The following is a 144,179-nucleotide window of genomic DNA, read 5'->3' as shown; positions in this document are numbered from 1 at the left end:
TGAACATCAAAAATGGCTTGATAGAGATAATCATTCTGATAGATGGTTCAGTAATAAAATGCCCTACACTGCAAAAGAGAGACGAATTTTGATTACACATTGTGCAGGGGAAGCATGGAAAGCTTTAAACACTTCGAAGTATGACAATTAAATGAACAAATGTTGGAAAATAACTGGATGTTTAATGACTTCTGTAAGCTAGAAAGATACTACAACATTAATTCAGCCACATAAAAACCAAAGCAAATATACAGCATAAGTCAACTTTTTTTTTTTTTATACCCATCAAACTTCAGTAACGCGCACACTTTTAGAAAGTATTGAAATATTTTATTAGAAATATGCTTAAGCTTAAGCATATTTTTGAGCCTTTTTTAACATTTTGCTTAAGCATACCCAAGCCTGTTTCAAAAATTTCATATGCTTATAAAAAAAAAACACATGTATTTTTGTGGATTTTTTATATCTATAATCAAGAGCTAGAGTTACGTAACAAAAAAATTGCGGAAGTGTTAAACTTTAACATTAAAAATTCATTTGAATGTTCATTCACATGAACATTCATTAAAATCAATGTTCATTCACATGAACATTCATTAAAATATATGCAATAAAATTATGATGAAAACTCTATTTTACAAGGAATTTTTCGGGTTTAATTGGCTACATGTACTAACTTCAAAACTATATTGGTAACCAATATAGTTTAAAATTCAGTATATATGGCTAACTAAATATGAATTAATTCCAAACTAACCGACTATCAGTTTAGTTTAAAAATAAGTTGTTAAGGCTGTTGGCTAACTGAAACCAAACTTAGATTTGATTTGATCTAAAAAACGCTTTTTGCTTTTGAGCCGTAAAAACAACTTTAGCGAAATCCAAATTTAAAAAGTTTTCAGGAACTATTGCATTTTGTTCACGTTCTTCCAAAAAAGCAATTCAATCTCTTTCCTCGTTCCGTTATTTTAAAAGGAACCAGTTCGTAGCTTCGTTCCTCAAAAAAAGAACTAGTTCCAGGAATCCGTTCCTTTTGGAAAGCGTATTTCTAAACACTTATATATATATATATATATATATATATATATATATATATATATATATATATATATATATATATATATATATATATATATATATATATATATATATATATATATATATATATATATGCACATATACACATAAATAAATAAATAAATATATATATATATATATTTATATATATATATATATATATTTATATATATATATATATTTATATATATATATATATTTATATATATATATATATTTATATATATATATTAGGGTGACACAAAATGTGTAAAAAAACAAAAACAACCGCAGTACATATTCCGGTTCAAACTTAGACACTCTACAAAAAAAATTTTAGATTCCTAAGTGATCAGAAAAAACTCTGTAAATTTGAAAACTTCCAAGAATTTTTAATTCTTCTCTTTATTTTATTATCTTCAGAAAGTTTTGAAAACATGTGTCAAAAACTTAAGATGTTTCTAAAACATTTGTGGTTATTTACAATTATTTAAAAAAAAAGTTTAATTGCAGCATAAATTGTGTGGTTTGCATTTTAATCACTTGGCAACTTTTGATTTATTAATTACCTTGCTCTAAACTTTAATTTATATACTATTTACATATCCGTACAAAATGTTGAAAATAAAAGAGAGAAATTAGAGATAAATATTACTTGGGATTTTAATGCAATTTCAAAGGAAACATCTAAAGCCCCTGCAAATAAGTTGCTAAAGGATTTTCAGCAGAAATGGATAACAGAGTTTTATCCAAAAGTTTCAGCCAGTGGTGCTGTAGAAAAGTTCAAAAAATTTTCTGAGCAAGACCTTATTGCTGGCAGTGACCTCTGCAAACTCTATTTCAAGGCTAAAAAGTTTGTAACTAAAGCACTAGAACATGAAATTTCCCCCAGATACAATAATTTTAAATGTAATAGTTTTTCGTGTATACACTTTTATTTAAAGGATATTAAATATAAATAACAATGTTTTAGGAATGATTATAAGCATCTTGTTGAATATTTGGCGTATTACATGAACATTAAATCTGAGAAATTAAATAATTTTCACATCTATCAGCCTGGCGCCTGTCACAATGCAAGGTTTATGGCCTATGCAATATACTTTTTAATGCTTGATATGACATCCACAGTCGTTGAATATCTGACTCCTGAAAAGAAACATATAGTTGCAAGGGTAGCATTTATTGTTGCTATTTATTATGAACCTGCCTTTCTTAAATCAGGCAAAGCAGAGCATGCCGTTCTAAATGATTTTAATGCATTTAAAATTGCTGAAACAATTAAAACAGAATGGGATTATGAAGTTGGAAACTCACTTCATAAAAGCATGAGTAACCATACATGGTATTTGTCTCCTAAAGTTGTAGTACTATCGCTAGGTGATCCTCATATGAAAGCAGATGCTAAGCGTTTATTTATTGAGAAGATTTTAAAATTTCCAGTTCCTAAGATATCAGAGATTTCTGTAGAAGCTCCATTGGCTGTTATTGTTACCAGTGAGAGTAGATAAGAGGAATTAATTACGAAGGAGAGATGGCTTTTTTTTATACTCATAGGTCACACCGAATCTGTTCGAGAGTGGCATACTTCAAGCGATTTCTTAGCGCTAGATTCATTCAAACATTTCACTCAGTTAGTTCGCAATCTCAGTGTCATTAACGACTGCGCAGAAGAAATATTAGCTTAATTGAAAATTTTGTTCACACTTCCCACAATGAGGATCAGAGACAGAACATTCTTTTTTTAGTAAGGGAACATAGAAAACTAATTACAAAAGATATGTCGCTTAAGGAACTGGTAAACCTGAAACCTAGAGTTGAAAAATTAATGTAAAATAATATCTATAAACATACTATAAATAGTGTTTTATTTTTTCTTAGATTATACAAAACTATAGTTATAAACATATTTTAACCTCAATTTCTTATAAAAAATTGTCATCTTCTTAAAAAAAAAAGTCTTCATTTTAAAAGTGGGATGTGGGGGCGTGTGCCCCCCCTAAAATTATTAAATCACATGGCCGACGAAACGCTGTGTTGCCGGCCCTGAGAGTTGGAAAATTAATGTAAAATAATAGTTAATTGTAAGATACTACAAACAGTGTTTTTTTTTCTTCTTAGATCAAAGATCAAACAAGAATTTAGTTATAAAAACATTTTAACCCGTAAAAATAACATAAAGTTCAGCCAATCCTCAATATTTGAAAAATTACATGTAGCACTTCCAACGAAGAAAAATAAATAAAATTTTGTATTTCTAATGTTGTAGAACAGGTTAAACAACTGCGGTTTTTGATTTTCTAAAAATTTCATTTTTCGACCCTAATTTGTGTCACCCTAATATATATATATATATATATATATATATATATATATATATATATATATATATATATATATATACATATTTATATATATATATTATATGTTTATATTATATACATTATTAAATAATTATGATAATGATAATAATAATAGTATTATTATTTTTATTATTTTTGTTAATATTATTACTATTATTATTATTGTTATTATTAGTATTACTACTGTCGTTGTTATATTCACATTTAAAATTATAATTTTTTTTATGTCATTTTTTGATTGTTAGGTTTGGTTTTAACTGTTATTAATTGTCCTCTAAATAATATCCATTGAAATAATGAATTGTAAATTTAACAAATTAGTTGTCCATCTTGACCTTTTTTAATTAGAGATTGATTTAATGACACCTTTGTTATATATATATATATATATATATATATATATATATATATATATATATATATATATATTATATATATATATATATATATATATATATATATATATATATATATATATAAGAAATATGTTCTTTTGTATTTAGGAAAAGTATATTGATCGGTGGAGAAAAATAACAGCAGAGGTTAACCATTTTGCATCATATACAAGCAGTTCTAATAGTTGTAACAGTCAGGAAGATAGACTGTTTTTATCTGATACGCGTCTTGAAAAAGAGGACAATGAAGACTCTGTATCTATCACATCATCCAGAAGTGGTTCACTAAGATTGTATTTTAGTTCTTCAGAATCAATTTCTGACATTCATGAAGTAAATAGTAGTATATATAAAATATATTCATACATAACTTCATTAAAGTAACAAATTTTTTTGGACCGAAAAAATTGGTGTGCTTTAGAGTATTCAGATAACGAACCTCTCTAATAAGTTTCTTTTAATCCACATCGTTCACATAGATTTACACCAAAATTTTGTATTTCTCCTCCAGTCTATGTGATTCAACTTTTTCACTCAATCTACTATCAGATTCTAAGAGCCATATGAACAAAAATGAGTTTGTCGACTTTTCTGCAGCTTAAAACCTGTCTCTTATTTATTGAATAAGAGTATCGAGAGCGCTATTAAATACGTTCACCTCAAACTGCATCTCTTCATTTTTATAGAAATGAATTTCGTTCTTAACTTTTTTGTGAATGTTCCTTCTCTTTTTTGTCCTCTTTTGAACCAAAGTCTGATTGAAAACCACAACTTGGTTGACAGGAGGCAATCAAATGTGCATTAATGAATTTGGCCTAAAAGACCGAGATCCTCGATAAAAGTCTTTATAAACTTTATCTCATCATCTAAGGAAATATTTTTTGAGTGAGACACTTACATGTTTATTATAGGGATTTGAACCAAAAGGTTGTCATATGAACTAAAATGACTGAACTCATTTTTCTAGAGATTTTACTTCATTCAATAGTTCATCAGTTAGATCAAGGTCACGGAGCTTCTGCAAAGATATAAGGACATATATAGGTTGCTTAAGCAATGGTTTCATTTCCTAAATGTGTGCGCTCCATTGGATTTGCGAGGTCTGATGAAGAGACATACCAGTACACCGCAAGGTTATGAGCACTGCATGACATAAAAAGAGCTTGAAGATTCTTCTGAAGTATAATTGTTTCTACTCTTTTGCACACATCAGACAAGGTGGCTCTATTGTCATACGCATGACTCCCGCAGTTTTTTAAATTGATGTCACTTTGATCCAAGACGTCCATTATTACCTTGCTTCGAGATTTTTCACCCTGAGAAAATTTTCCATAACTATCCATCTTTTGACATATGAAATACTAACATATAGTAAAAAACAACTTTTGATAAAAGAAGTCTATCATTTATGTAAAATCATTTAAGTGACATTTAATTAACATTGGCCATTTTTTGTATTTCCGAGAAATATTGCCGTCGAAAGAGAGGAAGGAGGGGGGGGAGGGGGTAAAGAGACAGTTTTTCCCGGGTGGCAGATATTTGAGGGGCGCCAAATGACCTTTAAAAAAACAAGAAAAAGCTCCTTTATCTATAATATAGAGAAAATTTAATAAATAAGGGCACCAATCAGGTTTGCTGTCCCAGGCGGCGTGACGGCTCTCGGCGGCCCTGCCGAGAAAATCAAGTTTTAAAATTTCGGCGACTAGTTTTTTAAATACTCTCAAAATTTGTATTATTCTTGTGACTAGATTTATTGAGCACACAGTCAATTGATTGTTGAATATTTATTGATAACAAACAGAAAAAACACAAAATGTGGACATATAGCCTCTTGGTTTTCTCAGCTGACGAATTGTTAAAGCGTTTTAAAATTATTATTTACAACAATGCTGCCGTCACAAACAGTGTTATATAATATATACATAATCATAACATAATCAGTTTTACATATAATGTAACACTGATTATGTTTATGACGGCAGAATTGTGCAACATATTAATAATGTAAAATACGTTAATAATACGTTTTTTGAAAAAAATAAAATCATTTTTAATGCTCAAAATTTTATTGAAATTTTGAGCATTATAAATTGTGCATATATATATTTTTATATATATAAATTGTGTATGTCTATAATATTATTATATATATATATATATATATATATATATACACAATTTGTAATGCTCAAAATTTCAATAAAGTTTTTATCATTTTTCAATCATTTTTATCATTTTAAATGCTCAAAATTTTAATAAAGTTTTGAGCATTAAAAATGATTTTGTTTTTTTTTAAAAAACGTTTCCAATCTTTCATAAATTGGGCTGCAATTAGGTATATCAAAATTATAGGCATAAATAGCTTATATGTAGATTTCTTTCACCTTCGATACCAACAGATTGAGTGATTTATTTTTGTTTTAATAATCCTTCTTTCATCTAAGATCATTATTATTTGAGAGTAATACTATCTTGGGTTGACCATAAAAATGATACAAAGACAAAAAAAAAAAAAAAAGAATTAAAAATTGTCAGGCATCCTAATCCCTACCCTGTAAATTTAAATATTTGATAGATGAATTTTTAGCCTCAAATGTATTTAAATTTTTTTTTTTGGATACTCTTAGAAACAAAAAATCTTACTTGTTTTGTCAATACAATTAAGATATTTCGTCACCAAAAGTATCCGATACTATTAGATCCACTTTATTTTTATATGATTTGATAAGTTAGATAGAATCATTAATAATGATTAATGATTTTAAATGTTTTTTAAGTATTTTATCACAGTAGCTTTTATATATATTTTTTTATCATCTATTATTTTTTCGCCCAGACATCCTACTAACTCACCCAAAATAAAAACCTGCATGCGTCTTTTATGTATCCTGTTTAAGACTTTCCTTTGATATCAAGTTTTATAAATTTTGATAAGAATGACAAAGTTGTGACATTTAAGAAAAACTCTAAATTTGGTCACCGTTTGTGGTCTTTAACAAATCTATATATCGAAATTCTACACTTAAAATGCTATAACTTTTGGTAGAATTGTTCGATTTTAATAATTTTTTTCGCCATTAAAATACTGTAATGAAGCTCTTTCTAATGATATATAAGTGTAGTATTTGATTAGTTTAAAAATTTCATGTCATATACCTACTATTAGTATTATACACTATTATTACATTAGTATTATATTATTACATTGGTATTATATAGTATATATACACGTTTGATATATTTTATATGGTTCTGACGACAAGATCTTTTGGATCTTCTTTCAGATACCAAGTTTATGTATTGCTATATTGTTATATTACGATTAATAATTGTAAACTAAAAAAAAAAAAAAAAAAAAAGTATTATCGTAATATTGTGATTATGTAGTTTTTTGTAACTTTTTTTCTTTGAGTATATTTATTTATGTTTGATATATCAGGGCTCGAATTAAGCGTATCGCGATCGCGAATCGCGATTACTTTTCGCACCTTCGCGATTAGTTTTTTCTTAAAATTTGTTTTTTCGCGATCTTTCTTTTTTTCGTGATTATTCTTTTTTTATTTTAGAAGATTGATACTCTATTCGCGAATATTTGTGTTCTTTTACAGTATAAAACTGCAGAGTCTTCTGTAACGATAATTTTTTTTTTTAAGCGGAGCATAAAGTAAAAGAAAGAAAAGTAAAAGATTTAGAAAATCAATTAGCAAAAATGTTCAAATGTAGGAAAAAGACCGATTGTTTAAGGAAGGAAAAATTTATAAAAAACAAACGATTAAATACCCATTCGAATCAAGAAATAAAAGATTTTGATTGAAAAATGAAATAAAAGTTAATTGATTGAAAAGTCTTTCTTAACTCGAATTCTCAAGGGCTTTAATTCCGATTTAGCTCATTCATTATGAACAAATTTAATGATATTTTTATAAGTTTATTTTGCGAAGAATAGTGGAAGGCAATATAGACTCTAAACAGTTATTAAAAAAAAACTTTAAAGTTTGTTAGTACACTTGCAAATTTTAAATTAATGGCAATAAATGGATGCAAATAAGGACCACAGATGCAGATTATCTACAGTTAAAAAGTGGGAAAAACATTTTAATTGCGAGTTAGAATACGATTTAAATGGAAATGAAGTTATAAGATTAAGATGCAGTTTATGTAAACAATTTGAAAAGGGGATAAGTCAAAAAAAATTGTTTTCCATGACCTGGATCAAACCAGGAACAATATCAATAAAAAAAGATTCACTGGCATCGCACTTAAGCAGTGCGCAACATAAAGAGGCCACGCGAATTCATCAACAAACAACATTAGGTTCAGTTTCATTATCTAACCATGTTATTCATAATACTCCAATCGGGGTTTACGTAAAATGGCCGTAAAAGACGCTGACTCGTTACGGAAAAAGTTTAGTATTACTTGGCAAAACGAGAGCGTCCATTCACAGATTATCCTTATTTGATTGCATTAGAAAAGAAGAATAAGGTTACAAGTTTAGGAAATTCTTATGGCACTGACCGTGCAGCTGCAATATTTACAGATTACATTGGCACCGTAATTAAAATGCGAATGATGGAACTTTTGGCGATAAAGCTATCGGTGAAGTTGTTGAACATTTTTCTGAATTTTTAATTGGTGTAGGATGTGATTTGAATAATATACTTCATGAGTGGATCATTTTAAAAGCATACATGTTTCCCATCATAAGTAACAATCAAAATAAGTATTATTTGAAAATTTGGGAAATTGTTTTTTCCAAATCAAATTTGGTCAAAGAATGCCGAAATATTCTTGATATTTTTGAACTATTTTTAATTTGTCCTTTTACTAATGCGAAAGTAGAACAAATGTTTTCATGTATGAATTTGGAAGAAAGTGAAAGCGAGAAAGAAAATTGTGACAACTTTTAATTTTATTTTAGCGCATTGTAACCCCTTAAAATTAAAATATTTAATAATAACTTGTAATGGCGTATGATTTTTTCCTTAGTAAAAATAATTTTTTGTTAGTAAAAATCCTAAAAAATTCTAAGCATTAAACTAGTGAAACGATTACAAAACGATCAAAATATTTACGATTACGATCTAATACTTTTCTATTAGCAATCAAAAAAAGTATTAGATCGTAAAAGATTCTATTATTTAGACACATTTTTTTCTTTCGCTTTATTTTATTGAATGAAAAAAGTGAACGCTAACTTTTATTAAAAAATACATTGAATGAAAAAGCAATAGATAGAAATATCTTGGGAATTTGAAAAAAAAGCTTACTAAGATAAGAAAACTTACTTAATACGAATTTAATTATCATTCTTGTTTGTGATTGTGCGGGTTTTCGTGAAAATGTTAAATTTTAACATTTTATCACGATAATGTTTTCGTCATTTTTAATAGTTTTTTATAACTGTTTCAAATTTATAGATTGTTTTGTTAGAGTTTTAAATAATTTTTTTTACTGTTAAAAATTTATAGAAAATTAAATATTCTAGTTGTTTTAAACAGTTTAAAATATGTAAATAAAATAGAAAATGAAATAATTAATTAAAAGAAGATTATATCAAGTTCATTGATTTTACAAAAATACAGCCGTTAGATTTAATACAACATAATAATAGTAATAATGTAAATTATAACTAAAGCTACTTTACAACCGCTGAACGTAAATGTTATGACATCTTATGCAAAAATGAGACTTATTATATGTTATTATTAAAAAGTTAAAATAAATAATGCCCCCTCCCCTCCGGCGGGAGTGGAGGAGGGGTTATGAGCAACAAAAAAATCGGGATTAGATTTTTATATATATATATGTATATATATATGTATATATATATATCTATATATATATATATATATATATATATATATATATATATATATATATATATATATATATATATATATATATATATATATATATATATATATATATATATATATATATATATAGATATATATATATACATATATATATACATATATATATATATATATATATATTGATAGATAGATTTAATTTATTTTACTATTGTTAAACAAATATACATATTGCATGATGTCACGAAGGCAAACAAGAGGAGGATTAGGATTGTTGCTCTTGGGATCTCAAGTCTTGCAAATTGGTGTGGATCATATTCCTCCTATTACTTTAGCAACTTTAGTACTTAATGTTGCTGTATTTCTTCAACTTTTCCCATTTATGTCAACTGTTGAAAAAGCATGTACAAGCAATTTCAATGTTTTTCATAAGGGAGAATGGCAACGATTGATTTATTCTTCTTTCTATCACTTAGATGATATGCATTTATACTTTAACATGGTGTCATTTATATGGAAAGGAAGAAATTTAGAAAGACATATGAAAAGAAGCCAATACTTAGTTTTGTTAGCATTGTTTTCAGTTTTAACACAGGTTGTTATGCTGTTATTAAATTCAATATTATCATTTATTTTTACTAACGATGTTTACTTACATAGTTGTGCTGCAGGATTCTCAGCTGTTATATTTGCCCTGAAAGTTTTAACAACTCATAACTCTATTGATAATGAGACAGTTATGGGAATTGTGGTTCCTTCTAGATATGCATGTTGGGCAGAATTAGTTTTGATTCAAATAATGGTGCCTAATGTTTCATTTACAGGTCACTTGGCTGGTATTTTGGTTGGCCTTATGTATATTTTTGGCCCTCTCAAATGGATTGTGAAATCATTAACTAAGTTTTTAGAAGGTATTTTACTTATACTATCTTTATATATATATATATATATATATATATATATATATATATATATATATATATATATATATATATATATATATATATATATATATATATATAAGTCAACTTAGCTGAAAGCAAAAAACCAAATGAAATATTTGAGAAAATTAGTTAAATTTAAACATTTTTAAAAATCTTTAAATTTAGCTAAAACCGCAAAATGTAACATTTTAAAAAAACCTGCAAAAGTATAATATTGGTTTGAAAGTTTTTATTACTTAATTAATAATATATATATTTTCTTTTACTGTTTATATTATTTTACTTTATTTTTGCAGCCCTGTAAGATAAGCTACCCTGTAAGCTATAAGTTGTGTTTATGTAAACAAACACAGCTTCCTGTAACTTTTTTGTTGTACTTTTATATAAACCATTTTAGGTCATTTGATTAGTAAATATAAACAGGTAAGACAATTGTATTAGGACCGATACATGAAAAGGTAGGTCTTGAAACAACAACACTAAGCGGAATATATTATTACGGTTGAAATTGATTTTACAATTTTATTATAAAATCATGATGCAATATCAGTTAATTTAATGAAAAAAGTTTTTTCAATTAACAAAAACTGCTTTTCTCTAAATCTTTTTTTTATTGAGATTTTTGATTGTTCAACAACAACATTCAAACTGTAAATGTATAACATAGGTTGCTTGTGACCCAAGCATTACTTTTTTTCTTTGTTGATAATTTTTTATTTCATAGTCAAATATGGACAAAAAATGAAGCTGGATGTTTAAAAAAATTGCTTAAAATTTCACTTTTAAATTTTTAGTATCAAAGTTTATAGTCTAACAAAATATATTTATTACACACACACACACACACACACACACACACACACACACACACACACACACACACACACACACACACACACACACACACACACACACACACACACACACACACACACACACATCTATGTATGTGTGTGTGTGTGTGTGTGTGTGTGTGTGTGTATATATATATATATATATATATATATATATATATATATATATATATTTATATATATATATATATATATATATATATATTTATTTATTTATTTATTTATATATATATATATATATAGTCTTTCAGCTCTTATTTCAGATTTAAATGGTAAATTTGTTATTACTGTTGACTTTAATTGTGATCCAAGATTTCAGTTTCCATGTAGTAGTCTCCTAGTTGATTTTTGTACAGATGAACATCTTGTTACAGCTGATATTGTCTTCCACATGATTCCTTTACCTTTGTTAGTGTAGCATGGAGCACCTCTTCTTGGATTGATCACTGCCTTGTCTCCCAAATCTATGCAATGTTAATAACTTCAAAATAATTCAGTCAACTAGTTCATCTGATCATTTACCTTTAGCGTTTGATATCTCGTTTAAAATTAATATATCTTCTTCCTGTACTGCTCACCCTACTTCAACAAGATCTCCTTAAATAAATTTTAATGCTTTGTCGACCATTATGATAAAAGAGTATACTTCCACTGTGTTTAACTTAGTGTCTTCAATTAACATGGGTCAGTTTGAAGTAATTAACTGTAGTAATGTACATTGTAACTCACATGAGCATGTTAAACAGATTAACCACCTGTACAATCTCCTGAATGAGTGTCTTACTCAATGTGTCTTAATTATTCTAAATCAAGTTTAAATAGAAAACAACCTATGACAGGTTGGACAGATTATGTAAAAGATGCTCATAAGGCTGCTAAAGATGCATTCTGTTTATGGCGTAGCTATAATAAACCAAAATTTGGTCTAATCTTCAATCTTTTTAAAAATTTAAGAACCTTATATAAATATGCCATTTGTTTATGCAAAAAAAAAGAAGATACTATAAAAACAGAAAAGCTGGCAAACAGTTTAGCAAATAAGAACTATACCAGTTTCTGGTCTATCGTGACTTGTATTTGCAACGATAAATGTAGTCTTTAACCTTCTATTGACTCTGCCTCAGGTCCTGATAATGTATGCCACATGTGGTATAATAACTATTCCATCCTGTTCAACTCAGTCAAGCCAACATGCAATATAAATGATAACTTTATAGAAAACACTGTAATCTTCTTAAAGATGAAGCCTATCTTGTCACTCCTGATGAAGTCCAATCTATCATAAATCATATGTCCTGTGGAAAAGCAGCTGACCATTTTGGACTTCAGTTGGAGCATTATCTCTTTGCTAGCCCAAATTACTTTAATATTTTGTTTTTGTATTTTTCCTCCATACTTTGCCATGGATACATCAGCAATTATTGTCCAATTGCTTTGGTGACAATTTTCTCCAAGATTTGGAACATATTTTTGTCTCACGCATTAATGGAAGTTTCACTGGGACTCCCAACCAATTCAGATTTAAGAAAAACCATAGCACTTTTATGCCAGTTCTTATTTTAAAAGATATTTTAAATTTTTGCCTATCACATGGCTCAAATATGCATGTGGCATTTATTGACATTAGTAAAGCCTTTGATAGAGTTTGCTTTGATACGTTATTTACAAAAAATCTAAAATTATCTCTGGTGTAACTTTACGCTTACTCATTGTCTGGTATGTTGGTCAAACAGCTCAGATCCTTTGGGGTGGAATATTATCCAAAACATTTAATATCAGTAATGGAGTGCGACAAGGAGGTGTACTGTCTCCTCTTCTATTTAATATATATATATATATACGATCTTAGTGTTTTACTCAATAAAACTACCATAGGCTGTTGGTTGGGTCCTTCTCTTGTTAACCATCTTCTTGATGCTGATGATATTGTCCTGTGTGCACCCTCAGCCAAAGGTCTCCAGATCTTACTTGACTTATGCTCCAGTTATGTTGTGAAACATGATATAGTTTATAACAATATTAAGTCTCAAATAATGTTTTTTGAAATTTATAAACCCCTTATAAATAGCTCTTGTTTCACATTATCTGGCATGGTTCTCATATACACTAGTCAATATAAATACCTGGGTCACTTGATCTCAAACGATATGTAGGATGACAAAGATATTTTAAAACACGTGTGTTCTATGTATGCTAAAGCTAACCTCATCCGTAGAAAGTTCAGCTCTACACAAATACAAACAAAGATCATGTTGGTTAATGCCTTTTGCACCCCAATCTATAGATGTCAGTTGTGATATCTTTGGAGAAAAGACTCATTCCATTGCCAATGTGTTGCATATAATAATGCACTTCACTTGATATTAAACAAGCCACCATGGAATAGTGCTAGTGAATTATTAGTGAAACATGATGCCCATTCACTTAATGTTGTTATTCGCAAGCAACAATACTCCTCACTCTTACTGCTGCAGAATAATGAGAACCTCGTTTAAAGATATTTAAATGGAGAGCTGAGTTATATTTATAACACTTTAATTTCTTATCTTTATTATTATTATTATTATTATTATTATTATTTATTATTTTTTTCTTGGGTTTTGTTTTATTCTAATTCACTTTATTTTACCCATTGTATATTTATTATATTGGGCCCTGAGCCTGTCAATAAATTTGATATATATATATATATATATATATATATATATATATATATATATATATATATATATATATACACACACACATATATATGCATATATACACAAAAATATTTGTTACATATAGTTGGATTTTTTGTTGCTTTAATAATTTTATGGGATTGTCTTTGCAATTAGAATTAGAAATCTTTTACTAAACAAGCCTTAACATAGTTCCCAGAAAGTTAGCGAAGTTGTATATCTTGCCTTTCCATGGATAAAATATTTTGTTTTGATAACTTGGTCATATGTAGTTGGATGTTTTGACATATTAAGTTTGGTGCATGTTTTGACATTAAGATATAAATGTTTTGACATTTTGATATTTTCAGAAAAGGCTTAGCAAGACTACAGAAAAAAATAAATAATAAGGAAAATAAATCTTAACAAACGAGAACTTTAAAAGAAAGTCAACTAGAAGAATTTTAGAGTTAATAAATTAGCCTAATATGAAGACTTTGCAGAAAATCAAGGTTTTAAAATCATCAGATTTGATACAAGTCAAGAAAAACAACAACAGATTATTAGTCATAAAAATTAAATAAAAATAAAAAGACTTCTTAATTGTGTATTAAGAAGTCTTTTTTGTTTTATTTCGATGCAATATATTTAAAGGTAGAAAATATAACTTCTAAAATTCAAAAAGAAATGTTGTTATTTGAAAGTGGTGGCATAAGACATGACAAGACTTTAAAAAAACATATATACTATCTATATGGCCAACATGGAGTCCAAATGAGCATTCTTGGCTGCTGGATTTTTATATTCAAAAATTTTATCCTTCAGCTAATGTTGTTGTTTAAATTTGTTGAATGTTCGGTGATTTTAATGTTCATCACGCTGAATGGCTTGGCTCTAGTGTCAGTGACTCAGCAGGTGTTAAGGCCCACAACTTTTGCCTTTCTCAATCTCTAACACAAACAGTCAACTTTCTAACTTGCTTTCCAGACAATCCGGATTATTTACCCTCTCTGCTCAGTTAATGTCTTTTTTCTGATCCTAGTCAGTGCTCAGTTTCTCCACATTTGCCATTAGGTACTTCTGATTATGGTTTGATCTCTTTAAAACTATTATCTCATCCTTCTTCATCATCAGAATCCTCCTATCATTGTACCTCTTACAACTGCCTTAAAGCTAACGGGACTCTTTCTGTGATTTTTTTCATGCTGCAATTTTTAATCATAAGCACTTCCATATCTATCTTTAAAAACATCTGTTTACTATTGCTATAAACCATTGTAAAAAGGTTTTTTCTAATGTCAAAGCCTGCTCTCTCAGTTCATGAAATCTTGTATTTCATATCAAAAATTAAGCCCCAAGACATCTGGAGAATCTTTAACACGGTCCATAGTACGAGCAAATCTTTTATTCTCTTCTCTTGCATGGTTCAGATTTGGTTACCTCACCGAAAGACATTGCTGAATTATTTGCGAAGAACTTTTCATCATTCTCATCTCTTGATTTTACTAATCACATCCTACCTGATATAGCTGACAAACAGGTTGACCCATTTGCTTGACATTTGTATTTGACTGGTACAAGTGCAAACTAGCATAAGTGCCCCAAAAGAATTTGCAAACAATAAGTGCGAGTTGGCATAAGTGCGAAGTAGTTGCAAAAACTGGAATAAGTGCGAATTGGCATATGTGTGCCAAATAAATTTGCAAACATTGGCATATGTGCGAAATGTCATTTCGCTCTTATACCTATGTTTGCAAATTCTTTTGGCACACTTATGCCAGTTCACACTTATCCTGATTTGCACTTATTCCATTTTTTGCAACTGATTTGCACTTATGCTAATCTTTGCAAATTCTTTTGGTGCACTTATGCCACTTTGCACATATGCCAGTTTGCACCTATGCCAGTTTTTGCAACGCTTTGCACTTATGCCAGTTTGCAATTATGTAATTCACACTTATTCAGCCGCCTACGGTGGTCTTCTCCATGAGCTCTCTTCTTACAGTGTATCAGGTAATATCTTGAAGATTATTGAATCCTTCTTAACCAATCATAATATAAAAATTGTCATCGAGGGGCAGCACTCTTCTTTATTTCCTGTAATTTCATGGGTTTTTCAAGATTTTATCCTTGGTCCTATACTTTTTTAAATTTGCATTAACCATCTCCCAGAAATTCTCACATCTAAGGTGGCATTGTTCGCTGATGATACTACCATTTATCTTTGTCTTGATAAGAAGCCAACACTCTCTGATTGCTTTCTGATTCTGAAGGGCATTTGAAAAGAATCTCGCTTTTGCTGCAGCATGCGGCTCTCAGTGGCTGGTGAACTTTAACTCAGATATAAAAAATTTTTCAGCTAATTGATATCACAATAATCTACATCTTCTTATATTTATGAATGGTAATGTACTCGATGAGTCATCTACCCTTCGTCTTCCAGAATTAACTCTTACTTCCGATAAAAAATAAAAAATATATATAAATATAAAAAAAAAGAAAAAAAAGAAATAAAAATGGTTATTCATTAAAGTTGTAATTTTTGTGGTTTTTTAAAAAGTGATAAAATTTAATATACTTGCGTCATTAATGTTATGGTTTCAATGTGTAGGTTTAATGTAATTTAAGCTAATTTTAGTGGAAATACTATTTTCACAGTAATCTGAAGGATACTTTAAGAGTTTAATTAAATAGAATTGACAGATGCCATGTTGATGCCAGATTCTAGGAGGTAGGAAGGCAAGATTTATATAAATTTATTATAAAATAAATTTTTTTGATTTTACAATCAAATATTAAATTGTTATAAAGTGCTGAAAATATTTTCTTTTGTTTAAATAGATAAACAAATGATTGTTTCTGTTTAAGTATATCTCAGTACATATTTAGTCTAACATATATGATTGCTTTATTATTATAGGGAAATATTTTACCCAGAGTTCACCTCAGTATGAATACAGAAGTACTTCTACAAGAACAAGTTTGTTTATTTTTTTAATGTGTTATTTATTTTATGTTAAAAATACAGCAGCCTAATAAATCTTTTTGTTTTAGTTTTTATTGATTTTAAATGTTTTTTTAGTTTTGTCTATTGTTCTAATTGTTTTTCGTTATTAATTATCTGTTGTTCACCCATTAATATTATGTACCTTTATGCTGATTTCCATGGAATTTGATTATTGAGATCCTAAATTTTTGTTTTGTTCTTCTGGTGAAATTCCATTCCATGTTACCAATCCCAAATACCAATACATTAAGAATACAGTGTATAAAATAGGTAATATATATGACAGGATATTGGTAAAAAAAATAAATGGCATGATGTTTTTAGAAAGTTCAGTATGAAGATCTCAGAGTAGATCTTTAATTTAAGTTATTTTTGTGTAAAGGCCTGTAATTAACTTTTTTTATTGACAAAAAGATTTGACAATAGCCTTTTTTTGGCTGCGTATACCTTTGCTTTCAATTTTTATTTTAACAAGTATGTTACTCTCGAGTCCCTAATAAAAAAAAAAGGGGGGGGGTTATTAATGTTTGGAAAAATTTCCCACCCACCATAAGCTTATTAAGTCCCCCCCCCCCATCCCACCGCTAGATTTAAATAGTTTTATGCGTGTTTTGTAAAAAATATTATTTAGCCCTCAAATATTAAACACAGAAATATCTTTACTGTGTTTAATATTTGAGGGCTAAAAAGTAATTCTTACACAATACCTCTAGATTTAGATTTAAAAGCCAATAAAAAAAACAAACAAAAGGAAAGTTAAGTTAACATACCTCATTTCAACACCATAATCAAAATTTGAAAATAAAATTAGATAAACAAGGCATTTTTTCTACTCCAATATAAAATGTTGTGATGATAACTAATAGTAATTTAATAAACGCCAAAATTTGAGTTAACAATGATATTTGGAATCCATTTGAATTTTTGCTCAAGAAGTTCCAAAATTATACAGGTTAATCACAAAAAATTATTGATTTTTTGAGCTAAACTGAAATCAATAAAATAAAATGTCGGAAAAGTTTTTGACGGAATTAGTTTATCTCTATTTTGTCTTAAGTAAAAACTTCATGCTTTGTTTTTTTAACCATAATAGGAAGAAATTACATGTTTTTATCATTTTTTAAACGTAGTTTTCTAAAGCGTTGAAGTGTAATGCACCAATAAAAAACAAATAAAAACTGTTCAGCTTTACAATGCATCATAAAAACTAATCTTGAATTTAGGATAGGACTTTTTTAAACTTGTAATTCATCAAGATAGAGAAGTTTTTTTTAGTACTGTTGTAACATTTTGATAAATATTTGTTATATGATTTTTATTATAACCACATAATCATCTCATTTATAAAAAAAATTTTCTGGCGTTCACAAAAAAATATCTTTCTGAGTTTTTGTCTTGTATATATATTTTGAATATATATTTTCATTGAAAAAGTTTATAAAACATTGAAAGCTTTAATAATCTTTTATAAAACATTGAAAACTTTAATAATCTTTTATAAAACATTGAAATCTTTTTCAGTTTTGTGTGAGCTTCTACAATAACTGTAATAATTTATTTACTTCTCCATGTAAATTGCACACCTTTTACATAAAAGGTGTGATGCTATTTCATTGCAGTTATGGATAGGATGATACTTGCTCATAGCAATCATGTGTCACATAATTGCTTATTTTATACACAAGTAGTACGCTATGAATGGCGTGATGTTCGCTCGTTTAACCTTTAAATAAATACAAATTAATTTTGAGTTGTTTTTAAGTTCTTTTAAATCTTTTAGACACGGCAAACTATGAAAACATTCAAAATACAATACGAAACGATGAAGATGAAGACCTTCAAAGAGCTATACAAAATAGTTTGAAAGATTTCAACTTTCAAAGTCCTCAACCTCCATCTAGTTATCAAAATCCACCTTCATATGGATGGAATGTACAGAGCTCATCAAATATACAGCCAACCGCCCCATTCTTTGAAACATTTGATAATAGTAATAGAGACTTGCCCTACCCATCTGATGAGTATAATTTTTCTTCAACAAATTTGACTTCACATGATATGCCGCCTGACTCGATTGCCACTAATAAAAGTTCTTTAAACATTAATGTTAGAGAAGCAAGATTAAGAAAGTTTGAGAAGCAAAAAAATAAATAATTATTTTAATAACGTTTCTTATTTTATAAAATTGCTAATGCAAATAAATTTATTTCATAAAAAATTTGAGAAAAAGCTATAAATTGTCCAGGATTCCAGTTGTTTTTTTTTAATAAAAGTTTTATGCTGTACTCTCTGGTGCTTAATACAAGGAGGAGGGGGATGCGAAGTTTCAGTCCAAATCTAATAAACGGGTAGTGGTGTCTTAATAAAATGGTGGGTTAGAATTTTTTTACAGAACACGAATAAACAATTTAATTAAAGTAACTTGAATAATAACTTAAATTAATAATTTGACTTGCGGTCAAATGCGCATCTTTAAACAGCTGTTTCAATATAATTAACTAGAATTTAATATGCTTACATGACTTATATATCGCTGTGAGAAGCAGACGAAAACTTTAATTTTGAGTAATCGACATTTTTTTTCTTTACCGCGTATTTTAAATGATCTAACTTAGAGTAAATAACTCCAAGTTAGATCATTTTATTAATTTGTAAGTTTGTCCTATCCGTCCGTCTAGGACAATTACTCCTATTGAGTTGAATTCAATTTTTCCTTAACTGTTGGTGAATGATTAATAAAGTAAACTTAAATTCATGGAAGTTTACTAAATTAAAATCATATTTCAACAGTAGGCAAACTAAAATAAAAAAATGACAAAGTTAAAACCAATGAAATAAAGGAATAAAAAAGAATCATTTTTTTAAATATAATTATTTTATAATAAAAACAAATCAAAAGCTTCAAGTCTTTGAAACCTTATAACAAAAAACTCCAAGCATAAATAAAAAAAATAAAAAAATCCAAATAAAGCTCCAGCATAAATAAAATTATAGACAAATATAAGATAAATATAAAGAAAAAGAACAATAACGCTTTAAACTAATACTACTCTTTAAGCTTGTACTACTTTTAAAGCTAATGCTACATTTTAAACTAATACTACTCTTTAAGCTAATACTACTATTTAACCTAAATTTCTAGCTTATTTATCATAAACTAACTACAACTTGTAAAATCAAACAATTATCTCACTTGTAGTGCAATGAAAATGATTACTTGATTTTTAATCTGATATAAAACTTTTTTTTTTTTTAATTCAATTTTTTTGTTCTTTAATCCTTACAAATTCGTAAAATATAATAGAATCTTTACAGAGTAAGTAAAATTAAAAAAATAATAATAATAATAATTACAAAGTTACGTTATACAAAAAAATATGTAATGTAAAACTGTAAAGTATTAGAAATTACTTCAAAGAACGCGAAAAACTTGCAGAAGACCGACGGTCTTGTCATCAAGAAACCGCTTGCGTTACTAATATTTATGGATGCTTTTATTTAAAATAAGTTTATACATATATTTTTTTTAAAAAAACAAAAAAATGTTATCGGTTTTCGGCAGAATGAGAATAAAAATCCAAAATGCAAAAAACAAAGAAAGCATACAAAAAGTAGTTTTTAATTTTTTAATTTTATTTCAATACACATTAATAAAAGTAGGTACACGATTTGCTAAATAGGTAATACATAGTCGTTCAAGTGTTGATAAATAAGCCTATTATTTGCTTTTGTGTTTTGTTATTGCTGTTGCTTTTGAGTTATTTAGAGTTTTTTGAGTTATTTAGAGTTTTTTGGGTTAATAAAAATTCATAAAGTTGTTAGTGTTTAAAATGAGATCTTTTAATAACGTTTTTAGAGTATTTAAGTTATTCGATTTTTCCAGTTGAGCATTTTTTGATATTAATTTGTTATATAGATAAGGACCACGGTACGAAATGGAAAAGTGCGAGAGATTAGTTTTTTTAAAAGGTACGTTGAATTTCCCGTTCCTCTGGTATGGTATCTAATTTTGCTATTTTGGAAAAAATTCTTTGAAAAGTAAGAAGGAACAAGTCCAAGTTTATATTTGAGCATAAATAACAAATTTTGGAATATATTGATTTTATATACATTTAATGCTTTCAAATTTTTTAAAAGTGGCTCAGCATGCGAGAGTCTATCCTTATTAAAAACTATTCTTGCAGCATGTTTTTGTTTTCGATATAGTGTGGTTAGTTTGGATCTATGAGTGCTCCATTAGCGTATATGTAGTAGCTTTGTATAAACGAGAAGTATAGAAACTTTAAATTATCAGGAGACAGTATAGAACTAGCTTTGTAGAGGATATCAATGTTTTTGATATTTTGGTATTTAATATATCTATATGTGATTTCCATGAGATGTTCTCATCAATAAGTATCCCAAGAAATTTAGTTGCTTGGGTTCTCTCTATTTCTTTAGTATCTATATTTAGCGAAGGTAAATCATCGGGTGGTATTTTTTTAAGGTTAGAATGAAAAAGAATGTATTTGGTTTTTTCTGTGTTTAGCGATAATTTGTTAGATTTTAACCAACTGTTTATTTTTTCAAGTTCAGCATTTGTAGTTTCATAAAGTTATGTAATTGATGAGGATGCATAAAATAAATTGGTGTCGTCCGCGAACATTATGAAATCCAATTTACTTGAGGCTTTAGGAAGATTGTTTATGCATATTAAAAACAAAAGAGGTGCAAGAATGGAACCTTGGGGGACACCGCATTTTATTTTGAGTAATTTTGAAATTTTTTTTCCATGAGCAATAACGCATTGTTTTCTGTCTAGTAAAAAATTTTTGAACCAGCTTAGTGCAACACCTTTTATCCCATATTTTTCCATTTTCCTAATTAAGATAGCGCAATCTACCGTGTCAAATGCCTTAGATAAACTAACAAAGACTCCAAGGACGTATTTTTTGTTTTCAAAGGAGTCATTTATATTATTTATAAGATCAAGAATTGCGTGTTCGGTTGAATGTTGCTTCTGGAAGCCAAACTGTTTTTCATTTAGGATTCTGTCATTTGTTAGATATTTATACAGTTTATTGTATATTACTCTCTCCAAAAGTTTTGAAAATACAGGTAGCACTGAGATAGGTCTGTAGTTATTTAGTGTAAATGCATCACCGGTTTTTAATATTGGTATTACCTTAGCTATTTTTAATTTATTCGGTACCGATCCTGTAATTATTGAAGATTTAAATATTTCATAGATTGGTTGTTTTATTTCCGGAAACACATTTACAACTATATAGCGACAAATGTCGTCTATCCCAGGGGCCTTATTCGTCTTAAGCGAGTTTTTTGCAATTTCTAGTTCTTCATGGTTTAGTCCAGAGAAAATATTTAAACAGAAATGTTGGTTTGTGATATAGGTTTCATAGGAGATATCAGGGCATTGAATTTTTGATGCCATATTAGGGCCTATGTTTGCAAAAAAGCTATTGATGTTTTCAGCGATAGAAGTTTTGTCGATATATTCAGTTTCGTTAACGCTAATTTTATCGGGTAAATTATTTGATTTAGTATAGTTTTTTCCTATTATTTCTTTCAATATGTTCCAGGTTTTTTTAATATCACTTTTGCTTTTTTGAAGTTGTTTTGAATAATATACTTTTTTTGAATTTTTTCTAATTTTTTCAAATAGATTTTTGTATTCCTTGTATGTAGTTAAGTTAGTTTCGTTTCTGTTTTTTAAATACTTGATATAGAGTTTTTGCTTTGTTTTTGATGATTTTCTAATTCCCTTAGTTATCCATGGGCAGTTTAGATACTTTAGCTTTATTTCTTTCTCTTCAACAGGGAAATGTTTATTGTAGTGATCTAGAAAAACATTTATAAATAAATTATATGCGGAATTTGTGTGTCCAAGATTACATTCTTGATACACTTCATCCTAATTTACTACCAATATCGAGTCTTTAAAATTTTTAATAGAGAACTGATTGATTTTTCTTTTATATACTTTAGTTTTAGGATTGTTATAGGTTCTTAAATCTTGAGATAATGAAAAATAAATAGGAAAATGGTCTGATAAATCGGTTTTAATAATTCCTGCTTTTAAAGAAGTTTCAAGAAATGTATTTGTTAATATATTGTCTATTGCAGAGACGGAGGTTGGGGTTATCCGAGTAGGTTTGTTAATGATTGGAAGGATACATAATTGAAACAGAGTATCAAAAAAGAGTTTAGTAACCGCGTTTTCTTTGTAGTTTAGACTGTTAATATTTAAATCTCCTATAAAGAAAATATTTTTTCCCTTGTCATTTATTTTAAGAAAGATTTCATTTTAAAAATTTGAAAATTTAGTTATATCACCTTCTGGAGGTCTATAGCAAGTGGAAATTATAATATTTTTTGATTTATTACCCGTTATCTCAATAGTAAAGACTTCGCTATCAGTGTCTGAGATCGAGAGGTCTGGTCTTACTTTAAACACTTGATTATCTCGGATATACGTTGCGATCCCTACTCCCCTTTTGTTTGTTTTTCTTTCAAAAGATATTAGTTTATAATTTGGAATTTGAAAATTTGTGTTCGTTTGAAATGATTCATCAGAACACCACGTTTCAGTTATGCAAATCATACTGAATGAGTAGTTGCTATCTATTAGAAAGTGTTTTAGTTTATCAAAATTTTTGTTTATACTTCTTATATTTATGTGTATTGCAGTAAAATTATTTTTTAAAGTTTCGAGTTCAGTTTTAAAAGTTTCTATTTTAAAGTCTTTCGAATCAAAATTATTTCTGTGAAAAATTTGCGCATCAGAGTCGTAAAAATCATTTAGTAAAATATTATTAGCAGTTTCGAAGACGTTGCAACGCAGCGTTTTAAAATCTTTTGTTTTGTTTTTGTTTTCGTTAGTCATTGTGTAAAGTGCGGTAAATTAAAACGTCGAGCATAATAAAAAATGTACAGAACTATTTCACATATCTCGACTTAGTTAATAATTAAAATTATTTACGAAAATCTCTGACGAATATTTTATCATATTTGATAATAGCAAATTTACCTTCCTTTCGAAATCTTTTTACATCTTCCCAAAGCTTTTTTCTTATTTCCATCGTTTCGTTCGCATAGTCTTCATTACAGAGGGTGCTTAATAAAATAATAATAAATATAAATTAATGAATATTCCGGTTCCTTCGATTTTTTTTTGATAGCGTTAAGGTTTTATTTTTGTTATGAAAGTCTAGTAGTTTAATAATTATAGTTCTTGGAGATTTATCTTCATTAGTTTTCCCAATGCGGTGAGCTCTTTCTATGATTACGTCTTCAGAGATTCCCAGTTTGTTTCTAAATAGATCTTTAACTTTCTTTGCACAGTCATTCCAAGATTCCATGGGCAGCTCAGTTAAACCATCAATCCTTAGATTATTACGGCGTGAATGATTTTCAAGGTCAATATTTTTTTTTTTTAAATTGTTAATTTCAATGGCCATCAAATTGTTAGTTTTCGAAATTTTTTTTAAGAAGTTTTCTTCCTGAAAGTTGATACTTTCCTTTATTTCATTGATGTCTTTTTCAATTATTATAACCTTCGATTTGCTTTTATTGAACTCGTTTTCAAGTTTGTCGAGCCGATCTGTTATTATTTTTAGATTAGCACTTATGATATCGCTAAATATCTTTTCCTGTTTTTTTAAAAGGTTGATAGTTTCACTAAGAATGCTTTTTTTTTGTTCTTCCAGTTTGGTGATTATTAGTTTTTCAATATTTATCATTGTAACTTCCATATTGTAAATTTTTTTGATAAACACGTCTTGCTCTTACCATGCCGCAGATGTTCTCAACTTTATGACACTCACAACTAAAAATGTAACTCACACACATACATATAGATACAAAAATAAAAAAAAGAATAACATCATAATACTATTATGATATGACTCATGTCTTTATCAAAATACTATATTACAATTACTATTATTAGTAGTAACTATATATTAGAATTTTATGTAATTAAAATTAACAATAGATATTTTATTATAGAATTTATAGAAATGGCGCTGTAACTCATAAGAGTTGAAACTAAAATTACATTGAATTTCAGTTTATAACAGCCTAAAAAGTTAACAAGGATTAAAAACAATACATAAGATCTGAGATTTGAGGTTAAAATTTAAAGTATTTATAAATGTTGTTTTTAAATTGATTTAAGTTTGGAGACTCGATGAATTCTTGTGTTAGTACATTCCAGCTATTTACAACTCTATTAGTGAAAAATTTTTGTCTGATTGTGTTATTGACTCCTTATGCATTTTTAATTTATGACCTCTTGCTCGACAATTAGTATTAAAATATTCAATTTGGTTGAGCAAATTTATTTCCTCAATTTATTTTACTAATTTAAACATTTGGATTAATTCACCTTGCCTTATAAAATATATAATAAATTTTATAAACTATATATATATATATATATATATATATATATATATATATATATATATATATATATATATATATATATATATATATATATATATATATATATATATATATATATATATATATATATATAATTTTAACTTAAATTGCTAGTTAAGATGAGCACACTGACATCACACTGAAATAGCCTGCTGCCGGGGGCTTCAGTACATACATAGACTGAAAAATAGCCTGACTTGCAGCAGAGTGCTACTACATCAACTAAGAGTTTGGAATGGGGCAGCAGTCTTTTCTTTCATTATTTTTTGTTTTTTATTTCTTTTTTTGAAAATTCATATTTATGAACTATTAAAAATCTAAATATTCATAAATAATGTAACAAAAATACGGTAACAATTTGTTGCATACATATGCTATAGTATATAAATATATATATATATATATATATATATATATATATATATATATATATATATATATATATATATATATATATATATATATATATATATATATATATATATATATATATACACACACACACATATATATATATATATATATATATATATATATATATATATATATATATATATATATATATATATATATATATATATATATAAAATGTATATGTAAAAAAAATATATATGTAAAAAAAACTTAGTATATGAAATATATAATGATTATATATTTCATATACTAAGTTTTATCTTATTTTATTCTGATTCACTCCCAACAAGGCTGCAAGCAGCCACTACTAATTTAGGAGTTACTTGAAAAAAATAGAACTATAGAGCAAGGAAACGGTTGACTTATAAAAGTTGAAGGTTGTATGAGTCAGGAAAACAGGAAGATCGGAGAGAGTTACAAGGGGTTGAAGTGCGAAAAAAAACAACATATTCGCTTAATTACTAATTACTAGTATGTTTTATTTTAATGCAGTATATCACTGTTGAAAGGAGCTATCATCTCTAGTTCCATCTAAAACTAATAAAATTAGTTATTACAATATTATTATTATTGTAGTAAATATTAAATAATAATAATAACTAAATTTAGGAACTAATAATAATAACGCTCTTACGAATAAGAACTATGGTGACAGTATTTCTAAAAGTAACTTTAATTATACAGAATAAAACCTCTTTTTCTCTAAAAAATCTCTAAGTATTTTCTTAATTTGTTTTACTTCAAAACGTCCGCAATCTTATTTAAGCTATTTTGTCTGATAAAATTTCATATTATTCACAACCAATGACGTAAATAAATAACTAGATGTCTAACTTCGATTTATATTAGAGATGGGAAGCGAACCGAACCCAAACCGAACGAACCGAACTAGAACCTTATCTACGACAAAACCGAACCGAACCCGAACTTTAGTTGTTACTAAACCAAACCGAACCCGAACTTTAAAACTGATGTGAACGAACCGAATCAAACCAACTGTTCTTGCCCTAACCAAGCTAAATAGAGGCTTGAAAAAGTGAAAATTTTGCAATTCGCACATCACTACAATACATAACATGCTACATTACCTAATGTGTAACATACATAACATAATTCATTACCTAATGTATAACATACCACGAGTTTAGAATTATTTTGTTCTATCTCTCATATTAAGTGTTGGAAGAAAATGAGTTAGGAATTTTAGTAATTAATAATTACTTTTAAAATATATTTTAATTTTTAAATTTCTTTTAAATAATTTGTTTAAATCAAAATTATTTAAAGCATAAGTTATTATTTCTTTAAAAACTAGCTAAAATTTTAAGTAATTTTTACTTTTAGAAAAAAATGAAAAATTTTCTCCCAACGTTTAAAATGGGAAATAGAACAAAATAATTCTAACCTCGCGATAAGTCTACAATTCATAACATTACCAACCAAAATGGAAATGTTGTTTCTAAACATTTGCAATATTGAGGTGTTGTTAATGTTCTGAGTTTTTATTCATATCTTAGTAATTAATGATTGCAATAATTACATAATATTGTAGTAATAATGAGTAACAGTAAATTAACTCGTAAATGGACTAAAAAAGTGTTGGAGAAATTGATAACAGACGGAGCGGCTCGCTTAGTACCTGCATCATGGACAAAGAGTGAATGCTGGACACGCTTCCGTTGCGTTGAAGTTGGGGATGAGGTTTGTAGCTATACTTACTGCATATAAAATTATTTAGTTTTATAAATATTTCAATAAATCAATAATCACCTGCATCTCTCAGGCATTGCATATTGCACACAATGCCAAACTGAGCAGCATTCAGGTTTGATAATTAATTGAATATCAAATGCTAAATAGTGTCAATTGACCTTAGTTATAATACACTTTATTTGATTTTTGTATAACTGTGAGTAATCATGTTATGATCAACAGGTTGTCAAGGAGTTTGCCGTTTGTAAGCAGTGTGGATTATGGTTGTCAGTGCCAATTGGTCATACAACAACTTTACAAAGACATAATACATCACACATCAATAAGATCAGTTCAGAACCTGGACAATTAAAAATGACAAGCTTTTTACCTAAAAAGACAGAGGTTAATAAATATAGTTTGCGGATCTTGCTTTTTCCTATTTACTGTTTTAACTTTTCACTTGCTACCATTGATAGCAAAATATATTTGTTACAAGTTGTTAGCAATATTTTAGAAATACAATGTTTTTTGTAGTACAAAAAAAAAAGGCCATTATGTATTGCCTTTTTTTGTTTAATGTCTATTGTTTATTGCTTTATACTTTACAGGTTCCTAAACACATTTGTGAATAAGCTCAACGTGCAGCCCTTTACATGATTGCAAAAGACATTCAGCCATTCTCGTGTGTTCAGGATGATGGGTTCCGTCACTTTGCTCAAACAATGATTGATATTGGATCGAAGTATGAATCAGTGAAACTTGAGGATATTATGTGTGATCGAACAACGCTGTCTAAGACACTACTACCAAAGTTCTACAACGAATGTGTTCGAAAGCTGAAAGACGAACTTGCTGGGGTTACTCATATCGCAATAACAACTGATCACTGGACCGATGACATTCTAAAATACTCTTATCAAACTTTTACAGCACATTACATTAACAGCAGTTATTGCCTTATAAGTAAGTGTGTTGGATTGTTTGAGTTTAGTGAGTCTAAGACTGGCATTGCCGTAAAAACAAAGACAACTGAAATACTTAAAAAACTTTTCCCTCAGACTATAAAAAGTGACAATTTGGTATTTGTGACAGATAATGGGAGTAATATGAAGTCGGCTTATCGCAACGATGTTAGACTTAGTTGTGCAGGTCATAATCTTAATTTAGCTGTTGAAAAAGCTTTGAAATCCCCTGGTGCTAATTTAGTTCATGAAATGATCAAGACTTCAAAGGAAATGGTGGGCTACTTTAAACATAGTGGGAAAAACCAGGAACTAAATCACACTCTCAAACAGGATGTTGCGATTCGTTGGAACAGTTAATTTTTTCTTTTGCAATCACTGTCATGCCAGTTAGATCATGTCAAGTCAATTCTTGCTGATTCAAAGCAGTTTGACATACTTGAGCAATTAAAACATTAAAGCAATAACTTTCTGAACAGAAAGTTACTGCTTTAATGTTTTGTGCACTTTAACTGCAGCTATTAGCAACTGCATTGTTTTTTGAACTTTTGAAGTTGCAGTATGAAAGCATTGCAAATTATTATTATTCAAGTTATTTTCAATGCTTTAACTACTTAATATTACTTTAATTTAATTGTGTTTTATCATTGTGGATGTAAAGCTTTGTAACTAATAAAAAAACAGTTGTGTTGATACCGAACCGAACCGAACCCGAACTGTGCTTAAGACCGAACTGAACCGAACTCGAACATTAGATATAACCGAACCGAACCGGATCCGAACTTTAAAAAAAGGGTTCGATTCCCATCTCTAATTTATATAAAATAAAAGTGAAGCCGATTTATTTGTTTACTATTTTAATCAGCCATTATTATATCGGGCAGAAAACAGTAAATATCATATAATGTAGAGAGTAAATCCGTGACATTATTTCTTTTGCCTTTTCCAAATTTATTTATATAATTCATTTATTTTCATCACAAAATTGTAAATTCTTGTGCTGCATATGGATGTTCTAATAGATATATAAAAGGCGGCACGAAATCCATTCATAAATTTCCTCTTCAAAATTCTGCATTTTGTAAAAGATGGATTATTGCTTTGAAACGTGAAAATTTTCTTCCATCCAACACACCTGTATCTGCAGCGACAATTTATTAGAATCAGACTACAATTATTGTATCCCAGACAAAAAAAATCCAAGTCTTGATCATCATCAAAAGCCTATTTGAAAATGTAATGCTGTGCCATCAGTTTTTATATTTTCTACAAATATTCAAAAGACAAAAAGGAAACTACGAACATCAATACGAACATCAGTAAATTCTTTATCTAAATTTGATCCTTTATCGAAAAAAATAAAGTTTAATGTTTACCCTGCTATAGACAAACCCAGCAAAGAAATTAATTTTTACAAGAAATTATTATTTACATAATGATCAGCCAGAAAGCACTATTGAAAAAAAATGACTACACCAGTCAATCTCCAACACAATCTATAAGATCTTTATCAACAGCAAAAGAAAAATTAAAAAAAAAGTGAAGGCTTTACAACAAAAATTAAGAAGAAAAGAAAAGAAAATCTGTTCTTTATAAGACATAATTTCCCTTTTAAAATCTAAAAATTATTTGACTACTGATGTTGCCACTGTTTTAAGCAAAAAATTTTCTGGACTCTCATATGAAATCATTAAGAACCAATTTTCCAATCAAAATGTTAAACCAAAAGGTCACAGATACAACGATGAAGTGAAAAAATTTGCTTTAACTCTTCATTTTTATTCTCCACGTGCGTATAACTTTTTTCGGCCTATATTATGTCTTCCTGCTGCCAGTTCAATATCACATTGGACATCATCTGTAAATTGTGATCCTGGTTTATTCCTTGATGTTTTTTCATATCTTGGTCATAAACAGAAAACAGATATTAATTTTAAGCATTGTGCTTTTATTATTGATGCTATGGCAATCTAAAACAGTATAGCTTATGACAAAAGTTCAGGTCACTATATTGGTTTTTGTGATTTTGGTAAAGATATTTCTGTATGTGAACCTGATACTCCAGCTACAGAGGCATTAATTTTCATCTTAGTTGGTTTGTGAGGACATTGGAAAACACCCATTTGGTTATGTTTTATCAAATAAAGTTAAAGCAAGTGATTTAACATGTTTTATTAAAAATATTTTAGATGTGGCTTTGACATATGAACTTTGTATCAAAAGTATTACATTTGATGGTACTAGTACAAGTTTAAATTCCATTGTCCCATTTGGATGTAAGTTTGGCAAAGTCATAGACGATATAGTTAGTACTTTTTCATATAACAACCAATTTGCTTGCATTCGCGGAAAAAATGGTTACAACAACAATCCTGATGTAGTGCAGTTAAAGTCATCGTTAAAACAAATTCCTCTGCAAAACTCCATAGTTGGATCGAGTCATGCTAACTGCCTGATGTTTGAGCCATATTCTAATGGCTCTATTTTTTCTCTTAGTTGGAAAAAAAGGTTGTGTTCTGTTGATAATTTTGACCAAGACAAAAAAACTTCTTCAAAGTCAATATCCGACTTTGAAGAAGTCGGATATTGACTTTGAAGAAGTTTTGACTTTTGTACTGCAATGAACTTCAAATGTCTAGCTTCAAAGAAGCAATATTGGGATATATCTCTGGTTTTATAGTCAGAAAGTTAATAAATACTATTTCATGTAATGTTTGTGCTCAATCATTAACTGATATTTTATCATACGAACATTCCTATGTGAAATCTCATTTGTCATTAAATAATGTGAAAGATCGTGGTGGTTTGTTTTTGCCATCAAGGGATGTTGTTTCTGTTGTCGAGTCGTGTGAGAAAGTATTTAACTTCTTTATTAGTGGTAAAGATTTTAAAAATCCGAAAATAACCTCAGATAAAAATATAAAGCATAAGATGATCCATTGTGTTAACAAATTAATTATAAAAAAAAAGTCTCTAAAGGACTTGATAGTCCTAAAAAAGTCTCTAAAGGACTTAGAATTGTGGACTGAAAATAAAGATTTGCATTCCAGCCAGCTTGTTAGAAAAATATGTGAATATTACTTTAGAATTCGAATGTTCAAATATGCCCAGGATTATACCACTAAAGTTCTAAGAAAGTTGTCAATTGGTTTATAACAACAAACTAACAAATTAATATTGTTCAAGGGTTTATGAATATTTCATTTTATTGTATAAAACTTTTATTAAAATAATAAAATATATTATACGATGTTTTAGTTTGATGTTCTAAATGCAAATACGTTTTTAAATATATATTTTTGTGGCTATAAAAATAACAGTTTGTTTTAGTTTGTTATAACAAGCTAAACATGCTAACAATATCATGTCCAATCTTTGACCAAAAAATATGTATGTATTGACTGTATGCTCACTAAATTGATCGTCTGTGATTCTAATCATCTTTAATTCCAAGAATAAGGACGTTAAAATTGCCAATATCTTTTCATATGAATGTGATTGCTAAAAGCTTTTTGCCCGATATAATAATGGCTTCCTACGCATTAAATTGGCTTCACTAAAAACTGCGAAGTTAGATATCTAGTTATTTATTTATATCATTGCTAATTACTTTACAACAACCACAACTTTCTTTGGCTAATTTTCTGCCATCTTTTCTTTGGTTAAATAATAACTAAAATAATGGTAAATAAATATAAAAGAAATAAAATAAGGTATAGCAAGAAACGTAGACTCTTCAGAGGAAACCAACATAAATCATCAAACATTGTAGCTGAAGAAAATCTAGAAGAATTACAATTCAAATGAAGCTCTGCAAAAAAAATAAAGATATTGTCATCCTGTTGCAGTAGTAAATCTTCCGTCGATATTGTAAATAATGGTTTTGTAAATAAAAATAATTTTTCTGCTAATGATGATCAGTCAAATGACTGCCATATTTTTATGAACACTAACATTTTAGAAGAAATAATTACTGCCATAGGCTGCTGTCCAAAATGTTCTGTAAATGTTAATTTTAACCATGATGCTAAACTTAAAAAAGGTTTATCACATTGTATATTTATTTCATCCGCATCTTGCCAACGGGAACAAAAGTTTTATTGTAGTAAAACTATGAGCAAACCAGTAAAAGCCGGTCCGAAAACTTTTGATGTTAATCTAAGAATAATATTAGCTTTTCGAGAAATAGGTAAAGGATACTCTAGTATTAAAAAATTCTGTGGTTTAATGAATATGCCTGATCCTATGAACAAATCATTTTTTAACTCGTTAAATGAAGAATTGCCAACTCTTACAATTACATTGCCGAAGCGAGCATGAATGATGCAGCTAAAGAAGTACGAATAATAAGTTTGAAAAAAATTATGATGATCATATTGTAATCGACGACATTTCAGGGGACGGAGCTTGGCAAAAGAGAGGATACTCATCACTCAATGGATTAGTTACTATAAATAGCAAAACAAATGGAAAATGTATACTTTCTAATACTTTCGCATACTTTCTTAATCGCATACTTTCTAAGAAGTGCATATTAGGGTGGAGCGATTTTCATAGCAAAAAAAAAAGAGTTTAAAAACCAATATTACTGAGACACGAATCAATGTCTATTAATTATAAGATATAAGTAAAAAAATATTTTATGATTTTGATGAGTTCTTGAGGTTCCTCTTTGGATTCTAAATTTTTGATGGGTCCTAATATTGTTTAAATTTATTTTTTTTCTAAACCATATCAACCTTGGACTCAAAAAAAGCAGAAAAAAATGCTTGTTTCATAAACAATAATTTTATTAAAAAAATTTTTTAGTGAAAAAAATACTTGCAAAAATATACCTTAAAACCCCCGTTTTGTTGAGGACGGGGGTTTTTAATGAAAAAAACAACTCTACTTTTTTAATTTTATTTTTTTAATAAAAACAAATATTATTTTCAAAATCAGCATATTATTTTGCTTCTTTTAAGTATCAAGTTGATATAGTTTAGAAAAAAAAAATTTAAACAATATTAGGACCCATCAAAAATTTAGAATCCAAAGAGGAACCTCAAGAACTCATCTAAACTAAAAAAAAAAAGAGTAAGGTTCTTTTTTCACCAAAAGATATTGATTTGCTGCTCAGGCAAATCAAATTTCAAAAATTTTTAAAATCGCTCCACCCTAGTGCATATCTTATGAGTATTGGAATGCACACAAAGGTTCTTCAAAACATATGATGTTTAAAGACAATCATGTCTGCTCAATTAATCACAAAGGATCATCTGGATCAATGGAGGCAAAGGATATTGTTGAATATTTTCAGTCCTCTATTGAGGCAAGAAAATTAAGATATGTTCGATACATTGGTGACGGTGATTCTTCCTCGTATCCAGCCATACTTGCAGCTAATCCCTATCCAGGACAGACAGTTAAAAAAGGTGAATGTGTAGGTCATGTCCAAAAACGTATGGGCACTAGACTTCGAAACTTGAAAAAATGTACCAACAAAAATGATCTAGAATATAAAAAGTCACTTGGTGGCAAAGGTAGGCTGACCGAAAAGGAAATTTACAAAATTCAAAATTATTACGGTATTGCTATTCGCCAAAACATTGATAATCTTTATCAGATGCGTAAAAACATTCTAGCAGTTTTACATCACTCATGTGTAGCAGATTTATCTGATGCAAGGCATATTCTTTGTCCGAAAACTAAAGATTCATGGTGTAAGTACCAAAGATTAAAACTCCAAAATAAAGACTATAAAGAAAAACCAGGTTTACCTAATGCTATGAAAACATTTATAAAACCAATATTTAATGATTTAATGTCTGAAGATCTTATTTCAAAATGTCTACATGGATCAACACAAAATAATAACGAGGCTTTAAATGCTTTAGTTTGGAAACGTTGTCCAAAAGATGTTTTTGTTGGAATTGATGTAATAAATTTAGTGTGCTGTTCTGCAATCGTTAATTTTAATGATGGACTTAATGGTATCAATAAAGTTTTTGAAAAATTTTATTTAAAACCTTTTTTGAAAAATCTTATTTAAAACCAGATGCCAAAAAACTCTTCAAGTTTTTTGGCATCGTCTGATTTAAAAAGAGTTAGAAATATGGAATGTATGGAATATATGGAAAAAAAATGTAATGAAAAGGAAAAAAGCAGGCCAAAGCAGTTACGAAATATTCGTGAGGGATTTTCGGACAAAGATGAGGAAGAAGAGAGTTTATGGTGCAGGAGAATTTTAGTCAATATTTACTTTTTATTTATTTACTATAAACAAATATTTAATTAAGTTGATAAGAGTTAAAAGAGAAACTAAATCGCAAATCAAAAGAAAAACTTTTTTTTTAAAACTGAAATACTCCTTTAATAATAGTATTGTTTATTAATATTGTCACTTTTTTAAAACATATTTTATTTTAACTTTGCATTAGTTTAACTCCACAACACGTTTATAATAAGATAATATTTGTCAATAGGTTATTTTTTTGTGTTTTTATATTTTTATTTAAAGTGTTTAATGTTTTTTTTTGTTTATGTGTTTTTCTCAGTTCTTTAAAATTCACGACTTTGCGGTAATTATCTCTCGATTCTCTTAACCGATTTTCATAAAATTTTCAGGAGTTGTTCCTTTAGTTATTATGGATGTCCCCTACCACTTTTATTGCATTATGATAACTCGATAAAAAGATATTTAAGTCCAAATATGGTCAAAAATGCCCCTTTTTTGTTTTCGAAGTGTTTTTTTTTATTAAAAAAAAACTGTTTTAATGTTTTTCTTTTGTTTTGGTACTGGATCTTTTTCATTATATTAAAAGCAAGTCTGAAAAATTTCATGTTGATACCATACATAGTTTTTGAGAAATTCACCGCAACGAAATAACTCTATTTGGGGTTTTTGGGACCAAATTATTCAAGCCATTTAATAATAAAAAAAAAAATGTCATTAAAATGTAAATTTTAGTCAACAATTTTAATAAAAACAATTTCTAAAATGTAATTTTTGAATACACAAAAATGCTGAAATTATGAACCTAATATAGTAATTTTGGCCAAAATTACTATACTAGGTTCATAATTTCATAACCCATATATGGGTCAGAACATGCCAAATGCTAGCAAAACTGTTTGAAAAAAAAATCTTGTAGGATATTTTACACATCAAAATGAGAGATTTGGAGGCTTAACAATTTATTTTCGCGGTCAAATTCGGCAAAACCCATTATACGCTAGATTGGCGGAGAGCAAGATATTGGCATTTTGGATCACAGAACTATTTCTAATCAAAGAGGAAATCAAAATGGAAATATACTAAAACATTTCAACAAGAAAGCAGTATTTACATCAAATTAAGTAAACCGGGTTTGTTTCTAGAGTTTTTGAAGACCTTAAAAATTTTTAAATTTAGCCAACAGTCTTGCTGTACAAAGTTAAAGGTTTTAATGTGATAAAATAATAAAATTTATGATGCCGGTTATACTTTTTTTTAATATGCTAATTCAGGATTCTCGACAACTTAATAGTTTCTCGAAAAATCTAAACTCACTAGAAAACATAGTGTTTAGTTACATATGATTTATTATTATTTAATCTAAACTCACTTGAAAACATAGTAGTGTTACATATGATTTATTATCATTTAAACTAAACTCACTAGAAAACATAGTGTTTTGTTACATATGATTTATTTTGTAACATTCTACTTGCAAAAACCTCCAAGTTACCATTGTAAAAGTCGAAATAAAATAAAATTTAGGCATAAAAAATCTAATATTTCTATTTATGGCAAACGTGTGTAAAAAAACCAATACACAAAAATTATTTTGAGAGAAAATACAAAAAGTATGATAATATAAAATTCGTTATATCTAAACGCTATTTTAGATAATATTTAAACAGGTTTTAACGTTTAAGGTTAACATGTTTTAAAATTGCTATTATTTTATATACAAACTATCATATAACAAGATTTATTTCATCGAGAAAGTGGCTCATCGCCATCAATAGAAGTGAACATTTGATGCATTTTTTTAGAGAGTTCTGGTCCAACTTTTCTGTTAGTTTGAAGAACACCAGTACCACGACGAACCTTTTAAAAGTAATATAAAATTTAAAAAACAATTTGAACTTCACGGCAAATTACATGTTTTATCAACAATAAAAATAAAACAAATTCTATGAAACTAGTAGCAAATAGTATATTAGCACTACATAGCTATTATATGAGACTGTTGCGTTAATGTTACGCTTGTGTGTGTGTGTGTGTGTGTGTGTGTCTATATATATATATATATATATATATATATATATATATATATATATATATATATATATATATATATATATATATATATATATATATATATATATCGGTTAACAAAATATTATTAATTTAATAAATGCCACTGAAAACAAAAATTTATTATTTTTTGGTGAGAAAGATAAATTCTAATATTTCAAACAAATTTGTTTTAACAACCTAACTGTAAAGTTAAACTGAGTTTTATTGTAGGATATCCAAATAAAAGTTATCTTAAACTTATCGTTCCATGAACACGTGGTGGATTTCAAGTAAAAATAAAAGTCCAGCTAATGATAGATCAAATCGTATAACCTTATTAAAAGACTAAATGAAGTTTTTATAAAGACTTAATAATTTCATTTCATAGGATTATAGGTTGAAAATAAAGGTAAAATATGGTTAAAAATACGAAAAAACTAAAGAGCAAACCGAGTTACTTGGATTTACAGCAATTCATTCAAGTTCTAGAGAAAACCAAAAAAACCTATAGAACTCAAATCAAGTTTTGGATTAGAGAATTAAGTTTAGTGTCTTTGTTTTGATACCATAAACACAAGTAAAACAAAAGAAGCTTTAGCAGAATTGTTCTGCAAATCCAGCACCTTGTTGTTAAAGGCATGTCGACGCCATATTTTTGAGCATCATGTCACTTATTTTTAACGATTGGAATGATCTGAATCATGAATATCAAAATTTGAAAAAATTCTTAAGTCCAACTGATTCCTAGATTAATCAGCAAAGGCTGAGTACTATTTAATTTTACAAATACGTATTTAGCACATAAGTATTATAAAAAGGTAATCAAAGTTTTAAAAGTTAATACAAGCAAATCTAAATCTATTTCTAGAAAGCCTGTAGTGAACTTTGCTTTTTCCTTTCCTCAGTTATAACAATTTTTTATATTAATTTTACAATTGAGTTATCCAATTTTATCCGAATTATAATTTTATTAAAGTTATTTAAGTTCATAATAACTGTAAAAAATATCTTTTAATTATTTTCTCTCTATCCATTTTTTACAATGAATGGTTTCTTATAGCCGAACTAAGTTTAGTTGCTCAAATATACTTACTGATTGTTTAAAAAAATACAAGTACACTTACTGATTGTTTTAAAAAATACAAGTACACTTACTGATTGTTTTAAAAAATACAAGTGCACTTACTGATTGTTTTAAAAAATACAAGTGCACTTACTGATTGTTTAAAAAAATACAAGTACACTTACTGATTGTTTAAAAAAATACAAGTACACTTACTGATTGTTTTAAAAAATACAAGTGCACTTACTGATTGTTTTAAAAAATACAAGTGCACTTACTGATTGTTTAAAAAAATACAAGTACACTTACTGATTGTTTAAAAAAATACAAGTACACTTACTGATTGTTTTAAAAAATACAAGTACACTTACTGATTGTTTTAAAAAATACAAGTACACTTACTGATTGTTTTAAAAAAAATATACAAACTTGAATAAACACATATAAATGGAAATTTATTTATTTTTAAATTAAACATTCATACAAACCTTAACTATTAGTATATGAAAGCTGGGAGAGGAAAAAATTTAATATTTAAATTTGTTATATAAGTACAGATGTTTATAAAAATTAGAATTAAAGTGATGCTTTTAAAAACTCAATGTATACAACAATATGTTTCTATAAAAAATTTCTAGTTTTTTTAAGGAAAAGTTGCCAGACATTTACCTCAATATCAGCAAGCAAGTTGACTCCAATCTCTGGTGGAAAAGATTTGTATGCCTAAAATAGTTCAAATAAAAAGAATTTTTATAAGTAGTCTTACCTACATCCTAGCATAGGTGTAAATATGTTTTTTTGATGTTTGAAATTTTTAAATATGAAGTAAACTCAGAATTTAGATTTTTTATATTTATAAAAATTGAGAAAATTCGGAAAATATCGCACTAATAAGAGATTAGGAACACAAAATGTTTGTTCCCCTACCTCAAATATGAGAGCAACACGTTTAAACATTTTTTTTTATACAATCTATAAACTAAATTTAAATTCAATAAATTTTAATATTTATTAAATAATCTTTTGGTGTTCAGTTTTTATTATTTGGTGCTTTTATTTGCAGTCTCAAATTACTGTAAATTTTTGCAAAACATCAAAAATTAATTAAGATTTAATTCGCTGTCAGATATGTAGATACTAACATTATTGTAAAACTTTAAGTTCCAGTTGTATAAATAGATGAAACAAACATTGGGTGAAAATTTTAAGCAAATCAGGCAAAAAGGTAAGATAGGATGGCCAGAAAGTAAAACATGACATTTTGAGAAAAACGCATTTTAATATAATATTCAAAATTTTACCAAATATTTTCAGTTAAATTCTCCATTTAAAAACTTTTAATTATATGAACATGAACCAGAATCATAAATTTCTTTTTTGGTCCTTCTCTATATCATTTTTTTTGGATTTGCATTTGCAAACAAATTATGACTCCTTTTTAGATGTTATCTAGATTTTTTTGTTAACGGTTGAACAGCATTCAAGAGAGCCAAGGATCATGTTCATTCAAGTAAACCTGATTTCAATTCCAATATTAAAATTAAAAACAGCATCACAAACTTCTAACTCCAACTATGTTAGCAAACATACTTTGTTTTAGGTTTGTGTAACCAAATCATTAAAACTTTCATTTTGGTTTTGGATGATAGAAGATAAATGTCTAAGAGCTCATCTTGAGATAAATCAATGTAGATGACTCATATATTAGATGACTCATATAGTAGATTACTCTTTAGATGAATTATAACTGAGACTGGAAGACTCAGTTATAAATCATCAGATAACTTATTTGAAATTTATCAGATAACTTATTTCAAATAGTTTTCAAATTTATGTTCAGCAATAAATTTTGTACCAGAAACACATCTTTAATTTTTTTTTAAATTTTAAATATAATTAATTCTATTTTTCATAAGTGTAAATGTGATATGAAACATGATTTTAAAATGTTATATACTTTGTACACTAGTTAAAAAGTTCTTTATCTACTAAAATTGGTCATCACAAAGACCATGATGGCAAATAATATATTGTTATTTTTTGTTGTTGAGTAAAACACTAAAATAAATAAACTTGTGTCTTATAAATGTTTTTAAAATTTTTAAAATCATTTCACAAAATATTTTATAAGAAAATACTTTTAACAAATGTTTATAAATACTTCTAGTACTTCAATGTACTCTGAATTGTAATTGAATTGAAAGTATTATTTATATAAGTATATAAACATGTTATATTATACAGTATTATATATTCAAGTTTTATAAATAATATTTATTGCAAAAACAAAAAATATTTACTTTCATAAGTAGTAAAGGTGTTGGGTAAGCTTGTGTAATTGCAACAGAAGTGTCATAGCGAACACCATAAAATTGCTGCAGCTGTTGATTCCATAATTGAAGCACTCCTTGGCCATCATTAGATACCTTGGAAAATTATTTATATTATTTTAATATTCATATATCTTTAATATAAAGTTTGTTTGATATGTATTGTGCACTTAAGTACTCATAACACATTCAAATAATACACAAAAATTGATAAAAATTATATTTTATAAAAAATGTCAAAATATGTCAATTAATGAAATCTTAAGTATCAAAAAAACCTGGTGAAAGATGTTTATGAACTTTAATTAAATATTAAAAACCACCCCCAAAAATTTTTTCGAACTTTTTTTTTGGTTAATTAATGTACTTTATGACTTCTTTTTTTACAAAATTTTTTTTAAAATCAATATACTTGGCTAAAAATGTGTAAATAGACTCTTTATCAACAGAAAAGGGCAAATGTCAACAAATGATAAACTTTTTTTGCGTTTAAGTATTTAAGAGTCTGTCCATACAAGTTTTAGTATTTATACACTCTTTAAAATAAAAATGGAACAGAATATCAAATATATAAGAAATTGAATGGGTTAAAAAACAGTTAAAAAAATCAAATACAAGCATCAACAATTTTCCAGTAACAGAAGCACATCTTGGCGCTATTATTAGAAAATATATTAGCAATGATGAATATAGATCATGATGATGATCAGATTCCTCGTCCTATAACTACTGAGATTAATAATGCTTGTTGATTCTCCACACCAAGTAATACTATTGCAAATGATTGAACAAGATTATTACCTGAAAAAACTGAAGATATAATTTTCTTAAATGATGTATGGTTGAAACATTAAACTAGATTATAATTGTTAATATATGTTATTCATTATATGCATATTTATAAATAATAAGGGTAACAAATGCCTGGGGTCAAAACGACTGAAAAGACGCCTTTTTATAACTTCTATAACAATTTAATGTTTTTATATTAAAAATGACCTTTTTTGCTCCTAATATTTTTTTGGCACCCGGGGCTAAAAACCCTGTTAGCCACCCTTCGCTATGCTATTAGCTGCATGTATATAGGGTATGACTTTTAATACTTTATTAGAACTAATTAATCATATATATATAGATTTTAAAATCAGAAAATAATTTTTTAATTTATATTGTAGCAAGTCTCTGTTATAAGCTGATTAAGCTGATCAGCTGTAGCTTGAAACTGATTGTTGAAAATCAATCAGTCGCAATCTCTGCTTGTGTTTCGCTCAGTTTTATACTTTCAGATAATTAGAATTTCAAAATTCTATATCTATATTCATGGCCTACTATATTCACGGCCGTATGTCTTACATTTTCGAGGGGATAATTAAGAGGCCGGTTTTGAAAGTTTTGGAAACAAAATACGCTAAAATATTATTTTTGAAAATATTATTTTTTCTGAATTTACTAACTTTTAAAGAATTTATATTAAAAATGGTCAACCAATGTGCTGCACCAAAATGTACATCAGGATACTTAAGCAACAAACAAAAACAAATTGCATCTTTTCATTTTCCAACAGACCAAAACTTAAATCAACTTTAGATACAATTTGTTAATCGTTCAGATTGGACTCCAGCAAAACATTCTGTTTTATGTGAACTTCATTTCGAAGATTAATATATAATTAGAGGTAACAAATGTACAATGAATTAGCTTTTAAAACTTATTCCTTCTAAGTATTCTTGTGAACTTTTGCAAAAAAAATAATCTTTACCAGTTTTAAAAACTTCTAAAAGTCCTCCTAAATTGAGAATATTCCAAAAAGATCAGTTAAAAATATTTAAGAAAAATAATACAATTACAAATGTACATAATTTGAATGAAGTAGTAGCACCACCAGGGTTTCAATTTAAAAGATTTGAAAAAGGTGTTGTATTTTATAATACAGTATTTAATGAACAGACATATTTTCCAACTATATTAGAATCAATAACAGTTGATGTAGACCTAAATGTACGTTTGTAATACAAAGGAACACCACTTCTATTCCAAGGAGGAGAGTATGAGGAGGAGAGTATGATGGTGCTGACAAAAAAGGTAACTTATACAAAGGAATTGTCAAATAATAAGACTAAAAGAATCTATTCTATTATTGTTCAAGCAATTCCAGAAGTCACATTCTCTGGAAATTGGCAAAAAATAGCTGATAACCTTAAAAATGTAATAGGTACTGGGTTCACTGTGCATGGTATAGTGCCAGACAATCATTCCACTAATGTTAATGCATTCTCATCATTATTACAATGTTCAAGTCTAAATCAAAAAATTTTATTATCTACCCACAAAATCATGAAAAGAAAACATATTTGCTTTATAATATTGTGCATTTAGTCAAAAACCTTAGAAATAATTTATTAAATGGTAAAAAATTTGTTTTTCCAGACTTTAAATACCATAGTGCATATATCAATATTGATTTTCCATTATGATAGCTGGGATGATTTATTCAAGATTTACCATAATGATAATGATCTGAAAGGTAAACTTAGAAAAGCTTCAAAGCTTACATATGAGGTATTACATCCAGGAAATAATAAACAAAGTGTGGCACTTGCATTAGCAATTATACATAAAACTACAATTGCAGCTTGAAAAAGCTATTATCCAAATCGAAAAGATGTTTCAAATTTTTTAACTATTTTTAACACTTGGTGAACAATTGCTAATTCTAAACAAAGGTTTTCACCAAATATTATTGGCAATGCTATTGTATTAGGAGACAATAAAATCATATTTTACCAAGCTTTGGCTGATTGGATCAATCAGTGGTTTCTTTTACCTGCATTCACCCTCACAACTCAAACTGCCACTTGGCATTTGTAAATACCTTACGTGCCTTGGCATTTGTAAATACCTTACGTGCTCAAGCACTGCTTGTTGAAGAGCTCCTGAATGATGGATATGATATAAATCAAAATTGCTAACTAAAGCATCTAAAAACATCTAAAAAGAGGAAAAGAAAAAAGTGAAATCAAAATTATCAGTTGCATAGCATTTGTTTATATAGTTTAATAAAACTTATTATTTAATTTCTTTGAACTATTTCTTAACATTTTATTCAAAGCGTTAAAATATACATGAATATAGATATATAATATAGATAAATATAATATACATAGATAAAAATGTATATTAATTTGAATAATTTCTGTGACAACTTTCCAACAAATATTACACAAATGTCTTTAAACCTTTGATACCTATTTTATCTTAAAATATATATAATAAAAACCAACTGCCACTTTTGAAGACAACTGCCACATTGAAGAACTTTAAGTTAAAAATGAAGATTTGAGTTGCTTTTTAAAAATATAATATTCTACGCAGCCATTTTTTCAGTAAAAATCAGCCTCTTAATTTTCCCCTCAAAAATATAGTAGGCCATGCTATATTCAAAAATATATGGTTACTTTTAGATAACCAGAATTTAAAAAATTTATAACATTTGTTTCAGAAAATGCTATAGAATAATACAAAAATAATCAAAAATATCTTTTTTGTTAAGAAGCCCACTTTTTCTTAGGCAGAAAACATTTTATCAATTTATTTAAACCTGTTCAATGTTTTGGTAATTTTTTAAAAATTATTGCAAACATTCCATTGATTGTAGGGAATTTAGCTAGTTACTTGAACATTAATCTTATGATTAATACTTAATATTTTAAAAGTAGTAGAAAATAGATGAATTTTTTATCTCACCTTAACGCAGGCTTTATCAGTACTTGCAAAATGAAGAATCGTATCAGCACTAGTGTTTCTGAAAAACAAGAAGATTCAAAATCTTTATTATTGATTGTATTTTTTATGATTCTATAATACTTTGATTTTTATTTCTCATTTCAGTCATTATAAAATTCTTATTACTCTCATTAAAATACAATTTCAACAAAATATTACTTTTGTGAAGCACTAGCAAGAGCTTTTGTATATGAAGAAACTAATTCTGAGAAGTCTTTCATTTGTTCTGCAAATCTATACTTAACATCTGTAAATATTTGCTGTTTTGCTAATGCTTCTTCAATAAAATCTCTATTTAAAAAGGATGAAACAATCTTTTGTCGTTTTTTAACAGGATCCTTGTCAGTTAACACTTGCTTACGGTATAACTGATTTTTGCTTGTCTTGGCTTGTCTTACAAAGAAAAATATAAATTTTAATAAAGAATATGTTAATCATTCCATTTTACTTGCTCTATACATTTTTATCTACCATTCAATGTTAAACTATTTTTTATTAAATGTCAAATAAGATTTAATATACAAGTTGAGCAAAAAAAAATCTACCATTAGCAAAAAAAATCTACCATACACAAAATCACAAAATTTACACTTTTAAGTTCATAATCATAAACTTTTATAAAATATTCAAAAAATAAAACAATTAAGTTAACACAATTTCCAATAAAATGTTTATTATATGAAGGTTTATTGCATGTATGTTAAATATTTTATGTATGCTAAATATTGCATGTGTTAATTTTCTAAAGAAAAATTTAAAAATCAAAAACCAAACATTTTATTTCACAACATTTGAAACTCTTAATCATAATCAACAAACTTTTAAATTTGAGAGTTTTAATATTTAAATTAGATAAATTCAATACTTAATTTCAATTTCAATATAATGCGTGATTTAAAAAGAGTTATTTTTTAACAGAGTTATTTCATTTCATTTTCATTATTTCAATTATTTGTAGAACTTAATTTTAAACTTAATAATGTAAGCATTTATAAGTAAAAATTGATAAAAATATACATTTTTGAGTGGTTAAAATTTAAGAAAAATCAAACTTTTACTTTTATTTAAAAATTTTTATATCTTTTTTTATGTTGTTTTTTTTTGGCTTTATCTATGTTCTTTAATTTTAATGTTTTTTTGCTTAATTCTTTTGCTTTTTTAATGTATTTTTTATTTTTAAACATAAAAAGGTTTAGATATGGATTATAAACCATAAGTGAGATTTTGTAACATAATCAAAAAGTGTTGAAACAATTCATTTATTTTTCATAAACATTTTTTTTTCAAAACAAATAAATAATGAGAATTAAAGTATAAAAATAAAAAATAATGAGAAATAAAGAGAAAAAAGTATTAGAATTGAATTATTTGCATTATATTTAGTAAGTGTGACATTTCACACTATCACGTTTAATTTAGTAAGTTTCACACTATCAGGTTTTGTTCCAATCAAAAGTCAAGACAACAGAACTTTTTTTCCTAATATCAATCAGAAATTCAACATATATTTTTAAGTTTAAAAAACTGTATTTTTTTTTTATGTCCAAGTTTTTAGAACCAAACAGACTCAGAAACTGAAAAATTGGATTAAATGTAAACTATTTTAAATTGTAATCACAAGCAAGAAACTTACTGGTAATATTCATTTATACCAATAATTACGATACACAATGTTTTACCATGAAACATTTCTTTAACACAATTTATTATATTAATAAGACTTTCTTTATCACTGTCCTATAAAACAAAAAACAAGAAGCTTAAAACAGTTGACATGGTGTATATATGAACTTTTATATTAATGATGCATAACTAACTAAATCTTACATTTGCTTCGATACTTTTGGCTAGTTGTGCAGCAGACATCATAAACAAAGCATGTTTTTCTTCAATATACGAGCATGTTTTAGTGATCTATTAGATTTACAAAATAGCAAATATACAGTACTGTGAATAAGTTTTAGACCACTTGTATAATTAGACGTATTTACAATTTTTTTCCTATGTAATTTTTTTAAAGCGTACTTAAGTTTAATAATATATAAAAAAAATTGAAAGAATATATTAATTTGAATAAATAAACAAAATTGATGAGGAAACATGAGGGATTTGTTTGTTTATTTATTAAAACAATGTGTCATAACAACTACATCCAAAACAGGATATTCGAAAAATGCTGTTACAGAAATCAGAGAAACTGGCTCCCTTGAAGATAGAAAGAAAAGTGGTACACGTCCAAAACTAACAAAAGATGACAATAAATATTTAAAAACCCTATCTTTAGGAAATACAAAAAAAGCATCAACCGAGCTGGCAAAAGACATTAACACAGCAACTGGAAAAAATGTCAGCTCTTCTTTTATTCAACGGCACCTACTTAAATCGGGATTAAGAGGGTGTGATGCAATTCAAAAACCATTATTACGGTGTGGCAATAGAGCAAAATGACTTAAATATGCAAAACAACACAAAGATTGGACCCAGGAAATTTTTAATCGGGTTCTGTACACTGATGAGTCCAAATTTGAAATTTTTGGAACGAAAGGACGCCAATATGTTTGAAGAAGAATTGAAGAAGCCTATCAGCCCGAAATGCTGATGAATGTTTTGAAGTACTTCAAAGAGAATGGCACAACATACCCCAGGATTTTATAACTAACTTGTATGAATCTATTACCCGGTGAATATTGGCTGGGGATGAAGCAAAAGGAGGGCATAGTAAATATTAAGAGTTTCTTATGAAGTTTGACATAAAAAAGTTTGTAATTGTTCCATATTCTGTGTGAAATACATTTGTTTTAATAAGTTTATAATTTAGAACTACAAACTTAAATATTAGAGAAAAATTATCTGGATTTTTTGAAAAATGTAAGTGGTCTAAAACTTATTCACAGTACTGTACATGAAAAAGAAAAACATTATCTAAAAGATATAATATCTAAATATAAATACATAGGTATGTGTGTGTACCTCTCAAAACCTCTCAGTAGAACTGAAGGATGTTCCACTAAGTAATGTATACAACTATGACAAAACTAACTTGACTGATAATTCTGGTTTTAAAAAAGTTATAACTAAGTCAAGTACGGTTAAACCACATAAGTTAATAAAATATATGCTATGTAGGTACTTACACACAATATCTACAAACCAAAATTTTTTTTAAAGTATAAATACTATAAATCAAATTTATACATTAAAATACATTAATTTGTTAATTGTTCAACGTATCCCTATCATGGGGCAACATTTTTTTCAACTTCTTAAGAACATTTTTGAGAATTGCCTACATTGCCTACTTGTTTTTTAAATGCGGCAACAGATCAGGGTTAGGCAGTAAAAGCAGCAAAGTTTGTTTATATATAGAACATTAAATAATTATGTATTGATTGATTAATTGTATCAGTAATACTGATAGAAGATAAAGTTTACTCAAGGGAAATGCCTAATGGTTTTTTTTTAATTGAAAAATATGATTAAACACGGCTTATTTAAAAAAAAGAAGTTTAAACCAAAAAAACTATGGTTTTTTTGTTTGTTTTATTTTTTAAAAAAACCTTAGTTTTTAAAAAACACAGTGATTTTTTTTTTAAATCATGGTTTTTCGGATAAAAGATGACCATGCACTGGTGGGCACAAAAAAAACGCATTTTGTGTAAATTAATAAAAAATGTTATATTTAAATTTTTTTTATGTAGGCGTGTATTTTTTATGATAAATTTAAACATTTAAAAATATTTTTCCATGTCTTTCTAAAAATCTTTTAAACAAATATTTTTTAGATTTTTTTTTAAGTTAAGTTTTTAAGTTCTTTTAAATTATAAGTTCAAAACATTTTGTGACTAGTTGCTTAGAATGAGCGTAGGAATATTTTATATAAATTATACAAAAATATAAAATAACTTTATTTACATGCATGCATGCATGTATTTTGCTAATTAATGTGAAAGTTTTGAAGTATTTTTTATTGTATTAAGTATTTTAATTTTACGATTTTTTTAAACAAGTATTTAATTTTTTAAAAAGATTTTACTTCTCTACTTTCAATTACGGTAGGCATGAAGTTCCAATCTTTTATAATAATTTTTAAGTTCGTTATGTGAAATGCTTATTAATAAAGTAACATATTGCCTGTAACACTCAAATTAAAATTAAATCAAATTGCTTGTAAGCAGTACATTTTATTTAAATCACAGGCGCATTTTATCTAAATTATCAAAGAGTATTAATACCATATTAATATAACATTTTTTATGATCATTTTACAAAGATGACTTTAATCTAAGATTGCATCTTCAATAGGAACTATTTAGTTAATATATTCTGATACATAGTTATTTCTTGGGCGCAAAAAACATAAATACATAGTTATTTCTTGGGTGCAAAAAACATAAATACATAGTTATTTCTTGGGTGCAAAAAACATAAATACATAGTTATTTCTTGGGTGCAAAAAACATAAATACATAGTTATTTCTTGGGTGCAGAAAACATAAATAAAAAGGAACATAAATAAAAAATTCGTCCATGTTGAACTATAATCTTCATTATTTTAAAAAGACTACGTTATTTTTTTAACATTTTTTTTTTTGTTGCAACATTTTCGAAAAAATAAATGTTTAAACAATATTGTAATATAAAATATTATATATAACAATTTAAACGTTAACAAACGTTAACAAAAAGATTTGTTAACGTTGTCTTGAATTTAAAGTCAATATATTTTTCTATTATTGATTTGATTTTTAAAAGTTATAAGTCAAATGTGCAACCATCACTTCTTTGGAATTGCCCATCTTTATTATACTAACATAGTGGATTAGTACACTTTTCAATGTCTTATTTAATCTGTTCCTATAACTTTATGGTAGGGTTTTATGTTAATGGTTAGCTGAGCAATTATTAAGCAAAATTTTAATTAGTTTAGTATTTAAAACAAGTAAAACAAACTTGTTAAGAAAATGGCTAAATTAAGTAATTGTAAAAAAAAATGTTATGAATAGAGTTTTAATTAGTATAGAAGATGTTTATATGGGACAAGATAAAAAACAAAATATCACCTTTGAAAGTTTTCAAGCCAAAAGTTCAACTTGAGTTTATATGAATAAAACTTATTCCGGGGTATTTAATATTTATAAATGTCAAGAATTAAAAAATTGCAGTCAAAAATAAGATATATATATAATAAAAAAAATGAAAGTTTTTAAAAGTGTACCTCAGTTGTATTTGTAATTTCGTAATTAAAACTTTCTTTTAACCATGCTATAGTAGGAAAAGGCAATTCTTTAACTTCATATCTGGCACCAATAACCTGTAAAGACTTCAAAACATCTGCTCCATTAGGTTCCTGAAGGATTAGAGATCCAATAACTACTAACATGCGCTAAGATAAAAGGTGAAAAATTTACAATACCGTTTGCATATATGTGCTCAATTAAAAATGCTTTAGTCTGACTTTGGCTTACTGAGTTATGGTAAACTTATGAACTCATATTTTTTTGTCCCTTTTAGTTTGTAAATGTGTTTAAGTTCTGTGCAACTTTGACCATGGTTCTTCAAGTTATAAAATGTTATTAAAATAATAAAAACATAAAAGTTGATCTAAAAAATAACATTTTCTAAAAATAAGAACTAGAAACCAGTTTAAAGTTTTAATTATAGCAAAAAAAAAATTATAAAAAAAAACACACAGGCTGTTTGGATTTCTAATAGCAAAAAAAAATTATCAGTAACTTCTACAGCAATAAAAAAAAAAAAGTAACTTATTCAATTTAAATCACTAAAGTCATAAAATAATAAATTAAATTTTATACATATTTTAAATTTTTTGTGTTTTTATAATCAAAAGAAAAAGAACTGGTTTAATATTGTTTAGTTTCTTCAAAAATGAGATAATGGTTGAACCCTGATTAGCTAAAAGTACTAAGATTCAAATCTGAAACTTGAGAAAAAAAATGTTCAAACCTTTAGGAAACAAGTTGATGTTGATTTTACAAGATATCCAGAACTTGTTCTAAGAAAACCAGAGGCAACATGGTCAAATGTCAGCATTCAATAAATGTAATTAATTCTTTTGTAATAATCTGAGCAGTCTAAATAAATCCTTTAATTTCCTAATAATAAGTTTCCTACAAACTTAAAATGTTGATAAGACTACTCTTTGCTAGAACATGTTTTAGAAGAGATAAATGTCTGCCCAAAATGGTAACTTGGTAACTCATCCAGATTTACAGTCACTTAGCACTAACAGTAAATCTGGATGAGCAAATTATCAATTGAGGAGTGGTTGAATAAACCATTCAAATGTTATGAAATTGATAGTTGGTCACAATCTATGAACAGACAATTATGGAAAGACTTGGGCAAAAGCATCAATATCAATTAAAATCATTAATGATTTTTCAGAATCTGGCATTAATTCATTTTAACCAGATTGATGGTAGGATGAAAATCTTATTTTATCCCAAACAGACCCAATCCTGAGACACTCAAAATCAATCAGTAGAAAGTAGAACCTGTAGTGTTCAAAATCATTCCATTTTTATTAGAAATAAAAAGAAATTGTAAAGTTAACAAAAATGCAAGCATTTCCTAGGAAATCTAACTGATACTTCATTTAAAGAGGTTCTCTGAGCTTAACAACTTCATTGAACATTAAACAAAAGTAACCTTTATGAAAAATAGAAAAATTATAAAAACAAACGGAAAAACAAAAAATCTAAAAATCACTGACATTTTATAATAAGTTTGAAAATTTCTTAAAATTTCATAATGAAGCTAGCTAGTAATGTCAAGACAATGAACTATAGTACTGTTGCAGGTAGTGTACCAGCTAGGTACATAAAGTATGCATTAATAAAGATAATGCAAATTAATGTTTGTGATTATTAAAATTTGACTTTACCTGATTGAGACTTGATTAAATTTGTAATAATTATTAAACTTATTTCATTTTTGTATTTCATTTTGATTTTGATACTTAATTTTGTCAGAAAATTTTTTTAAACATGCTGTTTAGTTGTTTTTGAGGTTCTATTTATCACCTTTATAATGAATAGATTAAATCAAATAATGGTTTTAAGTTTTTTTAAATAAATTTTTTCAAGGATACTATGATTTAACATTAGAACATCAATACTTATTGCTGTGAATAAGTATATTCATAACATCAAATAAATTTACTGCTGGTCCATTCAGTACAAATTTGGTCCATTTAGTACAATCAACTAAAATTAATGGACCATGAAACATTTTTAAATCTTCTATTTGCTTAATCTTTTCCAGCTTTCAATAGCAATCTTGTTTTTTAAAATAATGTCTTTTTTCATTTATTAAAAATCTAATTGCATAAGGAAAATCTGGTTTGTGACATCATTTTTTTTTTTTTTAAACTAACTTTTTTAACCTATCATAATTTACTAAATTCCAAAATTACTATTTTAATCAAGAATTAACTCTGAGAGCTTAAAAAATATAAAAAATGTCATTATGTAATTTTGTGTATTGGTTAAAGCTTATTCAAATGAGTATTCAGTGTATTTAATAAGTTTGAAATTTTTAGTAGAGTTATAAATTGTGCTTGTTTATTTTTTTGTTTTTTTTGTTTTTGGTGCCCCAAGAAGACCTAATCTTGTCTTGTCACTGAGTACTGCAAATGAGCATTTAACTAAAGTTAAAGCTAACACCTCAAAATTTGGGCATATTTTGTGCCCGAGTTTGAAGCAAGCTCATGCACAAAATATGCCCAGAGCTTGCTTCAAACTCTGGATCTCTAGCTTTAAAGAAGTGTTCTAATCATTAAATCATCTAATGCATCACGACTGCTTAAACTTATCTTATGAATACAGACTTGCTGCAGAAGCTTGTTGTGAGATATCCGCTGCTTTTGGGGAAAGTAATGTAACTGAAAGGAAGTTGTTTATAAAATTTTTGGTATGTGATAAAAAATGGACTATGCTCTGTAACAATAAGCACTTATTTCATCGGCTATCCAGTAATGACCATTACCCTTGACTGCGAAACCAAGCATTCATCAACAATTTTGTTGTGTGTATGGTGGACTACAGCAGGTATTGTTCATGTTGAGTTTCCGTCAAGTGGACAAACAATTACTCTTGAATTCTACTCAGAATAGCTGCAACACACCACATTATAAACAAATGTCTCAAGATCTTTGATCTCTAATAAATTCCAAAACTTATTTTTTACTTATTCTTTTAAATACATTTCAACCTTAACCTAAAAATCATATATGATCCAAAAAGATTTTACACAATTTAATTTCCTATAATAAGATCCAATAGTATATTTTCAAAGTTTTATTTAAGTTGAAGTTAACTTTAAAATAAAAATAAAAACCTCAACAGCTTCTTCTTTTTTCTCAATTCTTTTGTTTAATGAATCAAGCTAAACAAAAATAAATATTTAATTTAATTTCTATAATTACAAGTTTAAAAAAAAAATAATTATAAAACTTATTTTTTTATCAAAAGAAAAACAAAAAAATCTTCTTCATCTTGAGTTTAAAAAAAAAATACCTTTTTAGATGCTTTTTGCCTTTCTTTCTCAAGTTCTTTTTGAATTTTTAGTTCTTCTTTTTTCTTTTGAACTTCAGCTTTTTCTTTAGCTTTTAATTCCTTCATTGCCTTTATATATAGTATGTTTGATTATATAAAATGATTATATACAAATATTTTTGTAAAAAATTGTGTTGAGCTTTTAACAACACTTTGTCTTTAAAAATCAAGGACAAACCATTGTAAAAACCATTAAATTTAATTAAGGAAACTAATTAAATTTTAGTTTTTTTGAAAAACTACAAAAACGCAACTTAATAGACTGGAATGTTTTTAATAAAAATAAAAACATTTTGAATGTTTTTATTTTTATTAAAAATTGTTAGATTGCCTGCCAAAACCCTCAGTCAATTCTTGCACGTTTTACCTATTTCCCAGTCAATGTAGCAGGACTCCTTGTATAGTCTAAAACCATTAGTCAATGTAGCAGCATTCCTCGCATGTTCTACTTGTTTGTCAGACGCTGTATGTAAGCAATGAAAACATCTATTAACTTGCGTTTTTGTGGCTTTTTTAAAAAACAATAAAATCTAACTTTTTAATTAAAAATTTAGATATTTCTTAATGTTTTTAAGGTGTACTTGATTTTATCTTTTTTAAAAAGAAAGAAAGAGAGAGAGGAAGTGCAGTATATTTGGAATATGCAGGTAATTTGGAATATAGAACTATACAAAATATGAACATTTGTGTTGAAACCATAATCTGTAGCATCATGTGAACCTATGACATCATCCTATGACAAATGATAAAACACAATGATAGTAGACAGTTTGTTGCAAGCGAGGTATGAAATATTTATTTTGAAAATTTTTATTGAAATTTGAGTCCTCTGCAATCATTAACCTGAAGGTATGTAAATTATGTCACATTTAAACTATTAAGTACATTTATAGCTTATATTGTACTTATTTTTTACATGGTTTAAAATTTAAGGTTAGGTTCACATGTTGCTAAATTGAAATAAAATCAGTGAATATAATTTGGAATAGTTCAAATTACATTCATGAAACTCATTTCATTTATTTTGCTTTTAGAAATCTCTGGTTCTAAAATAGATATTAACTTTAAATTTTCATTTTTTTTTTTTTTAATATATTTTAAATGTATATTTTGATAAGCAGTTTGATGCCATACTAAAATAGGTAGCTGCACGGGGTTTCAGTACATACATCAACTGATGAAATATGGGGTCATAAGGTTTGTACCTGGCGCTCTTCAGCAGTGAGTTTCTTTCGTTTCACAACTTTGGTTACAGGAACATAAAAATTATCAATTACTTTATCAGTATTGTTACTAAGTGATTCATAAATCTCATTGTGATGCTGATCATGTGAACTGTAATTTACACTTCTATTGCCATTAATTTGGACTAATAATGAATCTGCCAAACTGCTTTGCTTTGAACTTTGAACTTTTGTAAAAGCTAGAAATTTATTGAGAATAAAATTTAATTTTTTTTTAAATTTGTAACATTTAACGTAAATTTAAACCTTTTTATTTTTCTCAAATGATATTTTACTAGTATTTTATACAAAATCTTTCAAAAATATTTAGAACTCAAAAATATTGTATTCAAAAAAATCAAACTAAAGTAATCAATACAAATAAGACAAAACAAAATATATTAATAGATATCAAAATTCAGTACCTCGTGTCTATTTATTCAATTTAAATATTAAAAAAGATAACAACCAAGATTGGAAAAAAACCATTTTTTCGGAAAAAATCAAAATGGTTTTTTGGTTAAAATTCTCTTTTTAAAAAATAAGCTGTGTTTATTCAAATGTTTCAAATAAAAAAAAGGATTAGGCAATTCACTTGAGTAAATTATATCTTCTAACAGTATTACTGATATAATTCATCAATCAATACATACATGTTCAATGTTCTGAATATAAAAACAAGCTTTGCTTCTTTTAATACTCTTATCTTGTTTTATTTTATTTCTATTTATTTCCCAAAAGCCACAAAGCCCATTGCAGTCAAAGAGGCTACTTTAGTTGTGATTATAACCCTCTCTCAACTCTATAACTACGAAACACAAACCTTGACTAACAAGGCTGCTGCGCTGAGAAACAAGTTGAGCGCAGTAGCCTTGTTCGACAGTTGTTCTTGGTTTAGGAATAGTATTCATTTTTTGAGCCAAAAAAAGGCAGAAAAACAGGCATTTAAAAAAATATACCTATATATTTTAATCTAAAACTCAAAAACTAAGGGTCGCATTGCATTTCTGACTTTTAATTTCAAATCAATGGTCCACAGCAGTCCAGAAAAACAACAACTTTACATGGTTTTATCACAAACTATGCTTACATTTTTACTTTGAAAATCAGTTACACTATGACTTCCTGAGATTGCCGATTGATACAATTCCAAGTTAAAACCATTGATCAGCTCAAAAATGGTAAGAATAATGATTCTAATGATTTATATATAAATTAATCTATTTTTCTAACCTTAGAAAGTTAATTTAAACTTATGATTTGAAATCTAAAATGTAATTAACACTTCTTATCAATCTTGTTACAATAATTATGTTTAATTATATGTAAAAAGTACTAAAGAACATGTAATGAAGCTGGGTCATTCCATATCAAATCACCTAATCGTCCCCAGGGTACCACCTCAAATTTGCCTCAAATTTTGACCACTTACAGTATATATGAAAAAATACACACCTCAAAGTTTAAGCTTGATAGGCCAAACCATTCAAAAGTTATGATTGATTTAATATTGACAAAAATCAGAAAAATTTAGGTAGTTGGAGCTTACAGAAGATTTTTTTGATTTTTAACAAAGCATAACTTTGTAAATAAAATAGATGATCACCTGAAATTTTGTATGTTTATAGTTTTAACCCAAATAATCCAATTTTGTAGGTGTTTTTGACTAATTTCAAATTTTTGAGTTCTTGTACTTCAAAGTTGCTAAATAACACAATATTAAACAAAATTATGGAAACTTTAATGTGCTACAGTTCAATACAAACAGACAAGCTGTGCCAATTTTTTGTTACTTTTGTGTACTTAGAGTTACCATTTGTGGAAAAAATTAAAACTGTCACTTTAAAAAATTAAAAAATATCACTTTTTTAAAAAAATACAATAAATTACATTCACTTTGTCAGCATAGAAAGTAGAGAAGACATTTAAAATAAATTATGAATTGAGGTTCTATATATAGAAAATCACCAAAAAAGATTCAAAAACCTATACTCTATCTTATGACATAATTTTAGCATTTTGAGTGCAATGCTTTTTTAGTTTGAAAGAATACATAATAATGCAAGTTATATTATATTTAAAAAAAATAAAAATTAACAAGTTTGTAGTCACGAGCACTTCTACCCTTAATGGATGGAGCACTTATTTGAAATATTACTTTGTAAAATGGAACCCAACACTGACTTAATCGTGCATCATTAGTCCATTTTAAATTTAATTTGATTCTATGCATGAATTTTACATTAACATCTTGGTTTTCATTACAAATCTCAAGCCCAAGCCTTATGTACCGTTCATCATTGTTAAAAAAATGCGATGTATTTATACGATGTATTTGAAAGTTTTGAAGGATCTTTTTTTCAAAGACAGTATCGCTTGAGATTCTCCGTAAAAATTATTTGCCCCCCACCTGGTACAAAACTGTGATAGCTTCTTGTGCCTGGGACTATGCTCATCTCTTCATATCATTTCTTTAGGTTAAATATATATATTATATTGTGATCTTCAAGATAGTACATTAAGTTAAACAGACATTTGTAATTTTTGTGCTGTGACACAGCACCATCACTGAAGAATTTTACTTTATTGATTGTTAGTTGTTTGATTTTAATCATTGGGAGTAACTTTGTGAGAAAACAATGAATTGCTGTTTGGTCATGGCAAAGATGGTTAGAAATTGTACAATAGCATTCACATATAAAACATATTAAACTTTTTTTTTAAGAACTTTTACATTATTTATACACACAGAAACGTAAACATAGCCTTGTAAACTCTTCAGTTTCATAAATTTCAATAACTTTTTGTTTAACAATAATCTTCTAATGGCTGTCCTATTTTAGCCTCAGGTTTAGCAAGTATTCCTTTTTCAACTTTTGAGCTTTCTTAACGAGATGTTCTGAAACTGAAAAGGTTATGCAAGTTTTTTCAATTGACCAACTATCAGGAGTTAATGTAAGTAGTTGAACTTTTTCTTCCTTCAAACTTATTTTCATTTTATTTTTTATTGCATCTAATAGTTAGTATAAATCATTACAGTTTATACATTTTTGCTCTATTTCCGATTCTATATCTTTTGGGTCAATATCTAATGCTGACGCTACTAGGTTTGTCATACTTGTTGCAATTTTTTTAGCTTTTTGCATTCCATATCCTAATTTGTCACGCCTACTTACATTTTTGAGTGGAGATATTTCCAATAAAGACACTCTTATTAAGAACTGTCTTATCAAGATCTGAACAACTAAAATCTTTTTCAGCAGCTTTATCTTGGTTCGAAAGTGTACCCTATCCTTTGAATTAAAACTTCAATATCAGTATCTTTTAGTCTTATTCTTCCTACCATTCTACAATAAGACATTTTATCACAATCTTTATTTAAAACTCTTCCCACACAACATTTCTCTGACATTTTTTACTAATCTAAAAATATTAAAATCGAGGGTTAAACATGTAACAAAATCTAAGAAAACTTTTTCATATTTTTCCAGTAGGGCGATTTCACGTGAAAACATCCAATTTTTTTTGAAAATGCAACCAGAAGTCTCAGAATTTGCTGATTTTTGCACCACCCAAAGACTTTAATATGTTATGAACATCCCCAAAATTTTGTCATCTAATTCCAACCCGTTCCAAAGATATAGCTATTTTAACTTTGACATGAACCATTAAAAATCCTCAATTTTGTAAAATGGATTTAACAGTCTCTGTTAGCTGTGAGTTGGAAAGCTGAAAATTTGTACCTATACATATTTTGGGCCAAGGAATCTAATGAAACAACTTAAAATTTTTAAAAAGGAACATAACATCTAAAATTTAAACGATTATCACAATTGTACTGGGGCAAGTCCAATCACAAAAATGCCAATGTAGCTCGATTGTTTTTTTTTTTTTTTTAGAAGTTATCCTAAATAGTTAAGTTATAGTTATTACAAAGAATTGTAGAGTGGTCTTTTCTAAAACAGAAATAAAAACATGGTCAAATCTACTTAAATTTATTACTTAAAAGACAGTTATTTTGATAAACCAAAAGAGATAAAAAAAGGTGGTAACTTGACAGTTTTGTAACTGAAACAGTTTTGACTATATCCAACTGTTCATGTAGTTGTTGTTGACTTGTTGTTTCTGTTTCCTTTGTAATTTTTTAAAATCTGATCCTAAAAAATTAAAGTTTAAAAAAAGGGAGAATTATATTAATAAAGATGTATGTTGCAAATTATTTTTTTTTTTAAAGTTGTATTGAATAGTTTAGTTGGAGTTATTACGAAGTATCTGATTGTGGTCTTTACTAAAACAGAAATAAAAACATCGTCAAATATACTTAAATGTATTAATTATAAAACATTATTTTCATTTTTATCAAACAAAGACAAAAACTTGAAAAGAAATAAAAACTCTAAGACAAATAGAGCACTTGAAAAGAAGGTCAAGAAATAAAAGTAATATGAATATTTAATAACTAAAAACTAAAAAAATTAAAATTTATTAGTTATAGTGTTATAATCAATCACATCAATGTTATATGTTCGCCCTGATCTTGTTGTTGGGACATTGATTACTACAATTACTTGACAATGGTACACAACAGATATCATCTCTCTGTGGCCAAATGAAGCTTTGAGAAGGCCCGTGAGGGTGCATAAACTTTATTTGAATATCATTTGTTATAATATCTATCTCTGTAACCATGCCTACCCACCAAAAGGAATCGTACTTGCATGCAACAAAATCATTTAGATTTGGTACAATTACAGCATCAAACATTGCTGCTTTTGACAGTATAAATCTGTCTACACCTTGATGCTCGCTTGTTCGTTTAAAACTAATTTCAAAATTTGAAATGGGTATGTAATGGTGGTAACTTCTGGTCCCTAGAACAGTTTTGCCTGTTTCAAATCGCTCCTTTAGTTGCTGTCGCCTTGCTGATACTGTTTCTTTGGTAATTTTATAAAATATGATTGTGTTTATATTGGCGATGCAAAACTCAAGCATATCATCAACTGTCAATATTTGGTTCTCCAATGGTCTTTGTAAACTTGCTCTTGCTATTGTCCTTTTAATGGTACCACCTATGCCGTCACAAGGGGATTTTCCATGGCTGGTTGCAAAAAATACCCATTCAGCTGTAATCTGGAAATCTTCCTTATGGTGACATAGATTTATAAAGTTTTTATAATTTTTATAATGAGCAGAACATCCATCTGAAAAATAATAAATTTTATTAATATCCACTAAATATTCTTTAATGTACTCTACAATTTTCTTTTGAAATTCATACACAAAGCATGTATCATGGTCATTGTCATCACTTAAAAAACAGAACGACTTATGCTGAATATTTGGTTTAAAAATTTCCTTAAAATATATAACAACTGGATGTAATGTACATTGTTGTTTATTCCAATGGTAACTTTGTATTTCATCCTGTATTACAAATTGATAGTTCTCAGCAAAATCTGCCAGTATAATACATTCATTTTTACCTAAACTATTTTTAAGCTCTTTCAAATAGCGAGTTTGGCATTTAGCAATATATGAATGTGAAGTTAGTTGATTAATGTGAGAAACAACTAGTTCTTTATACTCAAATAAGCTAGCTGTCTGAGTAACTAATTGTGATCTATCAGTACTTTCCCATTGATTAAATTGAATTTCTTCTTCTTTGTCAGTTTCACTTAATTCCTTATCTAAAAATTCCTTTAAGTTATCAAAACCTGGACATTTGGCACATCTATGAATCATGCATTCATTATTGCTTGTGTCACATACTAATTTTGACATTAAATCTTTGTATGTAACATTCCATTGGATAGCATTTACAAGCAGTATTGAGTTTTGATGGTGAATACAAACACATACACAGTGTGTACCGCTTGGTCCCACACTAATACACCATTTTGGATGCAAACCATGAACTTTAATTGGTGAGACTCCAATTAATATTAAAGAGTTGTCTAAATGTTATTTATCATCGTTGACAAATGCTACATCACCATCAATTTCACACTCCATTGCATTATCAGAAACTTCATTACAATTTGAAAGAAGTTTAACACATGAGCGGCAAAATTTCCATCCTGGTATACAGTCTAGATTTTTAGATTTAAGATTACGAGCCAATTCAAGAGATATGGTTGTTTGACCTAAAATAAAATCATTAATTTTTAATAAACATTCTCTGCTTCTAAATGTAAATAATAGACTATATATATATATATATATATATATATATATATATATATATATATATATATATATATATATATATATATATATATATATATATATATATATGTATATATGTATATATGTATATATGTATATATGTATATATGTATATATGTATATATGTATATATGTATATATGTATATATGTATATATATATATATATATATATATATATATATAGATCTATAGTTTGTTGGCTTTGGGAAGAGCGGAAGGAAAAAAGTGATTCTTACGCCAACACATACGTCACTTTTAATTACTTTTGACTTTCGTCCAACATTTTCGTGTTGGACGAAAGTCAAAACCATTAATTTAATTACAAATTAATTGTTATATAAAAAAACCACAAAAACGCAAATTTAATTGACCGGAATGTTTTTAAAAACATTCTGAATGTTTTTAAAACATTCTGAATGTTTTTAACAATATAAACAATGTTTTTATTTTTATTTTTTCTAATAAAATGTTTTTATTTTTATTTTTTTTAATAAAATGTTTTTATTTTTATTTTTTTTACTGTAAATCATGCGCGGAGTGTTGCTACATCGACTATCTTATAGCCTGACTCGGAAGGGAGTGCTGCTACATCGACTGACAAATAGCCTGACTCGCAAGGGAGTGCTGCTACATCGACTGACAAATAGCCTGACTCGCAAGGGAGTGCTGCTACATCGACTGACAAATAGCCTGACCCGCAAGGGAGTGCTGCTACATCGACTGAGGGTTTGGTTTGGGCAAGCAGTCTATCATTATTAAAAAAAAAAAAATCCGGTCTTGCATTTAAATTTTTACTTTTTGTCAACAAAATATGGAAAAAACTTTCGGACAACATCTAAGGGTTCTATATATATATATATATATATATATATATATATATATATATATATATATATATATATATATATATATATATATATATATATATATATATATATACCTTTAACCTTCTTTTTGTGTCTTTTTAAAACATCGCAACACTTATCATTCTTTAATAGAAATATTGGGCCTAAAACCTGCTCATGATGATAACAAATAGTCTTTATCTTTTTGTATGATGTAGTCTCAAGCAAGCCAGACCTCCAAATATAAGTATCTTGAAAATCTTTTTCTAGATTACAAAAATCTTTTAAACCTTTTTTTCGTACAAAATATATTTTGTGGCAGTCATCATTTAAAGCTTTTCCGAATCCACAAGATTCCATTTTATCAATATTCTATTATTTATTATCCCTAAAAAAAAATTATAATTTATTCAATTCATGCATGCGGTCAAGGTTGTTCAGGATTAGAAAAGTTTACGTCATTAATGAACATTCATATTTATAAACATTCCTAAATTTAAATTCCTAAAAAATTATAAAACTACTAAGGAAACAGAAACAACAAGTCAAAAATAACTACATGAACAGTTGGATATAACCAAAATTGTTTCAGTTACAAAACTGTCAAGTTACCACCTTTTTTTATCTCTTGATTTATCAAAACAACTGTCTTTAAAGTAATAAATTTAAGTAGATTTGACCATGTTTTTATTTCTGTTTTAGAAAAGACCACTCTACAATTCTTTGTAATAACTATAACTTAACTATTCAGGATAACTTCTAAAAAAAAAAAAAAAAAAAAAAAGGAGCTACATCGGCATTTTTGTGATTGGACTCGCCCCAGTGCAATTGTGATAAACGTTTAAATTTTAGGTGTTATGTTCTTTTTTAAATATTTTAAGTTATTTCATTGGATTCCTTGGCCCAAAATATGCATTTTCAGCTTTCCAACTCACATCTAACAGAGACTATGTCCAAAACCATTTTACAAAATGGCGGATTTTTGATGGTTCATGTCAAAGTTAAAATAGCTATATCTTTGGAACGGGTTGGAATTAGATGATAAAATTTTGGGGATGTTCATAACTTATTAAAATCTTTGAGTGGTGCAAAAATCAGCAAATTCTGAGACTTAGGGTTGCATGCCCTGGATGTTTTCACGTGGAATTGCCCAGTAATAAAATCAGTAAAAATGAAATCTCAAGTATAAATGTGATTAAAACTGTCTAAAATGCAACCAATAAACTATTTCTACTTATAACTATTTTTGCATACACCAAATTTTTTAGTTTTTGGCTCTTGCAATAAAAACTTAGATAATAAAATCCAGAAAATACTGTGCAGATTTAGATTTTAATACAAACTCTTGAAGCAATATCAATAATTATATTATATTCATAAAATTAAACAAATACACATTATAAAATCATATCAAATAAATTAAGTTAAGACACTGATAATGTTATTTAAACTGATTATATTTATTCAGGGAAAAATTAAAATTATACACTAAAGTCATAGGGCTATAATCACGTCATAAGATAGAGTATAGATTTTGAAATTTTTTTTAGTGATTGTCTATATATAGAACCTTGCCAGTAAAAAGTTTCATAATTTATTTTAACTGTCTACGCTACTTTCTATGCCGACAAAGTGAATGCAATTTATTGTATTCTTTTAAAAAAGTGATATTTTAACAGGCTGCTGCAAGTGTTAAAATAACTTTAAACACATAATTTTAATTTTTTCTGCAAATGGTTACCCTAAGTACACAAAAGTAACAAAAAATTGGCTGTTGGTATTGAACTGTAGCACATTAAAGTTTCCAAAATTTTGTCTAATATTGCGTTATTTAGCAACTTTGAGGTACAAGAATTCAAAAATTGTTTGAAATCAGTCAAAAACACCTGCAAAAATAGATAATTTGGGTCAAAAACTATTACCATGAAAAATTTCAGGTGATCATCTATTTTATTTAAAAAGTTATGCTCTGTTAAAAATCAAAAAAATCTATTGTAAGCTCTAGATACTCAAATTTTAACGATTTTGGTCATCATTGATTCAATTATAACTTTTGAATGGTTTGGTCAATCAAGCTGAAATTTTCGGGATTGTGTTTTTTTTACGTGGGTGGTCAAAATTTGAAGTAAATCGGAGGTGGTACCCTGGGGCACTTTTGAAAAACTAGGTGATTTCATATGGAATAACCTAGCTATATTTAATTAAGGTATAACACTATAAAACTTTTTATATTTTTCCAGTAATAAAATCAGTAAAAATGAAATCTCAAGTATAAATGTGATTAAAACTGTCTAAAATGCAACCAATAAACTATTTCTACTTATAACTATTTCTGCATACACCAAATTTTTTTGTTTTTGGTTCTTGCAATAAAAACAAAATCCAGAAAATACTGTGCAGATTTAGATTTTAATACAAACTCTTGAAGCAATATCAATAATTATATTATATTCATAAAATTATAACTCTATAAATTTTTTTTATGTTTTTCATTTCAATGCTCTATTTTCATATTCTTAGTGTCAATATATTTTCAAAGCAACAAGATACTTTGTAGGTTTCCTTAAACATTTACTCATAGTTTTGCTAAAACTATGACAATAAATTTTTTCAAAATGTGAAAAAAATAAAAGTGCTAAAAGTATTTTTATAAATTTTAATTATTCTATCTAAATATGGGATGTTAAAAAATTGAACTTTATTACCTACAAATATGTTTCTGTCTGTTTTCTTTCTTTCAAAAACTGCCTGTTTATTGAAAAAGGTGTTATGGAAAACATTTCTTGAAAAAGGTGTTATGCAAAACATTTCTTAAAAAAAAAAGACTAACACTGCATAAATTTTAATATAGGTGTCAATCTATGTAAGATATGTAAATATTACTTATAGAGTAGTTAAACCTAAAAAATTGAGCGGAGTCTAAATGTTAAAAAGATGTAATGAAAATTTAAACTTGTTTTTAGTTAAATTTTTTTTTATTAATAACAAAACAGTAAAAATGTGAGGTAGAGTTTTAATAACAAGATATGTTATCATACAAGATCATTAGTTATCATATAATGGCATGACTTAGTTCAGCAACCTCAAACAATAGCAAATGTGTGTAAGATTAAAACTTTACAACAAAAGCTAAACTTACTGTGTTATAGCTGTTACAAATTATTTTATCATAAAAGTAAATGATATGCATGGTATTTTTGAAGTAAATAGAGTATATTACTTGACATAAAAATAAGTGAGAAGTTTGAAAATAGTATCATAAAGTGTTATTGAGATTAGTTTGAATAAAAAAATTCTCTGTCAGCATGTATACAAATTTCCTTACACATTTCAGTAAATATGAAAAACGAAAATACTGGTACTGAAAAATCTAAACAGTGACCAAGAGTTTTCTTGTAAATACCAAAGGATAGCTAAAATATAACTATTAAACAAAATAATACTATGAACATATTTTATTAGTAAATTAACCTGTTATTAGCATTAACTATAAGTTACTTGAATATTTCATTTTTTTAACTTTATGTATACTTAAACTATATTTTAACTTTAAGAACCAATGAGACCAAGAACAAAACCAAAGACTGAGAAAGAACTAACCAAAGACTTAGAAAGAACTAACCAAAGACTTAGAAAGAACCAAACAAAGACAGAGAACTTATTAATAATAACAAGTTTATTTATTCTTTCTAAATTGTTCTGTAATTTTAAACTAATTTTAAATTTGTGCGATCATGATTGTAAACATAAAACCTGACATTACAAAAAAAAGCAGTAGTTGTGTAGTGGTAGAGTGCTTGCTTCATAAGCAAGAAGTTCTAAGTTTGATCCCCACCATGTTCCTGAATGTAACTTGTACAAGCTCAACTTATTTTCCGCACAGTGGCCTTCTTCATCAAGGTTCGTGTTTCGGAGTTAAAGAGTTGAGAGAGGGTTGTAACCACATTTAAAAAAAAAGTAGCTTCTTTGACTGTAGTGGTCCCCTCATTTTAGCGAGGTAAATAATATTTAAACAAAAAAATTAATTAAACAAATTAATTGAATAACATTAATATAAAATTTATAAAAATCTGTAAAAATGGTTTTGGCTAATATGAACGTTTATGCAAAACATAAAAATTATTAAAAAATAAATTAAAGCAAAAAGTCAAATTATAGTTATATAAAAAACATTCACACAAAAATAAACACAAATATAAAAAAAATTTAACATAGAAATATTAAAGAACTTTTTATTTCATTAACCCTAAAAAAAAAATTAAATTTGCAATGAAGGAGAAAATCTCAAAAAAGAATATTTAAATTTGATTGTTAATTCACATTTTTAATACAACCTCACAATTTATGCGCCTAACTTGATAATTTATGTGCCTAATTTGATAATTTATGCCCTTAATTTAAGCTCTGTCTAAATTCAATTTAAAGAAGTTATTCTACAATTATAAAATACAAAAAATAAAATTCTACAAAACATACAATATAAGAATTTGTATCAATACTTTACTACCAGGTTGCTTTTGCATTAGGTCATAAGAAAAACCATTTTCGCTCATACTGTCCAGCTAACAAAGCTACAGAGTATTTAAGCCATTAAAAGGAATTGGTAATTAGTTATCTAAGAAAAAAAACATGGTAATACAACTTATAATGAGTATCACTTGTTTTGAGGAGAGAAAACATAATTTGAGATAAAACTAAAAAATATTTTATATGATTCAGAACAATAAGTAGAAACAATAAGCAGTATAAACCAAAAAATACTTAAATAATTTTAGAACTATTAAAAACAAAATAAAAAACAAGATATTTTGAAATAAAAATTTTAATCAGACATAAAATTTACAAACAATTATCAATTAAAACAAGCACAATTAACAATAAAAAATCTTATTTTTTATTCAAAACTATTTGATTAAAAAATGTCTATATTCTCATATTAAATAATTGAAGTTTAAAAAAACTTTTTAAAATAATAAAAGTTAATACTCTAAAAAATCAGTTGATGGCAATTTTGATAGCAAATAAATACAATTGAAACAATGGAATTATGCTATCTTCTTCTTTTTGATGCATTTGGAGTAACAGGAGAGGACGGCTGGGAACTTCCAGATAACTGTGCTTGCCTTGCATTTCTTTTTCGTTTAGGAGAATGTAAGCTGTCAGGAGTTGAAAGCAATGGATTGTTTTTAATATTAGCTAAATTTAAATTTGTAGGGCGTGATGGAGCTGAGGAATCATCAGTAGATGCAAAAGATGTTGCAGGAGAAGATGGTGCAGACATCATTAACTCTGGATTTGTCATTTCTTCAGGTAGTATAAAATCTCGAGTTGCATTGTTGAAAGGAAGGTCATCAAGTTCATTAAGTGTCTCAAGATTATACATCTCATGTAAATGGTCCCAAACATCTTTCGAAGAAATGTCTTTTGAATCAGAGTTCAATACTAGCTTTTGATGAATGCAGGCCATGTGAAAAAATCTATTAATACCTGTCGGTTTATGGCCTCTTAAAGCATGAAACAAATTTACTTCTAATTCTGGCGTCCACATGGTAACTATAAATATACTATATCTAAAAAAATAATAATTTATATAATTAAAATAACAAAATGAAAAAATAAACATGTTGTAACAGAAAACATGCAATTAATTTTCTAATGTGAACCACTTTTTAACTAAGACATTGATGTTTTAATTATAACTTTATGATAGTGGGAAAATAAAGAAATAAAGTGGAAAAGTAAGATTTACCTAATACCTAAGTGTACTGTCAAGGAAACCTAACAAGTTGTGTTTCTGAAAAACAGTAGTTTTTGAAAAACAGCTGTTTTATAATTTTTAAAAACAGCTATTGTGTTCCAGAGATTTTTTACATCAAGATGAAGTTTAATTTTTTTTTTTTTTCAAATAGAGCCTTGACTTTTGATTAAAGAACTTGATTTTGAACACTTGACTGTTTGATGTATTTTGTCAACTTGCATGAGTTCATAAGTAAATCATTGTAGTCATTTTCGCCTTCACACTCATCATTAATAACCTCATAATTAGTTCCTTCATCAAAAGAACTATTTTCATTTTTATCATTATCTATTAAGGTGTAGCTTAGATCTTTAATCTTTTAATCTCAAAATTCAAATTAATCTTGTTTTAAACGCTTTATCTTGAATATTAACAAAATATCTTTGTCCTCTTAAAGTAGTAACCTTATTAATAGTCATGCTAAACTTTCCTTTATTGTCTAACTTTAGTTTCATGGTGTCAATCTTTTTTTTTTTGTTGCTTTTCATAAAAATCTTTGTGCAGAAGTTTCATTGCATCACCTTCATTAGAGAGGAATTTAAACATTTTAAATTTAACTACCATCAAAAAAACAGTTCATATCTGGTATGCAATTATTTTTAACTGTAAATAAGAAACTTATTTTAGAAGCTCTATTTATAACTTAATGAACTCTCAAGAAAATTTTAGTACTATATTATATATTAGTATTATATATATATATATATATATATATATATATATATATATATATATATATATATATATATATATATATATATATATATATATATATATATATATATATATATATATATATATATATATATATATATATAAATTAGTAAAAAACACTTATCTAACTTTTATCTTCTACTTGAAGTTTCACCATTGCTGGATCATCAGGAAGAGACTTCCTGATGATGATCCAGCAATGGTGAAACTTCAAGTCGAAGATAAAAGTTAGATAAGTGTTTTTTACTAATTTATTATTGCTCTGTTCTTTAAGAACATTGAGCACTCTATTTGTAAAATACACTAACATAATTTACATATATATATATATATATATATATATATATATATATATAATATATATATATATATATATATATATATATACATATATATATATATATATATATATATATATATATATATATATATATATATATATATATATATATATATATATATATATATATTAGTAAAATAGATTACATTTAAATAATAGAAACAATTAAAATAAACAATAGAAACAATTAAAATAAGAAACTCCGTTAGTATTAACCTGCTAACTACTAAACTAAAGTTATTTATTAAACTTATTATCCAAAAACTATATGTTAAATTGTTTTATATATAAAATTAAAAAGAAAGCCAAATCAAATTGCCATTGTTTTAATAAACATGTTGTTAAAGAAACTTTTATATTAGCAATTTTAATACATATTTTTTTCATTTGAAACCAAGGACAACTATATGACATATAAAAGTAAACCTTGTTTGAAACTTTTATCTTAAAATGTTTGAATCAAAAAATTTGAACATTTTCAGGTTTGAATGAATCTTTATGCTGTTAAAACTCATAATATCAAAATAGAACTTATTCATTACGGTGAACATATAAAAAGGTTTAAGTTTTTATTTTTTTGTTGCTTTAACTTGAATTAAAGAAAATTGAAAAAACAGTAAACACAGTCATTTAAAAAACAGCTGTTTGCTGTTTTTGATTTTTCTTAAAAAAACAACTGTTTTACTGTTACTGTTAAACAGTGTTCAGAAACCCTACTAACAACCGAATCATTTAGAATCCTCAAATATCACATATCCATATATAATTGTCACAAAGACATTGGTCCTGCAAACTACAATTGTCACAAAGTACTAGGGTCCTGCAAACTGTCATTTTAATTTTGATTAGAATTTTAAATTGAATCAGTATTTGATTTACAACAAAAATCAGCAGTTGTTAAGAAATTATTTAGCTTGACTTGATATAAGTTTTAACCATTGTTTATATATTTCGTTTATATATTTATATACATCGTTTAAATATTTATTGTTTATATATGTCATGTTAATATGTTAATTAAATTAATTCTTGATAAATTAATTTTTGACTTTTTTTTCTTTATTTACTTATATTTATACAGGAAGTTTATCAGTTAAAATAATACTACTTTTCGCAAATGATCTATTATAAATACACCAATAAAACAAAAAATTTTTTTTTTAAACTTATAATAAAACAAAAATATCACTTATTATATTTGAATTTATCAAAGTATGTAAGATAATTTTTTAATAAAGTCTTATGGCTATATCTTTTTTTGAAATTGTTTGAACCATTTATGACTTTTACATTTTTGATTTGCAGAACTAGAAAAAGTTAACTTCAATCTAAAATACCCTCCTGCCTAAGAGCTATTGGTTGAGTAAAGGGTGGAGATGATGTCTCAAAAGAAATACTCATCGTGGGCAGATGTTAGCTGCATCCAGCTACTGTAATTAATTTCTGAATGCTTAGAAAAGGCAGCTGATCATAAATGTGATTTCTCTTCTGTGACATTTTAAGGATTGCAGTGACTGGTGAATTTTAACTTTAAAAAGTCAGTTGTTTACTGCTAATAATTATCAAAATATAGCTGATAGTCCTTTGATGATGATGACCAATAGCTGATAGTCCTATGATGATGATGATGACCAAAACAGACTTGATCACAACATCTACTTTTCAGATTAAATCAAAAAAATTTACAGGACCCTTGTATCTATATTCAATAATATTCTTAGAAAATAAATATAAAACAATAATTATATGATTTTTTTATGACTTTTTTTATTTTCATTTTTAATTTTTTTTAATAACTGATTTATTTAAAAAATATATTTTACTACTAAATGATAAAAAGGTAAAAGTAAAAACAATAAAAAAATGTATCTATAAATAAAGTCTCCAACACAATGACAGATTTCTTTATGTTTAAGTAATACAAAATATTAGTCAATTTCAACAACAGCTCCAACAGCTTCTAGTTGAGCTTTCATTTTTTCTGCATCAGCCTTTGATAATTTTTCTTTCACAAGCTGTGGAACTCCTTCAACATATTTTTTTGCCTGGAACAAAAATTAGAGAACTATAATTATTAAAATATTAAATTAAAACTACAACTAAATTATACTTTTTATTCAAAATTTCCTTTCAAGTAAATCAAAAATCAAAAAAATTTGCAACATAAACTTTATAAATGACTTTAGGTTTATCTTAAACATTGAACACTTAAATCATATATTTTACAAAAACCAAAATTATTTTCCATTAACATGTTTTTATCATTCAGATATTATTTTGCTCTGCGATCCTAATATAAACAAACTTTTATTTATATTTATACCATAACAAGATTCATCTCTGGAATTATATTTTTTATTTCTTTAATAAGTTTGACTTTAGATGCTTCGTCAAACTTTAAAAGCTTCACAGAGAATTCAGTTTGTTCTTCTTTTGGTGGTTCACTTTCCTAAAAAAATTATGTATTGTGTGTGTGTATATATATATATATATATATATATATATATATATATATATATATATATATATATATATATATTAGCTAAATTTAAATTTAGCTAATATATATAAATTAATATACTTGATATATATATATATATATATATATATATATATATATATATATATATATATATATATATATATATATATATATATATATATTAAAAATTATGTATTATGTGTGTGTATATGTGTATATATATATATATATATATATATATATATATATATATATATATATATATATATATATATATATATATATATATATATATATATATATACACACACTTTAAAAACAATCCGTTAAAAAAGCATTGGATTTCTTTTTTCTGTTAATTTAACCAAAAGTAATTTGTAACCAAAAATCACAAAATTAACGTAGTAAATCAAACTATTAACGGATTCTTCGAAATATCGTTAATTCAACGGATTAAATACTCAAATCCATTGAAAAACAACTGAACTTTTTATTAAAAAAAGGTTTCTATAAGAAATTTTGAAGGGCTTTTTCTGTAGATTATATTTTTAAGTCTTGTTTGTTTGATTTAGATTTGTCAATATATTATAGTTCTTTATTTATAAATGATAAAGTTTTAAAAGGCGCTTTTCTTAAACCACATTTAAGTTGTAGATAAAGGTTTGTTGCAGTAAGTTTAATTTGCCATTTTTAAATAGCTTCATACTTCGACTAAATGTGAAACTATTTAAAAAAAGCGTTATTCAAATTGTGTTTATCCATTTGCTTTATTTATTAAATTTTAGTAGAGAAAGCAAATGGATAAACACAGTTTAAATTACACTCTGTTATTTGTAATTTCAAAGGTTGTTAAACTTATTTTAAATTTTCTATATATTTTTTTTTAATTATTTTTATATGTAACTAAAGGGTTAGTTTAAAAATTATTTCTATAATTAAGTTTATACGACTTGTATATGAGCCCCTGAGATGCTTAGTGGTATAAGTCACTCATATCTAGTTGTGAGATACAGAGGCATTTAGTAGACATCATATCATAAATCATCAAACTGTTTTAGAGGAAGTAAATAAAAATAGCATTATTATTGATACCATTAGACTTATACCACTCTGCCATGTAATAGAATAAACAAAATGCTAACCATTGGTGGCAATAACTCAAAATATTGAAAAAAGTGACTTATACCACTATGCATCTCATGGGCTCATATATTCTTGTGTAATTAATTTTAAACGTGACATGTAGTAACTTACGGTATAAATTTAAATCAGTTGTAAAATAAAAAATGTTAACATTTCTTTTGATGCCATGAAAAGACCCATCAATGATTGGTATCATTATTTAGGTTAGTTGCAGCTATGTTTACACAGAGCTAGTTTATATGATTTTATAATTTGTAATTTTAGACACGTGGCATGCAATATCACACTGTAAGTTTCATCAGTTGTAAAATGTTTACTTGCATTTTTTATGGGTGTTTATTTAGGCTAGTTATAGCAAAGTTTATATAGGGATTTTAATTTGTATATTTAAGTTTGTATACGCTTTTATGATTTGCTATTTTAGACATGTGTGATGCTATATCACACTGTAAGTTTAAATTAGTTTTTTTAAATTAGTTTAAATAAGTTTAAATTTTATTTTTTTTTACTTGCAATTTTTTTATGTTAGTTGCAACTAAATTTATATATTGCTTGTTTATATTTGTATAGAACTTGGTACTTTAGACATGGTTCATTCAGGCATGAGGTATCAAATTTAAATGTTTACTTGCATTTATTTTAATGGGTATATTTATTTAGACTAGTTGCAGCCAGTTTACATATAATTTGTTTATATGCTTTTATAATGTTTACACAGAGCTAGTTTATATGATTTTATAATTGACTATTTTAAACACGTGGCATGCAATATCACACTATAAGTTTCATCAGTTGTAAAATTTTTACTTGTTTTTAAAATTTTTTTTATGGGTATTTATTTAGGCTAGTTACAGCAAAGTTTATATATGGATTGTTATAGTTTGTATATTTAAGTTTGTATATGCTTTTATAATTTGCTATTTTAGACACGTGGCATGTTATATCACACAGTAAGTTTAAATTAGTTGTAAAACTTTTTTTTTTCTTGCAATTTTTTTATGTTAGTTACAAATAAGTTTATATATTACTTGTTTATATTTGTATAGAACTTGCTACTTTAGACATGTGGCATTCAGGCATGAGGTATCAAATTTAAATTTGATACCTTATTTCTAATATTAATACTTTTAACATGTTTATTATTATTAAATAAAATTTAATTTAATACATTGAAATGTAGAACTAATAAAATAACATAATTTTTATTAGCAATTTAGAAATAAAGAACTAGCAACAAATGTTTCTTACAGGGTTATTAGTAAAAATTTATTACCATTTTGTTTTATGGTGTATCATTTATATTTAATATTATTTTAATTGTATTTTAAGGTTTTTTTATCTTTAAATAACCGACAACAGGTTGCTGAAATTGAAATGTGCACACACCTGAATTTACAACAGTATTAAAAATTGAAATTTAGAATAGTAACAATTGTATGTCTGTGTTTTTTATATAAATGTTTTTTGACCTTGAATATAATAACTGTATTAATAAAATATATATTAAGAAACTTTTTATAATTTTATTTAAATTTTTTAATTTTTGTTGTAACTAAAAGTTTTTATATTGAATTAACTTATTATAAATATTTAATTAGTTTTCAATTAAAGAGTTAATAAGTTTTTAAAGCTTGCTAAAAAATTTCTCCCGATCAAGTTAGTTTGTATAAGTAGTAGTAATTTATATATATATATACACACATATATATATATATATATATATATATATATATATATATATATATATATATATATATATACACACATATATATATATATATATATATATATATATATATATATATATATAAATTATTTGCATAATAAACTGCAGTTCTTTTTAAAAGACACGGTTGTTGCAACAACAACAACAACAAAAAGTTAAGAAAGTGCGCCGATATAAATGCAAATGTTTTTGATTAGATTGGATCAACAAATAAATATAAAATTATTACATTCAAATTATATTGATTAAATATAAAATTAATTAACATAAGAATATTGTGTTTAAAACGCTCACACAATATTCTTAAAAAAATACTTCCTAAATAAAAACTAAGAAGTTTTATTGCTTAAATAAAAATACTCTTCATTTTTTATTTGTATTTAACTGCAACTATGAATTTTTTAAAGAAACTAATTTTTTTATAACAATTTTTAATTAATAAAAATTAAAAATAAAATGTAGTTTAAAAAATTAAAATTTTGTTTTGAAGGAATGTAAAATAGTAAAACGTTGAATGTAAAGTTTCAAAGGTATGTAAAATAATTTTGCAAACTTTATAATGAAATTTTTTTCTTATCATCTGCTAACTAATTCAATATATAAAACATAAGTTTCTCCATCATAGATTATCATAGATTATAATATGCGAAAGCAAATAGCTTTTTTTTTATTATTATAAAAAAGAAGAAGTGTTATTGTTCAAGAGAATTCTTTTCCCAAATGTGTTTAAAATTTTTTGTACTTAAAAATACTTTCAAAATATCAATAGTTTTTAGGCTCCTGTAACAAATAAGATTTTAATAAATACAACACATTTAATAAATTACTTTTTTTAATAAAATAAATGCTCAATTCAAGTAAACAAATAAATGGCACATATACTGGCATGTGCTTTATCTGAAAGTAGAAAAGTGAATGTCATCAATAGTTTACAATATTACCTTTAATTACACAAGTTGTTTCTAGTCTAACAGTCTGAGTGTATACCCCTGTTTATATATATATATATATATATATATATATATATATATATATATATATATATATATATATATATATATATATATACATATATATATATATACACTCTAAGAAAAAATCCATTATATACTACAAACTGCATCTGTCGCTATTGCACCAACAGGTTTTCCATTATGTTAACGTATTAAAATTTTAACAGATTGAAGTTAGTCGATATTAGTCCGTTGAAATTACGGATTCATTCTGTTCGTGCAACAAACAATTAATTAAAATAAAAGAATTATTACACTGGGCGGCTTTTGCTGTTTTGGTAAAATAAAGAATTTACTACGTCATCGTATTGAATAATTTATTATTCCCTTTATTAAAATTAGGAAGTAATTAAACTAGATAAAACTTTGATTTCATTACAAAATAGTCCTTGACTTTAGTATATAAATTATTTTATTGTGATATTCAACATCTGATATATATGTATATATATGTATATATATACATATATATCAACACATATATATGTATATATGTATATATATATATAAATATATATATATATGTATATATACATATATATATATATATGTATATATACATATATATATATATATATGTATATATACATATATATATGTATATATATATATATATATACACATATACATACATATATATATACATACATATACATATATATATGTATGTATGTATATATATATATATATACATACATACATATATATATATATATATATATACATACATACATATATATATATATATATATATATATATATATATATATAGATATATATATATACATACATACATGCTTGAGCTTTAAAACTAATAATTAATATTTGCGGTAGCAGTTTAGTGGTAGAGCACTCGCTTTAAAGGCAAAAAGTTCTGAGTTCAATACCCACCATGTTTCTGGTAGTAACGCCATCAATTTGTTTCTCCACACAGCGACCTTGTTTGTCAAGGTTCGTGTTTTGGAGTAAAAGAGTAACCACAATAAAGTAGCCTAATATTAAAAAACTTTATTTATTCTGTTAAATTTTTTTATTGCTTTTAATATATATTTAAATGATTTGAGATGTTTCTATTGCTATTTTTAGATATAAAATGCCGATAAGAAAAAATTTATAAAACATTTGAATAAGTCATTGTTCATTTAACCAATAAAACACTAGCTTTAGGTATTATATCAGATTGGAAAAAAGTTTATATCAAGCCTTTAAAGTGTTCTTGTCAAATTATCTAAATTTGTAGATGCTGCACAGAAACTTCTATTCAAAATAAAATTGAAATAAAAACTAAAAAGTCCAAAGAAGTGCACCATGTTAAAAATAGTAATTGCGTAACATCAGCTACCATAAGAATAATAGCATAAGAAGTTTATCAACAAAAGGGAGATGACAATGAATCATTATCATCATTTAAAAAAAGTACTGAATTGTTTTAAACAGACATAAATATACTAAACTTGCGCCAGATTATAAAATGCACTGGTATATCAAATAGGAATGCTTATCATTTAATCAATACTCTTCTGAAAAATCTAAAAAATTCTAGAAAATAAATAAACTGATAATAACTAAGAGCAAACCTTCAAAAGCAACATTTTTGAAAAAGAAAAGTATTGAAACTACTCATCAACTACAATGTAATGTATATAATATTCAATGTATATATAAACTTGTATATTTAAAAGATTTTTATATCATTTTCTTTCAGTCTTAAGTATTTTTTTATCTAACAATGAAAACATGACAAGAATGGAAAAAGGCCATGCTTAAATAAAACATGTTGCTAAACAACTTAATAAAGTTCCATTCTACACAAACTATAAATACAGTACACATAACAAGTGAACACACTTTTAATTCCTTACTAAAATGTCTGTAGAACTATTTAAACAACGAAAAAATACTGAAAATTATTTTTTAAATATATATAAAATACCACTACTGCAGGTGTAGCAACTGGCATTCCTGTCATTGGTAACATTGGAGCATCCTGGATGTTTAACTCTTTCTATTAATCAAAAATATAAGAAAAGTATTATAAATAATAAATATATAATACAGTATAAAACATCTAAAAAAACATTTGCCATTTTTTTCAACAAAATTTTTTTATTTCTTTAAATACATTAACTTTAATAGTTTTTATATAAAGTTCATTAAAAAGTTGTCTTTTATAAAATCAAAATAATTTTTTCTTTTTAAATAGCATTTATTAAAAAATTACATTTATTATACTAATAAAATTTATATAATATAAATTAAAAGTTATTTACAATTTTCATTGATACTTTAAGCAAAAATTATTATCAGTAATTTGTTACTTTATTTAAAAGCTTTTTGCTAATACAAAAATATTAGTAAAGTTTTAATGTTATTTATTTCAAACATATAATTCAAAATCTTTTTTATACAGAATTTAATATAATACACTTTTTTGAAATGTCTGAGAACTGCTCCTTCCTTTAAAATTTAGTTATTTTTGTCATTTGTATCCATTAAACCACTATTGGTATATATAAAAACTAATTTTTTTTACGCGTTCATTTGTCAAGCGATTTCTCAATCGTGAGTGAATAATTCAAAAAATCGACCAAGTTCTCCGTGCTGTTGCTGACAAACAAGTCATTGGATTTGTTCTTCAGCAACAGCAGACAACAATAAACTCCAGCAACATCAGACAATAATAGATCTTGCAATTCAAAAGACTGCTGGATATTTCTGATGACCAACAATGTTCTAATAATTCTTTGCGCTCATTTTGAAAATTGACTTTTTTTTTTTTCTGTCAGTGTTGTTATTTCTCCAACAAATTCAATCATTTCACTTTCAAATGTCTTACCAATTGTTAGATTTGTTTTTGAGACTAATTCTGATATTGAACTGATTATATCAGTCTTATCCTCACCAAAATAGAATCCTTCAGCAGTATACTTTCATGTCAGCATATAAGCAATTCCCATATTTGAGGTGAAAAGGAATTTAAAGCGCTTCATAACCATTTCCTAAATAATTTCATCATTCGTGAATTTTTTATTCATTTTACAAAAATAATAGTACACCAAAGATAATGGAGCATCACCATTTTCAAGTCTTCCATTGATGTTAGAAGGATATTTGATATCTTTCACGAGTTTCTTAAATCTTTCAATTTTTCATTATTTTACTTATCTCTTTAATTAAAGCACTTTTATAATTATTAAATTAAAGTTATTATTTATAAAAGTGCTTTAATTTTTTTGTTCAGAAAGCACATTAATTAAAAAGTTTATAAAAACTAGAATTAAAATTCGTTTTTTTTTTTGTCTTTGTCTAGTCAAAATAATTTAACAGTTTTTAATGAATTGAAATTGCAAAAAAAGTTATGCTTTTCAACACTTTTTTTAACAAAAAACGATGAACTATCTACGACATCCTTGACCTGGTCAATTTTTTATTGGTAAACTCAATTTAATTTTATCAGCAATATTGTAAGACAAATTTTCTGGAAGTTTTAGCACGTTTAGCAACATCAACAATACTAAATTGCTGTTGAATTAAGTTTTTTACAAGTTTTCGCCACTCAGAGCTTACTGCTTTGCAACCCATTTATAAATTTTGTTTTAATTTTAAAATAACTGAAAAAACTTTGAAAAATGATTTGCTATTTTAAATAATTAACTATAAAGCTAGTAGATAAATATACACAACAATCCATTTAATCATTCACACTGTGAAAATGTGAGTGTGCTATAAATTTGACCAACATTTTTTGTATATTTTGTAAAATTGTTTATTTCTAAGATAAATAATGAACAAAAATTTTAATTTTATGTGCACATTTTAAATGACTAGTGTAAAAACATTTCAAAAATACAGTACCTCTCAACAATATAATTAATGCATACAAAAATTTTATATGACTATCTTAATTTAATAAGTTGTGCCATAACTTTGACCAGTACTTTATATATAGGTAATGCTAATATACATTACATCTTGTAACATATTCCATGAAAAATATAAATACCTTCAGTAGGGCATTTAAATGTGAAACTTCTAACAAAGTGAGTTTTGAAATTGATTGGACGATGCTAACAATGTGCTCTGGATATTCTTTAACATTATTTGATGGTGATGGAAGTACACTGTAGTTATATACCATTGATTGATGCAAGAGTTTTATATTTTTCTGAGATAAAATTCTAAAATCAAAATCAAACCTTAAAAACAAAAATTATACAACTTTAAATAATTTTATTGACATTTCTGTTTAAAATAATATTTAAATTATAAGCAACATATCTACCACATTAGGGTCTTAAATAACATCTCCATTCCATTTACAAGAGGTTTAAATCTTAAAATTTGTCTCAACATTTCACACAACGAAACAAGTTTGACCAATTGTATTTTATGCTGCTTTTTAAATAAGTTTTGTATTTTACCATTCTTGCCAAATTTAAAACTGGTTTTAACTGTTTTTTTTTTTTTAAATACCAAGTTAGTTTATTTTAACTTACAAATTTGTAGTTTAATTTACAATGTTGTAAATTAAATCGCACAATTTAAAAAAATAAAATAAAACAATTAAACATATATTTCTTACATGCACATTTGGTGTGAGAGAGGGATTCATAGGGATTTACAAAATAATTTTAAAAACAATTTTTCGAAAATGATTATGTTACTCTATTAATGAGATAAATAATGCATAAAAAATTTATATAATTTTGTTAAAAACTTAAAATTTCCTTTAAAGAGATTCCAAACCTCAGGGTGTTAGCCAGCCTGATGGCACCGCGTATAACCCGGAATTCCTAATTTTTTTAAATTTCCCAAAAGTTCAAAAAATCATTTTAAAAAACAACCTTTAATCCTGTTTAGATTAGAACAAGTTTAGATTTAAAGTGTTACACAAGAAACATAGTAATACTTAGTACACAAAACAAAGAAAATAATTGTTGATCGAAAACAACTACTTTCTTTACAAGAAAAAAAGCGTAGCAAGTTCAAAATTAAAATAAAAACTTTTTTACTTGACATCAATTGTTCTTTAGCTTTTTCATTTTGCTTATTACATAGTTTTTTTATTCGTGTTTTTTACTTTAAACTTTTTATTTACAATAAAAAATTTTAAACCAACAAATGCTGTTTATCTTTAGTAAGGAAAGTAACAAAGATCTTAGCATAGTAATTATTCAAAAAATGACTTTTGTGGAGGTAAACGTCATTTCAAAATTACTCTAAAAATATAGAGATAAAAAAAATTTTTTATTAAAGTAATTAAAAACACTGTTGGTAAACTAAATTTGCTGGAAAAGCATTTTAGTGTAAGCATTTTAATATTAAGTAAATAAATCATTTGTGCTTATAAATGTTATAATTTATTTGTGTAAAACATAAAAAAATACTATATTTACATAAATTTTTACAATTTTTTTTTAAATTTACAAATCAAAAATTTTAATTAAAAAATAAAAAAGTTTAATCTATTAAAACAAAGTTTACAAATACAAAACCACATACTAAGTTACAACTTTACACATGCTAAGTTACAACTTAGAGAAATTTGTTGCTAATATGTACTTGCGCAGTCAACGAATCTACCCTGGCCGAAGTTGTTTATTGAATGTAATTCTAAAATACCATATAGCAGTGAATGTTCTTATTACTAACATTTTATTTGACCAAAATTCTATTTGATTTAAAAAAATTCGCTCAAAAGTTTGACGTTCTATTTGACTAAAGTAACAAAAACTTTTTTAACTTTTAACATTTTATTCAAACAAAACTCTATTCTATTGAAAAACGTTTCACTTCGAAGACCTTAATACTCTTGAAAGACTTTGCTGTTCTATTAATAATTTAGATATGTCAATAAAATAAATACGACAACAAAATGCCTTCAAATAATGGAAAATACTATTTTAAAAAGAAATATAACAAAACTCAATCAAAAAATATTGTAACGTTATTTGAGAAACACAAAGAAACAACAAGTGTACAAAACTATATTCAACAATAAAATCAGTAGTAAGCAAAAGTCCTCATCAGTCTATATCAGTAGTAAGCCAAAGTCCTCTTCAGCCTGCATTAGCAGTAAGTGAACCTCCTCATCAGTCTACATTAGCAGAAAGCGAAAACAATGTATACCCAGTCCCTCTAACTGAAGTTCTTGGAAAAAGAAAAAAAAAGAAAGTCAAACCAGCACAAATACCAATCAAAAATGTAGATGACCTATGACTTGAAACAACAGAAAAGTATGAGGTGTTATTTCTCGATTTTTTTTATTCTTTATCAAAACAAGGTTGGTTTGCATATCGTTTGCCCCTGGAAAAAAAAGAAATTGTGCATTTATTGAAAACCCTGGCAAATTTGCAGATCACCCCTTGGAGCATGCTAACGATCACTTGAATACGCATAGGCATATTATAGTTTTAAAAAATAAACAAGCTTTTGATGAAATGTCTAAGCAAGACTCGAATACCTGGAAAATGCTGTGTGAAAAAGAAACATTAAAAACTAGCAACTCTCGCTTCTTTATTAAAACCTTATTAAGACATTTTTGAACTTATTGCTGTGTGTAGTTGTAAGGAAGTTAAGGCGCACATTTTGTCTAGCCCAGCAAATGTAACATCTTTGATTTTGTCAAAAACCATTTACTCTAGTCTCTTAGAAGTGGTGGGAGTTTTTCTTTTTATTCAGATGAAACTTCTGATATTACTTTGATTGAACAGTTAACTATAGATGCCACTTTTGAACACAACAGCATTGTTGAAAAGGAACATTTTATAGGGGTAGTTCCTTTAAGTAAGCTCACTAGTTCTAGTCTATCAGCTCCAAATGTTTTTTGATGTTATTCAAAACTTTTTTAGACCAAATAATATCTCATTTAAAAATGCTTGCTTTGCTTGTATGGACACAACAAGCGTCAATTCTGGTATAAAAGGAGGTTTAAAAGCCTACATTGAGGATGCTGTGCCACTGTGTGTTTGGGTTGGGTGCACAAGTCATAAACTTATGTTATGTTTTAAACATATTTTAAAGGACTTTTCTACTATTATGGAGGTAGATATTTTTTTACTTAACCTATGGATGTTTTTAAGTACCGCACACACTAGCCATGCATTTGCTGCAGGAATTCTCCGAAATGTACGGAGAACTAGTAACTATAGTTCCAGTATCTAAGTGTAACTCGTTGGAATGCACACGATCATGCTTATTTAGTTGTGTTTAAAGGTTATGATCTGATTTTACAAGCTTTGTCAACATGCTATACCGAACAAAAAGAAGCAGAAGCACTTGGGCTATTCATATAGGGCAGTTCAAAAATAAGCAGAAGTACTTGGGCTATTCATATGGGCAGTTCACAATCTAACATTGCAACAATATTAATGCTCTTAGATGTGTTTGAAGCGATTTGCCCACTTGTGCTAGCACTACAAAGTTCACAAGTAGGAAATAGCCTCAGCGACATTCCAACTTATGGGAACAAAGCTAATCATAGTTTGGATAATTTAATTTCGGCTACTTGACAAAAGTATTTCACAGGAAAAAATTTTATTGAAATGAAATCAGTGACAGATAACTTTTTCGTTACAGCCATGAGCCGACGAACTTTGACCTAAGTGAGTTTGAGTTAAACATTTTTAGATCTTTTGTTAACAGTTTTAAAAGTAAACTAAAAAAACACTTTTGCGCAAATGGAATTTTGGCTTCAATTTCTTCCATCAATCACTTTCCATTTTTATGCCAAGACAAAAAACAAAAATGTAGACCTAAATCACTAAGCCAACTGTCCAGTTATGGTTATCCTTTTGATTTAAACAACTATTTTTTCTTATCGCCGATGACATTTAAGGCACAGTATAAAACAATGAAGACGTTTAAAATTTACACAAACAAATTATTGATAAAAGTTATATCATCAAATTAATTGCAAAAATATGAATAACTGTGTAAACATAAAAAAGATTTAATGAAGGTCCTAAGCATTTTGAATAAATTTTTTTAAACTTTCTTTTTAATGTATGTCATTTTTTAAAGACATTCGTCATTTAAAAAATAGTTTTTGCTATTAAAAAGGATACTAGAGGAACATTAAAATTGTTAAAAAAGTTCTGTTGTAAAAATTAAATTTTACACTTATAATAAAAAAGTAACTGAATAAGAAAGAATTCTATATTTACAGTACATGAGTTTCAGTACATGACATCATTAATTTTTTTTGTTTACGTAAGAGATAGATTATGTAAACAAACAAAAAAGTCAATGACGTCATGTACTAAAACTCTTAGGAATAAAATGTGCTTGAATAAATTATCATAAATTGAATAAGTCTGGAGATTGCGGCGTATATTATGCTGACTTTTTGGCCTTCAACAAAACGGAGAGAGCAAGCATAGATTAAAATAAAAAAGTTAGTTTTTATTGGTACACATTTATTCTTTTGCTTTAATCAAAAAACTTTAGCCTGAACATTTTTTTCTATCATTCTCTTTAATATGAACACAAAATGTCTCAGAGGTTTGAGATACCTTTAAAGGTATTCATATTAAAAAATGGGTTTAAACACTTTTTTTTTTACTCAAAATTTAAATTATTTGTAACTACTTAATTATATGTTACTAGAAGTGTATATTAGGAATTACACAACGTAACACAATTTTTGTCCAAATTTGATTTAAAAATTTCAACTCTTAAAGATTGGAAAAATGACTACATTGAGCACAATTACTTTATTGAGATAGACAAGAAAGATTTTATAATTTTGTTCATTCGGTTTTGTAAGAAACAACAATTGCACTTTGAATAGCCAAAGACAGTAAAAAATCACTCAAAAAGCTTCAGAAATAAGAAGATTATCTAGATTTGCAAGTGTTCTAGATATAATAAAATATAGATTTCACATTTTCACAAAGTAACCCCCACGTTTAGTCACCCATCATGTTTTTGTTATACTGTCCTTAATAATAATCTTTAAACCATAATATTTTGATAAAAGTGCTAGCCTTGCTCCGCTGAGTAAGCTCTCAACTTCTCTTTGAACTTATCAAGATATATTATGTTTGCTGATATATGACTGTTTGACATATTTGTTGATCTATGACTTGCATCCAACACAGTCCACTGCTTGAGCCTTGTTAGTACCCAAACCTGCAAATTACAGTTTTGCCACACCTAAAAAACTGTAATTTGCTTCTAATATCTGCCATTTAGTTTTATTTAATTGAATTATTTACTCTCATGCAAATTGTCTTTTAAGATGTACAGTTGATACTGACATAAACATAATCATCATGACTAAAGTAGATGCAGGCAAATTTATAAACAACAACAATCAAGATGTTGCAACTAATAAGAGCTATTTGAGTAATACTCCAAATAAATTTATTAGAAGCATTGTAAAGATTTTTTAAATAAATGAATTCTATATCACTTTGATTCTTTGATCAAACAATTCACTTATCTCTAATTTACTCTCCATTCAATCACTCTTTCTTCTTAGCATTCTAAAAATTTTGAAACACGTAAATCTATGTCATTTGTTAAGTGCCATTTTTTGCTGTTTGTATTCATCTGAAATTATTCAAGTTCATTGTAAAATCTTATAATTTTTGTTTTTTACCTACAACATTTTGACTTGATTAATCAGTTCTTTTTTACTTTTTCTCCAGCAATCTTTTAAGACATAGCAGCACAAAAAGGCAGAATCTATATGATCAAATTGAGATCCTATTTTTTGCAGAACATATTTAAAGTTTGAAAATGTCTCTTTAAAATGTTTTAACAAAATTTATTTATTTTTAGTACAGCAAACTATAAATAATTTTATAAAATACTTATTATTTACCTTATAAACAATAATATATTTGAGTAAATATTCTTCCAAAAATGCCTAATCCAATAAACATAACCTAAAATTAATTACTTTTCAAGCTATTTAAAGAAAAAGAAAAAAATTTAAAAAATTTTAAAACAGTAAATTTTAAATTTAAATTTAAAATTCAAACGTTTTTTATCCATTATTTAACACATTGTTCAAGAAAAATTATTTTTAAAAAAATTGTTGAAAATGTAAAACCCTAAGGGGTATTATATTAGTTCCCAAAAAATATATTACTTTTATAATATTTAAAATATAAAAAAATGTTATCATTTGAAAATGAATAGTGCAAACTTTTGATTTGTAATTAGTTAGATATTCTAAACTGTCAGGGAAAGCAAACATCAAAAACTACCTGCTCGAGCAAAATAATTGACAAATATGTGAGGAATGCTGCTTACACCAATATTGGAAAGTAATGCATGTTAAAACTTTGACCTCATTGAGCAAAACAAACAAATACATGTTAATTTTTAAAAATATTTATCAACATAGATTTTTTTTTAAATACTAGTTTAACTTTAACATTGGATTTTTTTACTAGTATTTATTGCATTTGCTATTGTTGTACTAAATGCTGTGCTATTTTTCTTACCAATATATGTACCCCGGCAGCAGGCTATTTCAGTGAAATGTCAGAGCGCTCATCTAAACAAGCAATTTAATACTTAAAAGTTCAGGCTTGGTCCAGAAGCGGGTGCGATTGCACTCTATTTCTGACCATGCAAATTATATTTAGTTGTGACAACTTGGCCACAGCTTTTTAGATGTTTTGAGAACATTTAAATTTATATATGCTTCTGTGTATGTCCGAAATTTTTTAACACTCTAAAAAAATTAAATTCGTAAGTAATTTTTTGTGAGATCAAATTTTTAAATATTAGCAAAGCGCTTTTAAACTAAGCGATGATTTACTTTTTTTGATAAATTATATAAAAAAATTTTAATTTTATTTTTTAAATTATATAAAGTTAAGTAAATTTTGTTAAGAATTATAATAAATTATTATATAAACTAAAATATAGGTTAATTTTTTATTCTTTAAATGTAAATCTTTTTAAAATGTTTGTACGATCAATTTCATATAAAATAAGACAACTGTGTTTTCAATAAAAAAACTTATAAAAGAAAGAAGTTTAGATAAAATTTATTCAAAACTTTATTTTATTTTAATTAAGCTTTTTTCTTCGTTAAGAATTCGTTCCTTTTTTTAGTTAATTTTTTAAGTAGTTGTCTACCATCAAGTTAAGTTTCTTTTTGCGCTTTTTGAAATGTTCTCAAAACATCTGAAAATCCGTAGCCATATTGTCGTACCCGACAATATGCAATCGCACCTGCTTCCTGACCTAGCCTGAATATTGGATGCAATAGAGAGATTTTTCTAAACATTCTTGCTTATGCTGAAAATTCTAAAACTGAGTGTAGCAGGTTACAAATTGGAATTCAGTTTTAAATACCTTGGTCATATTGTGAAAAATGATCTATCAAATGAAAAATCTATATACTTGAACAAATATGTTGATAATGTGCTTTTATAGGTGATTAAGCCTAATTAAAGTAAAATTATTTCAATTGCATTGTATATGGTTATATAATGTTTTCTTGTGGAACAGTTTTAACACTAAAATATTTTCTATGATAGTGATATAATAAATGCGAAAAAATGTTTTTTGGATGTTTTTAGAATTAGGGGTCCTAACTTTTGATACAATTTTGTCTTACTGTTGGACTAATTTAAAGAAACAGCTTAATGAATGTGCCAAAAGAAATTCCATGGTTGGTTTGGTTAACAGAACATTAAGACTGTCGAAGTTATAAATTATTATTGTGGTTGTTATTGATGGCTGTACCTGTACTTTTTATTTACTCTTTATTTAATTGTAGATCTTGTACCTATTTATATCAACATGATGTTTGAATTAAATACATTATTAATAAATAATAATAACAATAACCATAATAATAATAACAACAATAACAATATATATATATATATATATATATATATATATATATATATATATATATATATATGTATGTATGTATGTATACATATATATATATATATATATATATATATTTACATATATATATATATATATATATATATATATATATATATATATATATATATATATATATATATATATATATATATATATATATATATATATATATAAAATGCCAACAAAAAATATTTACAATATATATATATATATATATATATATATATATATATATGTATGTATGTATACATATATATATATATATATATATTTATATATATATATATATATATATATATATATATATATATATATATATATATATATATATATATATATATATATATATATATAATATGCCAACAAAAAATATTTACAAAATAAAAAAATGAAATGTTAAGAGATGATTTAATATACATGCATAAGCACAACGTGTACGTATGATAGTGTTATTATACTTGTTTAAAAAAAAACTCTTCTCAGTGTACCTTGACAAATATATAAAAAAATATTATTTCGGCTATTATACATTTTTAATGATATTTGTAAAAAAATGCAAACGCATTTACATACCTAAAGTTTTTGCAAGTGTTACACAAGAATACTTTTGCAGCCATGTTTATATAAATTAAACCACGAGATTTTTACGGGAGTCTAATTTTTAAAATTTCGTGTTTTTTTTTAATGAAAATGTCTCCGGCTAGCGGACGGTTTTGCGGATTGAACTGTCTGATTTTCGAAGCCCCAAAAATACTCCCGCTGCCGTAGGGCAGGTCGATTTTGGAACTGAAGTTTTGGACTAGTTGAGAAAGATGCCTAGTAATATATTATTATCATTTATAAAAGCTTTTTCAACAAATTTTAATAGTTTTTGGAGCATTTGAATATTTTTTGTGAATATTATTGATATGATTCAAGTTTGAATGTAAATTTTTATAAGTGTTGAGAGAAAATATCTTTAATCATTTCATAATACAAATGCTTGAGATTAATAATGAAATAGTTATAATGTTTTAAAAATAAAACATTTTTTTATAAAAATAACTAATTTTTTTTATAATTAATATAGGAAATAATGATTTAATAAAAAAAATTTATAATTTTAATATATTTCTATGAAACTTTCTCCTAAAGTTACTTTTAAAAATTAGCGGAAATTTTTGCGCTCGTTCAAAAATAAATAAACAAACTTTTAGATTGATAATTGTTTTTAAAGTCGTTATATTTGCTTTAACATATGTTATTTACAATAATATGTTTTAATGAAATGCCTAAAAACCATAAAGTTGTTTTAACACGTGGCAGTTTTGCTAAAAAATTTGGTGGTCAGCCTTCACCTTTAAATGAAGCAGAGCCACCAACCATTCGCCAGATTATTCAATACAGCTATTTCCTTAAAGACATCAACCAAGACTTAAAAGATTATGACATTGCAAAAATTATAGCAATTAATGTGATAAAAATATGGCACACTGTGAATCCAAAGTTACCACTATATGATAATTATTATGTGGTAAAGTTAATAAATAAACTATGCTTCATGAAAGCAAAACAAATTAACCGAAAATCTCTTTCTAAAGTGAAGTGTAATAACCTTGAGAAGAGTTTAGACACTCTTATTTGATATTTCAGCTTGCAAATATAATCTACCTGTTCGTTCTTGTAATGATAAATTTGTAAAGTGCTTGGAAGACAATTGTCAAACACAACATATAGTTTGCACATGTCCTCTTGACAGAAAGGTTGAGATCATTTTAATATTAAAGTCATATATATATATATATATATATATATATATATATATATATATATATATATATATATATATATATATATATATATATATACATATATATATATATATATATATATATATGTATATATATATATATATATATATATATATATATATATATATATATATATATATATATATATATATATATATATATATATATATATATATATATATGATAAGTGCTAATATGACATTTTGCAAGAGATGTGTTTGAAAATTTGATTTGTTGCTTGACAAAATATAACAAAACTGCATACTTATCTCAAAATGACCAAATTTTGCACTTATCATAAATTGACCAATGAATAAATGATATAAATTGTGTTTTTATTTTAAAAGATTCATCGTTGTTTTTCTAGGTTCCATTAGAAGATAGAATGTATTTGAAAGATCAGAGAGCAAAAATAGGTCCTAAGGGGTTGTTTCAACTTGGATCCATTGATCGTAAAAGTGTTAATAAGACAAACAAAGTTTCTGCTAGAAATAAGAAATGTCAGAAGCAGGTTTTAAATGAAGTTTCTCAACAAAAAAGCAATACGTATACATCATTTGATAACAACATGGAAAGGTTGGATGCAGCAGTAATGAATGATGATGAACACTTGAAAAGTTACAGTAATGAAATAAGTGAAGTATTAAAGGTATATGTTGTCATATAATGTACTTTTTTTATTGTTATGTACCTTTAATATTTTCATCTTTTTTTGCTTGAATGTTTTTTATAGACTCCTGTTAACTTTGACAATGAACGTTGTTACAAACTGATTAGAAATATATCTGGGGCTTACAATTTGTTTAAACCATCAAGATATGCTTTGGAATTAATTAGGGCTGATGTTTCATCAAGTATTGGGGCTAGCCTTGCTAATGCTTTCCTCTTAGATTTGCAGGCTGTGGGCCTACTTTGGCCAAATCTAGAAATTTAGATACAGTATTTATTGATAAATCAAAAATTGATAGAGAGAAAACTAGAGTAAAAAGTATAAGTCAAGATAAGCATATTGAAGATATTTATAGCATAATATGTATTGGAGTTGATGGAAAAGTTGACAAAGACACTTTATTTTACAGAGAAGTTAAGTATCCAAACGGAAAAATTAATTTAAGAAAAGATAAACAGTCAGAGCACCATTTAACTTTTACAGTAGAGTCTGGGTCTGAAATTGGATCATATCTTACTCACAGAGTCATTCCAATTAAAGGTGCTACAGGACTTTTGTTAGGAGATGAAGTTGCTAGTGTCTTAAATGAATTTAAGATTGCTCATTCTCTAAAAGCTATCCTCCTTGATAATACTGCTACTAACACTGGTTGGAAAAGTGGGCTTGTAACAGCTGTAGAAAAAAAAATTAATAGCAAATTGCACATTATTGGCTGTTCACTTCACCAAAATGAACTTCCCTTTCGAGCTATTTTTAAGCATCTTGATGTGAGGCACCAAAAGCCCTAATCTTTTTAGTGGTCCAATTGGAAAACTTTGTGAAAATAACTATCAAGATCTCCCTCAAGTTGACTTCATAAAAATTAGTGGCCATCTAGATAACATACATTTTCATGAAAAGACATTAAAAGATTTGAGTTGTGATCAAAGACTTCTTCTAGAATATGTTCTTGGAGTTTCAAAGGAAAATGTTGATCATAAATATGTAAAGTGGAAAATTGGACCATTAAATCATTCAAGATGGTTAACTTTGGCAATTCGATTATTGTGTATTTGGACAAGAGGCACATATCTACCAGAAATGCAAGATAAGCTTCAACAAATTATAAAATTTATTGTGCAAGTGTATGCAGTTAGCTGGTTTGAAATAAAGTTGGATAATAAGTTTCACAATCAGCAGTTATATATTTTCAATATGATTAAAAGAATCAAAGAACAGTCTGAGGAAATCAAAATTATCGCATTAAAAAACTTGCAACACAATGCTTTTGCTTTGCTGCCTGAAAATCTATTGTACTCCATGATAAAATCAGATGAATATAAAGTCAGAGAAGCTGCGACCAGAAAAATTTTAAGTATCAGGTAAACATAATATTATTAAAATAAAGTAGTTCATTAGGAATTTAATGTTTTACTCTAAGGTGACAAATGGAAAGAGTCTTTATAACCGGTTGAGCATTTTTGGAAAAATTAAATTGTAAACCCTTGAAAATTTTTATCAGCAAGCAGAAAAAACAAGTTCTAAATTACTAAATGCGCAATTTCGGATGGGTAAAATTTCAAAACTGATAATGCGCCGGAACTTTAATTTGACACCTTGGTCTAAAAATATAACAAAAAATTAATTTATTAAATTTTGTTTTTAAAAAAAACTTACACAAGATCAAAAAAAGATTTTTATTTTTAGAATTTAAATTTAATTCATTTAGAAATATGACGGTGCATACAACAAGATTAAACAAAATCACTGCAATAAATACTGATGCATATCATTGGTCGGATTTAGTAGACCTTTCTCAAACAGGTATTTGTGAACCAGCTTTCACTGAACACATTTTATCTCAGCATTTACAAGAATCATTGCTTAATGGAACGAAGTTTGAGTTACCGGTATTGCCTTCTCATACTCAGAGTCTTGAGAGAGCTGTGAAAATGACATCTGAAGCTTGCCATACAGTGTATGGAATAGAAGCAAGGCATAAACATATCATTGCAAAAAAATTAAGTCGTCAAAAGAGACCTAATTTTTCTTCAAAGGATTCATATTGTCAAAAGTATGATGACGTTGTGATCTAAATAAACTGTATTTTAACAACAAATAAAACTTTTTTCTTGAAGCTTGTTTTTTTTTGTTGTTGTTTTTTTAATAAGAAATATTTAAAAAAGCAAAACAACAAAGTTAAAATTGAAACTTTTTTTTGTTGCATTAGCTTCTATAATTATCTGCTGTTTTTAAATATTTTTTTATTAACCCCCTCATATCGGCTTTTATAGTAAAACTAAATTTTATTTCCTCAAAAATTGGCTATCAAAAAAACCTTTATTTTTTGTTTTTACTTATTATCACGTTAGTTTGCAACTTTCTCAACATGTCCAATGTTAAAATCTAAAAAAAAGTTAAAAATCGACCTGCCCTACCGCTGCAGTAAGCTTAATCAGTATTGATCAGTATACACTAATGCTTTGCTTTCATCATCGTATTTTTCAAATAAATTTATTTTTTGGTTCAGGAGTATTCTTTAAAATTAAATTAGTTTAAAATTAAATCAAAATTTAATTTAAAATTGTATAAAATTAGAAAATAAAAATTAGATATTTTAATTTTGCTTCAAATATTGTAAAAGTAAGTTACTTATGTTTACTTGTTATCTTTATGCACTGTTATCTTTATTTGATTTTGGTACTAGATTTCAATAAAATCAATTTTTAAAAGGTTTTTTAAAATACTTTAAAGAGTTTTCTTTGATTTGAAGCATAAAAATTGGGATGTTCGATGCAAAATATTTATTTATAATGTTATTAGTGAATGTAGGATAATAATCCGCTATTTTTTCAAAAATTAATAAACGCTCCCTCTTGAGTATTAAGCGCCTGAAAGTAGGTATTTATGATAAACTTTCTATTGGTCTTTTTTCATAGACTTGTAGAAGAAAAGTTAAAAAACATTTATATATGTAAACATATTTCTTTTCTTTAAAAACAAAATTGTCAGATTTTCGAAAAGATGCTTTTCGAACGTTCGAAAAGATGACAAACACCTGTATTTGACCCTAGATATGACAAACTCTTGTGTTTGATCCAAGATATGACAAGATGCATAACTTTTAAGTCAAACTCTATGGATGACTCTTTTGCTTATTTTGATGTAAAAACGCGAATTACTTTTAAGAGTAAATTACCTACACAACTCATATTAAAATACATAATTTACTTACATTTAAAAGCAACTCTTTTTTTTTTTTTTTTTTTTGCATAAATTATATAGCATGAAAAACATAGTTACTTGTTTAGATTTTTAAATAAATGTTACTTGAAAAAGTAATTTATTTTTACAAGTTTAATTTGCACAAAAAGACTTTTTACTTTTACTTGTAAATGTAATTTACTTTTAATGGTCGTGTAATGTAATTTACTTTTAATAGAAAGTCGTGTAAAGTAATTTACTTTTAATGGAAAGTCGTGTAAAGTATTTACTTTTAATGGAAAGTCGTGTAAATGTAATTTACTTTTAATGGAAAGTCGTGTAAAGTAATTTACTTTGAAAAGTAATTTTGGTTATAATTATGTAAAAAATTTACATTGAAGTATGTTATTATTTTTTATTTAATATTATTATTAAATAATATAACAATAATAATATTAATAATAATAATTATAATAATATTTATTATAAAATAATAATATAACAATAATAATATTATTTGTTTTTTATATGTAAAAAAAGTTATTTCTGAGTTAAGTTTACGCAAATATAATATTTAAAAAAAATAACACATTTAAAAAAAGACAACTTACATAAAAGTAATTTGAAAAAAATGGTTATTTAATTTTCTAATTTACTTTGTAAGTAAGTAGAATGTAAGTTATATTATTTACTTCTTCAAATAACAGTCATTTCATGTTTATTTAATATAAATTTTGAGATTTGAGCGTATTCATAGCCATTGCCCGTAGATGAAGTGGGGGCATAACTGCATATAGAGGCACAACCATTTATAAACATACATTTCATTGGTAAAATAGTTACCCTCATTTTGTTTATGTCAATAAACAAAATGAGGGTAATTGTTGCCTGTTGCGTTTCTGAAGTTGTGCATAACAGTAGTTATTTTGATAAAAATATTATATTTACATCATATTTTTCCAGACTTTCTAAAACTCTGTTAAAATATAAAGCTAATAGTACAAATTGTTATTTTATTTATGTATATCTGGTGTGCAAACGTGCAACAAAATCATTTTATTTATGTATATCTGGTGCGCAAACGTGCAACAAAATCATTTTATTTATGTATATCTGGTGTGCAAACGTGCAACAAAATCAGCAAATTAAGCTGTAAAAATTGTAAAGAAAATGTACCACGGAAAGTGTAGCCCCAACGATTTTTGTACGGGTGCGGTTGTGCCTCACAATGGGGGCACAACCGTTGTTTTCACTAAGTTTAATTTTTGTGTACTAACATTTAGTTGTGTAATTTTTGTGTAATAACACAATAACATTAAAAACCGTTTTATTTTTTTTTTAATTGTTACAATTCAAAGCTGATTAATGTGATTATTTAAATAACTGTTAAAAAAACACGTTTTGTTTTTATTTTCATATAACATTAATCCTATCTGATATAATCTAGTTCATAGAGACGTATTTATCAAATATAATCTTTATTTTGTTTTATCAGATATAATCTATCTTAAAAAGTAAGGAAAGCAGGTAAATCTTTTACTATAGGTTGTGGGCACCCCAATAACTTTTTGCATTGGCGTCCAACCCGCAAAAGAAAAATTAGAAAATTAAAATCTTATTCAATTAAAATAGTGCTTTAGAATAAACTTGTAATTATTTTTTAACCGTATATTTGAGTTCATGAGTGATTGTCGGTTTTCAGTTGTTCCGGAATCTTGCAATTAATTAAAGCTAGAGTTCTAAAACTTTCAACATTTCTAAAACTTTCAACATTTGTGTAATTTTGATAAACGTGCATGTTAAAATTGTTTTCAGAGCCAACCGTGAACTCCATTTTTTTGAATCTTGTGATTGATTTTAAGTTATCTTCTAGCAGGGGTGGATCCCAAGTCCGCCTTTACCCATGTCCAGCATAGGCAGCCACTGCGGGGCCAAGTGTTTAAAAAACATTTTTTAAACGAATTGTGAAATGTTTTATGAATGTTTTATGAAAAAATTGGTCTGCTGCATTAATTACACTAAGGATGACGGAATGTTATATTATAAGTGTCTAACTTTTGCTATTAATTAATGTTATATTGCGTTTTAAAAGGTTTGTTTTTTTAATAATAGGTTTCAGCCAACATTAAAATAACTGTAAGATTAAAATTATTTATCGTAACATTTGAAATACAAAGGTAAAAACCAATTTAGAAAAAATCTTTTTTCACTTAGACATTAAAAATAAATGAACAAGGCAAGAAAAAGTCCAAAGACAAAGGAAAGAAAGAAGAAAATTTAAAGCGAATTTTAAACCAAAATGTTTTTTGCGTTATGTTGAACTAAAGGCTAGCCTGGTGGATCCAGCATTTTTTGGTCTTTGAGATAACTTTTAGACATAGAGCAAATGCCAAAGGTTTGTATGGTTATACTTGTGTCAAATACAAGTGATGATTGTATATGATTAATGAAGTATAAACATTACAATCAAATATAAACAAATAGAATTGCGATGATTGGACCCTTGGAACAAAAAAGTCCCAAAATACTACCCCCTCCTCCCAAACCCCACACGTGAAAGCAAGAAGTTGATAAAATATTTTTTGTACTATTCTCAAATGGACTTTTATTTAACGATAAATTTTAAGTTTTATACTAAAACTTCACAGCGTTCAAAAATTATGACCATATGAAATTTGTAACTCCTTCAAATTGAGTTCAAACTTTATACAGTAAAACACTGAAATATTGTACTACAAAAATTAAAATTTTTCAATGAATATAAATCTGATTGAAGATAGTACAAAATATATTTAATCAACTTGTTGCTCTAACGTTTATGGCATAGAGGAGGCGAAAATTTTTGAGCATGTTTGTTAGTCAAAGACTCAAAAACCTTGTTTATGATAGGAGGAAGACTAATGGGGCGGTAGTTGGAATAGTCAGATTGCTCTCCAGAATTAATGAAAATAGAGATAATAGGGAACAGATGCTGCTATGCAGCAGACTGGAAAACGAGACTTTGATAAGCACTTGTTAAATACTTTTGAAAATATAGGTAATAGCTCCGGAGAACACTTCTGCAAGACTGTAACAAATATATTGTCCAGACCACAAGCTGTAGAAGACTTTAAGCAGGATATCACTTTAGATACGGAAGCTGGAGTGATATGAATGTCAAGCAATGGATCAACTTATTTGTCGGTTATATCAGGTAGGATGTGTTAGTGGAATCAAAAGACAAGATTGATGAAAAGTTCTTAGCAAACAGCTCAACTTTGTCTTAAGGCGAGGTAGCAAAATCTAAACCAAGCAAGAAAGGTGGAATAACAGTTTTACTCTTATTATAGATCTTATTAAAGATTCTCCAAAGTCTCTTGAGCCTAATTTTTGAGATATAGTACAAGATTTTGTGACCTGAGAATAACCTTATTACAATGGTTTTTAGCAACAGTAAACAGACAGTTGAAATGTTAACAATTAGTGATTGAGCCGACTAAAAAAAAAAGAAAGCCCTTTCGAGTCCTTAATACAATGTGGGGGTGGGTGTGTGGGAATAGAAAGGAGAGGGGGGGAGATTTAAGTCCAGATTATTAAAAGGGGTAGGTGGGATTTAATAAGGAGGGGGAAGGGGGATTTTTTTATGTTACAACAAGTATTTTTTTTTAATTTCAGTTTATAAATCCGAACTAACATTTTTTACAAAACACGCTTAAAACTATATCTAGCCTAGCTTACGGTCAAACGCGCATTTTCTAGCAGCTGTTTTATCTTAATTTCAATATTTTATTTAATATGTTGATAAAAGTTTATACTTTTTATTAAGATATACTTTATGAGACAAATCGAAATTTATTAGGTCGGCGATTTTTAAAGTCTGTTTACACTGAAAGTTCTTGTTTTTATCAGTGACTAAAAGAATTTACTTATTTTTAGGGCCGATTTTCACTTTTAATTTTTGTTAGTTTTAAGATATTAAGTTTTTGCTGACAAGTATAAGTTAATAAACGGGGGAGGGAAGGGTCAAAATAAACTTGGGGTGGGTGGGAAAATTTTCCAAAAAATATTTAACGTCTCCACAAATTAACAATATCTAAGGTCCCTTTTTGTTATAATAGAGGTTTTGTTTTCAAGACTTTAAAAAAAGGCTAGAAATTTCAAACTAAGGGTAGGATATGTGATATAACCTTAATAAGGTAAAATATTCTACATTATATTACTAATAATTATTTATCATACGATTTTTGACCTTAAAGATAGAAAATTATCTTAAAGGTCAAAAAAAAGGAAAAAATAATTATTAGTAATATAATTTTTTACCAGGGTCTTCTATAAAATACGCACGCAAGTATGGGGGTTTACTAAAAAAGTAAGGATGCGTACGAGAGAGAGGGGGGTGTTTAAGACAGCGAGTTCGTACGCGGTTTGACTATCTCTCTCAGCATTGAACTTCACGAGTTTAAAAAATCATTATTTTGAGAGAGGGTGGGCTTGGTTGAAAGCATACAGGTGCGTACAACGAGGAAGTGTCTATTTAATTAGTGGCTTTACTGCGTACGTACTTTATGGATGCCTTTACTATATAAGGTTAAAAATAATACCTTACTAAGGGTATATCGCATATTCTCTCTATAGGAGAAATTGCTGGATTTTTTTTTTTAAAGAGTGTAAAACTGTAATGCCCAAAGTTTGACACAAAAAACTTTAATAACTAAAGATTTCCTAAAAAAATTAAAATCTTCAATTTTAAAAAAAAGCATGTTAGAATAACTTGTGACTTTTTATATTTAAAATTAGACTCTTTTTGTATTTATTATCTAAAGAAATCAACAATTCCCACCCAGTGTGGACCAATCCCACCCAGTGTGGATGTCATTAATCTAAATAAGATTAATTTTGATCATTGTTCATAACATAAAATTCTAACTCTTATATACATTATAATAACTTGAAATTAAAAAATAAATATTGAACCATATACGTACAGAATCAAATAATTTTTACACTATGGTATAAATAGTTACATTATGGTATAATAGCTATATATAAGCTAGATTAGATGAATTCGAAAACTCTAAGTGGAATTTTCTACATCAAACTTTTCAACTTTTTCTTTAATAATAGGTGCATGAAGCTGAAAAAATGAAAAATAATATAGTAATAACTAATACAAATTAATAAAAATATATAGAAATTAAAATATGTACAGATTAATAGTAGTTAATACAAATTATTATTATCTACACAAATAATTTTGTTTAGTAAGAGACTAGGCAACGAACCTTTTACAAATACTATCGTAAAATGATAAAAAATTTAAGGGTCAACTTTCATTTTCATGCACAAACATAACTTACGTAAAACTTATGCAAATTTTTTAATCATTTTACACCCTGTCTAATCCAAGATCAACCTCATTTGAAAGTACCAAAGAAATCCACCAAAAAAGGCATTATATAGACCTTATGAGTACATTTAAAGGTGTTTTAGGTTTTGCATTTTAACATGTGGATTTTGGATTTTTTGTGTTCGAAATGGTTAACTTTCAAAAATGAAATAAACCCAAAACTTTTATATCTTCAAAATGAAATAAAATGAGAGATAGTTTACAAATAATTGTGGCAGTCAGAACTCGAGGAAAAATTACCCCAATAACTTTTTCCACTTGACCTCCGTCAAGAAAAACATTTTTATATAAAAAAAAAAACACTTTATTTTATAGTAAACCAAAGCTCTTTTATATATTTCAAATTTTATTAAAAATACTCTTGGTGTTTAGAAACGGTGACCATGCAAAATTTACAACCCCCTCAACATGAGGGGGTTCAATTAATTACATCATCATAACTCTAAAACACAAAAACAAAAATTGATTAAACTTAAATTTTTTTTAAATGAATATTGATTTACTTTAGAGTAATTTTTTTTTCTAAAAATGATTATTTTCGTAGATTGTAGGGTTCAAGAGGAAAAAATATATTGTGGTACTTTTGTAAAAATGCTGAATGTTGTTCCAAAAACTTATTGCCTTTAACATTAAAAAAAAATACGATTCAACCTTGTTTGTTTAAATGTTTAAAATCCAAATTTGACTTTTTCAAACTTAAAACATTTCAAAACAACACATCTAAAGTACTTAAAAGGTCGAGATAAGTTCTCTACAGATGTCTATCTATAATAATTTTTCTATTTCCTTGCAAATATTTATATTTTAATTGAAAATTAAAAATTTTTCATAATAAATTATCTTGAGTGCATAAACTATATATATAGCCAAAAATATACAGATACCATAGCGTTGTATAGTAAGAGATAATTGTGGAATACTAGAGAAAAGAAACAAATAGTATTTTTTTACAGATTTAAGTTAACATTTTAGTTTTTAATACATATACTTTCATACAATACTTTGATTTTTTTGTTACAAATGCTTGCTATTAAAGTAAACAACACAATTAAAATTTTTTTCCTCCATATTCTGGATGATCAGAACAGTGCTTGTATCTTTACAAATGAGCATTGAATTTTAAGTGCAATGCTTCAGTTGCATGTTCACTAAAGATTCCAAGTGAAGATTGACGTTTTAACACAAATTCTTCAACGTGGTAGAAGACAGCATGAACCTTTGGTGCGAATGATATTGGTAAAAATAGGAAAGATGTTTTGAATTTCTTAATTTCAGACCTAAAGCTTTCCTTTAGCATTGTTTTAAAACACGAAGAAACAACTTTTTGAAATGTTTCAGAGTTTTAATAAAACCAAAAACTTCATAAGCACAGACTTTTTCAACCATTCTTTGGAGAATGTCAATGTTTTAAAAACTTACGGCAATCATTGCTTATGAAGTGTCCGCTATGGTATAGCTGGAGCTAAATGTGCAACTCAGCTGGCCATTTTTTGGCTCCAGGGCACAAGTTTGAAAGATTTTTGAAAAGATGATTAACAATTCCAAGAAGAAGATGAAGTTCCATTAGCAGAATAACATCTAAATTGAGCACCGAGTTGTCCATATTGATCAACGGTGAATGGATTACATTTGAAATTTTTTTTGCTTAAATCTGAGCCATTAGCAACAAACTTAGCATATCTTTCCTTCAATGTGCTAAAAGATTTTAGAGATTCACATTTTGATAGATTGTCGGAATTGACATTGCACCAGCAGCAAGAATGTTTGCTTAAATGGGATTGAATTCCACAAATAATATTTGCCATTTTAAAATCACAGTGTAAAATGCCACGTCATTCAGTTGAATAATATTCATTACACTTTGACATTCTCGCATGTTTCAAATAGATTTTCAATAATGGCAAGAATGAGCTAACATTTAATACCTGAATTTAGAGATATTGAATCTGTCGACACTGTGAATCTGTTAGCATGGGACGTTTTATTTGTTGAAAACTACTTGTTTTGTTACTTTTGTCAGTTATTTTAATAACATCATTTCCAAAACAGATCCCTTGCCATCAATTGTATGATATGTGTTATAAAATAAAAGTAATAATAAATATAAATGTAAACAACAGTTTTCACTGCTAAATATTATTGAACTTTAAATATTTTAAATTATAAAAAATGTATAACTACCTGGTATTAATTGGTATTAATTGGAAATAACCTTATTCCATTTGCTTGGCTAAGCAAGACTTTTTCTCAGGAGGAAAATCTTTTGCTTCACCACAGTAGTTGCAATTTGCTCTGCTCCAACTTGATCTTCTTTGACCAAATCTTGCAAGTTTTGGCATCTTGTTATGATCGTGCAAGAATGATTGGAGCCTTGAGCTATAATTGACAAACAATGTGTACATCTTTTTTTCTGTTGACAGAAGGAAAGATTTGAAAAGGTTTCAGGTTTGCAAGATGTGCTATCTTTAGGATTTATATAGTGTGTCGTTGGTCCTAAAGGATGCTTTTCATTAAATTTAAGCTTTTCAATATGGAAAATAAGACAATCACATGCATTAGAAGTTCATGTCAAAGGCTTGATAACTATCATAGAGAAATTGTAAAGATGCACCAATGAACACATAATACCACTAGCATCTTTTTTTTCCGTAAAATAATTCGACATTAGTTGCAAATACCACATCGAACTTGCTTATCTGCATGATTTATGCCATTTTTTACAAACTTTTGAATTCTTGCAATAATAAAGTCATTTAAATCTGTCACCTTTTCTGATACATAATAAACATACAGAACTTCTACAGACTTGTGTTCTACATGACTTTTTGCTTTATTTGTCATTGTAATTTATTTCTTTAAATTGTTTTTAATTTTAAAGCTGACTATTTTCTTGCAACAAAATATTTTTTTTTGAATGTTTTCAATTCACATTTAATATTAATCCAACTACCACAATTACTGATTAATAAATCAAACTATTTCAAGGGTTGCATTAAAAAAAAGATTAGGTTTTCCGAATTATTTTTTAATTACCACAATCTGATGCCACTTGTTTACTTTCATTACTATGTTTGAGGTTAATTAAAAACTCATCATATGATAGGTTTTGAATTAAACCTAAAAATAAAAGCTCAAGTACCATATAAACAAAATTGGTTCATGGAATAAATTAACAAGTGATTTTCCAAAATTTTTTGTAATTACCATTATTACTTACCAATATTACTAACTTACTAATGTTAATCTTTAAATTTTAAGAAAATAATATTTGGCAACAAAATTAAAAAAATTTTTTTAAAAGTTTTTCGTCATTTTTTTTTTTAAAGAATTACCCCAACGTATTTACCCTCTTTAACCTTATCTAGAACAATACTTAAAAAAATTTTTTTTTTTTTTTGCTATCCTCAAGTAAATAAAAATTCATTAAAAAGATTCAATCTGTTGATGAAGACACAGAGATGAACCAAAGTTTTCATCTCCTTATCGTGATATTCAAGATCCAAACTTTACGTTGGAAGGGAGATTTTTTTATGGTTGAAAAAGTAATCATTAAAAAGGTAATGCATAATTATATAGAATTTCCTCACTTTTACATTTATGTTCTGTGCATATTTCATATTTCCATTTCACAAGTCTATAATTTCCATTTGAGCAACTTTTTATGACACAATGATATGTCATTGTAACACAATGGTACCAATAACTACTTATTAAAATTAAAACAAGAATAATAAAAGTTAAATTTAAAAAAGTTTTATTTTTAAAATATTTCAGATTAAAAAAACATTTTCTATTCAAAAAATAACTTGATTCCTTCATAAAAATTTTTAAGAATTTTGAAAACCGTGTATTGTAAATTTTACATGATCACACTAAACATCAAGAGTTTTGTTGATGAAATTTGAAATATATATAAAAGAGCTTTGATCTATTATAAAATAACATATTTTTTTTTAACAAAAATATAATTTTTCTAGACAGGGGTAAAGAGGCAAAAATTATTGGGGTATTTTTTCAGCCAAATTCTGAATGCTGTAATTTTTTTAAAACAATCTTTATTTGATATCATTATGAAGATATAAAAATTTTGAGTTTATTTCATGCTTGGAAGTTTTTAACACCAAAAATCCAAAATCCACCTGTTAAAATGCAAAAATCTGGTTCAAACAAAATTAAAAGATTTTAAAAATGCCTCTAGATGTACTCATAAGGTCTATAAAATGCTTCCATCGTGCATATATATATTAGAATAATATTAATAAAAAACTACAATTAAATTTGAATTTGAAACTTAATATATATATATATATATATATATATATATATATATATATATATATATATATATATATATATATATATATATACACACACACACAGTGCCGGCTCAAGGTATTTTGCCGCCTGAGGCAAGATCCCAGTTTGCCGCCCTAACAAAAAAGCACCAATATATTAAAAAAATACCTTAAAGTAAAACTATGAGTGACGTATAAAATCGTATATTTGCAAAACATTAAATCCAAACAGTACAAACACAATAAGCAAGCAAAATACATACAAAATGGGCATATTTTAACATGACTTAGTAAAAGAAGTTTACTTTCCAACTCTTTTCAGATGCAAAAGCCTTCAATAATTCAGTAAAATCTAATTTTTTAGCCATATCCCTTTCTATGGAAATTAAAGAAAGACCTGTCAAACGATTTTGTGACAGTAGATCTTAAGTAATCTTTAATTAATTTTAGTTTTGAAAAACTACGCTCTCCAGATGCAACTGGCCTGGCAACAGGCAATACTGGCTGTGTTAACAGAATTCATAAAGCGTTAGAAACATTTGGAGTGAAATTATTGTTTCTTAAAATAAACTCTAATACTTTTAATGGTGATGTTTTTGGTTCAATTAATTCAGACAATGCAAGCAATTCATCTAATAATTCCATGCCATCAATATCTGCAGAAGTATCTGTGCTTAATATTTTTTGAAGATTTAAACATTTTTCTCTAAGAATTTCCTTTGAAAAATCTTTTTTAATATTTGCAATATCGTACAGGAATTAAAAAGCATCACAGCGTTCATTTAACTGATTAAATCTTTCTTCAATCCAATTTATAGCACTATCCAAAATGCAATTAAAACATTCTATTTTAAATCTATCTTTTGGATTTATAATGGGATCATCTTGAGTTTCATAAGAAAGCATTTGTTTTTTAAACCTTGGTCTAATAGAAACTTCAAATGAAAACGATGGCTCCAAATCTAATTCAGCTGCAATTAATTCTGCATCAGAAATAACTTTTCTAAAAGCTTCATCTGAGTGATGTAACTTTAAGAAGTTAACAGTTTTGTTCAAAGTTTGTTTGGCTTCAGAAATGTCAATTTCAATATTCTGAATAACTTTGCTTGCTAAGTTTACTTGGTTCAAAGTATTGAACCATATCACAGTACAGCAACAAAATTTAAAGTTTTTTATCTTTTGAGCTAATACCTCTGCTTCATGACATGAAGATGGATCATAAGAAATGTCCTGGCTGATTTCAAAAAGAGCATCAAAGATTTCTCCAGCACAGTATCAAAAAGGTCACACAGCATCAATCCTGCTTTCCTATCTTGTTGCACTCAAAGGTTTTGGAAAGATTTTTTTTCCTAGATGATTTTTCAAAACTGTCCATCTATGAGATGATCCACTAAGAAAGTCATAAATGGCTTGCACCATTCCAAAATAAGCCACAGCCTCTCTAGATGATTTTGCAGCATCATTAATGACCAAATTTAATGAATAGCATGACATGGTACAAAGAAGGCTCTGCTGTTCTTGTCCAATATTCTTTTCTGCACTCCTGACTGATGTCCTCTCATATTTGTACCGTTGTCGTAGCCCTGTCCACGCATATCTTCAATTGGAATCCCAGTTTGAGTCAACATTTGTAGAATAACATCTGTGAGTGCTGCACCAGTTGTCTGCTCTACAGGTATGAAATCGATGAAATGTTCACAACTTTTTAAATGAGAAAAATAATGGAAACTTCCCCAACTAGTGTTGGGGAAGTTTCCATTATTTTTCTCATGTAAAACATCAGAATTTCCACGAAAGGCAAGACATTGTTCTGCTAAAAATGTCACTATTACCTGATGACTAAAAAATGAGACAACTTTAAAATTGTTATTATAGCCATAGTTACATAGCTATCAAATTTAATTTAAAACAAATTTATAAATAATTATATGATACTTAAAAAAAAAATTTATTGGTTTTCAATAACATCATTAAAAGCAATTTGACCTAGACGAACTGAAGTTATTGATATAATCAAAGAGACTAGCACCTTTTCCTTGCACTTCTTCATTCTTTTGAATTTGACGTCGCTAGTTGTAGATGACACGTCGCTAGAATAGAAGTCATTGTTGCCAGCCAATGTTGTATTCGCATATGTGAAATATGATTCGTCATCCAAGACAAAATCAAAATTCCTAAAATTGCGATATATATGCTGACACAAAGGTTTGATTCGAGCTAGTTGGCTTTCACTTTGATGTGGAATCATTTTCTTCTTGTAATATCTAATATTCATCTTGTTTTTAAGAATTTTAGATATATATGATTGGTCACAATGGAATCTTCGGGCTACTTGACTTTGTGAAACACTGTGATGATGATCAAATGCCTTTTTTGATCTATGTGCTTTTCGACCATTTTTTTCGCCTTTGGACCGCTTCCTTTTTTTCGTTGATAGCCTAAATTATTGTCTACATGTCCTAGAACATGATATATGGTCGCTTTCGATGCTCCTTCATCTAGAAAGTGTTTTACTGTGAAGATTTTTGGCTTTTCCAGATGCGAATTTCTAAATTGGCAAATGCGTTTTCTTAGGTCTTCTTGCAAACTTGTTTTATACGGAGCCATTTTAATTAATATTTTAAAACTATAATATAATTTTAATAGAGTATTAAATTCCCTATAAATATACTAATTTATTTCAATTGCATGATTATGAATAACATACATAAATTGATTTAAATTTTGTCTCATTTTTTAGTCATCAGGTGTTATTGCAAATAATCTTTCCAGAACTAACGGTGTATTTCTACACTGAGAAAGTTGTTGTGATGCATCAATTGTTTTGTTGATATATAGTTGGTTTGCTAATTCCATCCATTTGCTTAATGAACAGATGTGATTTTTAGAAGTTTCATGTTCCTTCAGCTGTCTGTGCAAATTTTTCCAGTCTCCAAAACTGATTGTCTTCAAATTATTGCCCATGTCACCAAACAAAGATCCTGGCTTATATAGACTATATAAGCCAGGATCTTTTAACAACTTCACCATTCTTGAGTACTTTTTGCGTGCATGAAGGATTAAATCTTCTGTTTTTGGGATTGACAGGAAATAGAAAAGATGGATTAGGTGCTGATGGACCATTTTTAACAAGAGTCACTCAAAGATTATCTGAAATTCCATCAGGCCAATTGGCAGGATCTGTCAGATCTGTAGTTGATAAAGTTTGAAAACTCTGTTCTTCTTCTGGCAATGCAACTTGCGAAGTTGTAGATAAATTTGCTTCATCTCCCAATTTAGATTTTTCACCTTTCAGTTCATTTTTCACTTCCAAGTTTGAACTTGTTGTTGCATCTTGAATTTCATGGATTTCATCACAAACACTAACATCACAAGGATCTCTCATAGTTGTTGTTGGCTTGCATTATTGTTATTAAAAAAATTGCTTCAAGATTCAGACATTTGTTCATCCTCTTCTCTTCGTTTTTTTTTTTGCTTTCTGTAGAAATCACCAGACTTCTTTGTTTTATGTCCTACCATTTTTATCTATGGATGTCAGAAAATATATAATCAAAACTCAAAATGCCACTCTAGGAAAGTGCCGCCCGTGGCAGCTGCCTCTCTTGCCTGAGCCTAGAGCCAGCACTGTGTATATATATATATATATATATATATATATATATATATATATATATATATATATATATATATATATATATATATATATATATACACACACAGGGGGTGCAAAAAAAAAAAAGCCACACTCAAATTTTCTATTAAAAAAAACAAAAAATGTCTTAAACTCATATAATAAAAGTAATTCAGGACAATTTTTATAAAAATGTATATAATATTAGTGTACATTACATATAATGAAAAGAAATTAGAATTTGTTCAGTATTTTTCATGTTTTAGCTGTGGTAGTACTTAATTGGCCATCCTTTGTTTCTTATGACTTCTACGCATCTAGAAGGCATATAATCTACAAGTTTTTTTAATAAGCCATTTGGAAAAGCATTTCAACCCACAAGAACAGTTTGGATCAGTTCATATTTATTTGTTGCCCTACGATCTTACAATTTTCTATCCAATATAGACCAAAGATTTTCTATTGGATTTAAATCAGGAGACTGTGCTGGCCAAGACATAACTGGTATCAATTTTGATTCCAGGTATCTTTTATTTAACCGTGTCGTATGTTAGGTATTGTTATCTTGTTGAAAGATGTAGCCATTATTAGGGAAAAGTTCTTCTATACTTGGTCCAAGTTGATTAACTAAGATTTTGTGATACAAATGCTGGTCCATAACAGCCTCCACCTGGTAAAGCTTTTCAACTTTGTGTGCACTAAAACAACCTCAAACATTAATATTTTTGTCATGTTTAATGGTTGCCTCGCATGTTTGGGGGTTGAACTTTTCCCTAATTAATTTCCAGCAGTGAGATCGACCATTACAAAAGAGACTCATTGCTCTAAATAACTTTAGCTCATTGCTCACATGTCCAATCTTTAGGCTCAATGCACCACTTTATTCTTTTTTTGCGATTGATTTTACAAACAAAGGTTTTTTTATTTGCTTTTTAGTAAAAAACTCACCTGATGCTTTTATTCGATAAGATATAGTCAATTTTGAGATATTAGTAAGGTTCAAATCTAGTTTTATCTCAGAACATGTAATTTTAGGATTTTTTTTGACGGGATTAGGAATATAGCAATCTTCCTTTTTTGAAGTTTTAGGCTTTCTCCCTGACCCAACTGACCTTCAGCTGTATCAACATTTCTTTACCAATCTACTAATAGTTGAGTTTTGTCATTTAAAATGTTTTCCAATGCTTCTATGAGACTCTCCTTGGTCAGCAGTTTCAATAACTCGTCCAATTTCTATATCTGTTCATTGTTTTCAAAAATATTATGTGTTTGTATTAATCTGTTTTTTAAAGATTTTATTTAAATAAATATTTGTGTATATATAAACATAACTTTTCTGATTTTTCACTACCACCTCCAATTTTTATAGTTTTTCATTATACATTATATACTTATAACCAAGAAAAAATGTTAGTGTGGCTTTTTTTTTACACCCCACTGTATATATATATATAGTGATAGAGAGTGTGACAGAGATGGATATCTAAATTTCTAGTTTGTATATACCTATTTGTAATTATTTCTTCATGAAAAATACATGTTTATACATACAAAATTTTACAATTTTACCTTCATGTTAAACAAAAATATGATTTCAAAGAAAAAACGTTAGCAATTCTTTTTTTTTATCTCACTCTATTAAATGAAAAAAAGTATATAACAATCTGTTAAAAGTGTGACTAAAGTAAGTTAAAGTTTTTTTATGAACTTTTTTATGTCAATTTTATTGTCAACTTTTTTCATTAATACCAGCATACCATGTCTGATTTTCTTTTGACTTTTTTTGAAAAATTGTTGTTAGTTACACACACAGTTAGATTGGAAACATTTAACTTAAATTTTCAAAAACTTGTTTTCAGGTTGAATTTTTTTAAAACTTTGTTTCCAGTGCAACATATCAGTTCTTAATAAAGTCTTATGACCAAATCTTTTGATTTTCAATAGAACCAGTTATTTCATATATTATACACATTTTTCTAATGTCATTTATTGATAATCAATATTTTTCAGCACATTTTTGTAGGTAGAACATTTTTTTGGTTGCATAATGACTCAAGATTTGAAGAATAATCAATAATTTTGATGGTAAATCATCATTATTATTATTAGTTTTATTTTTTTTTAAATAAATTCCAAAAACATAATTTAAAATGCTCATTTATATTAACTTTAAAAAAATATAGATTTTTAATTATGGACAATTATTATTTTTAATTAATGAATTTCAATAATTTTATTGCTTTTTTACATACTTATATTTCACATTAAACTACAACTCTTTTATTAAAAATATATTCAAATGAATGTTACACAACTGCTTTTGATAAAGTACTGTTTATATATGTATATGTGAAAAACATCTTTAAAAATACTTTAAAGCATTATTTTAATTTTCTTATATATGTAAGGGATACCTTAGTCATAGTTAGAGCTGGTAGGTAGCGTGACTCGACCTGCTACTCCGCTATTTCACTACATGCAGACTTTTTATTTGGTTGTGGAGTTGCAAAATTGCTTTAACTAAGAAAATTTGGTAACGGATTGGGTTGCTACCAAAAGAATTTCTGGGAATTTGCAATGATGATATCATTCTATCAAAGCACCGTCATTGTGCAGCTAAAAAGAGTGTAAAACAGTAAAAAAGTCACATATCATCCCATATGCATATAAACTAACTTCTGCATCCCATATATGCATATAAAAAGCTCAATGACTAGCGCTACTAATTTTAAAGTTTGATAAAGTAGCAGTAGAGAGACAGCAGTTTCTGGTTACCAAAGATGCAGAAGGTAGCAGTAGCCCTCTACTATAGCATATTTATGTGAGCACTTGCTCACTTTTTTTGCTTATCTAAATCGATACAGCTTTATTAGAAAAAGGAGAAAACAAAAAATAATGAATGAAAAAATTGCTGTCCCATCTTAAACCCTTAGTCAATGTAGCAGCATTCCACTGTGAGTCAGGCTATTTGTCAGTCGATGTATGTACTGAAGCCCCCAGCAGCAGGCTATTTCAGTATGACGTCACACTGCTCACCTAAATCAGCAGTATAAGATATATATATATATATATATATATATATATATATATATATATATATATATATATATGTATATATATATATATATATATATATACATATATATATATACATATATATATATATATATATATATATATATATATATATATATATATATATATATATATATATATATATATATATATATATATTACATAAATACTTCATTGTTATTTTTAATGCATTTTAGATAAAAATCTCTGAATATTTTTGATAATTAATAAATAACAAAGATTAATTATGTTTAATAGTTATAACATATTTGATTGAATGTGTCAGATTGTAACATAATATATATAACACATTAAAAAGTCAGACAAACTTTAACTTTTACTTAAATCAAATATATACCATTTCTGCTACACCCAACCAATCAAATCCATCTAATATAACATTCTGTTTAGGTAATGTCTCTAGATTCCAATAATTAAATTTATCAAAATAACCACCAAGTGTAATTTGACGTTTCTAGAGTATATAAATTAAATTTGTAACTTGACGTGAGTATATAAATTAAATTGGACTAAAACTTAAAATCAAACTTTTTATTTTTTGCAAGTATTAAATTAAAACATCTAAGTGTTAAAAAAAGTATTAAATTAAAACATCTAAGTGTTAAAAAAAAGTATTAAATTAAAACATCTAAGTGTTAAAAAAAAGTTCAAATTCAATTTCATAGAGTTTGGGTTTAAAAACTGAGAAGATTGTTCCTACCTAAAAAAAGTAAAAGCAATTTCCTCATTAATACCTATTAATATCATTAATATATTAATATCTCAGATATACAGACTCTCATGAGGAAATTATAATCATACCTGATGATCGCTTATTATCCCATTTTTTTCAACCAAAACACTACCTAAAATATTTAGAATACAACTAAAAAAAGCTAGACTAAATCAGTGGAATAATGTTATAATTTTGTTATCTATATCAAAGTATATTTATTATACCTTATTACATACCTTTATATCCTTTGGGTATATGTATCTCCTTTCCCTGCAATGGTCTTCCTCTGAATGAAGATTTCAATAATTCTAAAATAAATTTATATTTATTTTTTTACTTTTCTCCTCCATTAACCCTTAAAACAAGAAACAAGTAAATTCCAGAACTATTGGATGTGGTGAGATGTTGTCATTTTGGAAAAATATCTGACTGATGAACTTATGTATAATAAAATTAAAAAATAAAACAGAGAACAAAAATTCTTTAAAATTATATCATGCCATTTCCAATTGTTATTTAATACTTATCAAAAGTTGAAAAAAAAAAAGATGTCAGTAAGATGATAAAATGTATATAAATTAAAATATGGTCAGACTTTAGAAAATTTTGAAGGAAAAATAATTTCAATAAACTCCTAACTCCATGAATAAATATGTCACCAAGACATAAATATCATATACACTTACACTAGAAAAGACAAACGTATACACATGCACATATATCAAAATAAAATAAAATGTCAGTAAGTACATGTTTTAAAGTTAAACATGTTGTTGGCTTTGATGTTGACAGAAATGTTTTTAAATATAAGCAATATTTTAATGAAAATATTTAGTCCTTGAAAAAGATCAACTTTTATAAATATAAATGATTTTTTCTAATAACATTTTTTTTTTTTTTACATAAGTTTACTATAACAAGATTTTTCGTCTTTAAATTACTACTATCTTGAAGTTTTAATTTTTCTAAAGTTTTTTTTTTTTTGAACTTCACTTTCAACAAGGCTGCAAACAACCACTATTAGAGTTGTAGGTTACTGGAAGAAAAAAGATGAACTTTATAAAGCAAGATAAAGATTAACAGAAAACTTTAAATATTGCAAATTATATGAATCAAGAAAACAAGATGAAGAGAGTGAATTCCAAAGAACTGAAGAAAGTTTATTTAATATTTTATGTTTTGTTACCTTCATGTTGGAAATCAGTTGTAACAACTTGACAAAAATATATTTAAAAAAAATAATAATAATTTTTAACTGTTATCACCCCCCAGAGATAAAATAGCCCACCAATCTACAACAGCTTCTTTCCTACAATATAAGACAAACTAGTTACACCATGCATGTTAGGTTTTAATCTAACTTAAAACCTTTTATCAGCAACCTTATCATCAGACTTACAAAGTTGCCAAAAAAATAATAAGATAAAAACTATTTCGTAATATTGAATTTAGGCTTTCATCTTTTATTTTTTTCTCTCCTACTACAGGATGCATATTGAGTTCTTAATTGAAGTGTATACAATGTATACACTCATATTAAGAACTCAATTTGCATTCTGTAGTATGTATACTATACATACTACACAATGCAAATTGAGTTCTTAATTGAAGTGTATACATACTACAGGATGCAGGTTGAGTTATTAACTGTAGTGTATACATATTATCATTATTATCTATATATATATTTTAATAAAACAATAAATTTAATTGAAAATTATGCATTAGACTACTTTTAAAAACTATTTTGTTAATGAATTGTTTTCAAAATAAACAAAAAAAATAAAATAAATTTCTGTTTTGAAAATGATTATAAATAATATCAAGCTTATGCACAGGTGGTGAGAAAATGCAAAAAAAATAAAATAAAATAATGTATCATCTTTCAAATGAGCTATTGCAACACTATTTTGCACATAAATTATGTCAAATAGAATGATTTCAGATGATGGCGAATTTAAAGTAATTTTTTCAGTTAAAATTTCACTTATATAATCAAATACTTTTATGGTCCAGTAATTCGAGACTTGAAATTCGATAATAATGATTTTCACAAGTTAACTGATGTATCCGCTTTTATTTGGTGAAAACATTATATATATTTTATTCTAAATATTTATTTAATAATTGGGTTTCAGTGAGTTTAGATTAGTGTTACAAACTTGTTTTAATAAGAATATATTTTAAAATATCTATTTATAAGATTTTGTAAATGTAATTCATGTTTTTATATATTTAAAACATGAAAAATACTGATATTTATCATATATAATACAAGAAAACTTTAAGTTAGCTAATTCTAATATTTTGGATGCAGTTGTAAATGGCATGAACTTAACTGCTAATAATATATTGTCTAATTTCATAAATTTCATAAAGCATCTTTGACAAAGGTGGAATATATGCAAAAGCTCTAAAATTTATTTCGAAGAGAATAACAAACAATGACTACAAAATGAACTGATATTGGTTCAATTTGTAATTGATAATAAGAATATTCTTCTAACTGCCTCTATTGATGAAAAAAACTCTTATTCAATTGTAGTGTCTGGCAGACCCCAGGTGAATTATGATACTTCAAGTAATAAATTAGTTGCATCTTTTTCATCTTCTGAACTATTGTTTGCATCGGGTTGTAGTTTGCGCAAAGATGGTAAAGAAAAAGAAGCTAAAGCTGCTTTACAATTATCAGAATATACGAGTTTTGGTATGAAAAATAATTTTAAATCAAAGTTTTATATTATTATATGCACAAAAAGTTTTAAGCTTTAGGTTCTTTTTTATATGGATTATGTAAATGTTTCATGAAATATAAAAAAGAGCCCAAGAACTGCATAAAAATACCTAATATTAATATTAGTAATTGGATATGTGTTTAATTTGTTAAACGCACAAAATAATTTTCAATCAGATTTGTAGTATAATAATACTGAATGTGGTGATTATGGGAGTAATCCGATAAAGTTATTACTTTAGTCCAGTTTATCTTTATTATGCTTAATAAAATGTTTGATTGCTAAGCAATTTAGATACCCAAAGCAACCCTAAATAGATAAGACAGATAAGATAATTTATTTATCTGCTGATGCTCAAAATTTGATGTAAATCTGTTGTGCGCATATTGTTTTCAAGAGTCATCAAGCACACCAGGTATTTTGGTGAAATTAAGGATTTCTCGCATTTTAATCTGTTTTTTATTATCAAAAAATTTGCTGATCACAGGATAATTTCTTAAAATTTGATTGGTTTAAAAGCTTAATTTCTATGACGATGTTATAAGAAACATATCTTTGTTAACTTTGAGAAATACAAGTATTTTTGTTTTTGTTTGGAATGAATTTATTGGTAATCATGTTGATCTATAGCTTACTGTTTGTCAATAAATTACAAGTTAAAAAGTCAGCTATATATTTTTTGTTTGTTTAAAATTAATTATGGGCAGTTTTAGAATAACAAAATTAACATTTTTAACATTTAGCAAAAGGATTTAAAAATTTTTTAGAAGTCTTTTTAAAAACTTAAGAATTTTATAAAATAAAGAACACTTTTTATTGTTGACATTTTGATGTAATTATCTTTGACGTGTAGAGTGTAAGCCTTTTTGTTATATTCTATGTGGAAAAATTTATTTATATTTTTTGATTTTATAAGCAGGAATTGAACTTTAGGTTTTAAAATGTCAAAAAGAAAATGTAAAAATGTAACTTTGAATTATCTCCAGTCAACATACAACAAACTGCCTATTTCTGAAAATTTGACTTCCTATCAGCTATGTTTAAAAGGACATGTTATTTATTTGTATATTCAAAACGTATTTTCAGATACTAAAACAGCAAAAAATATTTTTGAAAGATTTGGTCTTCCTACAAGTAAAAATCAAATTAGGCATTTAATAGGTAGTAGTATCAGTAAGTATAAAAAAATAATATTAAGAGGTATGAAAAAGTTTCAAAAAAATTGCTCAGGAGTATTTTTTGAATCAATTTCTTTAACTATTTTACCTGACATTATAGCTGTTACAGTGCCAACTACAGTCTATAATGCATCATTTACATTCAATTCTTTGCATTATTTAACCCCCATTGAGCCAAATAGCTCAGCTGAATCATGTGCTGATTCCTTTTCGAATTCTAATACTTCATCTCTTGATTCACAACTAATGTTCCCCAAGTTGGAAGACGACCATCTGATTCTCACTGACTCAAGAAAAAAATCCTTAAACAGAGGTTAATTGGCAAATGAAGTTGCCACAAAAAGAGTAAAACGTAAAGAGGATTTAAAAATTTTGAGAGAAAAAGTTCAATCAAAACCATATAGGTTTAAACAACTTAATCAGACTATTGCTCAAAAAGAATTAACAATTCGTCAACTGTGTGAGAAGTTAAATAAAAATTATTCTAACTTAAAGTTAAAGCAACTTCAAAATGCTAATCTTTGTTTGAAAAAGCAACTAGCATCAGCCCAGAACAAGCTATCTTCTCTAACAGCAATACTACAAAAGCAACTTGTTGACAAAAATGCAGAGATTCAAGTCCTGGAGAATGATATGTCGATATTACAGGAGAAATTGGAGTCTATACACCAAATAGAACAAAACTCAAGACATTCCGAAATTTACTCATCAAGTATTATAACATGCTTATGCGTCATGTTTCTTCTCACAATGTGCGATTGCTACTCTATAAAATTGGAGAGCACAAAGGATATTGTTTCAGTGATATTCCACACTGTACAGCTGTGGAGCAGATGATGCAAGAACTAGGTGTTATTTCAGACATACAGACTCCTGAGATAACATTGTCAACAAAAGATCTTACACTGGGTTTTGATGCCACAACTCAGGAGGGTGTTCATGTAAATCCATGCAACAGTAACTAAGTTAAACAATTTGTGGAAAAAATCGTTAAATGAACTTAACTGTCATCTTCACCCATTAGACACAATGATCAGTGCTTGTAAGTCATCACTTAAAGCATTGGAAACCTCTTAAGGAAATCTTTTTGGTAAAGACTGTGTTACTGCTAACATTGTTGCTCAGCTTAACAAACTCTGTTACAAGGATGGTAAAAGTATATATATACATATATACACACACACACATATATATATATATATATATATATATATATATATATATATATATATATACACATGTGACAGAGAAAAATATATTTGATGATGAAGATGGAGAAACATGCTGTTGAAGACAACTAAAAATCAGATAAGTGTTTTTACTAACATATTATTGCTCTGTTCTTTAAGAACATTAAGCACTCATTTTGTAGAATACAATAATATTTTTATATATGTATATATATTTATGTATACATATATATATATAACCCTCGGAATTAGGAAAAATGGGGTCGAATTAGGAAAAGATTGAGGTCGGCAAATTATTGCCGACCTTAATCTTTTAGAAGTCGGCATCAGGTCGGAATTAAAAATTTAATACAAAGGTCTTACCATAAAACATAGAAACAAGGTCAGCAATTTTTTGCCGACCTCAAACACTTTTAGATTGGCAGTTAGGTCAGCATTGCTGAATGCTGACTCTAATTCCAAGGGCTGTATATATATACACATATTACGATATGTCTTTATCATAGCAGTCTTTATCATATTTACTTTATTGCAGTGTAATTTTGTTAGTGTAGTTATTATTTTAAGTTTATATGTTTTTGTATACAAGATTTAAAAAAGGAAAATGCTTCAAATTTGCAAATGACTTCTATACAGGGTATATATGTATATACATTATGTTTTCTTATTTAAAGGTGACACAAGCTTCCCAGAGGACTACTACCATGCTACAGGGAAAATCGACAACACATCTTTTTTTACACGTGTGGAGTCCTAATTCATCACTACACTCTGTTGATAACTTTCCTGCATTCTGGTGTGGTTTCATGAGGACGACTGAGAATTAGCTTGCTCCTAGACTTGACATCAGACACTGGTAAATTGTTTATATATACTTTATATATTGGAAATCAGATAATGGCTTTTAACCTTCTATATGGTTTATTTATTTTTTCACATTTGTATATTTGTTTTCAGGTCTACGCAAGCTGTGTGCAATAGGTCTAATGGGAAAATTATTGACTGGTCCTTGGATGACCAATTTCTATGTTACACAAATTCAGGGATTACTTGTCTGGTGTTGAAGTGGTTAAATATGTTTGCAACATTCTTGTTGAGAGCCAGAAGAATGCTCTTTCTTTATTAAACCGAACAACAGACTTTTTTGGTAGTTGTATAAATGATCCAGTATTTGATTCTTTTCTCCAAGGACTGATAAAATGAGAGATGCATTAGCCTGCTGTTTGATTGCATTTTGTTGTTAATGTCATTGACCGCCAATACCAACAACTGTTTAACTTGAATACAACTGACAAACTTAAAGCCTAGACATTATCACAGCACTTCACAACATTAACTCAGAAGAACTTATGGGTATGTTTAGTGCTGCAAAGCAAAAAGCTCCAAATGCTACACTTTGTTTCTTATCAGCAAAATTTTTTTTTTTAGGTTACCTGAAAAAATAAAAATATGCAAAAATGAAACCACTAAATTCCTCTATGAAAAACCTATTGATGTTCGAAACAAGTTGATATTATGGGCCATCTCCACTGCTAGAAAAAAGCGATTTGCAAACATACAAAAACAGGAGGAATTGAAGATAAAATTGATTAAATGAATGGCTGGCAAGCTTCAAAAAAAGGAGGAAAAAGAAAAAATTTTGAAAAGATTTAAAAAAATTGTGTACCTCAGCAAATAAAACTACACACTAAAAAACAAAAGGTAGAAATTTTTAGTTAAGGTAGGATATGTGATATACCCTTAGTAAGGTATAATTTTCTACCTTATAAGGTAGAAAATTATACCTTTGAGTTAGAAAATTGTATGACAAATGTTTTTAATATAATTTTCTACCTTAAAAGGTAGAAAATTATACCTTACTAAGGGTATATCACATATCCTACCCTAAGGTAGAAATTTATACCCTTTTTTTTAGTGTGTACTGTTTCCTGATCTAGAAAATAATGAGGCTGCAGCTATTGAAGACATTTTGGTGATGTTATTGGACGAAATATCTGCCACATGTGGTATGATTCTGCTACTAACAGTCAGAAAATCTACTACAGCAGATTTCTTAGATTTGAAAAAAAAAACATGGGTGTATACATCATTTCTTAATGGAAACCAAGTGAGTGTGAGGATGAGGATGCTGTTGAGTATGATATGAATAAATATCAACTGTCTGCAGATACCATATGCGGTGAATTAGCGTTATCATGAATAAATTGTAACATGGGTGTGATACGAGCAAGGCCGCTGCGCTGAGAAACAAGTTGAACGCAGTACTACCAGAGACATGATGGGGATCGAGCATCACAAAACAAAATTATTTTCAAAACAACTTAGTTATCTAAAAATAATTTAGATATCTAAACAATATGTGATTGTTGTTTCACTTCTGCTACAGCATGGGGCTCACAGTGGCTGGTGAACTTTAGTTCAGATAAAACCTAATTTTTTCAGCCAATCGTTATCACAATAATTTAGATCTTCCTATATTTATGAACGGTAATGTACTCAACGAGTTATCTACCCTTCATCTTCTAGTATTAACCCGTACTTCCAATCTTTCTTGGAAACCATATATCGAATCTTTTGCAAAATTAGCATCTGCTAAGGTTACTCTTCTTTAATGTGCTAGACACTTTCTTACTCAGGATTCTATTCTTTATCTCCATAAATCTTAAATCCAGCCTTGTATGGAATACTGTTGCCAGATCTGGAGCGGATCTTCCAATGATGTCCTTTCTCTTATAGACAAGGTGCAAAAACGCATTGTAAACATAGTTGGGTCTGCTCTTGCAGCCAACCTCCAACCATTATCACATCGTCATAATGTTGCTTCTCTTTCTCTTTTTTACAAATACTATAATGGGCACTGCTCTAAAGAGCTAGCGCCTCTTGTGCCATCTACTAAAATTCATTCTTGTGTTACTAGTCATTTAATTAAGTCTCATTTTTTTACTGTGACTGTTTCTAAGTGCTCCAAAAAATCTAGTTTTTTCCCTTGAACATCAGTTCTTTGGAATTCGCTTTCTTCATCTTACTTTCCAGATTCATATAAAGTTGTCTGTCAATTGTTATCTTACTCTATAAACTTTATCTTTTCTTTTCCAGTAACTTCCAACTCTAATAATGATTGCTTGCAGCCTTGTTGGAAGCAAATATTGTTAGAAGCAAATATTGTTGAAAGCGAAGATGTTGAAAAAACAAAAAAGCTAGTACCATTTTCTTTTTAAAATTAAAATAAAAAGCATTCCTCAAAAACTTTTTTTAAAATTTTTTTTTAATAGTAAAAAACTAAAAGAGTTTTTCTAATATTTTTAAAATAATGATTTGACTCTGATTTGGGTCCAAGTATTTGTTTACCAGTACTGATTCCATGAAAAAGATTACATGATTTAAAGTTTTATTGTTTTGAATTTTCAAAATTTTAATAATTAGACAACTTATCGGTATCGGCATTGGCTAAAAAAGTGCTATCGGTACATCACTAATATTTTTACACTTTTGTAGACATCCTTTAGAGTATATAGCCTTTTAACTCTAAATGTTATAGGTGCTTAGAGTTAGTATATGTTTTAAACTCAAGTAAGTCAGTTTAATGAAAATCATCTGCAATTATGTGTTACCTAAATGTATACAATAATGTAAATGATAATATGATTGCATACTAAATATATTATGTAAATATATTTTGTAGTATATTAATTCAAGTAAAATGTTTTTGTTAATTCAAGTAAAATGTTTTTGTTTTGATTCAAATAAAATGTTTTTGTTAAATTGAATGTTATTTAGAGAATTTAAAAGTTAGTTTAATTTAATTTATTAGTTTGCTCATGGATATTTCGCCACCAATTTCACGTGATTGAACTATGATTATATCTATAATTTTTCTGTTATCATTTTCATATATATATATATTAGATTCATTTTATTTTAGGTATCATTGCAAAATTTTGATTTAGAGCTTTAACAAGATGATACAAGATTAATTGCATAATCAAGATATTAGGTTTATTTGGGGTAATATTGGGTTGGGGAATATATTCGTAGCGTTTTTATCGAAGACTTTTATTTAAGGGAAATCTTTACTTATAATATCGTATTCGCCATCGCTGTTTACAACCTCCTCCCACCTCTCGACCAATTTGTCAATGCCTTTCCGCCAAAAATCGCCCAGTCTAGTATCGAAGAAGTTATTGACCCAGTTTTTAAGGTCCTCTTCATTATCGAAAGTAACGCCCCTCATATGGTTCGACAGAGATCGGAAAAGATGGTAATCTGTGGGTGCAAGATCCGGAGAATATGGCGGATGCTGAAGGACCTCCCATTCGAGCTCTTGGAGTGTGGCTTTGACGACTTGTGCAACATGGGGTCTGGCGTTGTCGTGAAGGAGTATGGTTTGGCCTTGTCGATGAGGTCTTTTCAGTTGAATAGCTTCATTTATGCGGCGTAGCTGGGCTATGTAGAGCTCCTTGGTGATCGTGACATTCCTATCGAGCATTTCCCAGTGCACCATGCCCTCCCAGTCCCACTAAACACATATCATGATCTTCTTTGGATGAAGGTCACGCTTGGCTCTGGGCTTTGGCGTATCTCCTGGTGCCACCCATTCCTTCCTTTGCTTCATATTAATGTATAGACACCATTTCTCATCTCCCGTGACGATTCGATACAAAAAGCGCTGTTTATGACCACGTGTTGCTTGATGGCGGGCGAGATGTTGAAAAGCAATTTGAAGGCGATTTTCTTTGTTTACTTCGCTTAACTGGTGAGGTACCCAAGCTCCCAATTTTCAGCAAATCCCATTGAATGAAGATGGTTGAGAATCGTTTTATGATCACAGTTCATTTTTTCAGCCAATTCATGACTTGTTTAGTGACAGTCCTCTTTTAAAAGTGCTTTGAGATGCTCTTCGTCAAAGTCAGAAGGTCTCCCGCTGCGAGGTGTGTCGTCGACGCCAAAATCGCCATTTTTAAACTTTGCAAACCATTTTCGTGCAGTGGACTCACCTATGACACCGTCTCTGTATACGTTGCAAATGTCCCCGGTTGCTTCAGCAGCCTTTTGGCCTCGATGAAAAGCGAAGAAAAGTAGGTGTAGAAAATGTTGTTTTTTACCTCCTGGATATTCCATTTTTATGCCTTAAAAGTAACAAAAAATTAAATTATTCCAAAAGACGATTAGGACGGTTTTGTAGAGCAGAAAGAGCTCTATCGAATGAATATTTACACTTTGTCAAACAGAAACAAATCGTTGTAAAATAAAATAAAATATAAAAACGCTACGAATATATTCCCCAACCCAATAGGTAGTTAAATTAAGCAGCTGTGGTGTAGCTTCAGAACTGAAGGTCCATGGTAGGAAGCCAGCTCTTTTTAATTAATATTTAGGTGCTTGAAGCACCTAAATATTAATTAAAAATAAAGTATAAACTATACCATAAAAAAAACGTTTAAGTAGTTTTGTGACACGTCAAGCATAAATGCCCCCTCCTAATATATACATATATCACTGAGGCCCCTAAAACACTACACTATGGTTGCTCTCTCTAAGAATCAAAACTATAGTTCTCTCTAAGACTATTGTTCTCTATAAAACTTATTTTTATGCTGGTTTAAAAGCATTTATATTTTGTATGCATTTAACTGAAAAAAATAAGTTTTATATTTTGTCTATATGCTTATAAAACTCCCAGATGCCCTATGTGAAATTTTTGTATGTCTTTACTGCATATCTCAAAACTTTTATTTGGTACAAATTTGGTTGTATTTAGATAAGAAATAACAATACAACAGTTTAGCCTGTAAAAAATTATAAAATTGGTCACAGTTTTCTAAAGTAATCTTTGTACTCAAATTTGTCACTTGAATGTTCATAACTTTTTATAGAATCATCCAATTTTGATTAAATTTTCACCATTGTAATTGTTCTTTCTAAAGATATATCTTATCTTATATCTTAATATTTAAACATTTTGAAATTTGTACACACATACCTGGGTTAAGGTGATGCATGAAGTGTATGTCTCACCCTTTCATTTGGTTCCAAACATATAAATGAGTAAAAATGTAAAGTTATACGAAGATTGAAGCATATTTAGGGGTAGCTCAAAGACTTATAAATCTGAAAATAATATCCGAAAATGTTGAAAATAAGATACATTACATAATTTGCTTTGTTTTAACCCTTAATATTTCATGCTGTTGTAGATTCATACACAACACAGCATTTTAACAACTTTATCAAGCAATTTATAAATTGATTTTGATTTAGTATCTTTTGTTATAGTTTGCCTTCAGCTACTGAAATTGTTGTATTTTGTTGAATGTATGTACAAATTTTCTTTTCTTTTTAATATTCATACTTGTTTTTGTGACTGTAGTGAACAAACAAACTCATCAGTTCAGCAAAGATCAGCAAAGGTTAAATTTACAAATTTATTCCACAATTTTAGACAAAAGACAGCACATGGTAGACTGGTAGTGTGAGTGATAATAGGGGATAACAGGGAAAATAATTGGAAAACCTGAAAAGATTTGAATAAAATATATAGAAATATTCTTGAATGTTATTCTGGTTATTAAAGTGTACTAAATCAGTTAAATTACCAATATCTTAGAGTATTAAACAATAAACATCACATTTATATACAAGAGTGTGGTTATACACTTATCTACATATTTTGCAATAAAATTAAAATAATTTCACTGATCTGTTTTTTTTTTGTAGAAAATGGCAGATCCTCCAAAAACAAATCGGGCAAAAATTAGTTTGGAAAATAGACTTACACGAAGTGCAACTGAGATGTGGTTGATTGGTCCAACAAGTGATGCACTATTAGGTAGTAAATTGCCTTCAACTAAACAAGCTTTGTCTCAATTTTTTCACGAGCATGGGCGAGAAAAATGTACTATCCATGAAAGTGCTGTTTCTGTCGCACGAGAAGTTATGTTCTTTTGGGCCAAGGCAAGAATACCTGTCTGGGCCGAACACCATGTTATAAAGAAGATGGAAAAAATAGTTGACACTTACCAGAAGTTAAGAAAGAACAAGAAGCATTTCACTAAAACTCAAAAACAAAGTGAGTCTCACTTTATGAATGAAATAGAAGTTACTTGATATAGCATGAAAACGCAATGAATATCATGTCGATTGAAGAGGACAAGGAGTTTCTAAGAATGCAAAGAGCAGGAAGAGAAGGATGCATGCTTGCAATTGAACAGAAATTGATTAAAAAGGAGAAGACAATAGCAGAAAGAAAAGCAAAAATTGAACAACATGCAGAAAGGGAAAAGATACGAAAAGAAAGTATGGAAAAAACTCCTTCAATGAGTTTACCAGACTTTGAAGATATTGAAATCAACACTGAATCGGATGAATGCAAATTAAATTACAATTTCAAACCTAAAAGAAAGATGCAGAAGAAATTCAAAACCACAACGATGTCACTGGAGCTTGCAGCTGCATTAGACCAAACAAAAATGTCAGGTCAAGAGGCAACTTTTACTATTGCTGCAACTGCCAAGAGTTTAGGACATAATGTTGAAGATTTATCCCTGTTGTTTAGTACTGTTCGAAGAGCCAGAATTAAAAACAGAAAAGAAGCAGCTGCCCATATAAAAAGTGAATATAATCCTGATATACCACTCGTTGTACATTAGGACAGCAAATTACTACCAGACATAAGTTCGATTTCAGAAAAAGTTGATCATTTAGCAATTTTGGTAACGGGAGAAAATACGGAAAAGTTGCTTGGAGTTCCCAAACTTGTGACCGGAACAGGTGCAACAATGGCGGATGCCACAGTTTCTAGCTTAACAGAATGGGGAGTAAAAAAAGAAATTGTTGGAATGTGCTTCAACACTACATTGAGTAACACCGGCTGTCATTCCGGAGCATGTACATTAATCGAAAAATTATTAGAGAAAATTCTATTCCACTTAGCATACCGTCTTCATATGCATGAAATTATTGTGTCAGATGTATTCAAGTGTCTTATTGGCCCATCTAGTGGACCAGATATTTTGTTATTCAAATGGTTCAAAGACAACAGGAACTATATTGATCAAAATGAATTTGAATGTCTTGATGAAAACTTGTTCAGTGGTCCAAACAATATTTATTTAAATGATCTCAAAGATGCTGCTGTTAGTTTCGCAAAAAGTTGTTTACAAACTGTTAGCTAACTAAGAGATGATTATGGGGAATTTTTGGAACTGACAATGTTTCTTGGCGATATCCCTCCTAGAGGACAACATTTTAATGTGCCAAGTGCATTTCACCACGCACAGTGGATGGCTAAGGTCATCTACTGTATAAAAATGTACATAATCCGAAAGCAATTCAAGGTTATTACAAAAGAAGAGAAATCCCTGTTGGAGTTCAATCTGTTTTCAACTCTTCTGTACATGTATGCATGGTTTTCTAGTCCATTTGCTTCCGAAGCACCTGCTAATGATTTGAAATTAATAAAGAAACTTGAATTGTACAAAATAATTAACAAAAAAGTTAGCGAGAAGGCAACAGCTGCATTAAAAGGCCATTTATGGTATTGAGCAAAGAACTTATTGGATTGAGTTTCTTTTCAAGTAATGTATCACATGAAACAAAACAAAAAATGATTGAATGATTGAATAACAAACAACAAGAAGACAACCTGAAAAAATTGGGAAATGTTAATGACATTCATTTGAAGCCGATTGAAGATTTTGTAACGTCAAAAACATTAGCATTCTTTCGACTTTTGGGAATAGATGAACAGACTTTGCTTGACATTGATCCAGTTAGCTGGGACACAGATAACACTTACAAAAAGGCTAAAGACAGTGAATTGATAGAGAGTTGTTAATGACTGTGCTGAAAGAGGTGTAGCTTTAATCGCACAGTATAATGAAATGCTGACCAAGAATAAGGAGCAGAAACAATTTCTTTTGCACGTTGTGCAACAACACAGAGAATAATTCAAAACGGCAAAAAAATCGTTACATTTTGAGGGAGATCAGGATAGTACTCCAATGAATTGACTTTTTTGGATTTAATATGTTTTAGTCATAGACTTTCAGTACTACTATTAATTTCAAATTTATTAATTAATATGATTAAATTAGTTTGATTAATATGTATTGCTAATGCAAAATATGTGGCCTGGCAGTGATATGACTTTTCAACAAAAGTCCATGAAACCAGTTTCTGTGTAAAATTTCAAACCTATTAAGCTACCCCTAAATATCATTTTAAAAACCTGAAAATTTTTATTTAATTTTTTATATTATTTGTAACAATAATAGAAGGTGATTACTTTCATATTTTGAAATACTTTCATATTTTGAAATTTTATTTTTATGCATCACTCTAACCTGGGTCATTCCATATAAGATTGCCATAATTCAAAAATATTTAAACTGAATATTAGAAATAGATTTTTTAAAATTAAATTAACAGACACATTAGTGCATCTAAAAAATATATCTTCACTTGGTCATTTATTTGTATACATGACTTATTTGTAATATCCGTGTTCGGCATAATACACATATGCCTGGTGTTATTATCATTACTTAAAATAAATATGGTGGTATGCACGCTTTAAACTTTATGTTGTATTTGATTCTTAATCTAGCATTATCCTTAGAATATTACATGGTACTAGAAGTAAACCTGTATTTAATTTAAAATGGAACAGCTTAGACCATTAGAGGCCATGAATTTAAATGGCAATGTTTCAGAAAACTGGCAAAAATGGAAGCAGAGATGGAATCTTTATAAAATAGCTTCAGGAGTCAATAATAAAAATGAAGATATTCAATGTGCCATTTACCTTCAAATGATTGGCGAAGACGCTTTAAGAGTATACGATACATTCATTTTCACAATCGAAGAAAATGATAAATTAACAACTTTAGTTCAAAAGTTTGAATGTTATTTCAGCCCAAAAAAAAGCATAACTTATGAACGTTATTTATTCAATACTTAAGTGCACGACAGCAGACTATTTACTGACTTCTTGATTGATTTACGAAATAAAGCTAAAACATGAGAGTTTGGAACCCTCGAAGAAAGTCTAATACGTGACAGAATAGTCTGTGGTATCGACTCTAAAGCTGCCAGAGAACGACTACTTCGAGACACTGAGCTCACTCTAGAAAAAACAATAAATTTTATGAGAGCATATGAAACATCGAAAACGCAACTAAAAGCACTCGAAAATACAATCCAGGCAGATTCTATAAACAAACATGGAAACAAAACTAAATTCAACTCCCTAAAGATTGATAGACCTTTACAAAAATCTTGCTACTTCTGTGGATCACAACATACTACCTCATCTTGCCCAGCATATGGCCTAAAGTGCACAGCATGTGGAAAACTAAACCATTTTGCTAGAGTGTGCCGATCCAAAACTAATTGCTTTAATTCTAATCGTATTGACCAAGTTGATCAAAAGGAAGTCAACCTTAACGTTGCAGAGTTATATATTCATCATGTTGCAGCATCGATGGAATGCACTGAAGATTTAACCACAAATATTACAGTCAACAACAAAAATATAACATTTAAATTAGATACTGGAGCCCAATACAACGTCATTCCATACAACATCTACAACTCTATTCCTGGAAGACCTCTTCTCAAAAAAACAATAACTAGACTAAAATCATATGGTGGAAACAATATTCCTGTACTTGCAATCTGACTGTTAAAAAGAATAACATTTCACAAGTGTGCCAATTTTTTATTGTATCTCTTTCTGATGTAAAACCACTTCTTGGTCTAAGTTCCTGCAAATCTCTTGAAATAATAAACATTAACGATGTTGAAATTGATAAAGCTAACATTTTTAAACATTATGGTGACGTTTTTACCGGCCTTGGTGTAGTTAAAGGAAACTATCATATCGCAGTTGCTAAAAATGCAATCCCAGTCATTCATCCACTCCATCTACAGAAGAAATCTCTAGCAAACTTTGTGGCAACAAAGTTTTTACTGTCATAAACATGGCTGATTGCTATTGGCATATAAAACTAGATGAACCTTCTTCAGAGCTATGCACATTTAACACTCCTTATGGTCGATACAAATTCAACCGCATGCCATTCGGCATATCATGCGCATTGGATGCTGCACAAGAGATGATTGAAATTAACTTTGGTGATATTCCTAATGTTCTGGCTATCCACGATGACTTGATCATTGTAGCTAAAACAGATGCAGAGCATGATACAATTTTTAAACAAATTCTACAACGAGCTCGTGAGAGAAAAATTAGATTCAACCTTAAAAAAATACAATTTCGAGTACCTGAAGTCAAGTATCTCGGGAATATAATCAGTCATGAAGGAATAAGAATTGATCCTGATAAAACCAAAGCCATATCTGCATACCCATTGCCTGCATGTCAAGCAGATTTGCAACGGCTCTTAGGAATGGTCAACTATCTGCAACAATTCATCCCAAATATGTCGGAGTTAACAACTCCCCTCCGCCAGCTGCTTAAAAAAGACATAATCTGGTAATGGAACCATGAACATACCAGTGCTATGGAAAAAATTAAACAGGTTCTTTCATCTTCTCCTGTACTCTCATTCTTCGACACATCAAAAGATGTCCAGATTCAGATAGATGCATCTTCACACGGATTAGGAGCCTGTATTATGCAAGAAGGTCACCCGATCAGCTATACATCTCGTAGTTTAACTATAGCAGAACAGAGATATGCCCAAATAGAGAAAGAACTTTTAGCAATCGTTTTTGCTTGTGAACGTTTCAACCAATATACCTATGGGCGACAGGTCTCTATAGAAAGTGATCACAAGCCTCTTGAATACATTTTACACAAGCCGCTGTCAGAAGCACCACCTTGCATACAAAGACTTCTGATAAGACTCCAAAAATATCAAATAGTAGTAAAATATGTTCCAGGAAAAGATCTACACATTGCTTTCTCTTTATCACGTGCCCACCTCAACAATTTTGACAAGGATGATAGCCTAAATGAGGACTGCAACGTTATGGTTTATTACTTTAGTTCAAAATCTGCCAATATCAACAGATAGACTAAAGCAATTACAGCACGACGCTAAACTTGACCCTGTGCTCTCTCAAATAACAAACAAACCAACAAATACTTTGCAGAGAAGAAAAGAAATATTGGCCCATCAGAAACAACTTACACATAACAGAGGGAATAATTCTCAAAGAAAAATAAAATAGTCATACCAACTGCTATGAGACCCCTCATATTAAGACAGCTTCATTTATCACACTTTGGCACCGAAAAGATAAAAGCTAGTGCTCAAAACACTGTTTACTGGCCAGGACTTACCAGCGACATTGATAAACTAATACTTAATTGCCAAAAATGCCTTAAATACCGTAATAACAACAAAAAGGAAAAAATCATTCAACACGACATTCCTGACTTACCATAGAGTAAAGTAGGATCAGACATATATGAGTTGCATGGAAAAATATATGTAATTGTTATAGACTACTTTTCTAAATTTATTGAGAACAGTGTCATTCCTGACAAAACGGCATTCTCTGTAATTAAATTCATGAAAACCATTTTTACTCGTCACGGAATATCTTCAACTCTCATTGCCGATAACAACCCCTACAACAGTACAGAGTTCCTTAACTTTTCAAAAGAATATGGGTTCAACTTCACTCCATCAAGTCCTAACTACCCCCAATCAAATGGTCTCAGTGAAATGGGCGTAAAAATTATGAAGAAAATACTTAAAAAATGCGACAACCCTGAACTTGGTCTTCTAGAATACCTCAACATGCCTCTCACAGGTATGGACTACTCTCCATCCCAACTTCTCATGAACAGAAGAACGCGAACAACCCTACCTGTCCACCATGATTTACTTATACCAGCAATTCTTTTAAATGCTTATAGTCAGATCACCAAGTCCAGAAATCATCAAAAACAATACTTTGATCGGAACGCATCTGAACTCCCAAATCTCGTAGCAAGATGGAACATGGAAGAAAGTGACAGTTAAAGAAAAACTAACGTTACCCAGATCATACAACGTGGTAGATAAGTACGGAAGAGTATGTCGGCGCAATCGTAAACATCTGATTAAACCAATGAACAACCACTAGCATATCAGGATGAACAACTTGATTTACCATACGAATTACCGGCAACTATCACACCTCCTACATCAAATGTGAAAACAGCAAACAATGAAATCGAAGAAGCTACAAGTATTCATGAAACTCCATCGACTGAACCACAGCCTGACGTTCGAAGGTCGTCAAGGACTAAAAACAGACCTGCCTACTTGAGGAACTTCATTTAACTGTGTATATTATAAATAACTTATAACTTATAAATAACGCTTTAAACTTTATGTTGTATTTGATTCTTAATCTAGCATTATCCTTAGAATATTACATTATTTACGTTTAAAATTTGGCAGCCATTTTTAATACTTTATGATATAAAAAACAGGGATTTCTTAACATGGAATTGTGTCAAACATTTTTTTTTATTGATTTCTAAGTCTCAGATTAAACATTAGTGATTAAATAAGTTTGTTAATAAGTGATATTATTATTATCTTAATTATTAGTTGTTACTAAAAAGAAAAAAGGCATTTTTCACCGTCACGACTGCGACTATTATAACAAATTTAGTTTTTTTATACAACCTAAATTTAATTTTTTTAAATTAAAAAATATTTAGCAAAAGCATTTTAGTTGAAGCAAATATGTATGTAAAATAAAAAATTATAATATCCTTGTCTGGAAAAAAATGAAATCTAATTTCTTTTTTGTCACGACCGTGAAATAACAGATGTTTCGATGTTTAAATGTGTGATTTTGATGTTTATATACATCAAATAGATGTTTAAATGTGTCAAGGAAGAAGATTTAATTCAAAAAACCTTAATTAAAACAGTTATAAAGATTAAAGAGCACTGTTATAAACAATTGATAAAACTTTGTATTTAAAGGTTATGAACTAATTTAAAATATAACTTATTTGACATATTCTACATTAAAATACAGGAAACATAAATATTAAAACAATGCTCAAAATCGCACAAACAAGTTTGTTAAGATTATAGAGAAAAAAAGAAAACTGAATTAGAAAAAGAATTTCGTCACCAACAATCATTGCCAGAGCAAGAATTGAAAAATAAGGAGCTTGTCAAATTACGACAGCGTAAAAACAGAGATCTTCAAAAAGCTCAAGGTATCATTATTATTCCTTGTTTTTCTTCTAGTCAAATGGAAGAACCCATCTATCATTCAAGTTCATTAGAAATGCGTGCTGTGAATTGCATTAAATTACTTTACCAAAGTCGTCACAAAAAGCAGATTATGTATATAACGTTCATCTTCTAGTGTATTCAATCATGTACTAGAGTTTTGCAACCATGAAGAAATATCTTGATGGACTCCAGGTATGAAAGACTTTATAAAAATTGATGGTGAAAAATTTCAAAAAAGTTACTTGTTACTTAAATTAAGGGAATTGTATGCCCTGTATGCAGATGAATTTGGTAGCGAGATAAAATTTTCCAAATTTTGTGCACTTCGCCCAGCTTAAAATACTCACATATTCAGAGACCCCTCTTGAAACCTGCTGTTGTCTAATTCATGAAAATTTTATTAATATATGCAACGCTTTATCCTAAAACCTTAATTTTGAACCTTATAACACTGGGTAACTGGGTAAAACAAATGGATTCTTTGCAGCCCCCTCACTCCAGATTGCCTCTTATTGTCATGTAGTTTTTGTGCTTATGTGTTTTCCTTGAAGTGACTTCAAAGTTATTTTTCTTAAACAGTTTAATTTTTATATCTTTTTTTTTATCTTTGAGGGTTGCATAAAATTTGTAATATATTTTTTAAAGGCTTATGCAACCAATTCAACTATACACAAAGTAACTTTGTGGAGTGATGGTCCATCTTCTCAATTTAAAAACTGTCTTATGGTAAAATTCTTTAAGTATTGTCAAGTGACATTTAATATTCCAACTTTCGAGTTGAATTTTTTTGCTACAGCCCACAGAAAAGGAACCATTGATGGGGTCGGCGAAATTTTAAAAAGAATAGCATGGCAAAAGATTAAAGCAAGATAAGTTATTATTCAAAATGTGTGGCAGTTTTATGAAGCTATATGTAAAGATTCTACGGTAAATTTAATATATTTGACTGAAGATGAAATTGATCAACATTATAGTCAGCTAAGCGATACTTTACTGCCCAGCCAACACAAACACATCTTTTAGATGGGTTTTTTCGCATCTAAAATGTTAGCGCCTTTTAGATGTCTAAAATCAGATAAATATAGGACATCTAATAGTAGTCATCTTTTGGACGGCTTGAGACAGCTATTATTCCTCGTCTCAAAGATAAACATAACTATATATCTAATAATTATCTGAACTTAGACGCCTAATAGGTGCTAACACTTTTGATTTTAAAAAGACGTGTTTGTGCTGGCTGGGTGAGCAGAAAAGGTCGAGGATATACGACTTTACCATTATTGGAAAGTTAAGAATGAAATTTTTAGCATGAAAAAAATATCACCACTACCAGGCGAATAACACAGCAAACAAAAAATCGTTATTTAGTATATTGATTTGTTTAGTTTATTTAAATGTCTTTAATATTTAAATTAACTAAACAAATCTAAACAGTTTTTTATAAAAAAACTTGTTGATATTTATTTTATTTTTCTAAGGATAACTATAAACATTGTTTAAATTGTGTATATATATTTAAAAACTTTGGCAATGCTAAAATATACCTTAAAAATATCTAAAATGTAATGTTATCTGATAGTGCATACGCAACTTTTTGCCTGCTACTGTTTTATGTAAAACAAAAAAAAAAAAATGTATTATAGTTAATATAACATCCTATAAAAATAATTAAAAAGATTAAATTTTTAATTTGTTGAAAGTTTTCTACAAAAAAACAAAACTATTTAAACAAGTTCTGTTTCTGTTTTTGTAGCTGTCACGACCACGACTGATTTTATTTTGAAATAGCGATGCAACTATAACATAAAATTTACTGTAAATTTTTCAGATAGTACGTGACCAAATATATAAATTACCAATAAAAAAAAAAGGTTTATTAAGTTCCTTGCTTATATTTTCATCTTTTGCAGTAGAAATGTCACCATATATATGGAATAACCCGCCTAGGTTGTGTCTAAATCATATCCCACCTGCAACGATTTTATAATATTAGTATTTTGCCAAACAATAATGGACTGGAATACTGCACTTCCAAACCAAAACCCTCAGTAAATATGTGTTAACCTCATTACACCTATCCCTAAATCATTTGTTGTATATACCTATTATACTATTATATTATATCTATTAAAGTCGTCAAAATCATTGCATGCGGAATATGAGATAGACACAACCTTGTTATTAGTTTCTTGAAAATGTTCTTCATCAACATTAAATCAACATGGTTTGAAGCAAGTTTGATTATACTCTTACTTTTGGTTTTATATGTGCATGTAAATACAATCATTTTTGGTTTTAAAAGTAAATCTTGCTAGTGGAATATCTAACAATGGAAAGATAGCAATATGATAAATTTATATGATTTACGATATTTTCTGCACGGTTATTAAAAACTTCAGCAATTAAAAAATAATCAAAATACCAAAAATATACAATTAAACATATATATAAGTTAAACAAACTGTATCTTAAAAGTTTTTTTTTTTTTAAATAAGATGAATTATCTAACATTTTTCTCTACTATATTTAATTAATATTTTTTCTCAATAAAGCTTTTAAAATTTAAGGATGTGAATATATAGCATAAATTAAATATTAAAAAAAACTTACCTGTTTCATCGTTATGTGAGGTTATAAAGAATGAATCTACTTTAGCATAACTATTGTGACTAATTAAGCATGGCACAGAATGTATTATTAGTTCTTGCCTCATAGAACCGTTAGCCTCTAAGGATATAGACATTTGGCAAAAAATGGATCGTAAGTTGGGAGTGGGAGAGCGAACCTAAAATGAAAAACAGAATAAGTCAGTATAACGTATCTAATCAACATCGTGAGGCGTTAAACAATGAAATTAATGAATAGATCAAAGAAGGCATACTTATTAAATATGACAACAAAATTATGGGAAAAGCTTAAGGATTACTACCGTTGACGTGCGTCATTCAAGAAAGACCGAAAAGAAAAGAAGATAAGACCGTTCTTGATTATCGCGAACTTAACTCCTATGTAAAAGCCATCTACCCCAGTGAAAAATAAAACCGCGTCCCAGATGAGTTCCGTGTGGGTTTGATGGGATTTACGTGGGACGGATTTTCCCATGTTGTATCCGTATGGAAATTTGTCACTTTTATAGGCTACAATTATGTCACTTTTATATTTGTCACTTTTATAGGTTACAATTATAGGCCGATCTCTGTTCTTACATGTATTTCAAAAGTTCTTGAACGAATTATGTATATACGACTCTGTATATACGAATGTATGTATGTATATACATACGTATGTATGTATATACGAATGTATATACGATATGTATTATAGACTCTATTCTTTCTTAATCCAAAATAATATTTTGTACAATAAACAATTTGGTTTTAAATCTGGTCATTCTACTGATCACACAATCTTACATCTTGTCCACAATATATTTAAAGGTTTCAATGAAAAAAAATATACTTTAGGTGTTTTCATAGATCTAAGTAAAGCCTTTGATACTGTCGATCATTTAATTCTTTTGTCCAAACTCGAGTTCTATGGCATCAAAAATTCTAACTTGGCTCGGTTTAAAAGTTACTTGTCTAATAGGAAGCAATATATTTCTTACGATGGTGGTAAAACGGATAATATGATTATTACATGCGGTGTTCCCCAGGGATCAATTCTAGGGCCCCTTTTGTTTCTAATTTATGTCAATGACTTATATAAATTTTCTAATATTTTAAACACAACTTTATTCGCCGATGATACGAATTTGTTTTATTCTCATGAAGACATTAATATTTTATTTTTAACAGTTAACAAAGAACTTGATAACCTAACCCAATGGTTTAAAGCCAATAAATTATCTTTAAACATTACTAAAACTAAATACACATTATTCCATCATCGTGTTCATAAAAAAGAAAATATTCCACTTAAACTTCCAAATCTTTTTATTGATAAAAATATAATAAAAAGGGAAATATCGTCAAAGTTTTTGGGCGTAATACTCGATGAAAATGTTACATGGAGAGAACATATAAGTGTTGTTGAGAATAAGGTTTCTAAAAATATTGGTATACTGTATAAAGCTAAACAGGTCTTAAACCAATCTTGTCTTAAATACATATACTTTTCATTTATACACTGTTACCTAAACTATGCTAACATTGCTTGGTGCAGCACCAATGTTACAAAGCTAAGTAAACTTCTATGTAAACAAAAACACGCCATTAGGATTATTGCAAATGAAAATCGCTTCTCTCATTCAAAAATACTTTTTAGTAAACTTAATATTCTAAATGTTTATAATTTAAATCTCTATCATGTTCTTATATTTATGTTTAAACTTGATAAAAAAATGGCACCATATTTATTCAACTCTTTATTTAAAAAAATAAACCACATATACAGCACAAGATTTCAAAATAATAACTATACTCAATCCAAAACATACGATTCTGCCACTAAATACTCAATCACAAACCGAGGACCTAAATTCTGGAATACACTTTTAAATAATGATCTTAAACCACTTTCTTCACTTAATCAATTTAAAACTAAACTTAAGCAAAATCTTTTACTAAACGACAATGAACTAAATTTCTTCTGAAGCGTTTAAAATGAGAGTACTATTATTAATGATTTAGTATTAATAATTGTTTATTACTAAGATTGTCTATTCTAATACATAAATATGATAAATAATTTTGTCTCTAGTCTTGTTTCTGTTTATTTTTTTTTTTTTTGTTTTGTCTTTTTTTTTTTTTTTTTTGTTTGTTTGTTTGTTTGTTTGTTTGTTTTTTCTTCTTTATTGTTGGTCTTTTTAGTAAGTAAAGTAAACTTAAGCGTTAATAAAAAAAATAATTTATAGCATATGTAACTTTTACGGTTTTTATTAGCATTGTAATTTACGGTATATTTATTACGGGGCTTAGTGATAAGGCAACTATAGTCTTCTTTTTGCCCCTGTCATATATTGTCTTTTATTCATGAACATTGTTATTGTAAATACTATTAACGACGATATATATAATTAAAAAAAAAAATTAAAAAAAAAATTTACTTACATAGGAAATCCCACGTGGGTTTCTTGTGGGATTTACATGGGAATTTATTTGAGGGCTGGAAACTAAAAAAAACCTTAAATTTTAAGATCGACATTGGATTGCGGCGAGGCTACATTTATATTGCGTAAATATATTTTATATTATTTTAGAGAATGACAAGCAAGTATGTAAATACCACGAATAATGTTTATCTTTCTTTATAGAAATAAGATTAAGATTTGTGCAAAAAGACATTATTAGGATAATATAATAGTTATTTGAATATAGTTCTTGAGTACATTATCTGCAAACAATTAACTGATGCAAGTTCAAATTGTGTCAAAAACCAAGTATGCATGCATGGGACACTGCTGTGTACCACAAAGAAATGCAGGTTTGAAAGTCAAAGAATTCCAATATTCTTTATTAGAAAAGAAAAAAATAGGGCGGAGATAGGTTTCTGTAACTTTTTTTAGGCTCTAAAACTTTTAACTTTAGATGTAATAAGGTCCTTAAGACTTAAGGGACTTACGAACTACATTGAGGAACAAAATCAGAATATTTACAGAAACTTTTCAATTTTTAATCTGGAGTACCACAGTGTTATTGGGAATAAAGTCTCTGGGTCCAATTTTCAAAGTAATATGATCTAAAGTAATGTTTAAATTAAATAATATGGTTTAAAATGCATATAGTTATACATATAACTCGTGATAGTTAACTATATTTATAACTAGTTATACATATAATTTATTATATAAACTTATTTTTTAAGGTAATGCTTGAACAAATTAGTACCAATTAATTCAAATTCAAGATTTAGTTGAAGTTCAAGTTAAAGTTCTTATTTGTTCATTGTTTCTTCACTATTTTATATTCATTTGTTCAAATTTGTTAATTAGTACTAATTCTTACTGCAGTAAGAATGTTTGTCATTGTTGAACGTGATTTTAATAGTAATTTTTATTTTCACCATATTTTGACAACACCCTTTACGTTTTAAATGACGACAGCTTTACTTTTCTATCGATGTTAAATTTATTACATTTCAATAACTCAGATTAAATCTTAACTGAATTATTGTAAGCTTTGTAAGGTTTTCTTGTATATCAAAAGGTGTCGAAAATAAAGTAAAAATAATATATATATATATATATATATATATATATATATATATATATATATATATATATATATATATATATATATATATTTAATATTTAGGCTATGGGGTCATCCATAAATGATGCCAGTAGATAGAGGGGCAGTGTGAGCTGAAAAGTTTGACTATAATTGTAATTGAGACTAAATCAATGTCAATTAAAAAATTGAAAAAAAAAAAAAAGTAAAATATTTAAGTTTATGCAATCTATGAGCAGGTTTTAGAGGTATTTACACCAACAATGGCTATAAAATCTTCTTGCTTTTGCTGCTTAAAACTGTACAGGATCATCGGAAAAACAATTTAAATTAAGAAATAAGCTTGTTTATCTGAAAGAACAATTTATGTTTTTTTTTTTACTTAAATTGAGTACTGTTGAGAATAAATGTATAACTAAACCAGAAAAAAATTGATGGTATATGCATTTTTAACATTATATTAAAAATTCATATATTCCATCATCATATGATAACAAAAACTGACATCATTTTCAATGGGAACTGGAAAAAATTGACCAAGTTTGAAAAGGGGGCTGGTGTTCGATAAACCGGGTCATTATCTGACATCATTATGCATAGATGACCCTATGATTTAGGTATAAAAAGTAATCAATTTGTCATATTTCTTTTTAGAAAGTGTAAGAAAAAAACGTTGTAATGCTGAGTACCTATCTATTGAGCAAGCTTTGATCACCTATTTTATAAATTCGAGTGGCGCAGGCGGACGTGCGAATTGCAGAAGAACTAATAACGATGCTCTAAATTGATTTTAACTTTATAGACTAAATATAGTATTTAGAAATAATAAATGAAGCTTACATGATTTTTATAATTTATATTTATTTCCATTGATTATCAGTTGTAAGACTCTATTTTATAAAATGAATTAAAAAACTATTTATTTATAGTATTATAATAATAATACAAAAATACTAGTTTCCTAATGCTATTATCATCACAATGTTAATGGTATTCGTTTTAAAGTGAAATTTTGTATCAATTTTATTGTTTTAATTTTATATATATATATATATATATATATATATATATATATATATATATATATATATATATATATATATATATATATATATATATATATATATATTTGAACATCACAAATTTAATAATAGTTAGTGTTGTGATGTGTTATATGAATAATACCATAATAGATTATGATATAAAAATAAGATAGGGTATGAAGACAATGATCAAAGAATAAATTTACTTATAGAAATTTAGATGTTTGTTTATTAGTTTCAGAATATTATATTATGTGTGACGAAAAAGTAAAGATGCTTTTGCATCCGGTGTCTATTGCATCCAATGTCTACATCATCGTAAAGTAGGTTTCTACATTTTTGTTTTTGTTTTTTGTTTAACCTTTTATCCTAATTGATCACTTTTTTCAGAATTCTCTTCATGAGTTCAAGCTCATTACCCATAATATGGGTTCAATTACCCATAATACGTTAGTCATTGTAAGTAATAAATTAGGAAATAGTTATTTGTGAAATGTTGTAGTCATTAATGACTTTAACCTGGCTAATAATTAAAATTGCTCAAATAATAAGGTTCCTTATTAAAATTGCTCTCTCTCTCTCTCTCTCTCTCTCTCTCTCTCTCTCTCTCTCTCTCTCTCTCTCTCTCTCTCTCTCTCTCTCTCTCTCTCTCTCTCTCTCTACATATATATATTTATATTTATATATATAAATTTTTTTAGAAAATGTTTGAAGAAAGTTAGAAGATACTAAAAACCTTGGTATAATGCAAGCCGAAGCGATTTACTTAATTCATTCAATCGACAAAAGACGGCGTGTAAATCGCAAAAAAAATAATATTTTCAATATTTATTTTGAATATATTTATTAATAACATATTTTAAAATAAATTTAATTTGCTACACGTTTTTTAATTTTATAAAATTTTGTTATAATAGTTTATAGTAAATCCCACATAGGTTATTGGTGGAAAACATCACATGTAAAAGATCAAAAATGCTACACATTTTGAATCCCATTTGGGATTCAAAATAAAGTAGCAAATAACAGATTAAATTAAGCCTCCCTGAAAGCTTCGACAATTAACTTTAAATAACTATTTAAGTAATTTTTAGATTAAAGGATTTTTTAAAATTATCATAGAAGCATTCGGACTTTGATTTATCTGGTATTGACTACTTTTATACCATTTGGATTAAAATATATGTGGCATTTAAGATCTATAACATGTAGTATTTTCCACCTATATCCCATGTAAGATTTACCATATAAAACCCATGTGGGATTTACCATACGAAACCCACATGGGACAAAATAATAATCCCCACATGGGTTACATATGAAAAAAATCCACACGTATCCCATGTGCGCATTTTCACTGGGACAGAGAGATCGGAGACTCATAAGTAAAAATAGCAACGACTCGGTAATGGATTTGAAAAGAGCAAATTCATGTGCACAAACGACATTGGCCTTACCAAACTGTCATTTACAAAGATCAATGATATGCACTTACACGTTTGGGCTTTTGTTTGAACCTAGCACCCGTGATGATGAGCTCAATACTACGATATGTTCTCCAACAAAATTCTGCACTTGCTAAATCAAGAAGAGGATATATTGATGACACCTTAACAGCCAATGGAAATGGAAGAAAGCTGGTGGCTCATATGAAGAGATGGGGTCTTTACGCAAAAAAGCCGGAATATTTTGGCGAAAACTCAGTTCGTGCACTAGGATTGGAATTAACAGTAAATCCATCTACGAAGGAAATGTTTTGGAAGAGAGGACGCGAGATTCCCATTATTAAAAATATTCTCACCAAGAAGGAGGTATTGTCATTGTGTGTTAATCTGGTTGCTAATCTACCAGTTGCTGGATGGTTGAGACTCGCATGCAGCTTTATAAAGTGATGTACAAACAAAGCAGGTTGGGATGAGCCTATTACGAATAAGTACGTTAATTAAAAATGATGCAGGAAGCCGAGGATAAATTCATCAAACGCGATCCGATAAAAGGCGTATGGAATGTCAAACCAAATACATCTCTAACTGTATGGTGTGATGCAAGCTCGCTGGCAAAAGGAGTTGTGATAATGCAAGGTGAAAAAAAAATAAAAGATGCGACATGGCTCCGACCAAATTCTGATTCAATACATATCAACATAGTGTTTTCAGTTGGTTAAATTCTGAATTGACCCGTGACAAACCTGTAAAATGTGCTGGGCAATACGAATTGCTAATTCGACGAAGGCTTCAAACATTTGAAAAATTGGTAGAGGATTACGCCATGACTGTAAATGTTACGTGGGTACCAACAACAAAAATATCGCTGATGAACTCACACGAGTGCCAGCAAAATGGATAAAAATCAAATTTGCAACGCAAGAATGTAATATCATTTATAAGCACAATAATCAGCAGATTAAAAAAGTTCATTCAATAGCACACATGGGATTTTCCAATAGTATGGAGTTATGCTCGCGTGCTGATATCTATGTTAACAGAGTGAAATTAGTTAACACAGTGAAATTAGTTGTCGCTGAATTTGATTAATGCAATTCCATTGATCCTGTGATTTGATGTGATTTCGTGAGATAAAGGAAATCTTGCTGTCAACAAAGTGTGGGAAAGAGTAGCCTGCGATGTTACTCACGTTGATTCGTTGCTATATCTCATCTGTATTGAATGTAACCCAAGCAGATAGACATTGTAGACACCATTAGGTGACGAAAGTGCAACAATGGTTGTTCAATGGTTAGAAACAATATGGTCATTGCTTGGACCTCCTTCCGAAATTCTCCTAGATAATTCTAAGTTGTTTAGATCTCAGACTATGCAAACTATAGTGTCGAAGTAGGAAATAAGACTTATTTATCGAGCTGTTGAAAAACCATCGGGAAATGGAACTGTTGAAAGAGTTCATCGGACGGTAAAAGGAACAAATGCAAGAGCAAAATGTGGTATACCCATGTCTGTATTCTTAATCAACAACGTTTCATCAAAACACGGCACACCTTTTGAAGTCTTTTGCCAACAATACAAATGCGTCCGAATTCCTGGAATCGGTAAAGTCGAACCAACACCAAAGTCCCTGTCAAAGTTTCAAGGATGGAAAGTTGGCGATAAAGTGTGAGTGAAGCCCAAGCATACGACGCCGTGTACACTGCGATGGTTAAAAGGAAGTATAGTGACACTGCAAAATAGTTTGACTGGTGAAGTTAAAGTCAACGGAATTACGTTGCTACAACATTTTTCTCATCTGCAACATTGTCGTGTAGACAAAAAAGAAGAAGATATAACAACTGATAAAGATTACAATCTGACACTGGTTAAACCTCCCAAAACGAACATAAAACACGAGGTAATCGAAGATTCAAGCTCTCAAATAAATTCCCTAGACAATGGTGAAACTGACAACAGTATGGATTGCGCTGATCAAAACTCTTCAACAAAATGTGAGACAGAGTCACAGCCTGTTCGGTTTACTCGCTATGGGAGAAGAGTGCTTCCTAACCGAAAGTATTACAATTATGTATGAGCTCTTGTTGAGCTGGGATGTTGTGATTTCAATATGCGTCAATAATTTGTCAACAATTAGCTTTGCTAATTATTAACAAAAGTCACTCGTTGCATATTATTATTTTTATAACGTTATTATATAAAGTATTTTTACAATTACATAATGAATTTGCTGCCCCAGTTTAGACAGTAAAACAAGCAGCTAAAATAGCTCTTTTTTATTATTTACAAAATGTTTCAAAAAAGAGACAAAGTTGAACTTATCAGTGTATAAAATCAGAGGTCACGAGTTTATATACAAACACAGAAATTATTAATAACAATTAGATATAAGTTCTTAAAAAATACAATCGCACCAATATGGAATTATTTGCTAGAAAAAGCTGTATACTGTAATCTTTAAAGGAATTTAAAAACTTTTATCATACAGTACAGATAGTGGTGTAGTGGTAGAGCGCTCGCTTCATAAGCGAGAAGTTCCAAGTTCAATCCCCACCACGTCTCTGGTAGTACCAGGCTCAACTTGTTTCTCTGTGCAGCGGCCTTGTCTGTCAAGGTTCGTGTTTCAGAGTTATAGAGTTGAGGAGGGTTGTAACCACAACTAAAAGTAGGCTCCTCGACTGTGGTGACCTTCAGGGTCATGGGAAGGTGAATTAAATTTAAAAAAAAAAAATCTGTTTTTAAAAAATTCTTGACAACGCAGATTCTTTTTAAAAAAAACAGGCCTAATATTTAGTAGATATTGTTTTAATTAATATTTATCACATATTGTGTTTCATGTGAATAAAGCAACTTAAATTAATTTTTTTACTATTTTAACTATAGGATGGCTACTACTCTAATCAAATTTATAAATAGTAGCCATCCTGTTGTAATGACTACAACAATGGACTCTCTAAGGAGTATCTGTTTATCAATATATTTATACATATATAGAGATGTGCTGAGTACCTGACTATCTGGCGGTCTTCCCATATACCTGGAAACACACTTGCTGGTTAATTAAGAAGAATTTATCAGGATCAAGTACATATTTGTATTTGGCGTATTTGTATTTTTTTGAAAAGTTTTTTTGAATATTTGTAATTAAAATGTGCTTGCGATTCCATAAACTAGATTACCTTGTGTTTTTTCAAGAAAAATCAAGAGGCTCGTTGTGATTTTTTTTTCTTTGTAACACTAAATTAATTAATAATTTGTTTTTGAAGGAAATTTGTTAGAAGACTTGTTTTCATTCTTCTATTAAGTTGACCGTTTTATCAGTTTTGTCTCGAAAAAGTCTTTATATTTTTTCTTATCCTAATGTAAAAATATTTGTATTCGTATTTGGAAAGGAGTTGTCTATAAAGTACGTACGATTGTATTTGTGCCTTTCTCTCATACCTCCCCCTCAAATTTTGCTGTATGCTTTTTTGAGTACCCTGAACCTCCCTAAAAGTATGATTGATTCGAAATTCCTGGTTGCATGTATTTAATTTGTATTTAGAAATCTAGAAATAATGCACTTGTATATATATATATATATATATATATATATATATATATATATATATATATATATATATATATATATATATATAATATATGATTTTCTTAATAAAAATATAAAAGAATAAATAACAGTTTATGTAGATCCAAAGAAATGGCAAAAATAGAACTTAAAAATATATACATGATAAAAAATTGAATTATATATATATATATATATATATATATATATATATATATATATATATATATATAATTCAATATTATGTATATATTTTTAAGTTCTATTTTTGCCATTTCTTTTGATCTACATAAACTGTTGTTTATTCTTTTATATTTTTATTAAGAGAATCATATATTTAATGCTAGTTTAAATATTTATTTTTTATTATATTCAATTTTTTATCATTTTTTAAAATTAGTTTGACATTAAGTTCTGCCCTTTATTTATCATTAGTTTGACTACTGTTAAAATATGGTTTTAATTTAGTAAATTTTTGTGAACTGAAATTTACTTTATTTAGCCAACAGTTTTGGTAATAAAATTGAATTCAACACCGTCAAGGTTAGGATAATTTTGTTTTCATGTCACACCTTCAAACAGTTTTTTATGATTATTATCATGTTATTGCTAATTTGAGTTAGTATGTTGTATTTGTCATGGTATCAATAGTTTTCGTTATACTTATAGCAAAATTAAGGTCGTAATAATTTTTTGTAGGTTTTTAAATTACATTTTTTATTAACACTATTCTCAGTAAGAATGAAATATTTACCTTTAAAGAGGATATTAAACTAATACCAAAATACTTCATGAATAAACCTATTTAATACCTCATAAGTTAATTGAGTCAACTCCTTAATTTTATCTTATTGCTGATTACGTATTTTTAAACATCTGTTGTCATGGTTTGCCATTAAGAGTTGGGTAAAGCAAAATTGACACTTTATTTATTAAAATTTTCTTCACAAAAAAAAAACAATTAAACGATTTAATTACTACTTATTATTAATTAAATTAAAAATTTTTCTTCAAATAAAATTTAGTTATTATTTACAATAACAACAAAACAGCAACAAGTGCATAATGCAAATTTTTATGCTTGAGTGGAAAACCTTAATTTGCAAATAAAATAAATTGAGGCAAAGAGACACGTGTATTCCGAGTCAGCTCGGAATAAAAGTGTTGCGCAGTGGAATAGAATAGTTTTAAAACTGTACAAAAGTAATTTTTATTTTGTTTTGGATTTTTGAGTTATATAATTATTTTAAGGGCAGTTGTTAGACTTGTTATATAATTGTTAGAAAAATTACTTCATAAATTTTCAAACATTAAATAAATGCTTAAATATCTGTGGAATAATTTTTCCAAAGTCTAACAAGTGTAACAATTGTAAATAAATTTTTTATTTACAATTGTCACATGTTTTTAATGTAAAAAAAATGATAAAAGAACTTAATATAATAAAAAAAACATTTTTAAACTTTTCTAGATTTCTAAATACAAATTCAAATACATGCAATCAGGACTCTCGGATCAATTATAAAGTAATACGCTCGAAACATGTAAAAAACAATCCATATATATATATATATATATATATATATATATATATATATATATATATATATATATATATATATATATATATATATATATATATATATATATATATATATATATATATATATATATATATATATATATATATATATATATATATATATATATATATATGATGAACCTTCTGATGGAGAAAGAAGTTGTTGAATAAAAATCTAGATAAACGTTTTTACTAATTTATTATTGCTCTATGTAGTCTAATAAATTTAATAGTCTATAATTAATTCTGAGCCAACATTGAAGGCTTAATTCTTCATATAATAATTGTTAACATTCTACCATACTAAATAAACAAAGTTGATAAGTTCAAAGAGTTCAAATATAGTCATTTAAATATTTAGGAAGATTCTGGGATCTTCCTGAACAACAAGGGACTAATATTTTAATAGAAATTCCATTAGGATTTGTTGAAGAGAAAGAGAGAGTAAAAAAGTTTTGAGATTTTTTTGGATGAAGAGGCTCAGCTTTAGCTCAGGAACCTTATACAATCAAGAGATTGTATAAAGTTCATTGCAGTTTTCTTTGTAGTTATTATTTCCGTCATTACCACTGATTATATCAGCCAATGGTACAAGATATCTTATACCAACAGTGGTCTCACGTCCATCAGGCATTCTTACATGAGAATATTTAATATTAGCTTCTAAAAGCTTAGTCTCTTCAACCAGAGGTTTATATTTGCTGTGTCGAACATGCCTATTAAGCAATACAGGACCTGAATTAGTTAACCATGTAGGAAAAGAGTGTTCATTAGAAGAACATTGACTGAATCTGAATAATTGTTCTTGAGGTGTAGCATTAGTAATGCAATGCAAAGTCAAATAATGCAAAGTCAAGAATGAATTGAATGAAGGACATCAGGTAAAACATGTTCCCAGTTCATGGTAGGTAAATTCTTTGATTTGAGAGCAAGCGAAATTCCTTTCCAAATTATGCCATTGTAACTTTCACTCTTACCATTTCTAAGGATTATAAGGAGTAGTTCTATTCAGGTTGACACATCGAGAATTAAGAAAATTGCGGAGCTCTGTTGACATGAAGCAAGTGCCTCGATCTGAATGTATATAAGCTGGCATACCAAATAAAGTGAAAAGTTGAGTTAAACATTAAATTACGGTTGAAGTAGAGATATCATGACAAGGAAATACAAAGGGAACTCGTGAAAACTCATCAACAGCTGTTAAAAAATATTTGTTGCTAGATGAAGACAGAATAGGTCCTTTAAAATCCATGCTTAGTCGCTCAAAAGGTGGAGTAGATTTTATTAAGGTGTGGTTAAAATTGCTTACATAGTATTAAGGTTTAAATTCAGCACAAATTTAACACGAAGTAATGGTTTTTTTTACATCATCAAATGAAAAGGCAGGTTTTTTTCGATTTTATAAAATGAAATTTTACATTCTGGTGATTCCAAAATTGCTACGCCCAGGGCGATAAACTATATCATAGCTGTACAAAGTTCTATCCTCCATCTCAGAATCTTATCATTCTTAATTTTTCCACTGTTGTTATGGTCAAACATGAAAGAGACAGAGCGCTGGTCGGTGACTAGAGTAAAATGCCGACCAACAAGGTAGTGTTTTCATTTTTGTAGTGATTCGACAATAGCATAAGCTTCCTTCTCAACAGAAGAATGTTTTTTTTCAGTAGGTGAAAGTTTGCAAGAAAAGAATGCAACTGGTCTTCCAGCCTGATTAAGGGAAGCAGTTATGGCAAAATCGGAGGCATCTGTTTCCACCTCAAATGGTATACTTTCATCAATAGCTTGTAGAGCTGATTAAGTATTAATTCTTTCATTTCATTGAAACATTTAATAGCTTCAGTCGACAGTGGAAAGGTAGAAGTTAGAGATAAAAGATTAAATTTGTCAAAAAAATGTTTGATATATTGGGAATAGTATGAGAACATATTAAAGACTCAACGAACAACTCAAGAAGTAAACATTGCTTTCTTAGAAGCTTCAAGAAATTTATCTAAATTGAAATCATGTTTATTTTTAAATGTCTACATACAATCAAGTTATCTAGATATACAAAGTTGTCTTCTAAATTGTTTTCTTGAATAAACTTATCCATGATTTTTTGAAACTGTGCATTAGTGAGGTCAAAATGAATTCTTTTAAATTGGAAAAGATGTTCATTGGACTCTAAGGCAATATAATACTTATCACTTTCTAGGAGAGGTATTTAACTAATTCATTGATGTTAGGTAAAGAATAAGCATCAAGTAGTGTAAAGCGATTTATTGTTTGTGAGTAATCAAG

General features: G+C 27.6%; 6 protein-coding genes across 11 annotated transcripts; 2 read left to right on the top strand and 4 right to left on the bottom strand.

Moving 5' to 3' along the window:
• The first annotated feature begins 9,797 nt into the window (after positions 1 to 9,797).
• On the top strand, positions 9,798 to 19,342 carry LOC100205949 (rhomboid-related protein 4). 2 transcript variants are annotated; one of them, XM_065803578.1, is made up of 4 exons: positions 9,818 to 10,225; positions 10,455 to 10,541; positions 17,009 to 17,068; positions 18,876 to 19,342. In XM_065803578.1, exons 1-4 carry the CDS (start codon positions 10,144 to 10,146, stop codon positions 19,247 to 19,249), a joined length of 603 nt encoding a protein of 200 aa, XP_065659650.1. In that variant the 5' UTR covers positions 9,818 to 10,143; the 3' UTR covers positions 19,250 to 19,342. The 2 variants fall into 2 exon arrangements, with proteins under 2 accessions (XP_065659649.1, XP_065659650.1); XM_065803577.1 differs by having other exon boundaries at positions 9,798 to 10,541.
• Positions 19,343 to 36,156: 16,814 nt separating this feature from the next.
• LOC100202321 (crossover junction endonuclease EME1) lies at positions 36,157 to 65,551 on the bottom strand. 2 transcript variants are annotated; one of them, XM_065803575.1, is made up of 12 exons: positions 65,431 to 65,551; positions 53,835 to 54,052; positions 52,591 to 52,698; positions 52,412 to 52,459; positions 49,269 to 49,436; positions 45,881 to 45,967; positions 45,687 to 45,790; positions 44,213 to 44,446; positions 44,015 to 44,072; positions 40,241 to 40,366; positions 38,610 to 38,663; positions 36,157 to 36,685 (listed from the first exon to the last, which is right to left on the bottom strand). In XM_065803575.1, the coding sequence occupies exons 1-12, from the start codon at positions 65,474 to 65,476 to the stop codon at positions 36,572 to 36,574; spliced, it is 1,365 nt and encodes a 454-aa protein (XP_065659647.1). In that variant the 5' UTR covers positions 65,477 to 65,551; the 3' UTR covers positions 36,157 to 36,571. The 2 variants fall into 2 exon arrangements, with proteins under 2 accessions (XP_065659647.1, XP_065659648.1); XM_065803576.1 differs by having other exon boundaries at positions 65,400 to 65,540.
• Positions 65,552 to 65,729: 178 nt separating this feature from the next.
• LOC100197615 (MRG/MORF4L-binding protein) lies at positions 65,730 to 66,526 on the bottom strand. The gene has a single exon (XM_065803574.1). It carries the CDS (start codon positions 66,469 to 66,471, stop codon positions 65,974 to 65,976), a length of 498 nt encoding a protein of 165 aa, XP_065659646.1. The 5' UTR covers positions 66,472 to 66,526; the 3' UTR covers positions 65,730 to 65,973.
• A 3,095-nt stretch (positions 66,527 to 69,621) lies between these two features.
• LOC100213033 (large ribosomal subunit protein bL12m) lies at positions 69,622 to 86,735 on the bottom strand. The gene is made up of 5 exons (XM_065803573.1): positions 86,580 to 86,735; positions 78,142 to 78,316; positions 76,072 to 76,143; positions 70,098 to 70,223; positions 69,622 to 69,819 (listed from the first exon to the last, which is right to left on the bottom strand). The coding sequence occupies exons 1-5, from the start codon at positions 86,621 to 86,623 to the stop codon at positions 69,703 to 69,705; spliced, it is 534 nt and encodes a 177-aa protein (XP_065659645.1). The 5' UTR covers positions 86,624 to 86,735; the 3' UTR covers positions 69,622 to 69,702.
• A 451-nt stretch (positions 86,736 to 87,186) lies between these two features.
• LOC136083793 (uncharacterized) lies at positions 87,187 to 90,582 on the top strand. The gene is made up of 4 exons (XM_065803572.1): positions 87,187 to 87,748; positions 88,164 to 88,445; positions 88,530 to 89,827; positions 90,175 to 90,582. Exons 3-4 carry the CDS (start codon positions 89,547 to 89,549, stop codon positions 90,539 to 90,541), a joined length of 648 nt encoding a protein of 215 aa, XP_065659644.1. The 5' UTR covers positions 87,187 to 87,748; positions 88,164 to 88,445; positions 88,530 to 89,546; the 3' UTR covers positions 90,542 to 90,582.
• Positions 90,583 to 96,576: 5,994 nt separating this feature from the next.
• LOC136083792 (ribonuclease H2 subunit C-like) lies at positions 96,577 to 131,143 on the bottom strand. Of its 4 annotated transcripts, XR_010640096.1 has the most exons (7): positions 130,973 to 131,111; positions 130,702 to 130,876; positions 109,009 to 109,080; positions 108,859 to 108,902; positions 108,395 to 108,511; positions 107,376 to 107,997; positions 96,577 to 96,762 (listed from the first exon to the last, which is right to left on the bottom strand). XR_010640096.1 is itself a non-coding variant. In XM_065803570.1 (6 exons), the coding sequence occupies exons 2-6, from the start codon at positions 130,832 to 130,834 to the stop codon at positions 96,703 to 96,705; spliced, it is 426 nt and encodes a 141-aa protein (XP_065659642.1). In that variant the 5' UTR covers positions 130,835 to 130,876; positions 131,021 to 131,143; the 3' UTR covers positions 96,577 to 96,702. The 4 variants fall into 4 exon arrangements, 3 of the variants coding, with proteins under 3 accessions (XP_065659642.1, XP_065659641.1, XP_065659643.1); XM_065803570.1 differs by lacking the exon at positions 107,376 to 107,997 and having other exon boundaries at positions 131,021 to 131,143; XM_065803569.1 differs by lacking the exon at positions 107,376 to 107,997.
• Between the last annotated feature and the right edge of the window lie 13,036 nt (positions 131,144 to 144,179).

This window comes from Hydra vulgaris, chromosome 08 (assembly GCF_038396675.1).
Source record: "Hydra vulgaris chromosome 08, alternate assembly HydraT2T_AEP".
Taxonomy (NCBI): domain Eukaryota; kingdom Metazoa; phylum Cnidaria; class Hydrozoa; order Anthoathecata; family Hydridae; genus Hydra; species Hydra vulgaris.
Note: the sequence above shows the minus strand (reverse complement) of the source record. Positions and strands in the feature narration are given on the sequence as shown.

Bases quoted from the DNA above. Each gene is read 5' to 3' on its own strand.
- LOC100205949 (XM_065803577.1), top strand. From the start codon at position 9,866: ATGATGTCACGAAGGCAAACAAGAGGAGGATTAGGATTGTTGCTCTTG. The intron at 10,542-17,008 runs GTATTTTACTTA...TTATTATTATAG, and splicing joins ATTAACTAAGTTTTTAGAAG to GGAAATATTTTACCCAGAGT. The intron at 17,069-18,875 runs GTTTGTTTATTT...TAAATCTTTTAG, and splicing joins AAGTACTTCTACAAGAACAA to ACACGGCAAACTATGAAAAC.
- LOC100202321 (XM_065803575.1), bottom strand. From the start codon at position 65,476: ATGAGCGAAAATGGTTTTTCTTATGACCTAATGCAAAAGCAACCTG. The intron at 45,968-49,268 runs GTACACTTTTAA...TAAATCTAATAG, and splicing joins AAATTACAAATACAACTGAG to ATCACTAAAACATGCTCGTA. The intron at 36,686-38,609 runs GTAAATGTCTGG...TACTTTTAAAAG, and splicing joins ACTTGCTTGCTGATATTGAG to GTTCGTCGTGGTACTGGTGT.
- LOC100197615 (XM_065803574.1), bottom strand. From the start codon at position 66,471: ATGTGGACGCCAGAATTAGAAGTAAATTTGTTTCATGCTTTAAGAGGC.
- LOC100213033 (XM_065803573.1), bottom strand. From the start codon at position 86,623: ATGGCTGCAAAAGTATTCTTGTGTAACACTTGCAAAAACTTTAG. The intron at 76,144-78,141 runs GTATTTATATTT...TTTGATTAATAG, and splicing joins ATTTAAATGCCCTACTGAAG to AAAGAGTTAAACATCCAGGA. The intron at 69,820-70,097 runs GTATAAATATAA...TTTTTGTTCCAG, and splicing joins CAGAGATGAATCTTGTTATG to GCAAAAAAATATGTTGAAGG.
- LOC136083793 (XM_065803572.1), top strand. From the start codon at position 89,547: ATGCAAGATAAGCTTCAACAAATTATAAAATTTATTGTGCAAGTGTAT. The intron at 89,828-90,174 runs GTAAACATAATA...TAATTCATTTAG, and splicing joins AGAAAAATTTTAAGTATCAG to AAATATGACGGTGCATACAA.
- LOC136083792 (XM_065803570.1), bottom strand. From the start codon at position 130,834: ATGTCTATATCCTTAGAGGCTAACGGTTCTATGAGGCAAGAACTAATA. The intron at 108,512-108,858 runs GTATGATTATAA...TATATACTCTAG, and splicing joins GGATAATAAGCGATCATCAG to AAACGTCAAATTACACTTGG. The intron at 96,763-108,394 runs GTATATATTTGA...TCATTTTTTCAG, and splicing joins GGTTGGGTGTAGCAGAAATG to CTTCATGCACCTATTATTAA.